We start from the raw sequence: 144179 nt of genomic DNA on the forward strand, positions 1-144179 counted from the left end.
GTGCTCCGGTTTGTGGGTGTGACGTGGGTCGTACTTTGGCGCAGTATAGTTTGCTCGGTACGCATCTGCTGCTCCCTTTATGCCCACGTGTGTTGTTCTGTCCGTATGTGCATTGAAAAGGTTACACTCCGGCTGGAACAGTGGCTTGTGCTTTACGTTCATACACCCTGACTCATTTGTTTTGCTGCAGGCAGCTGTAACTTCAGAGATTTCTTTTCGTCGCGATTGCCTCAGCCCCGTGGTCCCTAGTACCTGAGAACAAGACAGCTAACGTGTGACCTGTTGTTTTGGTTTTTGGAGTCCTGTTTGGGCAACCTAGTTATCACGCACACAAATGTATTGCTGCCGAGTGAGGTTAGTCCTAATCTTGTGGAACTGAGCTTTCAGTGACTGGCTCGTCTGCAAATTAATTAATTTAACCTTTGTGGTGTTTTTTGCTTTCAATGGTGAATTTCTTGTCATTGATTTGTGTATGTTTCGCCGTTAATAATAACTGTAAGATAGCAAGGTCTTGAAGGGCTTGCGTATCGTGACTGTATTTTTGGCAACTGTTTAATTTGCTTCCTTGTTTATCGATGGTCTGGAAGTTGGTTTGAAGGTAAATCCGTTTGTAAATCTTTACTGGACCTAACTTAACTAATCTTGCGTTGAACTAATGCCATTATTAAATCGTTTCTTGTGTGCTGTAAATTCTATTACCATAGACAAGGAGACAGGGCACATTCTGTGGTCGAGGGGTAGGCACGGTTGCTGCTTTGCGCGTGGCGTCTTGTCGCTCGCTATCATTTCCCGCGTTAGTACGGGTGGCGTGAGACTTGTTTGCTCGCGGTTGTATGGCCGCTAGTCAGCTGTGCCCGCTCCCGCATCAGGGTGTGCCGTGTTTCGTAAGGCGTACGCCGACCTTGTCACTGTTACTCCTGTGTTGCTGTCGGTCGCTTACCGAAACGTTAGTCTGTTTTAGCGCGGTGGCCACTGGGCCGTGACGATGTCGGTTGATGACCAGCGTTTTGGCGGTCGTCCGCTCTGAGTGGCTTCGGTCGCTTGGACTTGGCAGAATCGAGTCTGTCGAAACAGAGAAACAACAGCTGGACGCATTGCTATGAAATCAAACACTTTGTCACACAGCGTTTAAATTCTCCATCGATGCAAAACAAATGATGCCGTCAACTTTTTTTTATTACAACTTCACAATCGATGGCTGGCGACAAAATATGCGCTAATTCTACGTACATGATTAAGATTATGCCTTGTCTCTAGAGGACTCTTTCCAGCTGTTACTAGTCTTCATAATCTTGGAGTATAAGTAGTTACACCTCTTACTGGACAACGCGTGTGATCCAGTTGTGCATATTCGAACGATATCATATACGTTAATTGGCTGGAATAAAAATGTTTTGACGGTACCTTTTGATGATTTCTATTCTGGAAGATCTTAGCACCCAATATCCTCCCCCTCAAGAGTTTAGATTGACATCAACTGGAGCCATCTGAGGCTGAAGGCCACCACTGAAGGTGCGGTTCAAAACAGCACTGTCCGGATGCATTAAAATAGTACAACTGGCCAGCAACTAGCAAGTGTGATTCACATGTCGGAATGGACATGCATCTCGCAAATGGCGGGATACGCGGTGTTCTGCTGTGGGTAGATTCTACGAAATTACCCATATTCATTTACGTCGCAATACCGCCATTACTTGCCAGAGAATTTAATTGCCAACATTTCGGAGAGCCAGCAGCAACAAAGCTTTATTGCCCACGGGTGGTGGGGAACTGACGGAAAAGTAAATTCAGCCTCTGCAGTACTGTGATCTGCATTTGTGACTGAATGCACGCCAAACCAGTATAATCATCCGAATCTGACACAGGTTTCGTGACTTTGTGTGGCTCGTACTGGCGTTGCAGTGACGTGGGGAACATAAGCAGACGGCCCGACTGGGAGAAAAGGCTTAACGCCAGCAGGGATCGTTGAGCGAGGTTTTGTCATCCAGCAGCGTTGTATACGACTGAGGTGACGTGAGAGTGTGATGATCGCCTTCGCAGGTGTCCAATAGTTATTCTTTGGTAAAATGTGCTAAAAAGGACATAATTGTGGAATACGATGTTGGTGAGTTAGAACTTTAAAATCTAGTAGACAGTAGGAAATGCGATAGATGTAATAAAGGTGCTACAAAGTAAGACATATGTACCTTGATTATAATACTTGTCTACTGCAGTAGTAAATGTAAAAACACCGAGCGAAGAATGTGTGTCACGCTGTTATAGGGCACCATAAGGAACCCTACACAACCGTTATTAATGAAAGGGGAGTCTACATACCGTTCATCAATTGCTAAATAACTGAAATTGGAACAAAGCTTTTAACTTCGTCGGTCACATTACTCCCCTCATCGTGAGTAAAGACAAAATAGTTTTGTAGCGTTTTTAATTTAGAAGTGATGACTCAGTGACTGTTAAATACGGTATTATTGGCTCCTCTTGCATGTACCTACGAAACAAGGACAATAATTTATGGAAACAAGAAGCCCTCGTTTTTTTTCCTGACCAGAGGCAGACAGAGTTACAATTATTAACCGTTTTGACTACATCAAAAGCTATTAAATTTTGCCTCATGGTCTCCATCAAGGTGGGCTACCAGAATTTAATATTTGCTGCAAAGTTTCGATGTATTTACTGACAACACAGTGTTAACAGTACGACGGATACGACGTTTACATTCGACACAACACTCAGATTAACAAAATTTCGGAAACCATTTTTCTCTAGTCGTATTTACATGTTGAATCTTAATCGGCGTTCCTAGTCCTAACAAGTCGTTGTTTGTCCGCCTTTTAATACATGGTTGCGGGACTCTGCTGTTCGATAATGGATGTTAAACTAAACACCATTCAGCTGTCAAATTTCCAACTTTATTTTATTTGGCAACCAGTTTCAGCATTTTACTACGCCATCTTCAGGCCCCTGACCGACGTATAGGAAAAATCTACCTGGGTTGTAATCTACTCGTACCAGTATTCCTACCCCTGTTTTGATCACAACCAACGCAGATTCTTCCTACGCGTCGGTCAGGGGCCTGAAGATAATGTAGTAAAATGCTGAAATTGATTGCCAAATAAAATAAGGTTGGAAATTTGACGTCTGAAAGGTGTTTAGTTTGACATCCTTTGACAGTCCTAACAAGCATCCATGCTGAGAGCTTCAGAATTTTTTCACGTACGGTCTCTGTGGTGCAACTGTCCTTGGTGCAGCGCACTGATAAGTGTTTTCCTAATATGAAGGGGAGACATTAACGATTAATGGAGGGGATGGATTTCTTACAGACGTGAGGAGGAGGAGGAGGAGGAAGAGGAGGGACTGCACACAAAGGGACGTTCAAAACTGCTATCCATGTCTGTTACAGGGTTCGGAGGTGCTTTATTGGGCGACCAAAATTACACTTGTTGTGGAACAAGTGCGAGGTGGTCATTGGTGTAAGAGTATTCCACCCAAAATTTCAGGCGTTTAGGGATGTCCAGAAATACTTGTAATCGAGTAACAACACATTCATACCCCCTATCTTTTGCCACCAGCCACTGGTAGTGTGCGGCAGCCTTTGCCACTGAGCGAGTTGGTGGCTGTCGTTTAAGCTCTCAGTTTTCTGCACTGTTTCTCACACACCGACATATCTACACTACACTCCGCCATGTTACACGCTACAATTCGGAGCCGTCAAGCAGCAGAGGGCTGCAAGTATGTAGATCACAAAAATAAAGACGTAGACTGTTAAAAACGTTTGTTTTATTTACAAATCTTTAACTGTTTTCACATAAAAAATTCGGAGGCATAACTTTTCAGAACGCCCTCTTTCATGAATCTGAGTCAGAGTGACAAATACAGAGATGGGAAATCCTCTTGGTATCTTCTTAAATAAGTGTGGCACAAGCATAATAATAAATACGTGAATAAATAGGTGTCATGTTTCTCTCCTGGATGGAGCTAAACACTTACTGTTTTGACTATACCGCTGCAAGTGCTCCATATAGGCGAACTGCCAGAATTTGATAGGCTAGCTGCTACAAGATTCGATGTTTATATTCAGACAGCAGTGGTACGTCGTTTCCTGATCATCTGAAACGAATGCGTACCACCAGATCTGTCAATGTCAAAGCCAGAACTCTTAATTTATCATTATCTTCTAATTCAACAGTGGACAGCAGCTTTGTGTGCATACTGTTGATGTATTGTAAATAAATCTCTACAAATTACTTATCACCTTGGATTAGAGCTACATTTAGCGAGGTAGTGATAAAATGTAATTACATTTTGATTTCCAGTTATCCACACTCAGTTTCTCGGTATTATTACGAACTTGAACCACGGTAATTTTCGGCTGATAATACTCAGCATTATTCTCGCAAATGCAGTTTGCCACTTTACTCACTCGACGGCTCTTGTATTCCGCCAATTCAGGCATTTCCTTGGATTCACGATTAAGATGTGGTCAGCATGTGTATATCTATGTTTAGCAGAGGAAGATCACATTGCATTTACTCCCGTTAAACGACGCACGAACGACAAAATGAAAGCTATGAAAATAAGTAACAGAGGGACAGGAAAGCATCTGAAATCGCTCTTACATGGAGAATGCCACTTGACGTGACGGTACACCAGTTCGATTCTCCACAGAATTCGTGAAACTTGTCCCTATTCTAGCAGCAGTGCGCCATAAGTCTTTCGAGGAGGTCGATGAAAAGACGCAAAAAATTATAGGCCCGTATCCCTGATGCGAGTCTCTTGTAGAAGTTTGGAGCACGCCTCACGCTCTCGGACTGTGACGTTTCTGGGGACTGGAAGTCTCCCGTGTAGCGACCGAGGTGGGCCCAGGAGGCGACGGCCGTGTGGAGCCCAGCTCGCTCCGTTCGTCCACGAGGCGCAGAGAGCAGCAGATGCGGACGCCCAGGTAGGGGCAGCCACGTTCCTTCACTTCTCTATGGCATTCGACACAGTTCCCCACGGCCGATTGAAGAGTTTTCAGCAAACGGAACTCAGCGTTCCACTCATACATAACTTCGGCCGTGTCGCAAGGGAGTGTCATAGGTGCGTTACTTTACACGGCATATATGGAGATCCTAGTAGATATCTTCAGACGTTACATGAGGCTTTACTCGTGTAATGCCGTTGTATGCAGAGAAGTCGCGGCAGTAGAGGACTGTAGCGAAAGGCAGCGAGACCTGCATTGGGTCGACGCAGGAAGCAACAAAGGAGCCTCAGCACAGATGTAGCGTATTGCGAATACACTGAAGCCCCAATGAACCTGGTATAGGCATGCGTATCCAATACAGAGATACCTAAACAAGCAGAATACGGCGCTGCGGTCGGCATCGTCTATATAAGACAACAAGTGCCTGGCGCGTTGTTATGATGTTACAGTCGGCACACGAGCGATGGGACGCAGCATCTCCGAGGTAGCGACCATTTTACGAGTGTATCGTGATTATCAGAAATCCGGTGAAAAATCAAATCCCCGAAATCGCTGCAGCTGGAAAAAAATTCTACAAGAACGGGACCAACGACGAGTGAAGAGAACCGTTCAACCCGACAGAACTGTAACTTTGCAAATTGCTGCAGATTCCAATGCTGGGGCACCAACAAATTTCAGCATGCGAACCACTCAACCAAACATCATCGATATTGTTTTTCTGAGCCGATGGCCCAATCGTGCAGCTTTGATGACCACAGAACAAAAAGCCTTACACATCGCCATTAGCCTGTCAACACTGACATTGGACTTTTGATGACAGGATACACATTGTTTGGTCGGACGAGTCTCATTTCACATTGCACTTCAGCTCATACACGTACAGGCATGGAAACGACCTCATGAATCCATGTGTAGAAGGGTAACATTCATACCACCCCACTCTCCATTGTTGTCAAATGTATTAAAGATGGCGGCGATAACGTCATCCAAGATGGCGGCCTGTAGACTTGGCAACAGAGCATGAGACCATCCAAGATTGCGGCCGTCACGTCATCTGATGACATGAGTACCAATATCATAGATGGCGGGTTTTGGCAGGGAAGTACCACGGCACCCCCCCCCCACCCCCACTGCCATGCCACCATCTTCGGAAGATTAGATTTTTTCAGGTAATTGAATTACGTGCTTCTATGGGTCCCCACCCCTCCCCTTTCCGACTTTGTTACATAATGGTGTGTCATCCTCTTGGAAAATGGGTGGGGATTTCGAATTTTGGAGGGAATTTTGCTCCAAGAACTTACTCGTGCAGCTGAGGGGGGGGGGGGGGGGGGTAAGATGCTGTTGCCCCCACTAGAGTCTGCTCATGTCGTTCAATTTGTATACATTTGTATAAGTTTGAAATGTCCTGACAGATTAAAACTGTGTGCCAGACCAAGACTCTAAATGAGGAACTCAGTCTGGCACACGGTTTTAATCTGCCAGAATGTTTCATATCAGCGCACACTCTCATTCTTGTTTCAATTTGTTCGAATTTGTATAAATCTGTCGAAATTTGTTTAAATTAGTTATTCACCTCCAGCATTAGTGGCTTAGTGTAGTGCTATGACCACAAGAGGCTGCGATATCAGTGCTTGTTGACTTATAAGTGTGGAATTAGCGTGTGTTCAACTAGTGAGATTTTGATGCCAGACAGGGGGAGTTGTAATAGCTGTGTTACATGCACTCATCCAGCCAAGGACTGCATCCACAGCTGAATGCATGAAGAATGGAAGCGGGCATTAATGCATGAAAATATGAAGAGGAAGAAGAATAAGGTCCTGCAAATAAATGCTTTGCATAACACAGTGCATGGAAACATCTGTCTCTGCTGGAATTGTCTGTCATTTCTAAAACCTATGAATAAGCCCCCACTACAAAAGAGACAACTTCCTCCAATCCCACAGAACAGAGAACTGAGCTAGTTTTTTTCTTGGCCGCACTTGTGCCCCAGCCTACTCATCGCCCCAGAGGTCTGGAGGGGAAAATTGCGGGATAAGGAATCAGCCTGTTTCGGTGTGCTGGTGAGAGGAAGGAGTGCACTTTATTTTTTTTAAATTTATTTAGAGACGGTAGTTTATTTATTACATTGATACAAAACAGTAACCCTGACATGCTTTGGGTCAAAATATACAATTTACAGACCAGGAAACTACTCGTAAATAATGCAGTACTCTGATCTGCAGAGACACAAAACTTGTAAATAACCGTAATAATCCAGCACACAGCATACAGACATGCAAACTCCTCATAGATCACCGAAATAATGCATGTGTAATGCTATCCAAAAACCCTCAAAATTCCTAAACACCCAAAAACAATGCAGTGCACAAACACTGAGTCCACATAAAAAACGTAACCTGGAGGACGGCCTCTCCATTCGGAGGGCTCCTGCCGTCAGTGGCAGACGTGGGTCATTCCCACTGCAGACCACAGCCACCGCCGCGCCGAGCACACACACACAGAAACATCCTACGACATCGGACACATATATGTTTCGTCACTGTACTTACAAACAAATATTAGGATCACGGTCTCAATTGGATGACATGCTACAATGGGCAAAGTATCAGAAATAGACCCCGCTGACGGCCGTGGCTCTGGAAATTGAAATATCTGTACCATTATTATGACTTGACATACTCTTTGCTTTGCTATCACAGTATTCCACGTCAAATCCATACCTTCCTTACGACTGGACACAGTCATTTCCTTTGCACATGTCAGAGCACAAACACATACTTTATAAGCCTGGGGCTCAAGGGGAACTTATCACACATCCCCTACTACTAAGTATAATGTTTCGTAAATAACTGATTGCTGGCGATAAGAAATAATACTGACCGGGAATCAATGATGGACGGACATGTCTCATAAATTATTATTGCGAGTGGTACAGCTGTCGTAGGAAGAGAGGCACAATCGTCTTATAAACCGTCAGCCGTTGTTATTAACATGTTCTAGCTGCAAGAAACGTCATCAGCACCACTAGAGCTCTGGATTAATATTTAAGCAGTAAATATAGGTGATAAAAGATTCGCTTCTTGGAGCAAAATCTTCCTACATCGTGCATTAAAACATAGCAACAAAAATGTAATAAACGCCGGCGGGGATGTGACATGAACGTCACACGAAGCATCGTTCTACAACATTTACATACTGTGTAAGGTAAAGCCCTATGACACACCCCTGTGGAACTGCAGAAATAACAGTTACTTAGTGACAAATTTGGTGGAAGTGCGTACATAAATTGATCTAACCATGAACATGGATGTATGTCATTCTTGGAATTGCGAAAGATCTTAAATTTCCGAACAGTCAAAAAGCGTTTATAGTCAAAGTTTTCGCCTCGTGGCGACAAAGACCTACCGCGTCTGTCCCAGTCACAGTGGCGATTATTGTCAAGTTCGCGCGCCTGGCGCTCTCTTGTTGCATCCCGTAAATGAAACAAATTACTTTCTTCAAACCCTTCTGCTATCTGTGATTCTAAATTTCTTCGTGCATGGGGGCTTAATTATTAAAAAGGTTGCAAACAATTTTAATTTTCAGTCGCTGTCTGTCCGATTACGAAGTCTCGTAACTGGTTGGCCCTGACTAGTATTTGTACGCAATCTGGCTGCATAGAACAACAACAAAGAATGAAATGAAATTTCCGTTAACACAATTAATTAATTAAGTCCCCAGCAACTATGAAAGCTACGAAACAACAAGGCACAAGTGTACCTGTTCTGTGTGTGGAAGTGTGATTCAACGTACGCATCTGGCACGGTTCTTCCTCAATAAGACCAGATATTTAAACACCATTTATACTGAAGTAATTAAAAAAAGTAAACAGAAATACTGTAAATGCGTAAGGAAACCAGAATTACACTCTAATACAAGAACACAAGCCAGATGCTTTGTTGACTGAACCTGTAATGACGCATTATTTAAGACACTGAAATAATAAAAGAAAAGGGAATTTCTTTACCTTCATATATATTGACGAAAAACACTCTGATCATTACAATATCTCCATTCGAACAACATCTGCTGTCTAGCCCATCAAACAAACTGCATAAAACATGGAACAAGCACTCCCTACTACAACATCTCAACACCAACTTGCTACCACCACTCCACAAGCAGTGACTACTGGCGCATCTCGACAAGCACTGCCAGTGGAGGCGGCCGAATAAAACTCTTTGGCGCAATCTCTGGCGTTGTGGCTCAGTGTAGCCACCTTTCATATGCCCTTCCTCCATGGGCCACAATTTGATGGTATTTTTGCCAGCATTGGTGGTGAAAATACCACCAAATTCGTCAAAAAAAAAAAAAAAAAAAAACAGACAAAAATAAAAGATAATATAAATAAGTAAATATCACGTAATTAAATAAATTTTGGCTTTGCACTGACCTTTAAGTAACCTAATATATAAAATACAGTAAGGAATACAAAATCTTTCATATATGTGACTTTATATAATAGTTTACACAAGTATTATGTGGTTAAACAATTCAATCAATACCGTCAGCAATGACGAATATGTGCAGGTTAGAGTCTCATAACTTTCATAAACAGTAAATACACAAAAAATCAGTTTATACAAATATTCACGTATATGCTTTCCATGATTCAATAAACAAGCAGTTGACAGTTCCAGCAGTAGCACCCAGCAATGGTCAACAGGTGCAAATAGCAGTCTCATAATATTTCATCAGCAGTAATTAAACAGCTCCAACAGTGGCACCCAGCAATTTTGAACAGGTGCAGACACCAACAAGTGACATCATTCAGCAGAAGCAGTTCCATTAGAGGCACCCAGCAATGTTGAACAGGTGCAGACAGCAACAAGTGACATCATTTCAGTAGAAGCAGTTCCAATAGTGGCACCCAGCAATGTTGAGCAGCTGCAGAGAGCAACAAGTGACATCATTTCAGTAGAAGCAGTTTCAGTGCCACCCAGCAACGTTGAAGAGGTGCAGACACCAACAAGTGACATCATTTCAATAGAAGCAGTTCCATCAGTTGCACCCAGCAATGTTGAGCAGGTGCAGACACCAACAAGTGACTTCTTCAGTAGAAGCAGTTCCACCAGTGGCACCCAGCAATGTTGAGCAGGTGCAGACAGCAACAAGTGACATCAGTTCAGTAGAAGCAATTCCATCAGTGGCACCCAGCAATGTTGAACAGGTGCAGACACCAACAAGTGACATCATTCAGCAGAAACAGTTCCATCAATGGCACCCAGTAATGTTGCGCAGGTGCAAGTAACAGTCCATGATATTCACTATCACTAATTAGACAGGTCATCAGCAGTCATCAGCAAATATTAAACATGTTCTAGTGGCACCAATCATGTAGAAAAAGTGCAAGTAACAGTCCATAATATTCACTATCAATAATTAGACAGTTCATCAGCAGTAATTAAATATTTCCAGGTGGCATCCACCATGTTGAATAAGTGCAGGTAATAGTCCATAATACTCACCATCACTAATCAGACAGTTAATCAGCAGTCATCAGCAGAAATTAAACATTTCTATGTGGCACCCATTATGTTGAACAGGTGCAGGCATGAACAACAGTTTGAATGCACACACAATTGCTTTTACAAAATTATCATCAATGCTCTTACTCTAAACATACAAATTATAATAAACACACAAATGGTATCAGATAATTGTCATATTAAGTATTACAAATACATAAATACCAGTAAACCTATAATATTTATAGGTGTCAGTGCAAGCCACAACAAACAAATAAAACAATATTTAGGAGATAGGTCAGTGCCAATTATTTGGGATTAGGAAAGGAAAACACACAAAACACTCTCACTCATCTTTCATCCACATTAAGTGCTACTGTGTAGTTGAATAGTGTTAACTGTGTAAATGCAATTCTGTCGAAATTTGATGTTCAACTTGTGTATCAAGTAGTAGTGGCACAGTGTATAAGAGACAATAATAGTTAGTCAACGTCATAGTCATCATGTCAAGACCAATGTTTGCCAAGCCAAATCAATATATGGTTGCTGAACAACTGTCAGTGTGCCAAGATATGCAAATACTTCCTCTCTCCAAAAAAAAGTATATACTTCTTGGTGATTTAACAAAGTGTGTATGTAGACAATCTACCTTCTACTTCAGTGTTCTAGTCTGCCATCTTCATCCTCCTTGTTCCATATAAACCAACAAAAAAAATATTCTCCTCACTTTCTTTACCTCTTATCCACCAAAACTCCAATAATCATCATCACATAAACTTAATACTTCAATAATACCTGTTACGTCGATACATATAAACCTTATCATCAATACCATTTACCTTACCTCTTGTCCACCAAAACTCCAATAATCATCAACTTCACATAATCTCAGTACCTCAATAATACCTCTTCAATACATCGATACATATAAACCTTAACATAATATCATTTCACTTCCATAACAACTCTTTCCTCTAGTCAGTCTCCTTGAACAAGTACAGATAAAATCCTAGTGCAAACTTCAGTTCATCATCCCATACAATCCGAAGACACAATGTCCACACACAACCTCTGTGTAATCCATGTGATCCAAATCTTCAACTCATTATGAATTATAAGATACATTTTGGTTACCTTGTCCATCATTAAACAAAAGAAATGCATACATGACCTCTAACAGCCTTTAGTTTGAAGAACTTTCAGTAAGTAAGTATGATTACGAAGTGTGAATAATCTTGATATTTCAGTGTGTACACCACTTCAAGAATTATGGCAAACAGAAGCAAACATGTGGAGTATTTCTTGTGTCAAGTATCACTTGCTATTTCAATTGCTCACGAAGAATGCAGTGTAATAACTGTCAATGGTCTAAGCCTAGTGTTGGTATGTCATGTCGTTAGCTTCCTTCCTATTAGCATAAATTTATACAGCTTCCATAAAACCTCCAGCTCAGGTGACTTCAATGAAGTTTCTTGTACTAATGTCGTTCGTAGCATTATAGCAGTTCATTTTCTTATCTTATAAGGCACTGAGCGTAAGCAAAACATGCAATAGCGAGTAAATATACCAGTAGAGAACAGAATGTCAACAAGTGGATGCAGCACAATTCCTACAACGAGGCTCTGCCAAGCGAACAATCTATAATTAATACCATAGTGTGACCTAAACTCTATGTTCGTACACCTCATATCGGCATTTCTATACACCAAATTAAAGAGTAGTTATGACAACAAACAGAAATGTATAAATATGCAATCCATACGCAAAGCGGCAAATATGTTATCTTACATAATAAAGAGGTCATTATCATCATATCAACATAAGCAAATAAATGTTCATACGTAATCTTAATAAGTAAACATGATGGCGCAAGCAGATAAATCACAAAGTATAACTTACATACATAACCATATCAGCACAATTAATTAGGTTACAATTATAATTCAAATAAATAAGCACAGCAGGTAGATAATAGAAAAAAAGGTGACATCAGTGAAAAAGCATAGCAGCCAAGCGATGCATAATATACATAAGTAAAAACCCTGTTCATTAATCAATCATTGTCAAAATCAGTTAATGTACGCAAGCACGTCGCTTCACAAGTAAATTCATAGAACATGAAATTTAGCACAAAGTATGAGTCACGTAATCGCAAGCAGCAAATTACGTCTAAAGTACGTACCTAAGTGGAAATATGTTACCTGAAAATAAACTCAATTAATCGTTACCTTTTCAGTTTATTAGTTTCATCTTCGACATTACATTCTTCCTGAAATTTTCTCGATGGCAAGTCCTCTTAACGTCGGACACACACAGAATTTACCTGAAGGTCTTAAATATTTTATACAACCGTATCCTGAAAAATACTGAACGTTAATAACATAATTTATCAAGTCACTATAGCTTTATACTGAATTTAATCGGAGAAATTAGACTGTGTATTTGTTTACAGCTGTCAGTGTATTCGCACTAAGCGCTCGATCAGCTGTAGGCACGTGACGTAGGAAGTAATTGTTTGCGGTCAACGACTGCCTTGTGCGGCGCGCAGACTTCATTGTTGCTTTGAGTATGTGCCGCCGCCGGAACACGGCGCGGTATCCTTGTACTCTCCATGTGTTTACGTATAGCTGTTAGTTTCTCGAAAGAATGTCATCCCACAAAAATTTTAACGCTCGATATATGATGTACTCCCTTAGAGCGTCGAGATTTAAGAGTTTCTACTTCAACAGTGTTATCATGAATAATTTTGCGAACTCTATATGGACCGTTATAAAGCAGAAAAAATTTGCGACACAAGCCTTTTCCTTTGTGAGACAAACGATGAGACTTAATTAACACCTTTTGACCAACTGACAAGATTTTTTAAACGACCAGGACGTTTAGCTGATTTCTCTCTTCTAGCAGCCGCAGACGCAATATTTTGTAGAGCCAGGTTGACAACTTCAGAATGCCGCAGTTTCCGTGTAGGCGGAAAAGGAACGATTTCAGAAATGCGATTTGTCGGTGCTTTATTTTTTAATATCAATATAGGCAGTAAAGAAGTTGAATCATTAGGGAGTTCATTCAAAATGTTCTGAAAAATATGAAGATACTGATCCCACGTTCTGTGATTCTGATGACAATACAGTCGACACAATTTATTGATTTCCTTCATCCATCTCTCTGAAGCGTTAGATTGAGGGTGAAAAAGTGAAATGAAAATTGGTTTAATCTTACGACGCCGTAGAGTACGAAGCCAAATTTTAGAGCAAAACTGTGATCCATTATTTGATATAACCTTATCAACATGACCCACTTCTTTAAGAAAATGGTTGATGAAAGCGTTAGATACTGAACGAGCTGTTGCTTTGCGTAAAGGTGTAAAACACACATATTTTGATGTAAATTCCACTGCTACGAAAATGTACGCAAAACCATTAGTAGAACGAACCACTGGACCAAACAAATCGACTGCAGCTATGTCCTTTAATTTCGCCGAAATGATAGGAAACAACGGTGCTCTATGAGAAATAGTTGGCGGCTTAGCCTTTTGACATAATTTGCATTTGGCAACAACAGATCAAATACGTTTTTCCATATTACTGAAGTAGCAATTTTCTCGTAATTTATGAAAGCATTTTCTGGGACCAAAGTGTGCATAACTGAAATGTGTGTACCAAATCAGTTTATTAACCCACTCATCAGGAATACAAACTAACCAAACAGAGTTGTCGACCGATTTTCGTTTGAAAAGAATGTCATTACGAACTAAATAATATTGTCTGATCGCTACGCTTTCCTTTCTCCTCCACTTCTCCTTAATGTCCTTCCAGATTGGATCCTTATTTTGCTCCTTAGCGATGTCCTGGAGCGAAGACAAAATAAAATTCTCAAACGCAACACCTTGAATATACATCAAACAATAATTGTTTTCCTTGCAGTCCTCTTCAGCACTTTGTTTCAAACCCATAGGTGCACGTGATAAAGCATCAGCAACAATATTTGAAGATCCCTGTATGTAAACAATACTAAAATCAAATTCCTGTACGTACAGCGCCCATCGTGACAATCTTCCATGAGTTAATTTTGTTGACATAAGAAATTCCAGAGCTCGATGATCGGTGTAAACCTTAGTATATCTGCCAAACAAAAATGTCCGAAATTTTGTAAAAGCCCAAACAACAGCCAAAGCTTCAAGTTCCGTAATCGAATAATTCTTTTCGGATTTAGAGAGAACACGACTTCCAAATGCAATAGTCTTCTGTACTACAACGCCGTTTTCTTCTATCTCTTGAAATAAATGTGCACCTAGGCCTTTGTATGATGAGTCCGTCGCCAAACAAAAATCTTTAGATAAATCCGGATGTGAAAGAAGTGGAGCAGCAACTAAAGCATCACGAAGTTGTTCAAATTCTGAGTGAGCTTCCTCATCCCAACACCAATTAGAATTCTTTCCAGATAGTTCACATAAACGAGGTGTGGCCAAATTGTCCAATCTAACAAAGCGTCTAAGAAAATTACAGACACCAAGGAAACTACGAACATCACGTTTTGTGGTAGGAACAGCATAATTACGAATAGCGTCTAGTTTCTCTGGATCAGGAAGAATATCTTCTGTAGAAATAATGTGACCAAGAAATTTCACCTGAGAACGACCAAATTCAGATTTTTCCAAGTTCACTGTAATGCCAACTCTTGCAAAGATACGTAATAATGAATTCAAAATTTTGTTATGCTCACTCCAAGAATGTTTAGCAATAAGAATATCGTCAACATATGAAGTAATATTATCACGAAGATAAACAGGTAAAATTTCGTTTAAACTACGAATGAATGCTGCTGAAGATACAGTAAGTCCAAACGGTAATTTCCGAAACTGGTAACAGTTACCAGAAGCTAAAAAGGCAGTGTATTTTCTACAATCAGTGTGGAGTTCTATTTGCCAAAAACTTGCGCGCATATCAATCGTTGATAAAACTTTAATTCCATATAAATGTTGAAGAAGTTCATCTAAATTTTGTGGACGGTCAGTTTCAGGAATGATGATATCATTTATCTGTCTGGAATCCAGAACCAAACGAATTGACCCATCCTTTTTAAGAACGACATGTAATGGGCTGGTATAAGGACTGACTGCTGGCTCAATAATGCCTTGATCTAACATGTATTGAAGTTCACTCTTAACCCTGTCTCTATAAGCCAAAGGAATAGCGTACGTTTTCCCCCAAAATGGTGTGTGTTCTTTTACTTTAAATAAATATTGTAAGCCTTGTATAGTTCCTGTGTGATGACTAAATACTGTAGCATGTGAAGTCAAAATTTGGTGCAGTTCTTCTCTTGCAATGTCATCTGGCAATTCAGCTTTATTAACCTTTTCATTAATTAATTCTTCCCTATTAATTATATCATCCATCGCGTCTCTGTATCTATTGTCGTTGTCATGAATGAACACATTGTCGTCATAATGCTCAACGAAAACATCAGAAGCAAGAAACCTTAAACATTTTGTATCTGATTCAGATCTTGCTAAACACTCGAAAAATTACAAACATTTCGGCATTCCGGCAACAGTCAAATTCACACTTCCTTCTTTAAAGTTCAAAATTGCCTTATGTGTGTTAAGAAACTCCATACCTAATATAATTTGTGTACTGAGTAATGGAACAATAATAAAATTAACAGAAAATTCGTATCCTTGGCAAATGAAATTTAGGTTGGTCTGTTGTTTAACTTCCACACTTTTTCCAGAAATAGCGCCTCGAATTGTAGTTTTAGAAACAGGTAACAGAGGACAAGCAATGGTTCTTACACATATACGAAAAACTGATTCACTAATGACATTCAATGGGCTCCCAGAATCTAAAACCGCAGTGAACTTATTCTTACCCACACATACTTCAACAACAAGATGTAAAAATGCGTCTACATTATTTTCCTTTTCGTCTAGCAAAATGTCTCTCATGTCTTCCAGGCGTACGTAGTGTAAAGTCGTAGTGTCATTACTTTCTGAACCCTCTATATTGCTGCCAGAAGCCGAAGCTACAAGTCATTGTCGATTGCTTACGTCACGTCTTTGATTATTCGCGTCATTTCGCGGATCAATTTCTACGATTTGCACTTGTCTCTCTGAAGTTCTGTCACGTGGGGGATGCCAATTAGGACCCTTCTGTCTGTTAGATACAAATTCTTGGTTGTGTCTGTTATTAAAATTTTTATTTTCCTGTCTGTCTGCATGACTACTTCTTGTGTAATTTCGACTGTCACTTCAGAAATTACTGTTAGACCTACTACCCTGGTTATTTCTGTAGTAAGAATTTCTATTACTGTATGAATAATTTCTGTCTTGATGATACCGATTACTGTTTCTGTATGATTGATCATTCCGGTACGAATTACCGTTATTATAATTGTCTGTGTAATTTCTGTTAGAACGTCTGTTATTGTCATAAGGCTGGTATCTATTGTCCTGTATGTTACGTCTGTCATTCTCAAAATTACCCATATAACGCCCGTTCCGATCACTATCCCTTTTCTCTGAAAATCTATTGTAATTACTGTTACTGAAAAAATTACAGGAAGTCCGGTCGTCGTTGTCATACTCGAGTTCTTGTAGCAAAGTCTTAAAAGTCTCAATGTCGTCTTTACATCTTCCAGCTAAAGCAATTTGTCTTATGGATTGTGGCAGCTTAGTTAAACAAATGCGAATTAATTCAGTCGGGCTATAAGGGCTGGAAACGAACTGATTCTTTCGAATCATGTCTTCAAAGTATTCTGCTGGCGTGCGGAACTCAGACTGTTTAAAATTACGCTGCATAATAAGACTATGTTTGACTCTGTCTTGTGTGTTTTCGGACCAATATGCCGATAGAAATGCATGGTAAAAATCATTTAAATTATTACAATCTCTAATAAGTGCGCGCATGCGCGTCGCCGGTTCGTTTTCTAAATATCCACACATAAATTCCAGTTTGTGACTTAGTGACAAATTTGGTGGAAGTGCGTACATAAATTGATCTAACCATGAACATGGATGTATGTCACTCTTGGAATTGCGAAAGATCTTAAATTTCCGAACAGTCAAAAAGTGTTTATAGTCAAAGTTTTCGCCTCGTGGCGACAAAGACCTACCACGTCTGTCCCAGTCACAGTGGCGATTATTGTCAAGTTCGCGCGCCTGGCACTCTCTTGTTGCATCCCGTAAATGAAACAAATTACTTTCTTCAAACCCTTCTGCTATCTGTGATTCTAAATTTCTTCGTGCATGGGGGCTTAATTATTAAAAAGGTTGCAAACAATTTTAATTTTCAGTCGCTTTCTGTCCGATTACGAAGTCTCGTAACTGGTTGGCCCTGACTAGTATTTGTACGCAATCTGGCTGCATAGAACAACAACAAAGAATGAAATGAAATTTCCGTTAATACAATTAATTAATTAAGTCCCCAGCAACTATGAAAGCTACGAAACAACAAGGCACAAGTGTACCTGTTCTGTGTGTGGAAGTGTGATTCAACGTACGCATCTGGCACGGTTCTTCCTCAATAAGACCAGATATTTTAAACACCATTTATACTGAAGTAATTAAAAAAAATAAACAGAAATACTGTAAATGCGTAAGGAAACCAGAATTACACTCTAATACAAGAACACAAGCCAGATGCTTTGTTGACTGAACCTGTAATGACGCATTATTTAAGACACTGAAATAATAAAAGAAAAGGGAATTTTTTTACCTTCATATATATTGACGAAAAACACTCTGATCATTACAATATCTCCATTCGAACAACATCTGCTGTCTAGCCCATCAAACAAACTGCATAAAACATGGAACAAGCACTCCCTACTACAACATCTCAACACCAACTTGCTACCACCACTCCACAAGCACTGACTACTGGCACATCTCGACAAGCACTGCCAGTGGAGGCGGCCGAATAAAACTCTTTGGCGCAATCTCTGGCGTTGTGGCTCAGTGTAGCCACCTTTCATATGCCCTTCCTCCACGGGCCACAATTTGATGGTATTTTTGCCAGCATTGGTGGTGAAAATACCACCAAATTCTTAAAAAAAAAATAAAACAGACAAAAATAAAAGATAATATAAATAAGTAAATATCACGTAATTAAATAAATTTTGGCTTTGCACTGACCTTTAAATAACCTAATATATAAAATACAGTAAGGAATACAAAATCTTTCATATATGTGACTTTATATAATAGTTTACACAAGTATTATGTGGTTAAACAATTCAATCAATACCGTCAGCAATGATGAATATGTGCAGGTTAGAGTCTCATAACTTTCATAAACAGTAAATACACAAAACATCAGTTTATACAAATATTCACGTATATGCTTTCCATGATTCAATAAACAAGCAGTTGACAGTTCCAGCAGTAGCACCCAGCAATGGTCAACAGGTGCAAATAGCAGTCTCGTAATATTTCATCAGCAGTAATTAAACAGCTCCAACAGTGGCACCCAGCAATTTTGAACAGGTGCAGACACCAGCAAGTGACATCATTCAGCAGAAGCTGTTCCATTTGAGGCACCCAGCAATGTTGAACAGGTGCAGACACCAACAAGTGACATCATTCAGCAGAAACAGTTCCATCAATGGCACCCAGTAATGTTGCGCAGGTGCAAGTAACAGTCCATGATATTCACTATCACTAATTAGACAGTTCATCAGCAGTCATCAGCAAATATTAAACATGTCCTAGTGGCACCAATCATGTAGAAAAAGTGCAAGTAACAGTCCATAATATTCACTATCAATAATTAGACAGTTCATCAGCAGTAATTAAATATTTCCAGGTGGCATCCACCATGTTGAATAAGTGCAGGTAATAGTCCATAATACTCACCATCACTAATCAGACAGTTCATCAGCAGTCATCAGCAGAAATTAAACATTTCTATGTGGCACCCATTATGTTGAACAGGTGCAGGCATGAACAACAGTTTGAATGCACACACAATTGCTTTTACAAAATTATCATCAATGCTCTTATTCTAAACATACAAATTATAATAAACACACAAATGATATCAGATAATTGTCATATTAACTATTACAAATACACAAATACCAGTAAACCTATAATATTTATAGGTGTCAGTGCAAGCCACAACAAACAAGTAAAACAATATTTAGGAGATAGGTCAGTGCCAATTATTTGGGATTAGGAAAGGAAAACACACAAAACACACTCACTCATCTTTCATCCACATTAAGTGCTACTGTGTAGTTGAATAGTGTTAACTGTGTAAATGCAATTCTGTCGAAATTTGATGTTCAACTTGTGTATCAAGTAGTAGTGGCACAGTGTATAAGAGACAATAATAGTTAGTCAACGTCATAGTCATCATGTCAAGACCAATGTTTGCCAAGCCAAATCAATATGGTTGCTGAACAACTGTCAGTGTGCCAAGATATGCAAATACTTCCTCTCTCCAAAAAAAAAGTATATACTTCTTGGTGATTTAACAAAGTGTGTATGTAGACAATCTACCTTCTACTTCAGTGTTCTAGTCTGCCATCTTCATCCTCCTTGTTCCATATAAACCAACAAAAAAAAAATATTCTCCTCACTTTCTTTACCTCTTATCCACCAAAACTCCAATAATCATCATCACATAAACTTAATACTTCAATAACACCTCTTACGTCGATACATATAAACCTTATCATCAATATCATTTACCTTACCTCTTGTCCACCAAAACTCCAATAATCATCAACTTCACATAATCTCAGTACCTCAATAATACCTCTTCAATACATCGATACATATAAACCTTAACATAATATCATTTCACTTCCATAACAACTCTTTCCTCTAGTCAGTCTCCTTGAACAAGTACAGATAAAATCCTAGTGCAAACTTCAGTTCATCATCCCATACAATCCGAAGACACAATGTCCACACACAACCTCTGTGTAATCCATGTGATCCAAATCTTCAACTCATTATGAATTATAAGATACATTTTGGTTACCTTGTCCATCATTAAACAAAAGAAATGCATACATGACCTCTAACAGCATTTAGTTCGAAGAACTTTCAGTAAGTAAGTACGATTACGAAGTGTGAATAATCTTGATATTTCAGTGTGTACACCACTTCAAGAATTATGGCAAACAGAAGCAAACATGTGGAGTATTTCTTCTGTCAAGTATCACTTGCTATTTCAATTGCTCACGAAGAATGCAGTGTAATAACTGTCAATGGTCTAAACCTAGTGTTGGTATGTCATGTCGTTAGCTTCCTTCCTATTAGCATAAATTTATACAGCTTCCGTAAAACCTCCAGCTCATGTGACTTCAATGAAGTTTCTTGTACTAATGTCGTTCGTAGCATTATAGCAGTTCATTTTCTTATCTTATAAGGCACTGAGCGTAAGCAAAACATGCAATAGCGAGTAAATATACCAGTAGAGAACAGAATGTCAACAAGTGGATGCAGCACAATTCCTACAACGAGGCTCTGCCAAGCGAACAATCTATAATTAATACCATAGTGTGACCTAAACTCTATGTTCGTACACCTCATATCGGCATTTCTATATACCAAATTAAATAGTAGTTATGACAACAAACAGAAATGTATAAATATGCAATCCATACGCAAAGCAGCAAATATGTTATCTTACGTAATAAACAGGTCATTATCATCATATCAGCATAAGCAAATAAATGTTCATACGTAATCTTAATAAGTAAACATGATGGCGCAAGCAGATAAATCACAAAGTATAACTTGCATACGTAACCATATCAGCACAATTAATTAGGTGACAATTATAATTCAAATAAATAAGCACAGCAGGTAGATAATAGAAAAAAATGTGACATCAGTGAAAAAGCATAGCAGCCAAGCGATGCATAATATACATAAGTAACAACCCTGTTCATTAATCAATCATTGTCAAAATCAGTTAATGTACGCAAGCACGTCGCTTCACAAGTAAATTCATAGAACATGAAATTTAGCACAAAGTATGAGTCACGTAATCGCAAGCAGCAAATTACGTCTAAAGTACGTACCTAAGTGGAAATATGTTACCTGAAAATAAACTCAATTAATCGTTACCTTTTCAGTTTATTAGTTTCATCTTCGACATTACATTCTTCCTGAAATTTTCTCGATGGCAAGTCCTCTTAACGTCGGACACACACAGAATTTACCTGAAGGTCTTAAATATTTTATACAACCGTATCCTGAAAAATACTGAACGTTAATAACATAATTTATCAAGTCACTATAGCTTTATACTGAATTTAATCGGAGAAATTAGACTGTGTATTTGTTTACGGCTGTCAGTGTATTCGCACTAAGCGCTCGATCAGCTGTAGGCGCGTGACGTAGGAAGTAATTGTTTGCGGTCAACGACTGCCTTGTGCGGCGTGCAGGCTTCATTGTTGCTTTGAGTATGTGCCGCCGCCGGAACACGGCGCGGTATCCTTGTACTCTCCATGTGTTTACGTATAGCTGTTAGTTTCTCGAAAGAATGTCATCCCACAAAAATTTTAACGCTCGATATATGATGTACTCCCTTAGAGCGTCGAGATTTAAGAGTTTCTACTTCAACAGTGTTATCATGAATAATTTTGCGAACTCTATATGGACCGTTATAAAGCAGAAAAAATTTGCGACACAAGCCTTTTCCTTTGTGAGACAAACGACGAGACTTAATTAACACCTTTTGACCAAATGACAAGATTTTTTAAACGACCAGGACGTTTAGCTGATTTCTCTCTTCTAGCAGCCGCAGACGCAATATTTTGTAGAGCCAGGTTGACAACTTCAGAATGCCGCAGTTTCCGTGTAGGCGGAAAAGGAACGATTTCAGAAATGCGATTTGTCGGTGCTTTATTTTTTAATATCAATATAGGCAGTAAAGAAGTTGAATCATTAGGGAGTTCATTCAAAATGTTCTGAAAAATATGAAGATACTGATCCCACGTTCTGTGATTCTGATGACAATACAGTCGACACAATTTATCGATTTCCTTCATCCATCTCTCTGAAGCGTTAGATTGAGGGTGAAAAAGTGAAATGAAAATTGGTTTAATCTTACGACGCCGTAGAGTACGAAGCCAAATTTTAGAGCGAAACTGTGATCCATTATTTGATATAACCTTATCAACATGACCCACTTCTTTAAGAAAATGGTTGATGAAAGCGTTAGATACTGAACGAGCTGTTGCTTTGCGTAAAGGTGTAAAACACACATATTTTGATGTAAATTCCACTGCTACGAAAATGTACGCAAAACCATTAGTAGAACAAACCACTGGACCAAACAAATCGACTGCAGCTATGTCCTTTAATTTCGCCGAAATGATAGGAAACAACGGTGCTCTATGAGAAATAGTTGGCGGCTTAGCCTTTTGACATAATTTGCATTTGGCAACAACAGATCAAATACGTTTTTCCATATTACTGAAGTAGCAATTTTCTCGTAATTTATGAAAGCATTTTCTGGGACCAAAGTGTGCATAACTGAAATGTGTGTACCAAATCAGTTTATTAACCCACTCATCAGGAATACAAACTAACCAAACAGAGTTGTCGACCGATTTTCGTTTAAAAAGAATGTCATTACGAACTAAATAATATTGTCTGATCGCTACGCTTTCCTTTCTCCTCCACTTCTCCTTAATGTCCTTCCAGATTGGATCCTTATTTTGCTCCTTAGCGATGTCCTGGAGCGAAGACAAAATAAAATTCTCAAACGCAACACCTTGAATATACATCAAACAATAATTGTTTTCCTTGCAGTCCTCTTCAGCACTTTGTTTCAAACCCATAGGTGCACGTGATAAAGCATCAGCAACAATATTTGAAGATCCCTGTATGTAAACAATACTAAAATCAAATTCCTGTACGTACAGCGCCCATCGTGACAATCTTCCATGAGTTAATTTTGTTGACATAAGAAATTCCAGAGCTCGATGATCGGTGTAAACCTTAGTATATCTGCCAAACAAAAATGTCCGAAATTTTGTAAAAGCCCAAACAACAGCCAAAGCTTCAAGTTCCGTAATCGAATAATTCTTTTCGGATTTAGAGAGAACACGACTTCCAAATGCAATAGTCTTCTGTACTACAACGCCGTTTTCTTCTATCTCTTGAAATAAATGTGCACCTAGGCCTTTGTATGATGAGTCCGTCGCCAAACAAAAATCTTTAGATAAATCCGGATGTGAAAGAAGTGGAGCAGCAACTAAAGCATCACGAAGTTGTTCAAATTCTGAGTGAGCTTCCTCATCCCAACACCAATTAGAATTCTTTCCAGATAGTTCACATAAACGAGGTGTGGCCAAATTGTCCAATCTAACAAAGCGTCTAAGAAAATTACAGACACCAAGGAAACTACGAACATCACGTTTTGTGGTAGGAACAGCATAATTACGAATAGCGTCTAGTTTCTCTGGATCAGGAAGAATATCTTCTGTAGAAATAATGTGACCAAGAAATTTCACCTGAGAACGACCAAATTCAGATTTTTCCAAGTTCACTGTAATGCCAACTCTTGCAAAGATACGTAATAATGAATTCAAAATTTTGTTATGCTCACTCCAAGAATGTTTAGCAATAAGAATATCGTCAACATATGAAGTAATATTATCACGAAAATAAACAGGTAAAATTTCGTTTAAACTACGAATGAATGCTGCTGAAGATACAGTAAGTCCAAACGGTAATTTCCGAAACTGGTAACAGTTACCAAAAGCTAAAAAGGCAGTGTATTTTCTACAATCAGTGTGGAGTTCTATTTGCCAAAAACTTGCGCGCATATCAATCGTTGATAAAACTTTAATTCCATATAAATGTTGAAGAAGTTCATCTAAATTTTGTGGACGGTCAGTTTCAGGAATGATGATATCATTTATCTGTCTGGAATCCAGAACCAAACGAATTGACCCATCCTTTTTAAGAACGACATGTAATGGGCTGGTTTAAGGACTGACTGCTGGCTCAATAATGCCTTGATCTAACATGTATTGAAGTTCACTCTTAACCCTGTCTCTATAAGCCAAAGGAATAGCGTACGTTTTCCCCCAAAATGGTGTGTGTTCTTTTACTTTAAATAAATATTGTAAGCCTTGTATAGTTCCTGTGTGATGACTAAATACTGTAGCATGTGAAGTCAAAATTTGGTGCAGTTCTTCTCTTGCAATGTCATCTGGCAATTCAGCTTTATTAACCTTTTCATTAATTAATTCTTCCCTATTAATTATATCATCCATCGCGTCTCTGTATCTATTGTCGTTATCATGAATGAACACATTGTCGTCATAATGCTCAACGAAAACATCAGAAGCAAGAAACCTTAAACATTTTGTATCTGATTCAGATCTTGCTAAACACTCGAAAAATTTCAAACATTTCGGCATTCCGGCAACAGTCAAATTCACACTTCCTTCTTTAAAGTTCAAAATTGCCTTATGTGTGTTAAGAAACTCCATACCTAATATAATTTGTGTACTGAGTAATGGAACAATAATAAAATTAACAGAAAATTCGTATCCTTGACAAATGAAATTTAGGTTGGTCTGTTGTTTAACTTCCACACTTTTTCCAGAAATAGCGCCTCGAATTGTAGTTTTAGAAACAGGTAACAGAGGACAAGCAATGGTTCTTACACATATACGAAAAACTGATTCACTAATGACATTCAATGGGCTCCCAGAATCTAAAACCGCAGTGAACTTATTCTTACCCACACATACTTCAACAACAAGATGTAAAAATGCGTCTACATTATTTTCATTTTCGTCTAGCAAAATGTCTCTCATGTCTTCCAGGCGTACGTAGTGTAAAGTCGTAGTGTCATTACTTTCTGAACCCTCTATATTGCTGCCAGAAGCCGAAGCTACAAGTCATTGTCGATTGCTTACGTCACGTCTTTGATTATTAGCGTCATTTCGCTGATCAATTTCTACGATTTGCACTTGTCTCTCTGAAGTTCTGTCACGTGGGGGATGCCAATTAGGACCCTTCTGTCTGTTAGATACAAATTCTTGGTTGTGTCTGTTATTAAAATTTTTATTTTCCTGTCTGTCTGCATGACTACTTCTTGTGTAATTTCGACTGTCACTTCAGAAATTACTGTTAGACCTACTACCCTGGTTATTTCTGTAGTAAGAATTTCTATTACTGTATGAATAATTTCTGTCTTGATGATACCGATTACTGTTTCCGTATGATTGATCATTCCGGTACGAATTACCGTTATTATTATTGTCTGTGTAATTTCTGTTAGAACGTCTGTTATTGTCATAAGGCTGGTATCTATTGTCCTGTCTGTTACGTCTGTCATTCTCAAAATTACCCATATAACGCCCGTTCCGATCACTATCCCTTTTCTCTGAAAATCTATTGTAATTACTGTTACTGAAAAAATTACAGGAAGTCCGGTCGTCGTTGTCATACTCGAGTTCTTGTAGCAAAGTCTTAAAAGTCTCAATGTCGTCTTTACATCTTCCAGCTAAAGCAATTTGTCTTATGGATTGTGGCAGCTTAGTTAAACAAATGCGAATTAATTCAGTCGGGCTATAAGGGCTGGAAACGAACTGATTCTTTCGAATCATGTCTTCAAAGTATTCTGCTGGCGTGCGGAACTCAGACTGTTTAAAATTACGCTGCATAATAAGACTATGTTTGACTCTGTCTTGTGTGTTTTCGGACCAATATGCCGATAGAAATGCATGATAAAAATCATTTAAATTATTACAATCTCTAATAAGTGCGCGCATGCGCGTCGCCGGTTCGTTTTCTAAATATCCACACATAAATTCCAGTTTGTGACTTAGTGACAAATTTGGTGGAATTGCGTACATAAATTGATCTAACCATGAACATGGATGTATGTCATTCTTGGAATTGCGAAAGATCTTAAATTTCCGAACAGTCGAAAAGTGTTTATAGTCAAAGTTTTCGCCTCGTGGCGACAAAGACCTACCACGTCTGTCCCAGTCACAGTGGCGATTATTGTCAAGTTCGCGCGCCTGGCACTCTCTTGTTGCATCCCGTAAATGAAACAAATTACTTTCTTCAAACCCTTCTGCTATCTGTGATTCTAAATTTCTTCGTGCATGGGGGCTTAATTATTAAAAAGGTTGCAAACAATTTTAATTTTCAGTCGCTTTCTGTCCGATTACGAAGTCTCGTAACTGGTTGGCCCTGACTAGTATTTGTACGCAATCTGGCTGCATAGAACAACAACAAAGAATGAAATGAAATTTCCGTTAACACAATTAATTAATTAAGTCCCCAGCAACTATGAAAGCTACGAAACAACGAGGCACAAGTGTACCTGTTCTGTGTGTGGAAGTGTGATTCAACGTACGCATCTGGCACGGTTCTTCCTCAATAAAACCAGATATTTTAAACACCATTTATACTGAAGTAATTAAAAAAAATAAACAGAAATACTGTAAATGCGTAAGGAAACCAGAATTACACTCTAATACAAGAACACAAGCCAGATGCTTTGTTGACTGAACCTGTAATGACGCATTATTTAAGACACTGAAATAATAAAAGAAAAGGGAATTTTTTTACCTTCATATATATTGACGAAAAACACTCTGATCATTACAATATCTCCATTCGAATAACATCTGCTGTCTAGCCCATCAAACAAACTGCATAAAACATGGAACAAGCACTCCCTACTACAACATCTCAACACCAACTTGCTACCACCACTCCACAAGCACTGACTACTGGCACATCTCGACAAGCACTCCCAGTGGAGGCGGCCGAATAAAACTCTTTGGCGCAATCTCTGGCGTTGTGGCTCAGTGTAGCCACCTTTCATATGCCCTTCCTCCACGGGCCACAATTTGATGGTATTTTTGCCAGCATTGGTGGTGAAAATACCACCAAATTCTTAAAAAAAAAAATAAAACAGACAAAAATAAAAGATAATATAAATAAGTAAATATCACGTAATTAAATAAATTTTGGCTTTGCACTGACCTTTAAATAACCTAATATATAAGATACAGTAAGGAATACAAAATCTTTCATATATGTGACTTTATATAATAGTTTACACAAGTATTATGTGGTTAAACAATTCAATCAATACCGTCAGCAATGACGAATATGTGCAGGTTAGAGTCTCATAACTTTCATAAACAGTAAATACACAAAAAATCAGTTTATACAAATATTCACGTATATGCTTTCCATGATTCAATAAACAAGCAGTTGACAGTTCCAGCAGTAACACCCAGCAATGGTCAACAGGTGCAAATAGCAGTCTCATAATATTTCATCAGCAGTAATTAAACAGCTCCAACAGTGGCACCCAGCAATTTTGAACAGGTGCAGACACCAGCAAGTGACATCATTCAGCAGAAGCTGTTCCATTTGAGGCACCCAGCAATGTTGAACAGGTGCAGACACCAACAAGTGACATCATTCAGCAGAAACAGTTCCATCAATGGCACCCAGTAATGTTGCGCAGGTGCAAGTAACAGTCCATGATATTCACTATCACTAATTAGACAGGTCATCAGCAGTCATCAGCAAATATTAAACATGTCCTAGTGGCACCAATCATGTAGAAAAAGTGCAAGTAACAGTCCATAATATTCACTATCAATAATTATACAGTTCATCAGCAGTAATTAAATATTTCCAGGTGGCATCCACCATGTTGAATAAGTGCAGGTAATAGTCCATAATACTCACCATCACTAATGAGACAGTTCATCAGCAGTCATCAGCAGAAATTAAACATTTCTATGTGGCACCCATTATGTTGAACAGGTGCAGGCATGAACAACAGTTTGAATGCACACACAATTGCTTTTACAAAATTATCATCAATGCTCTTACTCTAAACATACAAATTATAATAAACACACAAATGATATCAGATAATTGTCATATTAACTATTACAAATACATAAATACCAGTAAACCTATAATATTTATAGGTGTCAGTGCAAGCCACAACAAACAAGTAAAACAATATTTAGGAGATAGGTCAGTGCCAATTATTTGGGATTAGGAAAGGAAAACACACAAAACACACTCACTCATCTTTCATCCACATTAAGTGCTACTGTGTAGTTGAATAGTGTTAACTGTGTAAATGCAATTCTGTCGAAATTTGATGTTCAACTTGTGTATCAAGTAGTAGTGGCACAGTGTATAAGAGACAATAATAGTTAGCCAACGTCATAGTCATCATGTCAAGACCAATGTTTGCCAAGCCAAATCAATATGGTTGCTGAACAACTGTCAGTGTGCCAAGATATGCAAATACTTCCTCTCTCCAAAAAAAAAGTATATACTTCTTGGTGATTTAACAAAGTGTGTATGTAGACAATCTACCTTCTACTTCAGTGTTCTAGTCTGCCATCTTCATCCTCCTTGTTCCATATAAACCAACAAAAAAAAATATTCTCCTCACTTTCTTTACCTCTTATCCACCAAAACTCCAATAATCATCATCACATAAACTTAATACTTCAATAACACCTCTTACGTCGATACATATAAACCTTATCATCAATACCATTTACCTTACCTCTTGTCCACCAAAACTCCAATAATCATCAACTTCACATAATCTCAGTACCTCAATAATACCTCTTCAATACATCGATACATATAAACCTTAACATAATATCATTTCACTTCCATAACAACTCTTTCCTCTAGTCAGTCTCCTTGAACAAGTACAGATAAAATCCTAGTGCAAACTTCAGTTCATCATCCCATACAATCCAAAGACACAATGTCCACACACAACCTGTGTGTAATCCATGTGATCCAAATCTTCAACTCATTATGAATTATAAGATACATTTTGGTTACCTTGTCCATCATTAAACAAAAGAAATGCATACATGACCTCTAACAGCCTTTAGTTTGAAGAACTTTCAGTAAGTAAGTACGATTACGAAGTGTGAATAATCTTGATATTTCAGTGTGTACACCACTTCAAGAATTATGGCAAACAGAAGCAAACATGTGGAGTATTTCTTCTGTCAAGTATCACTTGCTATTTCGATTGCTCACGAAGAATGCAGTGTAATAACTGTCAATGGTCTAAACCTAGTGTTGGTATGTCATGTCGTTAGCTTCCTTCCTATTAGCATAAATTTATACAGCTTCCATAAAACCTCCAGCTCGTGTGACTTCAATGAAGTTTCTTGTACTAATGTCGTTCGTAGCATTATAGCAGTTCATTTTCTTATCTTATAAAGCACTGAGCGTAAGCAAAACATGCAATAGCGAGTAAATATACCAGTAGAGAACAGAATGTCAACAAGTGGATGCAGCACAATTCCTACAACGAGGCTCTGCCAAGCGAACAATCTATAATTAATACCATAGTGTGACCTAAACTCTATGTTCGTACACCTCATATCGGCATTTCTATATACCAAATTAAATAGTAGTTATGACAACAAACAGAAATGTATAAATATGCAATCCATATGCAAAGCAGCAAATTTGTTATCTTACGTAATAAACAGGTCATTATCATCATATCAGCATAAGCAAATAAATGTTCATACGTAATCTTAATAAGTAAACATGATGGCGCAAGCAGATAAATCACAAAGTATAACTTGCATACATAACCATATCAGCACAATTAATTAGGTGACAATTATAATTCAAATAAATAAGCACAGCAGGTAGATAATAGAAAAAAATGTGACATCAGTGAAAAAGCATAGCAGCCAAGCGATGCATAATATACATAAGTAACAACCCTGTTCATTAATCAATCATTGTCAAAATCAGTTAATGTACGCAAGCACGTCGCTTCACAAGTAATTTCATAGAACATGAAATTTAGCACAAAGTATGAGTCACGTAATCGCAAGCAGCAAATTACGTCTAAAGTACGTACCTAAGTGGAAATATGTTACCTGAAAATAAACTCAATTAATCGTTACCTTTTCAGTTTATTAGTTTCATCTTCGACATTACATTCTTCCTTCAATTTTCTCGATGGCAAGTCCTCTTAACGTCGGACACACACAGAATTTACCTGAAGGTCTTAAATATTTTATACAACCGTATCCTGAAAAATACTGAACGTTAATAACATAATTTATCAAGTCACTATAGCTTTATACTGAATTTAATCGGAGAAATTAGACTGTGTATTTGTTTACAGCTGTCAGTGTATTCGCACTAAGCACTCGATCAGCTGTAGGCGCGTGACGTAGGAAGTAATTGTTTGCGGTCAACGACTGCCTTGTGCGGCGCGCAGACTTCATTGTTGCTTTGAGTATGTGCCGCCGCCGGAACACGGCGCGGTATCCTTGTACTCTCCATGTGTTTACGTATAGCTGTTAGTTTCTCGAAAGAATGTCATCCCACAAAAATTTTAACGCTCGATATATGATGTACTCCCTTAGAGCGTCGAGATTTAAGAGTTTCTACTTCAACAGTGTTATCATGAATAATTTTGCGAACTCTATATGGACTGTTATAAAGCAGAAAAAATTTGCGACACAAGCCTTTTCCTTTGTGAGACAAACGATGAGACTTAATTAACACCTTTTGACCAACTGACAAGATTTTTTAAACGACCAGGACGTTTAGCTGATTTCTCTCTTCTAGCAGCCGCAGACGCAATATTTTGTAGAGCCAGGTTGACAACTTCAGAATGCCGCAGTTTCCGTGTAGGCGGAAAAGGAACGATTTCAGAAATGCGATTTGTCGGTGCTTTATTTTTTAATATCAATATAGGCAGTAAAGAAGTTGAATCATTAGGGAGTTCATTCAAAATGTTCTGAAAAATATGAAGATACTGATCCCACGTTCTGTGATTCTGATGACAATACAGTCGACACAATTTATTGATTTCCTTCATCCATCTCTCTGAAGCGTTAGATTGAGGGTGAAAAAGTGAAATGAAAATTGGTTTAATCTTACGACGCCGTAGAGTACGAAGCCAAATTTTAGAGCGAAACTGTGATCCATTATTTGATATAACCTTATCAACATGACCCACTTCTTTAAGAAAATGGTTGATAAAAGCGTTAGATACTGAACGAGCTGTTGCTTTGCGTAAAGGTGTAAAACACACATATTTTGATGTAAATTCCACTGCTACGAAAATGTACGCAAAACCATTAGTAGAACGAACCACTGGACCAAACAAATCGACTGCAGCTATGTCCTTTAATTTCGCCGAAATGATAGGAAACAACGGTGCTCTATGAGAAATAGTTGGCGGCTTAGCCTTTTGACATAATTTGCATTTGGCAACAACAGATCAAATACGTTTTTCCATATTACTGAAGTAGCAATTTTCTCGTAATTTATGAAAGCATTTTCTGGGACCAAAGTGTGCATAACTGAAATGTGTGTACCAAATCAGTTTATTAACCCACTCATCGGGAATACAAACTAACCAAACAGAGTTGTCGACCGATTTTCGTTTAAAAAGAATGTCATTACGAACTAAATAATATTGTCTGATCGCTACGCTTTCCTTTCTCCTCCACTTCTCCTTAATGTCCTTCCAGATTGGATCCTTATTTTGCTCCTTAGCGATGTCCTGGAGTGAAGACAAAATAAAATTCTCAAACGCAACACCTTGAATATACATCAAACAATAATTGTTTTCCTTGCAGTCCTCTTCAGCACTTTGTTTCAAACCCATAGGTGCACGTGATAAAGCATCAGCAACAATATTTGAAGATCCCTGTATGTAAACAATACTAAAATCAAATTCCTGTACGTACAGCGCCCATCGTGACAATCTTCCATGAGTTAATTTTGTTGACATAAGAAATTCCAGAGCTCGATGATCGGTGTAAACCTTAGTATATCTGCCAAACAAAAATGTCCGAAATTTTGTAAAAGCCCAAACAACAGCCAAAGCTTCAAGTTCCGTAATCGAATAATTCTTTTCGGATTTAGAGAGAACACGACTTCCAAATGCATAGTCTTCTGTACTACAACGCCGTTTTCTTCTATCTCTTGAAATAAATGTGCACCTAGGCCTTTGTATGATGAGTCCGTCGCCAAACAAAAATCTTTAGATAAATCCGGATGTGAAAGAAGTGGAGCAGCAACTAAAGCATCACGAAGTTGTTCAAATTCTGAGTGAGCTTCCTCATCCCAACACCAATTAGAATTCTTTCCAGATAGTTCACATAAACGAGGTGTGGCCAAATTGTCCAATCTAACAAAGCGTCTAAGAAAATTACAGACACCAAGGAAACTACGAACATCACGTTTTGTGGTAGGAACAGCATAATTACGAATAGCGTCTAGTTTCTCTGGATCAGGAAGAATATCTTCTGTAGAAATAATGTGACCAAGAAATTTCACCTGAGAACGACCAAATTCAGATTTTTCCAAGTTCACTGTAATGCCAACTCTTGCAAAGATACGTAATAATGAATTCAAAATTTTGTTATGCTCACTCCAAGAATGTTTAGCAATAAGAATATCGTCAACATATGAAGTAATATTGTCACGAAGATAAACAGGTAAAATTTCGTTTAAACTACGAATGAATGCTGCTGAAGATACAGTAAGTCCAAACGGTAATTTCCGAAACTGGTAACAGTTACCAAAAGCTAAAAAGGCAGTGTATTTTCTACAATCAGTGTGGAGTTCTATTTGCCAAAAACTTGCGCGCATATCAATCGTTGATAAAACTTTAATTCCATAGAAATGTTGAAGAAGTTCATCTAAATTTTGTGGACGGTCAGTTTCAGGAATGATGATATCATTTATCTGTCTGGAATCCAGAACCAAACGAATTGACCCATCCTTTTTAAGAACGACAAGTAATGGGCTGGTATAAGGACTGACTGCTGGCTCAATAATGCCTTGATCTAACATGTATTGAAGTTCACTCTTAACCCTGTCTCTATAAGCCAAAGGAATAGCGTACGTTTTCCCCCGAAATGGTGTGTGTTCTTTTACTTTAAATAAATATTGTAAGCCTTGTATAGTTCCTGTGTGATGACTAAATACTGTAGCATGTGAAGTCAAAATTTGGTGCAGTTCTTCTCTTGCAATGTCATCTGGCAATTCAGCTTTATTAACCTTTTCATTAATTAATTCTTCCCTATTAATTATATCATCCATCGCGTCTCTGTATCTATTGTCGTTGTCATGAATGAACACATTGTCGTCATAATGCTCAACGAAAACATCAGAAGCAAGAAACCTTAAACATTTTGTATCTGATTCAGATCTTGCTAAACACTCGAAAAATTTCAAACATTTCGGCATTCCGGCAACAGTCAAATTCACACTTCCTTCTTTAAAGTTCAAAATTGCCTTATGTGTGTTAAGAAACTCCATACCTAATATAATTTGTGTACTGAGTAATGGAACAATAATAAAATTAACAGAAAATTCGTATCCTTGACAAATGAAATTTAGGTTGGTCTGTTGTTTAACTTCCACACTTTTTCCAGAAATAGCGCCTCGAATTGTAGTTTTAGAAACAGGTAACAGAGGACAAGCAATGGTTCTTACACATATACGAAAAACTGATTCACTAATGACATTCAATGGGCTCCCAGAATCTAAAACCGCAGTGAACTTATTCTTACCCACACATACTTCAACAACAAGATGTAAAAATGCGTCTACATTATTTTCCTTTTCGTCTAGCAAAATGTCTCTCATGTCTTCCAGGCGTACGTAGTGTAAAGTCGTAGTGTCATTACTTTCTGAACCCTCTATATTGCTGCCAGAAGCCGAAGCTACAAGTCATTGTCGATTGCTTACGTCACGTCTTTGATTATTCGCGTCATTTTGCGGATCAATTTCTACGATTTGCACTTGTCTCTCTGAAGTTCTGTCACGTGGGGGATGCCAATTAGGTCCCTTCTGTCTGTTAGATACAAATTCTTGGTTGTGTCTGTTATTAAAATTTCTATTTTCCTGTCTGTCTGCATGACTACTTCTTGTGTAATTTCGACTGTCACTTCAGAAATTACTGTTAGACCTACTACCCTGGTTATTTCTGTAGTAAGAATTTCTATTACTGTATGAATAATTTCTGTCTTGATGATACCGATTACTGTTTCCGTATGATTGATCATTCCGGTACGAATTACCGTTATTATAATTGTCTGTGTAATTTCTGTTAGAACGTCTGTTATTGTCATAAGGCTGGTATCTATTGTCCTGTCTGTTACGTCTGTCATTCTCAAAATTACCCATATAACGCCCGTTCCGATCACTATCCCTTTTCTCTGAAAATCTATTGTAATTACTGTTACTGAAAAAATTACAGGAAGTCCGGTCGTCGTTGTCATACTCGAGTTCTTGTAGCAAAGTCTTAAAAGTCTCAATGTCGTCTTTACATCTTCCAGCTAAAGCAATTTGTCTTATGGATTGTGGCAGCTTAGTTAAACAAATGCGAATTAATTCAGTCGGGCTATAAGGGCTGGAAACGAACTGATTCTTTCGAATCATGTCTTCAAAGTATTCTGCTGGCGTGCGGAACTCAGACTGTTTAAAATTACGCTGCATAATAAGACTATGTTTGACTCTGTCTTGTGTGTTTTCGGACCAATACGCCGATAGAAATGCATGATAAAAATCATTTAAATTATTACAATCTCTAATAAGTGCGCGCATGCGCGTCGCCGGTTCGTTTTCTAAATATCCACACATAAATTCCAGTTTGTGACTTAGTGACAAATTTGGTGGAAGTGCGTACATAAATTGATCTAACCATGAACATGGATGTATGTCATTCTTGGAATTGCGAAAGATCTTAAATTTCCGAACAGTCAAAAAGTGTTTATAGTCAAAGTTTTCGCCTCGTGGCGACAAAGACCTACCACGTCTGTCCCAGTCACAGTGGCGATTATTGTCAAGTTCGCGCGCCTGGCACTCTCTTGTTGCATCCCGTAAATGAAACAAATTACTTTCTTCAAACCCTTCTGCTATCTGTGATTCTAAATTTCTTCGTGCATGGGGGCTTAATTATTAAAAAGGTTGCAAACAATTTTAATTTTCAGTCGCTGTCTGTCCGATTACGAAGTCTCGTAACTGGTTGGCCCTGACTAGTATTTGTACGCAATCTGGCTGCATAGAACAACAACAAAGAATGAAATGAAATTTCCGTTAACACAATTAATTAATTAAGTCCCAAGCAACTATGAAAGCTACGAAACAACAAGGCACAAGTGTACCTGTTCTGTGTGTGAAAGTGTGATTCAACGTACGCATCTGGCACGGTTCTTCCTCAATAAGACCAGATATTTTAAACACCATTTATACTGAAGTAATTAAAAAAAATAAACAGAAATACTGTAAATGCGTAAGGAAACCAGAATTACACTCTAATACAAGAACACAAGCCAGATGCTTTGTTGACTGAACCTGTAATGACGCATTATTTAAGACACTGAAATAATAAAAGAAAAGGGAATTTTTTTACCTTCATATATATTGACGAAAAGCTCTCTGATCATTACAATATCTCCATTCGAACAACATCTGCTGTCTAGCCCATCAAACAAACTGCATAAAACATGGAACAAGCACTCCCTACTACAACATCTCAACACCGACTCGCTACCACCACTCCACAAGCACTGACTACTGGCACATCTCGACAAGCACTGCCAGTGGAGGCGGCCGAATAAAACTCTTTGGCGCAATCTCTGGCGCTGTGGCTCAGTGTAGCCACCTTTCAAGGTAGATCACACAGATCATAGCTTTCTTCAGTGTGTAGTGAAATTGGGTGTAATATGTTTCTCAATAATTATGTTAAGAATATTAACGTTGCCATAACTGTAGAAACAGCTAAGAGAGAAGATTGTCAACTGTAGAGTAGTTTGGAATAAAGTTTGTGACACGTAAACCAACATTATATTTGTCATTTTCCCCTCTATCCAAATCTTCTCTTACCAATATGCGTAATTGCATTTTTAACACTGAATGTGCATAATCATACTAAGCCTACATTTTACTTACAAAGATTTCGTTTCATTAGCAGCAGTATTCTGGTACATATGACACGGACATAAGGACATAACAGATTTATGAAATCTCTCTTTTGGCTTTGTTGATTAAAACTTGGTTACATGAGGGACTAAACTATCCGAGCGACAATATCGATACGATCTCTAGTGAGTCATTTATGTCTCTGTGAATTACAATTTTGTCAAAGTGATTAAACTCGTGATCACCAGAATAATTACTGCATCCTGTCTGCTTTTACTAAAACTATATGACACTAACTGCTGTAGCATACTTTAAAGGCTATGGTGTATGTCGGTTTCACTAGCAATGTTTTTCTTAAGAAGCAGTAAAATTTTGTATTTGATCTCATACCCAACAGAAGGAAATCACAGAGAGTTGCAGCCAGCGTGTCATGCATTTGGCACTATAGCCTACAGGAATGGCACAGTTTCTTTGTAAATGGCACACCGACTGACAGTCGCGAACTAAGTCTGTTACACTCTTACGGAAGAAGTACACGTTCTTGCGCTGATGCTGGTTTGCAGCGACAGCGTAGTGACGGTGACGTCACAGTTGTGATTTGTTTCTTGTGTCTTCGTTATCATATTCTCTGTTGAAGGGTTCAACGGTTGATACGTTATTAACTGACTTCATAAATGGTAACGTCTCTGCGATAAGTTATCAGCGCCTCGTAACCATGAAACGGCGTACTGCGGATTATAAAATAAGCTGTTTCATGTTTAAATTGTCAATTATTGACGATAACAACTCGTTCCTAAGAACACTCTTATAAGAAGACATTAACCGTCGATAAATCATTATGCGACTTTTATTATAGCAATGATTATAATAAATCATTCCAAGAACGACGTTTTCTGTAAACATCCCGTACGCGAAGATAAAGTCCTGTGAGAGGCCCATATGGAACGCAAACGAAATTCGATAGCCGTGGTCGATTTTGCGTATGACGTCAAAATTACATCACGTGTGCAAGAAGTAAAGTGAAACGAGTGTTATCTCATTTGTTGTTTGTGAAAAAAGAAATACAAGCAGAGATTTCAATACCATGACCTCCTTCATAATGTTTCATTTTCAAACAGTCAAATAATTCCTTCTGTTTACAGTGGTGAAATGTTATTTCAAGCGATTAGTTACTGTGTCGAAATAAACACTGTGACACATGTAATTGCAAGTTCATGTCATTTTAGAGTAACATTGCACCAGCAAAAAATTTCCACTTTTCTAGTACACTGATTATTCTGAATTGGGGCATTATAATTATGTTAATGATTTTTTTGTACCCCTCGATTTGCAGCATTTGTTAATTAAGTAGCTAATTCGGAAGCTAGTGTTTTGAGGATAATAAAATATTTCATGCAAAATGATTGCTATCAATAATAGTGTTCCTAGGCGAATGTACGTATGGTCCTAGCACAGCTGAGGTCAGGCAGTCTGCGGCTGAGGGTAAATGGAGCAACACGTGTGTCTCTTATCGTGAGCTGTGTGCCGTAGTACGGTAACAAACATTCTGAAATATTCGCGCTATTTGTGTACGGTTCGTTTTCTTCAACTCTGGGCTTCATTTGTGACTTTTTTGACAGTAATCAATAATTAACTCCGAGTGAAAAATTATTAGAGGAACATCCGTGATTATTGACTCTCATGAACAATGACCGCTTAGCAGAGCAGTGTTGACGGACTTGATTATTTTTGTGCACTATAATAATTGTTTCGAGTTCTCTGAATGTGTATGAGGGCAGTGATATGGTGAACTAATAGGTTAAATGTTTGTCACAGGTGAATTTTTTTCAGCTACTGGACTGTGTCGTGTCGTTACTAACACTAGGACAATTTAACAATCCATGAACCTGTGTAGTAGGTAGTACTCTGCATTCCTTTGATTCGAACTATATGTGAGACACAAATCTGGCCATATCGGTGAACACTTTACGCTGAGAGTGTAATTAAAGATTAAAGTGTTTTAAGTCTACCTCTAGTGTCGACCACAATATCACTATCGACTATTAGTAGAAGTAACATCTTTCAGGAAATTTTGGAGCCAGTGCAGCTATCGAGAAGAACAATAGAGGCTTATGCAGAAGGAAGTAGAATTGTTCTACACTCTCCCAAATTATTCGAAAAGTACTGTAGGTGCAATTATAAATAAGCTTATATATTCATTCTAAGCCTCCAATTAGCCACGAATTAAAACAGTAATGTAGGCTTACTATGTTTTTCTTTTACAGACTGCAGACTGCAGAATGACAGAAACGTCCAAAACCAGGTTCTCAGGAATATGGCACGAAACCGGTCATTCGAATGAAAATCAAGAAGATATTAGAAGAAATTACTTCTCGACTAAATGGACACAGGAAAGCTGCAAGGAAGTATTACATTCCAAGACAAACCATTGTGAACAACTTGAGAAACAAGAATGACGGAAAAGCTGCAAGGCCCACTGTTCTTACCCAGACTGAAGAGAGATGTTTTGTCAAAGACTGTATCAGTGTCAGTGATACGGTTCTTCCAATATCAATATCTGACTTCAGGTGCATGGTTAAATCATGTCACCTGAAAAAGAACAGTAGACTGCCTTGCTGATAATATGCTTGAATTGGCCTGGGGAAAGGCATTTTTAGAGAGACATAGTTCTGAACTGTCTCACAAATTTACAGTCAATATTTAAACGAAGGGTGCTGCTGTAAATGAGAATGTAATCAATATCTTTTTTAGAGAAATACAAAGCTGAGGTTAAAGGCGGTCCTGCTGAAAAGTTTACAGTTTTGATGAAAATGTGTTTCATGACATACCAGCAAAAGAAAGCTCTTATTTCGTTGGACATGTCGACGTCCTGAGAAAACTGAGGACACCTCAAGACCGTGCTTCACTCTTATGTTGTTGGGCAATGCAGCAGGAGAATTCCTTCCGCCTTATCTTACTGATAAACGTAAACGAAAATGGACTGACTGGATATACAGCCACCTCCTGGAACGCAAATAAACACAGCAGAGTGGGTGGCTAGAACAGAGTTGATTGACAATTGAATTCAAACTCACTTCCTCATGTTTGTCTCAAATAAGGAGTGAAAGAGATTAATATTTGAAATATTCTCTCTTTTCAAATCTCAATGAAACCTTCAGAGCTTTGTGAGAAAAAGAACATGTAGTTCATTTGCATTCCACCGAACGCTACTAGTCTTCTGCGATCCTCAGATCTTGTTTATTTTTCTCCTCTGAAGAGATTCTTTGTTACAGCGTTTTCTGAAGGGTACATTTAGCGGCGCATTGGCGAATATTTTGCGTTTAGGTGAACAGACAACTACTACAAATTTAGTGAAACGATTGAGAAATGTGGATATTAAATGCGATGGGAAACTTAGAGTATCTCCCTGCTGCGCTAGAAAGAAGTTTTGTGTTATGATACATGTGGGAACTGAATTCCAGAAACGTTCGGAGACGGCGAGAAAGACAGTCAGACTCTAATGTGAGGATCGCCAAAACGTATATGTTCCCCATAGAACCAGGGATGATATGGACATTGTTTCGGGAGAGGATGTGCATGAAAAAGAAAGAAACATATTTCATAGCCATGTTCTTATTTAATTTGAAATGCTGTTTAATTCGCCTAAACTTTGAAGAGTGGTTTATATTTCTTCAGTCTGACCCTTTGTGGGGAACTAATGTATCAGTAAAGAAGTCGATGTTCTTGCATACAGGTGTTAATACTACATAGTTAACCAACACGTAGTGCCGTGAGCAAAAGACTAACTACCGCCCTGCCATCTGTTGGCAACGCCAGGCAACAGTTGTGTGGCCCGCCCTTCGCCGACCAGTAGCAGCCGACAGCTGGAAGTCACATTTATTTCGCATTTTGACGTCTTGTCAGATAGTATTTGAAGTAGAGTTCATCTCGACAACGATATATCTCTTGTTCTTTAAAGACTTTGATGTAAGGGCTCGAATATTTGCAGTACTTATCACAAAAATATTTAATACTCGTTATGGTAGTTCGTGGCAAATGCTATATAGTTCGCAGCTATTGCGGGAATAGCATCTCCGGCGGTACACCGCAAGGTTACCGCCCTTCGATAGTGCCATTTTCGCGCTAATCGAAGTGCTAGGGGTTCCAGCCAGCCAGCCAGCCAGCCAGCCAGCCAGCCAGCCAGCCAGCAGTTCCCGGTCCCGGCCTGCAGCAGTGGTCCCGCAGCCAGCCAGCCAGCCAGCCAGCCCTCCGGTGGCAGCAGCAGTCCAGCCAGCAGCAGTCCAGCCAGCAGCAGCAGCAGCAGCAGCAGCAGCAGCCGCCGCCCCGGCCCCGTCCGCGGCAGCAGCGTCCCTGCCTCTCGCCGTCGCCGTCGCCGGCCGTCGCCGTCCGTCGTCCCCCAGTGTGTGTCCTGTCCTTTTAGTGCTGTGTTTTTCTTTCTTCTTCTTGTCGTCATGTCCGCCCCCACCACCACCATCACTACTACCACCACCGCCATCGTGTATACGTCCCCTTCCGCCGCCTCCACCACTATCACTTGGTGTGCCCAGTCCCACCCCCCTCCTTCCATCCCTCCCCTCCTCTCTATCCCTTCGCCCTCGCTCTTTGTCTCCCCATCTCCCGCCTCTTCCTCTCGTTCTGATCCTTTCCCCCCACTCCCCCAGCCTGTCACTGCAGCTCCGGCTAGGGTGGTGGCCCGTCGGGCCACTGCCCACGCCCAGCTCTCCCCATCGCCATCGCCATCGCCATCACCGCCACCACCGTCATCATCGTCACCATCACCATCACTGCCACATTCGCCTGCACCGTCACAGTCACTATCTCCAGCGCCGACTGCTGCGTCCGTGCCGGGACCTGTCCCTTCCCACCACCTCCCCATCGTTCCCGTCCCTCCTGTCACCACCCGCCCATCTGCCGCTGTCAAACGCCCTAGTGGCGCCTCCACTTCCTCTGCTCCTAAAAAGGCTCCACCCCGCCCGCCATCCCCACCCCAAAATGCCATGGACGTCTCCCCACCAGGCCCCGCTCCCTTCTCCTCCTCCTCCTCCTCCCCACCCGGTCTCTACAAATATCTCCTGTTCCGTCCCGATCCTTCCTTCCTCGAGGCCCGGAATCTCTCCCTCCTCCTCCGCCAACATTTCCCTGGCGTCCCCATCTCTCTCCTTACTCCCAGGCGGGATTCTGTTCTTATCTCCTCCCCCAGCCCAACCCTCCATACTGACATCCTCTCCCGCCTCCCCATCACCCGTTTTGGTCCTCACGCCTCCCTCACCCCTGCTCCCTCCCCATCTCCTACCCGCCAACCCCAACCCCCGCGTCGCCCGCCGATCCTCACCGCCGTGATCACTCGGCTTAGCCCGTCGATCACGGAGGAGGAGGTGCTGGCGGAGCTGAAGGCCCATCCCACCCTGGAGGTGCGGGCGGTCCGCCGCATCTTCAACGCGACCGGCCCCACCCGCCTTATGCGGGTTTTCTCTGAGGACGCCCCCTCCATTGACCGTCTCCTGAAGGAGGGTGCCCTCCTCTTCAATCAGCGGTACAAGGTCGACCCCTCCCGTTCCCCCCCTCAATCCCTGCGCTGCCAGAGATGTCTGCGCTACAATGCACATCCAACAGCAGAGTGCCGCGAGGCCCCCACCTGCCCGCATTGTCGGCAAGCGCACTTCCTCCGGCAGTGCCCAAACCTCCAATCCCCTCCCTCCTGTAATACCTGCAGCCTCCCCCACCCTACCTACTCCCAAAAGTGCAAAGCCCGACCCCCTCCCACCACTCCTGAACTCACCGTACCTGTCCGTCCCCTGGACGCCCCCACCCCTCCTGGCAATTCCCTTCGTCCCCCCCCCCACTGCTGAGGACATCATCAGGTTCCTCACCATTGTCCTTCAAAACGTCCATCCCTTTCAGCGCCCCCACACCTTACAACAGATCTCCCTCGCCGCCCGTTCCATATTCCACCTTAAAATGTACGCCACCTTTTCCAATAACCAGGCCCATTTCACCTTCTCCCGCCTTGACACCCTCGTATAAGTCCTTATCATGGCGTGACAGCATCGTATCCTTTTCAACAATATCCGCTCCCTTCCCGCCAACAAGAACCTCTTCCTGCACACCCTTGCTACCCACCGTGTGGATGCCTTCCTCCTCAATGAAACCTTCCTCCAACCCCACCACTCCATCCACACCTCCCCCTATCTCCTCCACCGCTCCGATAATCCCCTCCCAGTTGCGCGTGGCGGAGTTGCCATTGGCCACCACCGCCAGATCCCCGTTCGGCTCCAGCCTCTCCTTCCCGACCCCACCGAACACCTGATCCTTAGTCTCTTCTTCCCCGGCCTTACCATTACCTGTGCCACCATCTATGTCCGCCCCAACGCCCCTCTTCCTTTCGACTTCCTCTCCCACATCGATCGTACCTTCTCCTCCTATGTGATCGCCACTGACCTCAACATCCATAGTCGCTCCGCTGCCCAGTTACGGCGGTGGCATCGGTTCCTCTCCTCCCTTCAAGGCGACCTCATCCCCATCCCCCAGCACACTCGTCCCGAATCCAACTCCACTCCCGATGTTATCCTCTCCTCCCCCAACCTCCTTGGTCGCATTACGGTGGATGTCCTGGAGCCTATTGGTAGCGACCATCTCCCTGTCCTCCTCACCGTTTCAGACGGCCGTCGCCCCCGCCCCGACCCTCGTCATGACCCTCCCCCTAAGTACATCCATGACTATTCCCGTGCCAACTGGAATGCCTACCGGGATACCCTCTCCACTCAGGTCGATAGCCACCCTCTCGCCTACCGCCGTCCCGATGATGTCACCCATGCCGCCTCCTTTCTCCAGCAGACCTTGTCTGAGGCCGTGGAGGCCCACGTCCCTACTGTTGCCATCCACCCCCACCGTCCTACCTTACCACCACAGGCCGTCCTCCTCCTCCGTGAATCCCGTCGTCTCTACCGTGCCTTCCTCCGCACGCGTGACCCGGACACCCTACGACGCCACCGGCAACTACAGCGACACATTCGAAATTTGCTCGCGGCCAAGAAACGCCGGGACTGGCGACAGACATGCACCCGTTTAACTGCTACCCTCCCTATAAACTCGTCCAAGTTCTGGACCGCTTTCCGTCGCCTTACCGGAACTAAACCCTCCCCCTACTATCCTCTTCTCCACGATGATCACCCCTTCCCTGACGCCCTTAGTAAGGCCAATCACTTTGCCTCCTACCTGTCCGATGTGTTTTCCATCCCTGATGATCCCCAGTTCGATTACTCCCTCTTCCCAGATATCCGCGATCGAACTGACACCTCTGTCCCTCCCCTCGCTCCTGGTTTCCAGTACTTGGACGACATTCCACACACGGACCTTAATGCCCCCATCACCACACAAGATCTCATCAATACACTCCGCACCAAACGCAACACCGCTCCTGGTCACGATCGTGTCACCTACCGTCACCTTCGTGAAGCTCCTGTCTCTTTTCTCTCCACCCTGGCCAGGCTCTACAATGTAGTCCTGTCCACCGGTTACTACCCCGACCTGTGGAAAACCTCCCGTATCCTCTGTTCCTCAAACCTGGCAAACCGCCGTCCGCCGTCTCCTCCTACCGTCCCATCAGCCTTACCTCGGTCTTCAGCAAGGTCCTGGAATCTATCCTCACCCGCCGCATCCACCAGCATCTCCGCCAGCACCGCCTCCTCCCCGTTACCCAGTGTGGCTTTCGGCCGTCCTTCTCTTCCGACGATCTTCTCCTTCACCTCACTCATCTCCTTTCCGAACAGCTCAATTCCCGTCGCTCCGCAATCTTCCTCTCTCTTGACCTCGAACGCGCATATGACCGCGTATGGCATTCCGGTCTCCTCTTCAAGCTCCAAACCTTCGCCCTTCCCATTAACTACGTTCGTCTGATCGGTTCCTTTCTCTCCCGCCGTCCTTCCTATGTCACCATCCATAACACCGATTCCTACACCTTTTTCCCCTCCGCCGGTGTGCCCCAAGGCTCCGTCCTCTCCCCCCTTCTGTACTTGTTGTACACGGCGGACATGCCGCCGCCGTCACCCCCCGTCCACCTTCTCCAGTTTGCCGATGACACCGCCTTCCTCGCCCTTGCCCCCACCCTGCGACGCTCCCAACACCTTCTCCAATCCCATCTTGACCGGTTCACCGCTTGGTGCAACCAGTGGTTGCTCAAGGTCAATCCTTCCAAAACCCAGGCGATCATTGTAGGCAAAACCACTCCCTCCTTCCGCCTCCTTGATTTCTATCTCACCGTTTATGGCCGTCCCATCGCTCTCACCCCCACCCTTAAGTACCTTGGCGTCACCCTCGACCGTCGCCTCTCCTGGACTCCCCATCTCCAGACAATCCAAGCCAAGGCACGTTCCCGACTCCGTCTCCTCAAGCTCCTTTCCGGCCGAACGTGGGGTCTGGACCCCTCCACCATCCTCCACACCTATAAGTCCCTCATCCGCCCTATCCTCTGTTACGCCCATCCCGCCTGGATCTCCGCCCCCCCTTCCTTTTATAAATCCCTCCAAATCCTTGAACGCCATGCTCTCCGCCTTGCCTATCGCATCCGTCTCCCTTCCCCCACGCGGATCCTATATGACCTTCTCCCCTTCCCCCACCTCCTCCTCTTCCTCGAAAGGATACGAATCCTATACACCTCCCGTAAACTCGATCCTCCTCACCCGCTCGTCTCCCCGATCCTCTCCCACCCCCGCCCGCTGCCGCGCCTGTACTCCCACGTCCCACCCGGTCTCCATCTCTCCACCCTCCTTACCCTCTACCAAGGTGGCTTCCGCCAGCTCCCCCTCCCTGATGATGTCCTCCTCCCCTGCATCTACCCCTCCTATCAACTTTGATCCTCCCCCCCCCCTCCTGTGTCCTTTCCTTCAGGCACCCTCCCTCCCCCCCTTTCCCTTCCCTTCTCTTTCCTTTCCCCCCTCCCTCCTACCCTCTCCTCCGGGCTTCCCTCCCCCTTCCTCCCTCCCCCTCTCTCCTTTGCCCATGGCATCTCTGCTCTCCCCTCTCCCATTTCCCCTTCCTCCTCCTCCACCTCCACTCTTGGCAGGTCCCCGGACTCGTACACGCTGAGTGGACATTCGCGCGCCGGAGATCATCGCCATCAGTGTCTCGTGAGTGCCGTCGTGTTTCGTGTTCAGTGTTCCCGTCATACTCCATCGTTCACCTGTGCCATCGCCATCTTCAGTGTTAGTGCGTCGTGACACCAGTTTGTAGTGAATTATCGTCGAGTGTGAACGGCTCCGTGTTTGTCTTTATGTGTCTACTGTTTTATTACCCACCGTTATGTCACATTTGTGTATTCTTTCTGTTCTTTCTTTATCTCCTCTACGGCTGAAGAGCGGCGTACCATGCTGCTGACAGCCTGCCTGTTTGTACGGGTTTGAAAATAACAATAAAGAAAAAAAAAAAAAAAAAACGGGAATAGCATGAATAAAATTGGTTTATGTACATAAATGTGTGTTAAAAATTTTTGGAGAGGTACGTGCCTACATGGTTTGTATCTCGTAACGTGGGCAAAGCATTTGTAGTGTTTGTGTTGTATTGTTAACATACAGCTACGGACTAGTCTGTCTAGCTTAGGAGTAGGTTCATAATGTGTCGGATGAATGAGGACACTCGAGGATTTGAATGCAGTGTTGTGAACATTATTTAATATTAGGTAATCGTGTTCAACATACAGAGTTTCATTGTAATATCAATATGTTAATCCGTTCACAATCCAGAAGCACTATAACTGACGCGTTTCGAACGAGCAAGACAGAATTACTCTGCAAGGAAAAAAGAAAGGCGCTATAAAATGTTCTACAATGGTGATCATTTCCCTTGTAACGTGTAACATAATAAAACGTGCTTCAACTTCTTTCTGTTGCATCAGAGCACTTTCGATACTGGAATAGAATTCGATGAATGGAGAACTTAAGCCCATTAAAAATGTTCGGTTGAAGGCGAGACGAACGACATAACCAGGCAGTCCGACGTCTCATTCAGCTCGCGATAGCCAGGCGTGCAAAAGATTTCAGGGGGTTGAGCTCACAGCTTCTGATACACAGGCCTCACGGTCAACTGTGACGTCATTGCCGATAGACCGTCGCTGATTGCCGCAAAAGCCTGTAGTTCTTTCGTGAAAGTGTAAAAAAATCACAAGACTTAGTTCTCGACTATCAATCTGTGTGCCACTTACAATGAAACTGTGTCGCTCTTTTTTCGGTTAGAAAGACACTATGCCTTTCCTGTATGCTGTTGTGCAAAATGCATGTCACGCTGGTTGCAATGCTCTGTGATTTCCTTCTATTGTGTTTAAGATCATTTGCAGAATTTTACCGTTTGTTAACAAAAACGTTGGGAGTGAAACCGCCACAGCCGGTAAATTATTCTACGTGATGGAGATAGTTTTAGTAAAACTTATCAGATAGGATGGAGTAATTATTCTGGTGACCATAAGCTTAATTACTTCGACAAAAATATAATTCACTGAGACATAAATGACTCACCAAAGATAGTATCGATGTTGTCGTCAGGATCAGTTTAATTGTAGACCCTCATGTAACCAAGATTTAACCAAAAAAGCAAAAAGAAAGATTTCATAAATCTGACACGTCCCTCTGTCTGTGTCATCAGAACTGTCAAATATGTACCAGCATACTGCCGTTAATGAAATGAAATGTTTATAAGTAAAATATAGACTTAGTATTATGCACTTTCAGTGTTAACAACGCAATTACACGTATTGAGAAGAGAAAATTAGGAATGAGAGGAAAATGACAAATGTAAATGTTTGTTAACCTGATACAAAATTTATTTCAGGCTACTTTACAGTTGACAATTTCCCTTTTTGCTGTTATTACCGTTATCGCTAATTATTGAGAAACATATTACACGGTACTTTTACCACCCACTGAAGAATTCTGTCGTCTATGTGATCTACCTAAGAAAACTCCCTTCGGAAAAAGTCTTTTTTTTAAATTTCATCAGCATCTAGAATTAAAAAGTAAATTTCCCTGGGAAGGGTATCTAATGAAGCTGTGTTGAAGTTCTCAGGAGACCAAGCTATTACCAACCGAATAAGCAGAAATAACAACATTAATAACCTCATTACCCTGCATTGTTTTCTAGTGCTGATAATATATAATCTCTCTCTAAATATGTTTTACATGTGTTGTGTCTCAGATTCTTAAGAACACCATTTGCACAGTGCCCTGACAAGTATGTGTAAGAAAAGGCAAATATTTCTGAACAGACTGAATTTGATCGTCTCTGAAATCGATTATACTGTCAAAGTTTGGTGGTGGGGCCGTGAGTCGTGCTTGGGTAACTCAGTTGGTAGAGCACTTGCCAGCGAAAGGTAAAGTTCCCGAGTTCGAATCTCGGCCCGTCACAGAGTTTAAATCTGCAAGGAAGTTTCAATATTAAAAATGTTCCACCATGCACAAATTAATTTTGATGAATTTAGCAGCGCTCTCGAAACTTTCAGTAAGATGATGTTCCCCCAAGGCTACCAAACCTTGAACAGTCCTCTCATTGAAATATCAAGCACAACTTTGAAATTTTCTCACTCCAGGTTGTTTTTATGCTGATACTTTAATTTTTTTGGTAAAAATTTGTTATCTGTTTGTACTCCACGTCATGCAGAGAATTTCGCCATAAGGAGTTCTTTGCGTTGTGAAACACTTTCAAACTGTGGGAACTTTATTATCTGATCTGGATCTTCTTTATCGATCCAGTGGTATGTGACACATTTTAATATGTGAACGAAATGTTAAACTAAAAAAGGGGTTGTATATCATTACAAAGAAGATTGTAAACAATTGACAGTTGAGAAGGGGAAGCAAAGAATGACGTGACCCATGTGTTAACTGAACTTTTGTCACTAACATCACAGACTAATCAGTGAACAACAAAGACTGATTCACAAATAAATACAAGCTTGTGTTTTGAATACAACAGTTAATTGCCCCCTAGCTGCTCAACTGCTGAATGTGTTTGAAAATTCAGACAAATCCTATGCTGTATATTAGGATGGGGTAGCGCAAGACAATTTGCGCTCCTTATAAACTCGTAAGTGTGTGGTGATATTGAAAATAAAATTCTACAAGACATAATGCAATCTGGCGAGTATCTGTAACCCTTCTTTTGGACACCCATTCATTTCACTAGCTAACAAAAAATTTAATATTCCTACTTTCAGTTTTATCAAAAAAAATTAACTTTTTTTTCAAATAATTGGTTATGAATAGTAAGTAGTCCGTTTCTGAAGTATCATTGTTCTCTCATGGTTTTCCAAGTTTATAACGTCAATTAAGTCATTTAATCCTACTTTGCATGACCTATATTTTCTGCATATTTACATACCCTGGGTCCAATGGACCCATAATGTATAAATCGAGAATTTAAATAGAAACGTATTCTGTGGACATTAACATGCAGAAATATTTTGTTTTAAAGCTTATCAGTATAATAGAAGACAGCTTTGATTGTTTTTAACACTTATACTGAAAAACAAGCCACCAGTATTATCTCAGACTGTTCTCGGATCAGTGGCTATAGTATTCAGGAAGAACAAATCAATAAGGAAACAAGGATAATAATTTTTACAGTTGTTTCGCACCACACTTCCTATGGTCTTGCCACACGTTTTGTGCATTTACAGAACACTGTCCTTTGGAGCAGGACACAATAAACAGCGACTCTTCTGATGACTGACAGTGCTGCTATTGTTACTACTGCTGTTTTGTGTTTTAGGAATAGTAATAAACTTCTCCATATCCAGGTATATGGATTTCTGTTGAAGGGGGTTAGACGATCTTCTGTTCATAAACAGTTGGATCAACTCCACTGAAAAGTCCTTGATGAAAAGTCTGCGTAAAGTCGCTTTGTGATACATGGAATGTTGTATTTTGTAATAATAAAGGCATTTCGAGTGTGTAAATCCCTTGTGTTGCACCAGAGAGCCATTGGCCACCGTTTAGTTCCTCTTTTGCATGTATAATCACGCACTAGTTGATCCATAATATCCACACCATCCCTTGTTCGGCTATAAAATTTCACAATGTCAGGGGTCAGGTTTGGATACTGTTCATCTATAGATTTATCATGATGCATGGTACATAGGACTACACACTTGTTTTTCTTTCGTGATAATCGAACCTTCGTCATTTCTTTTGTGAATGCAAATAGACTTGAATTTTCTGCTCTGCTCCTAGTAGGCTTAATCTCTTTTGGAATTTCTGTTTTATTCATCCTCATTGTTCCCACAACAATAAGGTTTTGCCACAACAGATTTTCTGCCAATTTTATACTTGTAAAATAATTGTCTACAGTAACATTTCTGACTGTACCAGCAATATTGCCTGTAAGCATCTTCACTGTGGTAAGGCCCACATTCTTCTGGGGTGACTAACTTGGTTCTCTTCCTGTGTACACAGTCTTGTCAATGGCATAACCAGCTTAGCTTCACACATCCAGAATATTTTCATTCCATACTTTCCAGGCTTGTTTGGCATATACTGCACAAATTCACAATGGCTCCTAAATGCAACTAGGTGTTCATCCACAGCGACATTACTTTTAGGTACCATTATTTTCTTGCAGTGTCTGGTAAATATTTTCCATACATAGTATATAGCAGCAAGCTTATCGGTTTGTAACCTAGCCTCTTTCTTCTTTTGTCATCAAATCTAATGAATCTTCTTATTGCCTCAAACCGATTCACAGACATTGTAGCACTGTATAACGGATTGGAAAATGTGCATGAAAAAATTCCCTAATTGGAACATCCCAAACCTTATCTGCGCCATTATGAAGTAAAATTACCCAGAAGGCGAACATTTCGTCTGTAGCTTCATCATTCCAGTTTATTTTTTTTTGGTATACAAAGTCTTCTTGCTTCTAGGTTTGTGCATCTCACGATTTCATCCGCAATAGTTAGAGGAGTAAATAAATCCTAAGCATCTTTGGGAGTGTAAGCGATTACGCCCCTTGCTGGTCTTGGAATATTTATTCACCAAATTATGTGCAGGCATTTTATTTGGCACTGGGGGCACTAAACCCACTCCATACCATTTGGGGCAATATATATGGTAGCATTTTCACTGCTTATTTGTCCTGAGGCATTATTACCTACGCCATCGTCATCATCATTACGATCATCATCGTCACTAACATCATCATCACCACCAACACTACGTTGTCCTTCACTCAGAGAGCTGCATGCCGTTGCCTAAGGAACAATTTCACGGTTTTATTCTGAAAGGAAATCATCATCTTCAGCTCCCCACTGACTAACAGCTGATTCAAAATTTGGGTTTGATAAGCGTATGCTATCTCCTTTCCTACTCCTATTTATAGATGTGGATTCTGACATTATATCTGAAAAAATGTGAAGAAATAACCTCTCTTCTTCTGTAGACTGTAGGACTGTAACTCATTCTATTGTTTAGTTTTACAAATGACACTTACCTTTCTTCCGAGTTCCTATCGAATATCAAACACACCACTGCTGTGCAGCAGACTCCCACAACATTATACTCGTAATAATCCACTACAGGATTTCGCTCTATTACACCACACAGGAGTACACCATCTGTTGCGAGCTGTAACAATATATTTCCTGCAATGAAAACAATGTGTAGGTGTACTAATAATGTATTCTCTGTATTTCAACAAAACGTAATCGATTACAACCCAGTCTAATTTGATAACGCTGCAACATAAACCATAGCTGTACGTATATAACAGGTTATATAAGTATGTGGTATAAAGATGACAATGTACGTAACACTTAAAACTGATGACACGGATTTCTAATGGTACATTTAATGTGTTACTGAATACTGCAAGAGAGCATACCCGATGAGTTGGGCCACAATTTTAAGTCTTTGATATTGTAATTAAAAGTTTCTACTGTCTGCAGGTCTGTTGGACTCAGGGTATGCATACCAGGTTCAAATGGTTTATTGTTAATGGGAACTTCCTTGTACCAGGTTTTGTGGTTACACATTACCAAGATGTAACTGCATACTTGGGCCAGTATTCACCATAACAGAACATTAAAGTGTAAGAGTAACTGTTGTTTCTATTAGAGCAAAACTAATGACACTATCTGACTTTATAGTATGCCACTCTTTGAGCAGCCTGATCCCCTCCAAGCACTGAAGAAAAACATTCAAGTCTACGAAATGTCTTTCCTGTTCATACTGGGCATAAGTTGTTACATTGGCTACAATAGCTAGTACTTAGTGTCTGTCTTCCAGGCTCTTACAATGAAAAAGGAGGTGACGAAAGGTACTCCAGAGAGTTAGCTAGAATCCATGGTACAGTTGCTGGTATAAGGCGCGGTTTCAGAAGAGGCACAGAATATTTCTTTCCTGTGGATGTGTAGAAATATTCACCACGTCTGTGAATGAGGTCATCAGCGAAATGGAGCTTGCAGACCTTGAAATTTGACAAAAACATTTCATTAGCTACAAGTGATAATGCCCAAGAGCAAGGTTGCCACTGACGCACAGATGCTATTAGTGTCGGTTACTTTCAGAACAAATAGTTCAATACTGACTCAGTATTTTGAGTCATAAAGCTGCGTAAGTAAATCACAGTCCGCTAGTGATTCGGTACTATATACAGTGAAATAGCTCTGCTATAGATTGGCATCAGGTCAAGTGAAATCACGTTGTTCCTGAACAACTGGACATCATGCTAACACAAACACACGACAAGTTGTTCTTGCTCTCTGTATTAAAGCACTCATACCATGACACAATCTAAGTGACTTGTAAAGACACTGAGCTTTCCTTTGAATTCTGGGTAACATGGAAATTTTCATGATGTATTGCAGTCAGCTATACAGTTCTGCTGGAGTTCTGCCATTTTAGGAGAAAAAAACACCGCTACTCGTGGCTCATTTCCATAATTTCGTCTGCAACGAGGTACACAACATTTCTACACCATTTCGAATCACTGCACTTAACTGTCGCATATATCGAGAGTGTAAATAAAACAAAGTAAGAAATGCATGCAACTATGAAAACTTCAATTGGTTAAGACATGTTCCCGCAAAACGCAAGAAAACGGAATGAAATCAGCCACGGCTGGTCCTGCCATCGAGCGGTACGCCACGTAACTACACCCTGTTGCAAGTCGGCGCAACAAGATGGCAGCACGGTAAGTAGCCTCATGTTTGTCCTGAACGATCGTTACTAGACGTGCAGTTTTTAGCGTATAGCTTGCCACCTGGAAACAAAGCCTCACAGCATGCGTTGTGACGTCACAACAGGAGTCAAACAATATCTGCACTTTGGGATGCCCTGCAACATGGATTGTCCATTTAAGTGAATGTATCATTACTTCCTGCATCTTGCATAAACGTAAATTATCATTTAAAACAACGTAAAATAAACATGGTCATAATTTCCTTCACTGATGCTTATTATCACTGCAAATCTCATGTTTGCAATATTTCGACTTTTTTAAGTGCAGCTTTGTAATTTTAACATAGGCTCGTAGATTCACAAAACATAAATCGCAATTTGCACCATTTTGTGCTACAATTAGCGGTCCACGTATTCGCATTTTTATGTTAAAACGTATATGTTTCATCAGAATAAAACGTTAACATCTCTTAATGGGAAACGGGTGCAGATGTGATTCACTAATTGCAAAATATAGACGCAGCATACCATGTTCATTTTCTATTAATGGAAAATTACCGAATTAACTGAAACCTAGCCACCAAAATTTTCTTTCATACAAATAAACATCTAAAGAGCAGCACACAAATCAATGCAAATATTTTGGAATCTATTGATTCATGTAATGTCATCAATGAGTAAGAAAACACACATTCATGACCCTTAAAAATAATAGAGATATTCTGTTACACACATCAGGCAGAAAAAAAAGCACACACACAGAAAGCGAGGGGTGGGAAGAAATGGAATAATTATTTAAAAATATAAAACTGGCTTTTTATTTCACCTCATAATGTGATTTCCAATACACTCTCCTACAGATCAATAAAAAAATTCAAGTATGCTCTAATGATGTTTTTACTTCTTTTAAAAAACTTTTAAATTTTTCTTCATAGCTGCATAATTTCTTCTCTTAATATGATTATTTAATATGATATTTACACAACAGAGCAGTATGGAACACCTGATAGATTCAAGACTATGTTCGTTTTTTACATTGAAATCCACCAAACAAATCACTGGGAATATTACAGGATGCTACCTTCAGAAGCACACACCTTTGATTTCCCTATTGGAGAAACAAAACTTGATGTTCTTTTACATTTTTTGAAAAGTTAAATAAACATATGTTACACATGATGCATCTTCTTTGGGATATGCCAAGCCTCCTCGATCCTTTGCCGTTATCATAGGATCATCTTGCTTTACATCATCTGAAATAAGAAATACTCACAGTGAGGTTTTTTTTCAGCACTTGGTGTGAGCAGTATCCTGATATGTAGTGAAATAACAGCCATTTGTCCTCCACTATCCCTTCAACATCATTCTCATCTACCACCAAACTTAATAAATCTGGTACTGGGATATCATTTAACCCCTGGATTTCAAAAGTTGTTTAAAAACTATATGACACGTAAATAACCACATCTCCAACTACCATAGACTGTGCTCTCAGCACTAGGTTTTTGCTCAGTTTCAAAAGCCTGTCTAAGAGAAATATGGTATTTTCCCCCACTTAATTCCAAACAGTCAGTCTATACTCTTCCAAGGAGCCAATAGACAGCCAGTAACTACTGAAATCAGTCAAAGCAGCTGTTGTATGTCTTAAAGCAAAGCGTGTTTCTTTAGAAAGTTTCCTGTTATCATTCAAGCCATGCCATAAACCTAACCAAGACACAAAGCTCTTTAAAAATCAAATATGTGATAGGAATAAGAAGTTGCAGTTTTCTGAAAAACATTTCTTAGCCTCTGACCCTTAAGTAATCTTTTCGCATTCACAGTAAACCACTGAAGTTTTATTATTCTTACAAATGTTACAGCACTTTAAAAATTTTGAATTCCTTTCTTCGAGCCTAGTCTCTGCAAAAGCAACAACTGTCATATCATTAAAAAGCACTTGTTTAGCATCTTGCCTTTCAATTGAATTTGGAAACAGGGATTTTAAAGCTAGAGAGTTTCTCTATTGTAATAAATCATCCTTTTCAACCTCCCTCCATGCTCCTACTGAAATCAGGAAAACACAGAATCTGCTCCTTTTCATTGAACCAGTTGTTACAAATGCACTTTAAAAGATGAACGGTATCCCCAAAATAGTACAGTGGGCGATCTGCAGAAGACCTTGCAGGTTGACAGCACTTTACCTTTACTTCTGGCAGAGTTCTAAAGTTAGATATTGCTTTTCTATAAATTGAATTATTGTCTCCCACTAACCCAACTACCTCACATCAAGCTGCTTCTAATTTAAAAATTACTTCTTTTATGTATGAGAAAACTACATAAGCCTCAATTGTTTTAAATGGGAGAATTTATACCACATCCTTGTAAGGTGAATGTAATCTTTGTATCCTAAAAACATAAACACTGGTTGCACACAAAAAGTTGTCACTGTTGAATGCACCACCTGCAATATTTCCACCTTCCTTGTCAAGTTTTTGATGAAAGTAATAAATACTCCTTGCAAAAATAGAATTGTAACTTAAATATACTCTGTTAGTGATATACGACGCCGCTTTTTCATTTTCTGTTAAAATATTTTATTATACAGTAGATAATCGACGGTCGCAATTTGCACACGATATCTACAATGTATTTACCATAAATGAGGTTCTCTGATTTAAGTTAAATTAGTGGTTTTTGTTGCTAATTTCTATAGGCACTGTCTAACATTTTTTTTTTGGTATAACGTTATTTTTTGTTTTATCACGATTTTTCTTTATATCGCTACGCTACGTTTAGCCTAGACATTTACTGAAGAATACACCAATTACAGCGTCACAGATGTGTTTGACGTCATTATATGCCTTTCAGATGGCGATGAGTTTTCGTCGCTGCTTATGGTGCAATTGCTCGCTGACACTCACAAGCACGTGTGAAAGTAGTGGAAACATCGCGTTACCCCGATATGTGTAGCTCAAGTTATGAGAAAGAATAGTTAGTAATGATGGTAAACATGCGCTGTTAAGTTTTAGCCGCAATTATTCACATTACTTCAAATCCAACTGTCGGCGCTCATATTTTACATTTCCGTCAATGGAGGCCGTCAGGGTATGAAACTGAACAATAACTTCAACTGTCACGGCGGATATTGTCTTAGGGTTAAGAGACTAGACAGGAATTTGCAGAATTATTTACGTCTCGTTGTGCAGAAACAGAGTCCTAGCAGGATTCCAGTCAGTTGTTGTGGCAAAAGCCGACGGTGGTTATCATCGTAATCTTGCATTTTTGTTGAAATTTGACGCGACAGAAATACGGTGAACGTCCGAAACTCCGTCTCCGATTGTAACAAACTTTTCGACCTAGAGCTGTTCTGGGGGCACTTTTTCTTGTTACATGTCATCTTAGTTGTTGCTTTACCAGATCCTTACGGACTGAAAACTAGTGAGCTGGTCTGAAATATAGTGACGATCACTTAGGACCTCCGATATCGGTTACGAAACATCTGTGGGTCCCGTCATACCACGATACTCAACTGTGTGGGACCCATACCACACAGAACCGACAGCGGCTAATGAACGTCTACAAGGAAGGGCAGCAGAAATCGTGAAATGTCTGTTTGACCCACAGGAGAGTGTCGCGCAGTTGCTGAAACAACTCAATGATGAGAGACGCAAGCTGTCCCACGACAGGCCGCTTACGAAATGTCGCAGGCGACTGCTAAGCGAGGAGTCCAGAGGCGCTCTCCAGCCACTACTCGTCGCTGCCGTAAGGAGGCTGAAGGCAGAGTCAGGCCGGCCACAGCACGGAGACGTCTCAGCACTCGCCCTTAACGCAATGCGTTCGCGAACGGAACGGGACAAAAAATTCAAGATTTGTTACCCTGCCAAGTACCCAATGCCATGCACTTCACAGTGGCTTGCAGTGTACGTACGGGAATGTAGATGTAGACGTGACGGTGAATATTCGGTGCTCGTAAATACGTCGCGATGTAGATACTTCCAAAGCAGCAACGTGTGAACTTGTGTGTGCAGCTCCACATGAAGACAGATTCAATTGTTAGATTTGTCCGTGGGTTCTCATGTTGATTCTTGGATCGTTGAAGCATTTTTGAGGCGTTAGTGGTGCTCGGGAACTAACGATTAATGACCGGGAATCTTGTCACGGATACTAACGATAGAGTAGCGTTAGACAACGTCTTACTAATATTGCGGTAGGTCAAATAAAGTTGGAAATTTAGTTGGAATCCTATCATTTTAAGATTCAGACTACCCAACCGTCAAAGTATTATGCACTGTTTACGGCTCAAACGTTTGAGCTCGCGACCGGTGGAGGAGAAAACTACTGGGGCAACTCTTACGAGACCAGAGGTAAGAAAGTCGACTACAAATCAGTTACGAGAAGTGTGGGGAGGACGCACTGGACTTCGATACGTGAATCACACATAGGGGCACTGTGCACCCCCGTCTACGTATTGTGGCAGACGATATTTCAAACATTCATTCCGCTGTCTGCTGTGATAGAGTTACGCTTTGCATCCCTGTGTGTGGATGTGTGACTAAAGTGGGAAACGATATACTGAACAACAGCTTTTGTAGCCCTCTTGTGGTAGTGTTATTGTTGGAAGCTTTACGACACTGTTTGCGGACGATACGGCGGTCTATAAGAGAGTGGCGACGCCAGAAGACAGTATCGATTTGCTTAATGACCTGCAGAGGACTGATGAATGCTGCAGCCTCTGTGAGTTGACCCTGAACGTCAATGAATGTAACATATTGCGCATAGATAGGAAAAGAAATCCACTACTGCACAACTACACTACTGATTACAAATTGATGGAAGCAGTATCTACCTTAAAATATCCAGGAGTAACTATCTAGAGTGACCCTATGTGGAATGACCATGTAAACCAATGAGTAGTCTCATAAGGAGAAGAATTAAGAAATGTAACACATACACAAAACACGTGGCTTACAAGATGCTTGTACGATCGATCCTTGGGTACTGTTCAACAGTCTGGGACGCTTACCGGCTAGGGCTGATAGGAGAGACAGAGGAGATCCAACGAATAGCGGCGCGTTTCGTCTCGTCATCGTTTGGTCGGCGCGAGAGCGTCGCAGGGGTGCCCAACAAACTCCAGCGGCACACGCTACAAGAGAGGCGCTGTGTTCCACGGAGAGTTTTGCTGCTGAAATTTCGAGAAGGGATGAGTCGGACGGCTCGTTACTTCCTCCCTCAAACATTTCGCGAAATGACAACAACAAAAAAATTGGAGAAATTAGAGTTAACGCTACCGACAATCATTTTTAACATTCGCCATTCGCGACAGGGACGGGGAGGGTTGGAATCAGTTGGGTACACGCTCCCATGCTTCAGTGTCACACTTGAGCCGTTCCTCTAAATGCTTTAGGCGTTCACAAAGGTTGTTTGCAACTTCCTTACGCTGCCCATTTATCTCATACTGACCTCGCTGCAGTTTCGTTAGAGATCGCACTTCTGACGTCTTGCCCTCCCCAAACGGTCCAGTCTTGTCACTCGTGTCAGTGATAGACAAGTTTCCTATCTTCACTACTATCTTTGCCACTTCGGCCTCTGGCACATGGATCGCCTGTGCGTTCTCGTCTACCTGGACCTTAATGACCTCCAATACCTGCGCCTCTACCCTTTCGACTCTTGTTTGCAGTTCCTTGTGCTGCTGGCTGCACCACTCACTTACTGCTTGGAAATCACTAAGATGCTGTTCTTCCTGCAGGCTACGTTGCTCGTCGACTCGAACCTGCCCCGCTTCCAGTGCACTAAGTCGCCTATCGACTATTTGAATATGATCTTTAAATTCGGTAACTACATCCTCTCTAATTTTCACTGCGAAACTATTAAACTGTTGTTCCATATGCTTGGGTAACTTTTTTGCATGATTCTCATTCTATTCCGCCAGTTTTTTAATGCTTTTGAGTTTTTGATCAGATGACTTTTTTGCTAGGTTTTGATTTTCCTCAGATAACATATATTTTAGGATTCTTATAACATTCTGATTTTCCTTGGATATTTTCTTTGTATCTGTGCATATCTGCTGCAGTTCTCATTAGTAATGCCATATCGAAAGGGGTGCTAACCGTGGGGCTGAACCTGGTAACAACCGCGCTTTCAATACTTTCTCGTAAATTTTTCCGAAGACTGTCCGGCAAAACTGGGGATGTTGTCCGCTCACTGTCGAAGTTTGAAGAGTGCGGCGGCATTACTGGAGTCCGGCACTACAGAAGCATGTTATTCAAATTATTACGACCACTAACGCTCTTAGACCTGCTACGCATCTCCATAAACAATCCTACTTCTGCAAAAGGATTGCTATAACACTAACAAACCCTGCATCTCCAAAGTATAAGACAATGTCTTACTCAAAATTTCACACGCAACCTAGCACATACAGTCACACACAATAGATCACCGTACAGCAATAACATGAAAAGAACCCCCAAAAATTCACAAAAATAAGGCACAAAATATAAAACAAAGCAACACAGATTCGCCAAACAACGCTGTGAATTGATCAGAAATTTCGTCTCCGAACAATGTGGAAGTTGTTCGAGCGCTAGAGAACAAGAAGTGTGCGGTTAGTACATCCTAACTACTGACTGCTTCTCATTACTACCTCTGGTAGTCTCACCCTGTGGCAGCAGTCGGCCACAGAAATGGGTTATACTGAAACGCGTTGCATGGCTTTTTAAACTTACTGGACCACTGAATGCTAATGCAAATAAGCACTCTGTTATTTTCTTTTATAGTAAATTATTTAGGGTTGCCACACAACGAAGTTGGGAATAAATTAATTACAATTAATTAAAGAAATTTTTAACTTGTTGCGTAGAAATCATTAAGATGTCAGTACTCTCATCAAATGAACACTGATATTAATTTACTCAAAAGCGTGATCACACTGAATGAAAGCAGTTAGTTAAACTGGAACATAATTCTTTAGAATATAATTAAAATTCAGAGATTGGGCCTGCTAGACTACTGCGCTTTGATAACGACAGGTTGGGTGTACAAAGTTCGATTTCGGAAGGGGTGGCTGCGTTGATGGAAACACATTAAGTACAAACACAGTGTATTTTAAGCAAGAACACAAGTTAAACACTATACAATAAACAGATTGCAATAACGGTTGCCATTGCATGAGTTCAATTTAATACTGTTTCAAATGGTTAAATGGAGACGGACCACATGAAGGGGAAGGTATGTGAAAATTCTGGGAAGAGGAAAGAGTAAATGCACGTACTTACGCAAGATCCATACTACAGAACACGCCCTCACCAAAGAGTCAGGGAAAGAGATTCGTTCCTTCCGAAGTAGTAATCTATCGAAAAAAATGCATTTGCTTAAAACTAGATTTAAAAAAGGGTCACATTTACCAGGTGCCTCAATATTTTCGCAAAACGGTTAAATTACATGCGCACCGCACAAGGAGATAAAATGAACTGCAAGAAATTTGTTTCTCTAAAATCCATTAATTACACAGAGAATACAACAAAACCTAAATTCACTCAAGGCAACATGACTGATTACCACTGACAAACACGGGATGCGAGTTCGCGCCTTGTGGTGCGAAGCATAAGGGTAAATTTATCAAATCACAGGTGAAACCGAAAGCATTCAAACTGCAGTAATAAATGAAAACATTCACACGAGAATGTAACCATGCACACCTACACACTTAGGAAAATCTTTTGCAAAGTAATGTCAGCATTACTAGATGGGAAGCCTTTGCACAATAAAAGTTCTGGTAGCAGAAAGAAAGTGCCAGAAGACACTTATTAAAACTGGTAAATTGCACCGTGGCCTATCCTGCGTAAACTGTGGATCATATAACGTACCTATCGCTGTAATACTACTTCAGCTAGCCTCAAGACTTACACATCTCACTCTAAGCTCAGTCTTAAGCTACCGACCACACTCACCGACTGCCCAGCGTCAAGTGCTTAAGCACCCCCGAGAACAACGAATCTCCGCAGGTAGCCAGAACAGACCAGAGGGGTTGCTTCCGGTACCAACCTGCCCACTGTCGATAAAGGCGACTCAGAAGGCACAAGCCTCTTTCCTTTGACTGAACACCCAGAGTTGGTCAGACTGACCACAGCATACAGCAAGTTCCATACTACTGGCTACCAATGGAAACACGAAAAATACGTACACATGCACCTTCACACGGGTAGTAATGAGAAGGTTGGAAATTTAGGAGCATAAAATATATTCAGTGTAAATCTAATTGAGGGCTTGCATGTGAACAATTAGGTAATTTAAGTACTTGTATAGCGATGCAGTACACAGAGACCTTTCAATGGTGCGAGGTCAGATCCCAGTTGCCTTGCAAAACTATGGCGGAACCGTTGTGCCTTCACAGTCAAGTTACGGTCCTCTCTCTCTCTCTCTCTCTCTCTCTCTCTCTCTCTCTCTCTCTGATGTCACACACGGTCGGCCATGCTCTGGCCTTCTGGATACAGTTTCGATCTCTACAAACTGCCGGCTGTTTGTTGCTTTAATTTGGGACACCAGTGTATTTCAAAATGTTAACGACTATCGTTTAAAAGTCCGTACCTCCAACGTTTCCGAAAGGTATCTAAACCTGTTCGAAACTAATTATCTTCAGAATTAATTATCATTACACTTTTAGACCACTGCTAACTACAATTACAAATTATGTCGAAATGTAAAGTTCTTGGCAAGATAAAACTGTGTGCCCGACCGAGACTCGAACTCGGGACCTTTGCCTTTCGCGGGCAAGTGCTCTCCCAACTGAGCTACCGAAACACGACTCACGGCTGGTACTCACAGCTTTACTTCTGCCAGTATCTCGTCTCCTACCTTCCAAACTTTACAGAAGCTCTCCTGCGAACCTTGCAGAACTAGCACTCCTGAAAGAAAGGATACTGGGGAGACATGGCTTAGCCACAGCCTGGGGGATGTTTCCAGAATGAGATTTTTCACTCTGCAGCGGAGTGTGCGCTTATATGAAACTTTTTGTCAGATTACAGTTAGATCCTGAACTTGCCCATTATAATTTTGTTAACAATTTTTTATGTTCTACTTGACGTGCAGTATTTGTTAATCAACTAGCTAATAAGAGAGCTCAGTATTTTGAGGATTATAAAACATTTTAAGCAAGATGGCTGCCATCAATAATGAGTAGTGTAGAACATATTGCTCACAGTCGAAGCTATATATGGACCTAGCACAGCTGAGGTCAGGCAGTCTGCGGCTGAGGGTAAATGGAGCAACACTTGTGTCTCTTGTCGTGAGCTCTGTGCTGTAATCCGATTACTAACATTTTGAAATATTAACATACATTGTGTGCAGTGCGTTGTCTACACTCATGGGCTCAATTCGTGACAGTAAGTAGTTCTACATCCAGGTGACTGACGACCTCAGATGTTAAGTCCCATAGTGCTTAGAGTCATTTGATCCATTTTTGAACTGTTTCAACCACTGGACCGTGCTGTGTTATTACTAACACCAGGACACTTTAGCAGTCTATGAGCCAATGCAGTAGGTAGCACTCTGCTTTGCTTTTGGAGAAAAATCTGACCATATCGGTGAATAATTTTCAGTGAGAGTGTAATTAAAGGGTTTTAAATCTACGTCCAATGTCGACCACAATGTCGCTGTAGACTATTAGTAGAACTAACATCTTTCAGCCAGTTCTGGAGGCAGCGCAGTTACCGAGAAAAACGCTAGAGACTTATGCAGAACGAAGCAGGATCGTTCTACACTCTTGCAAATTATTCAAAAATTGCTGTAGGTTCAATAGTAAATAAACCGAAATATTAATTCTAAGACTCTAGTTAGCTACGAATTTAAATAGTACTGTAGGCTTACTATGTTTTTCTTCTAAAGGCCATGGGATGGCAAAAAAGTTCAAACCCAGGTACTTGGCGATATGACAGGAAACCCGTTACTCGAATGAAAATTCTGAAAAAGATAGTAGAGAAAATTACGACTGAACAAATTGGACACAGGGAAGCAGCGAGACATGACATTCCAAGACAGACTATTTGCGAACAAATTCAGAAGGAAGAGCAACTGCAAGGCTGGAAGGCCCACCATTCTTACCGAAATTGCAGAAAGATCATTTGTTGATCACTGTATCAGTGTCAGTGACGTGGGTCTTCCAATACCAGTCTTTGACTTGAGTTGCATAGTTAAATCATATCTTGATACCTGTAGGAGAAAAGTATACTGCCTTGCTGATAATATACTTGGAGGAGACTGGGGAAAGGTAGTTTCTAGGGACATAATTCTGAACTGTCTCACAAATTTACAGTCAATATTTCAAGGTAGGCTGCTGATGTAAATGAGAATGTAATCAATGTCTTTTTAGAAAAATACAAAGCCGAGGTTGAAGGCGTTCCTTTTGAAATGTTTTCAGTTTTGATGAAACTGGGTTTCATCACATACTTGCGAAAGAAGGCCCTTGTTTCGTCGGACATGTCGACGCACTGAGAAAACTGAGGACACCTCAAAACCGTGCCACACTCTCATGTTGTTTGGGAAGGCAGCACGAGAATTCCTTCTCCCATATCTTATTGATAAAGATAAGCTAAAATCGACAGTCTGGATTTACAGTTCACCTCCTGGAATGCAAATGAACACATTTGAGTGATTGGCTAGAACAGAGTGTGTTTGACAGTTGGTTTCAGACTCACTTCCTCCTGTTTGCCTCAGAGAAAGGAGGACAGAGAGTAATTATTAGAGATAATCCTTCTTCTCACATCTTAATAAAAACAATGGGGCTGTGTGAGGGAAACAACATAAATTTCATTTGCATTCCCCCGAACGGTACTAGTCTTATGCAGTCTTTAGATGTGGCTTATTTTTCTTCTCTGAACAATAACTGTAGAGAGATTCTTTGTCAATCTATGCAGATTGCAGATGGAAAGAAGAAACATCGTTTTCCGAAAGGTGTATTTAGTGGCACACAGTCGAAGATTTTTTAGATGAACAGAGAGCTTCTACAAATTTAGTGAAGGGATTGAGAAATGTCAAATGCGCTGGAAGTGTGATAATGCTAGAAATAAGTCTTGTGTTATGAGAAGTGTGGAAACTGAATTCCAGAAACATTTGGAGAAGGTGAGAAAGACTGTCAAACTTCAATGTGAACATCGTCAGAACGTATATGTTCCACATACAGCCAGGGATGATATGGACGTCGTTTCAGGGTAGGGTATGCATTAAAAGAACAATCATCTTTCATAGCCATCTGTTTTTATGTAATTTAAAATATGTTTTAACTAGCTTGAACTTTGACAGAACAGAGGTTTATGTGCCATCGGCCTGCCCCTTACTGGGCAACCAAGGTATGAGCAAAGAGGTCTACATTCTTGCATACAGGTTGTAATGGTTCATTATTTACGCGACCATTACAGCATTCCAACCCCAGTTCTCGATACCAGTAATATCGTACTACTTTTCCGCGAAGTAGCAAACATATTTTTGTGACAATATTCACATTTGGTTTTATTCATGTATAGGTACTCCGATGTATCGGTATACTACAGTGATATGGTTCTTGCGTGTATTCATTTCTGTGAGACTGTCATAATCTTTGACTTACTTGTACACAGAGCAGTCTTTATTTCACTTCGCAGAAGTTAAGGTGTTATTTCGCTTTGCAAAAGAGCAGTCAAGTCTTGTGTTTGGTTAAAGTGGACATTAAAAATATGAAGATTGATACAAAACTGTTTTCTTGATGATGTGACAATTAAGAAGAAGTATATGTGAATTTGCAAGAAGTCTATTAGAAATGTGGATCGTAAGACACCAAGTCAAAAATTATTTCTACCATACCATTATTCTGATCTGGGATTATTTGATCATTAGGAATTTCCTGAAAAACTCATTTGTTAGGTCTTCAAATATTGCTAAAATACAGATCTGGACCTTCTAGCAGTCAAAGTGGAATCACCCTAGAATCAACAAGATGAGCCATAACAACTTCGACGAAATCTACGTGGGAATCCATTCAAGATAAGTGCCATATTAATGACTTTTTTACAGTGACTTCATTATTTCCATTATGACGATACCATCCACAGTCAAATAACTTTGTTGTTGCCTGATAAAGCAAACATACGCTGCGTGAGCAACATTATTAATCTGATTTCTAACCTACTTTGCAAGTGATGGTATTGTTAGAAGGTGTTAGTACTACTTAGGTAACCAACACGTGCTGCTGTGAGCAAAGGACCGGCTACTGCTCTGCCATCTCTTGGCGACGCCCCGCAACAGCTATGTGGGGCGCCGTCCGCCGACCAGTAGCAACAGACAGCTGGCAGTCGCATTTATTTCGAATTTTGGCTTGTCGGATGGTATCTGAAGTAACGCTGATCTCAAAAACTGTATATACTTTGTTCTGTAATGACGTTGATGTAAATGAACGAAGATTAACAATACTTCTTCAAAGAATGTTTAAAACTCGTTCTCATGGTTTGTGGTAAATGCTATACAGTTTACAGTAACTGTAATTCATGTTTGTACTCAGTGTATATGATCACTTTAAAATCAATTTTTGTCAGGCACAGATAAAGTGAAAGTCTGTGCCTAGCAATGTATGTAAACGATGGTCTTAGTTCAGTAATCGACAAGTAATCATTTCCCTAGCCATTTGTGACTTTACAAAATGTATATTAAAATAATTGTGTTGCTTGAATATATCTGGAGCAGAGCATGTTCGGTAATGGAACATAATTTGATGAATGGAGAACTTCGGCCCATTAACATAATGTTCATTTGAGGGCGAGGCTGGAACTACGCAACCAGGCAGCCCGAAGTCGCCTTCAACTCTGGACAGCCAGGCCTGCAGAAGACAGCAGGGGTCTCAAGCCACACCCTCTGATACAAAGGACTCACGGCGCAACTGTGAGGTCATTGCCGCTAGGTCGCTGCTGCAAACCAGAATCAACGCAAGAGCGTTTACTTCTTTCCCGAAAGTGTAACGACTTTGTTCTCGACTATCAACCGGAGTGCCTTTTACGAAGAAATGGTGCCGCTCTTTGTCATTTAAAAAGAAGCTGTGCTAAGGTGCAAAATGCTTGTTAAGCTAGTTACAGTACACTGTGATTTCCTTCTATTCTAAGACTTTTATCCATTGTGGATGTGGAACACTGCGACTGTGGTGTGAAAAGGTTTTCAGAAATTACTGCAACCAGTCGCCTTTTATGTAGATGTATTTTATTTAACCATGACCGGTTTCGAGCTGCCTAGCAACTCATCATCAGATGGTATATACATTTAGTGCTTTTTTGTACCCATTGTGTGGGTGGTTGAGTATCTGTGGCTAGACAGAAACGAGAACAAATAATCGCTACATGTGGTACAGTATCACGAAATATTTGCAGCATAATTTATGTTTAACGTATAAGAGCAAATAATCACTACATGTGGTACAGTTACATGAAATATTTACAGTTTAATTTACGTTTTGAGGTGTTACTTACAGATAAATCTTTCTGCAGGTATATATATCTCTTTTAGGACGTATTTTTGAAAACCATTGTGTCTTGTTTTTCACAATTTCACTAGTTAAAACTTCCACTAGATGTATATTACTTTTATGAGGCACTGTTGGAAACATATATCTTGTTTTTCGTAAACATCGCTGAACACACTTAGCCACAGATACGAATACAGGATTTACACATTATAAACAAGCCAAAGATTGCAATATAACTACAGTATCAAAGATTTCAAGTTGACCAGAGGCATTATTAGTCATCGCACACACTGACAAGAGATTTGTCTTTATTACATAGAAAATAAATGTAAATTAGCTTAAACTATTAAAATGTTTATTAATAAATTAACTGTGCAATTTTAACAGGTATATAAAACTAAATTTTTTATATTATATTTCAGTTACATTTAAGATTATTGGTATTGAGAGTATTATGACAGCTAATTTCTTGCTCCTTCCATTGGCTGATCTTGGCATATGATGTCAGGGATGAGAGGTTGATGGTTAACTTGAAATAATAAGTAATGCTGGTACTTGAAAGGGTGTGGAAAAGGAGTTGGTGGTGGGGGGGGGTTGTTTTTTAGTGGTACAAGCACTTATGTGTGTGTGTGTGTGGGGGGGGGCATTTTGTTTCTGAATGACTGTTTAGTTTTTTAAGTTCAAAGAATCCTTAAAATTCTGAAAGAAGGAGTTATTCGCCAATTCTGTCTGCTCATTTAAAATGGTATGTGGGGAATTATGTTTGTGGGTGAAAATCTCTAATTGTTCGAGAAGATCCATCTTGAATCCCTTGTCTACAGTGTGTAGGATTTGAAGGTTAGTTTTAATGTCTGTTATGGAATGTTTACTATCTGCTAGATGGGTAGCAAAAGTGGATCTATTTAAGTTGTTTAGGCGAAGTGCATCAGTGTGCTCTTTGTATCGGATCTCAAAATTTCTACCTGTTTGCCCTATGTAGTAGCAGGAGCAGCTGTCACATCTTAATTTATATATACCAGATTTTTGGTAGGGTGTGCTGGCTATTTTGGTGTTGTGGACTATTTTGTTCTGTATTTTGTTGTTAGTGTGAAAACTTATTTTGACATTATGTGGTTTGAATAGCTTAGCAAGTTTGTATGAGATATTGCCGAGAAACGGCATACAAACGAATTTGGTTTCTTCTGCTACTGAGGTCTGGCTTGCTGGTTTTGCTTTGTTAGATATAATGTTTTTATCTAATTTTTCAATTATGCTTCAGCAGAAAGTTACAATTTTTTAACATGTCTTTTATTTTAGCTTGGTATTTGGGAGTGGGGTCAGATTTCAACTCAGTTATGTTGTTATTCTTGAAAAATTCTAGGGTTTTCTTAATGTAATCAGACTCGTACATTATCACGGCTGTGCTGCCTTTGTCAGATTTAACAACAAGGGCACTACTGTTTGTTAGCTTTTTGTTAATTTGTTTTAGTGTTGCAGATTCATCATGTTTATTACTATGGAGCCTTTGTGTATCTATGGTTTTCTTTATTATTTTGTTTGCATCATGGGCTAGAGCATTTTGATCATTCTGATCTAGTTTTGATGCTATACATGCTATTTTGGTGTTGGTTATTGTGGCAATATTATGTTTAAGTCCCTTATTTAACAAATTTAATTCTGTGCTATTGAAATTAATGCTTGTTGTGTTAACTACTCTCTCAAAGAATTTATGTTGCACGGGAGGGCATTCATTAGGTGGAATGGGGGATTTTTTGGCAATCAGGAGTGAGAGCTTTTCTTTTTGTTTATGTGCGATTTTCAACATCTCTTTATTCACATTTAGTTGGGTTAGATCTAAGAAATTCATGATTTGGCTTAGAGTGAGATAGTTGCTTAACTCTAAGTGCAGCATGTAGATGTCCCTGTTTAACAAGTCTTTTCGTTTGTAATGTGATCTAATTTCATTTTTGATCCATACAATTTCACATTTTCTCTTGGTTGCTTGTGCAGATTCACTCTGGTCTTTAACTACAACTCTTATGTAATTAGGAGTTACATTCTCTAAGATACATTGCTTATTAAATTTGATGGCAAGAATAGTTTTCATTAGTTTCACTTTGCACTTCCTGTATTTGTTCATTGTTCCTTTTACCTGGCTAGGTAGCAAAATAAGACTTTTATCCATTGTGGATGTGGAACACTGCGACTGTGGTGTGAAAAGGTTTTCAGAAATTACTGCAACCAGTCGCCTTTTATGTAGATGTATTTTATTTAACCATGACCAGATGCTGGTTACTCACCTATGCCCTGCTAAACTGACAATGTGTGATTCGCGAATACAGTAGTAGAAAGGTAAACAATTGCTACGTGGCAGGAGACTGATGACATGAGAAGTTAAGTCCCATAGTGCTCAGAGCCATTTTGCTACGTGGCACAACACAATGGTCCTTGTATCGTTCAGCAGCCGAGAATAGCGCGCGCGACAGAATGCGGAAGTTAGCCAAGTGTGCTTTGTGAGAGGAAGGGTTCACGTCGTTCGTGTATGTAGATCTGTCTTTGTCAGCGATACATTTCGACGAATTAAATGTATCAAATCACCACACACTTTCAGGATACTCGTACTTTCGGAATAATACGGATCACTACTTCATTTGTGTAGCCTGTTGTATAACTTACTTATGCTGATAGTGTGTATACAACCACTGAAATGCTTTTTCTCGTCACGACGAGCCGATTAAAACGTCGTTATTCGTGAGGACTTGTCAACTGTTTCTAGCTTGCAGTGGAAACGTTACGTCCACATGCAAGTAGTATAATGTCTCTTATTACAGCCGTATCCAGATAATGATAGTGGAACTTACGTCAATCTCGGACGATTTTCGCCAAGAGCACAAAGGGATCATATCTGTGGCAATTACGCCTCTTCGACTTTTTGTAACAGGTCGTGGAGGTACGTCAGCACAGGCGACAAGTACATAACCTTGTTTTACTTTCCTGCCTTGCTTCCAGATCACATGATTTTATAATGCTCCTTACTTCCTAATGAACTACCCTTACAGTAAATCGTCTGTCCCTTCTTACCATCTGAAAACATTGTGGAGGCAGAAGATATAATCCCAGTGGCTAATGGCTCACCACTTAGTGAACTGTGCATTGGTCTTGCGAAAAGAGTAAACAAAAGAAAAGAACTGCACAGAAATCTGTAAGTGAAAACTATTACGTACTAACGAAAAGAGATGGAGCACTTAAACGTCGAAAATAGAAACACTACTCAGTGAAAATAAACTTCAGTACACAGTAAGGCCGTATTTTTCCACTACCCATATGCGCCGTGCCTAAGTGAGCACACACTGCCCCCCCCCCTCCCCCGCTCAACGCATCACCCTCCTGCAGGACTCGCGAGGCGAGAAACTGCTGGCGCAGGGTTGTGTCGCGTCGCGTCCCAATCTCCGCGGCCCCATTTGAACCTGTGAGGTTACAAACAACACGCGCGGTGCGCTGCGCCCTGACACACGAGCTATACGTGTCTCATCAACTTGTGCCTAGCGTGACCCTACTACTTTTTTCCGTTGTTGTTCATTGCATTTTTTCGGAGTGGATGTCCCATGACACCCATTCTAGTTCATCAACTCCGTTACTACACTGCAAGCGCCAAAGAAACTGGTATAGGCATTCGTATTCAAATACAGAGATATGTAAAAACGCAGAATACGGCGCTGCTGTTGGCAGCGCCTATGTAAGACAAGCATCTGTTGCAGTTGTCAGATCGGTTACTGCTGCTACAAAGGCAGGTTATCAAGATTTATGTGAGTTTGGGACACAGCTTCTCTGAGGTAGCGAAGAAGTGGGGATTTTCCCATACCACCATTTCACGAGTGTACCGTGAATATGAGGAATCCGGTAAAACATCAAATCTCCGACATCGCTGCAGTAGGAAAAAGATCCTGCGTGAAGGGGACCAACGACGACTGAAGAGAATCGTTCAACCTGATTGCAGTGCAACCCTTTCGCAAATTGCTGCAGATTTCAATGCTGGGCCATCAACAAGGGTCAGCGTGTGAACCATTCGACGAAACATCATCGATATGTTCTTTCAGAGAGCCAACTTGTGTACCCTCGATGACTGCACTACATAAAGCTTTATGCCTCGCCTGGGCCCATCAATACGGACATTGGACTGTTGATGACTGGACACATGTTGCCTGGTCGGACGAGTCTCATTTCAATTTGTATCTAGCGGATGGACGTGTATGGAGACAACCTCATCAAACCATGGACTCTCCATGTCAGCAGTGGAGCCTTCAAGCTGGTGGGGGCTCTGTAATGGTGTGGGACGTGTCCAGCAGATGGGATCCCTGATACTTCTAGATACGACTCTGACAGGTGACACATACCTAGGCATTCTGTCTGATCACCTGCATCCATCCATTTCCATTCTGCATTCCGACGGATTTCGGCAATTCCAGCAGCACAATGCGACGTCCCACGCGTCCAGAATTGCTGCAGAGTGGGTCCAGGAACACTCTTCTGAGTTTAAACACTTGTGCTGGCCAGCAAACTCCCCAGACGTGAACATTATTGAGCATATCTGGGATGCCTTGCAACGTGCTGTTCAGAAGAGTTCTCCAGCCCCTCGTGCTCTTACGGATTTGTGGACAGCCCTGCCGGATTCATGGTGTCAGTTCTCTACAGCACTACTTCAGACATTAGTCGAGTCCATGTTACGTCGTGTTGCGGCACTTCTGCGTGCACGCGGGGGTCCTACACGATATTAGGCAGGTGTACCAGTTTCTTCGGCTCTTAACTGTAGTTACAAGAAGTTTGAGCATGCATTACTGGCTCAATTATTAAAGAGATCAATAAAAATGTACCGACTTTTATACAGATGTCAGATCTATTTTGGATGTAATTATACTGTAAATTATCGGGATTTCAGTTTTGAAAGGAAAAAAAAACAAGTTTTGACAAGTTGAAGACGATGAAAAGAATACACATGAAATCCATTTCGCCAAGGATAGCCCTGTAGCTTGCAGTGAGCTTCGTAGTATTGAGTTAACTGGTAGCCTGTCACTGTCGTTCATCTGTCTCGATTGTCGCTGGGAAGGAATAGAAGTTCTAATAATATCAGCAAATGTTTTGCATGCCTGGTCTGAGTCTAAATCTGGGACTACTCTTCTAGACGTGAACGTAATGCTCTCGCCATGTGAAGTCCACCTGCTCTTAGGTGTGGGTTCTTCTGCTTCGTCACAGTGCGTGGCATGTTGCGAGTCTTAAGGGGGGAGAGGAGGTGGTAACTACATTGCGCGTTCTTGAAGTTCGATTGTCAACGTAACAGTTTGGTCTTGCGTATCCAAACACATGAAACGTACATGTATAAACGTGAAATTCACGTTTATGATCGTGGAAATGTGACGAATATGTAGTGCAATAGTGAGTCTGCCATTTCGCACGGAATTTCTCAAGGTCTACAAATTATAATATTAAGAAATCAAGTCGTTTCTCGATCGAGTAACTGATCATGTGGACATCTATCGCAATTTAGCGTAGTTTAGCAATTTGTATTAGAGAATAAGTTTGTTCTTTTATTCGTATCGTTTGCCGTGATGTCACTACAACCACAGTCTAATAGAATCGCGACATTCATTAGTGTGAAAATTTTCACTGTCTTGACAGTTGTTGCGACACTAGCGCCCCAAGCGACGAGAAAGGAGTCGTAAAAATAAAGTAGGTTTTTAATTGCCTTTATAGTAAATTAGCGAAATAATTGCTACATTTTTGCGTTCAATGCATTAGTAAGCTATCAAGAGACATGAATGACAGTGAAACATATACAGAAACAACCGAATTATGCTGGTTCAATGACGTAACCTACATCTTAATGATGAAGTAATACTGTCGAATATGTGTATAATTGTAGCTTACTCTGCAGAAAACAACAGAACAGAAATATGTATTTCATGCATCTTGTGTGTTCTAATTACAACAGGCGCTTTCCTTGACGTGTAACGACCTTCGCATAGTCTTACACGTCACTCGGCTTTCTAATACATAAATATTTTTGTAAATCTTATTTTCTTCAAAAGCAAATCTGTTGAAGATTCATGCTGTTTCAGAATCAGAAGCAGCAACAATTGTGAAGTTGGTTTCCTCTGTGTTGGGAAACAGTTTTATTCCAGAATAACAGTTTTATTGCGTTTATTTTTTTATTGTCACTTGAGTCTGGTTTTTACTTCAACTACAGTTGTGGTACTTTATATCTGCTCCTTAAAATAATGTAGGTATTGCATTCGTTACATGTTTCCTACATTCCACATTTACTGATTAGACTGGAAGTGTAAACGAAACTTCACGTTTTTGAGTAGATATATATCTGCATCAGGGGCGACGATTCTAGAAGTCTGTCGGGGGGGTGGGGGGGGGGGGGAATTGGAATATCGCTTAACAAAAGGAGAGTTGGGGTCCTGCACCTACAAACTGGTAAAATGTGGTGTTGCTCAAAGTAGTTTTTGGTGACTGTTTTGAAGTTCAAGGTAAAAACGTTGCAACTTAGCGTTCCAGTACTGGTGGTGGTAAAAGTCTACCTAAGTAGGCAGATTACCGTCGCTTTGACATGTCCTACCGCTCCTGCAAGCTACCGTCTGTAGTAATTGGTTTCTTACATTCGTGTGGTCCACGAAATTACTGGCCCCTGCGAGTTACTGCTGGGTATTAATAATTTCTAGCGGAATGTTTTAACGAAACGGTAAAAATTTGAACGCTACGGATAATGCACTTTTTTTAACGACTACAGAAGGCACCTATACAGGGCTTAATAGGCAGTATATAGCTTTAATTTGCTTTCATGACCCAGAATTCGACTGTGGTACTGACTGCCACCTATTCTTTATGATGAAAGGAGTAAATAATCAGTCGAGGGTAGAGATTAATTGATATTTATTCAGTACCGATGGTATTTCAACAACTAGTCGTGTTTCTCTTATAATGGTCATCATCAAAACCGGTCTCTAGTTAACATCAGTTTCGCCACGTAATTATGGAATGTGACAGAGGAGCGCAGACCTGGCTTCAATGTCATTCTATACAACGGCACAATTATACCTAAACCCTCGGTTATTACATTCAGTTGCTCTAGGTTACTCAGAACAAGTTCCGCAGAGACAATACAAGCAAAACTAGGTCAGGGTGGAAGAGTATTTCGCAAATGTTTATCAAATCAGTGGGCATTAAAACCCGATACTTTTCCTTGTGGCACGAGTATTTTACTTAACGCACAACATCGCCAACAAATCAAATCGTTATGTGGGTGCACAAGAAATATCACTTCAATGCTGTTCAACCCACATGGCCAAGTTTCAGTAGCCAACAGAAACCCGGAAAAAATATGGACACACACGATTATTCTTTCCCTATTTTACACTCGCTCACTATCGTATGATTATTCATCGTGGACAATATATTTTCAGACCGAAACTACAATTTATCAATGCGGCGGTTGCTCCAACCGACCACGTGGCGCGAAAGCAAGTTCATAAAGAAAACAAATGGAAAACAAATAAAAATCCTCAAAATATTACTGTAAATGGAAGAGCAGATTAAAATACATAGAATGGGTGAATTTCCGTTAAGCACAGAGCAATATCGTGACAGTGAACTTACGGCACATAATGCGTTGGCTGAACAAGGCACTAATGCAAGGTCTATTGAAATTCGAGTAAATTGAGAAAATCGATTCCCTTATGGGGTTCAGTGGTAATTTCTCACCTGATTTCAACATCTGGACTTCAATATAGAGCAGATTCCAGACCATCTAATACCGATGTTAACATTACCAAAACGAGCGCTGCGTCTCCATGTCTGTCCAGCACCACGACCCTGGAACAAGAGCTCTTCCAACCGAATTCGCCTAACCGTTCCGCGTACAATCGTGGTGGGGGTGGCGCGCCAACCTGACAGACCCAATACGCGCGCCTACGTGTCATTGTTGCCCTGACCTGCAAACTTGGTCTCTGCTAAACTTGTTCACGCTTGGGAGGTTTGGTGCTACCCTACCCCAGAACGACCATTCATGCAGTGTTACAATCTGTGCCTAAAGCTTTCTGCTGGTTCACACACTCACTCATTTATACCGTCCAGGCCGCACAAAGGAAAGGAAAATGGGAAACGTGGTACACAACAGAAAAAAATTCAATAAATAAGCCTGTTTAGTCCATTCTCTCCTTTTGGACACCAGCTGAGATATTACCTGCAAGAGAAGAAACTCTAGCTAATAATTTGTGCGTGCTAGGAATTTAATAAAACATTGGAACGGTACAACAAGTTCCGTTTCATCACACTCGGGTGTCTTCGACATCCGGTGGAACGACAGTCCAGAACATTTTTCAATTGATGCCATGGGGAGGAGACCCTAATCTCCACGCTGCACCAATCAGCTTTATATATATTTTTTTAACATGCTATTCTAGGCACTGTTCAAAGTACAACATTTGACAGTTAGTCTGCCAAGACCGCACAAAATAATATCATTGACACAGTGACAATTGCAACAAAGATTCTCAGCATTGTGAATTTTCTATAAGTGACGTCTCCTCAGGTAATTAATCTCAATTATAAAGTACAGATGGGTATACATTATGGAAACACAATGAATTATGGCAACAAATATTCAGATCATCCTTGAAAGTTCTAGAAACAATATCACCTTAAGTAATTAATCACAATTGTAGAATAAAGATGGTTACACATTATGGAAACACACTTAATTGTTTTAACACACTGTGAATTGGAAGACTCATAACAAGGGGGGCAGTTAGCGGTTCTTAATAGGCATCACAGAAGTTCCGTTCAAAATATTACAATGAGTAAATATTCACGTAATTACAAAAACAAATAAATACACATAATGGAAACACTCTTAGTTATGTCAAGACACTGTGAGATGAAACATTTATAGCAAGGGTGGCAGTTACTGTTTAACAACACATCAAAAATGAATAAACAATCACTTAATAAAAATATATCTCCTTCAGGGGCTACAAAACATTTTCTATTATTTGTCTTATCAGAAACTCTAATAAAAAGCCTAATTTCAGTTTCATTAGCTATTGAGTCTGCTAGCCTATAACTAAACTCTTAATAAAGTATCCTCATTATTGATTGCAATAAATCTACGTGGGACATGAAAGCAATGTTATGAACAATTATATAGGCACAAATAGCTCACAAAACAATATCCCTTTACACATGTCTTAGGTCCAGTTAAAATCAAGTATTTCATCTGTGCTACACCGAGGCTTATGCCTGCCTTGTCATGACACACACTTAATTCTGGCCAGACAGGATTGAGAGAAACATTGTCGACCTAGGTTCTGATTAACTCATTAGACGTACATTTTGCTTTGGGTCAGAAAATTTACCCCATCTTACATCCCCAGTTTCAGGCTGGTAGATGACAGACTAACGACATGCACCTTACTATACTTCTAACTTCAGAGATAATACTTCATGTTAAAGCCAATGGTCCTCTCCTTTTCATCTCTGCTCAGTGTTCGCTACGAAGTCATCAGAGAATGACATGACATGACATGACTAACCTAGGACAAGTAACATTTTATACATCTTACTCAACATATTCACACGAATAATATACAACATTCTCTCTTGAGTTTAGAGTGGCATGATACAGAAACACTTGAAAGAAGGGGCTAGCTCTCTGGTTAGGTCCGTTATCACTGGCACTTGCTACAGTTAAGCAGTCACACGCCACTGCTAAGTCACACACACACAATCTACGTAACACAATCTAAGTAACTTGGGGGGGGGGGGGGGTAGCCTATTACACTCTGCCGACTCTCCTTCCTCACACGCTGTCTCCTTAAGTTTTATTGCGCCCAGCACAATTGTCTTCTGCGAGATTCTGGCGGCAAGCTAGTCGTCCGTTGGCAGTGAACACACTGTTAAAGCGGTTACCTTTGTTGTCCTGCAAGCACCCTGACTAGTGGAATGGGGTGGACTAAAGGTACAGCAGTTCCCATAAGCCAACTTAAATCACCTGCCATACACTCGTTCTGAACGTTTGTGTCCCTTTATGGCTTGAAGTTTTCCAACTGTCCTCATTCAACCGCTAAGTTATTGCGTGGCAGGTTTACTAGCGTTTATTGTCTTAACTTTCGGTGGCGAACGGTTTGCAGCTCTCTCACCAGGCACTGCTGGTGGTGTCTACACCTCAACGTCATGGATCACTGAAAATGCAAGTGAAGTTCATCACAACACACTTTTCTTAATTAAATATCGGTGGGTCCATGTCCTATTTCCGTCAAAACCTATCATGGATCACTAAAACTGCTAGTGCAGTTCAACATGATCTAATTAAATATCGGCGAGTTTATGCCCTACCTCTAAGTCCCCAATCCGCTGTCTTTATATTGCCAGTCTTTCACAGGTTCTCCCTCATTTCCATGTCCATAGTCACTACAGGGGTTACCGATGAGACTAGGAGCCTTCAGTCTGTACCCCATCATCTCTTAGCTCTGGAAACAAACCGAACAGCAACCTACTTCTCCACCTGACAAGTTCGGTGACGCTAATGGCTTCTGCTAAAGTCATTACGACCGCCGCCTCTTGCGTCCCGTCGTAACGGCAAGCGAGTCGCCGCCTGGCAAGATTCGCCGGAGCGATAACATCAGGGCCTCCTCAGTAGTTAAAGGCTTAGCCGCTCCACCTGGCCGTGAATCCTGGCAGGTAGCCGCCCGAGACCGTTGGCGTGTGTCAGCAGCTGAGAGTGGTGCGTCAGCACAGGACCGCCATGGACGACGAGCCACGCCCCGGCTCTGCCGCGTGGGGTGGGAGAGGGGTGCTAGGCTCCAGTCACACCGCCTGGCCCGTGCGTGCGCGCCCTTCCGCGCTCAGCTGTAGCACCGGGACAGGTTCTCCCTTGCCCTTGCCACCTGGACTCAGTAAGCCGCCCTTTTCTCGCCATCGCCTTGCAACATTCAGACAGAACAATCGTCATTCTCTTAAATTTTAGTGGTCATCATCTCCTCACTTGATTACACCAAGTACATTTCTCAATTAACCTACAGTACACAAAACTTAATTATTTACAGGTTTCACCAGGGCTTTACAATGGATGGCAAATAGTTACTAATACAAAATAATTCTTAACCTCTACATATTACATTTTGTTTATACACAGGCCTCTCTGAAATCTTACGCTAATCTGTTTGGCAATTTACAGTAACTGAGTTCAAATACAAGTTTCTTGATTCCTGAATAATAATTACAACAAAGGAAAAATGCGTCTCCAAAAGGCGTTATTGTGTGGGAGACGTTTTATAAAAAATTGTTAGCCTATTTTTTGGTTACAGGTGATTTACATCTCTCTGACAACTGATAAATTCTTTGGGTTACTTCCTTCGATACTAATCATATTTGAGTGCCCACAAAGGAGCAACCCTTCTGTCTCGATTGTGTAGTAGGGCAGGTATCTTGTGTTTTGGGGATTGCTGTGTAAACCACTACACCATCACCATGATCTACCTCTCTATCTTCCTTCCTTCTTGCATGCTCGCATTTCCAATCTACTCGAGTATTACTCCAGGCATTCATATGTCACCACAACGTTTTAGATATTCCTTTCACCATCAAAATTTTCTAATCTACTATTATGAGAGATCGTTAGCAGTACTGACAGATACCTAGAAGCATTATCCCAACGTTTTTTTTGTTCCTTTAACACACAGGAAAAGCCAACAGAGGCGATGTAACTGCTCATCCATTAGGTATGACCAGTTTAGCACACCATCAAACACTGAGTAGCTAGTTACACATCACAAGAAAAACACAGAATAAAAGTTCATTGGAACGATACCACCTGTAGTTATTACCTCTCGTTATAGTTTCATACTTTACCCAACTCAGATGTTTCCTCTCCGTTTTGTCAAGTTCAGTCCACCAAGAACAAGTTATGGCTGTTTTTTTACTTGGGAAAGACTCACAGAACATTACACCAACAACTTTGGGTCATCACATCAGTCCTCTTTACTCGCACTTTCATCTGACGCCATTCTTGTCAGCATCTCGTCCCTTTTAGTGCTATTTATTCCCTGGGAACAAACATTCAAGCACAGAAACCGCATACCACTACTAATAGTTATAAATCTAAGGGCACGCTTTACATTTTATATCTAAGGTGTCATCATCTTACGTCAAGGAGATGTCATTCACGACTGCAACCGGTACTCCCTCCTATTACCTCTCTGGGGCCTCCTCTCCATTCAGTACTGCCTTCATTCCTCTGGATGGTTTACCTTCAGGAACCTTAACGTACCTCCATCTAATTAACCTTGCTATGGTGTGTCACATACTCCTTACGAAGTTCAGCTCGCTCTCGGGATCTCTCAAAGTCATCACTGCATAAGTCTGTAAGACTTCATAGCGCTGAGACTCTGCACAACACTAAAACACAAATACCACAACCACACAAAAAATTCGGTGCCTTTTGCAACCGACAACTGGTCCTGTCGCTACCTCGGCGCGAGCTATTACTACCACATAAGCGCATCTATGGCGCGTTTCCCCATCAATATACTTTGCAAAGGGTTACCTTTCCCAGGATAACTACTTCTAGTTTCCCTTACGAGTGATCCTCGCTTCTCCAGAGCAAATCACCACCATAGCGTACGAATATCTTCCTTCGACACTCGTTTTATCCGCTTAGCTTCTAGCTTATGACCAGGCAAGAACAGCAAGAAGAGCACCAAATCCATTGTCTAAGATGTTGTGGAGTACTACGATTATACTAAACTAAATGGTTGCCTGTAAAGGATGACCCTCCTGTCCCCTGTTCTTACTCTATCCATTTTTTGATGTTGCATATGTGGTGCAAGCCTCTTGGCTTACGGGACCTGATAGTTTCGATTTCAATGGCGTTCTGATGTGCGATGCGTCTCCCCCTAAAGGGTCCTGAATACACGTTGAAAAACTTACTGCTAATATGCCGGAACTTTATCGCCAATTTCCAGTAGTAATTGTCTAATGCGTCCCTTTTGTCGCTTTTTTCAACTTAACGCCTCCTTCCTGATATTTGCAATTGCTAACTCTACCCGAGTACTCGTGGTCTAGGGGTAGCGTCTTTGATTCATAATCAAAACGTCTTCGGTCCCGGGATCGATCCCCGCCACTACCTAAATTTTGATAAATAATCAGCTATGGTGGCCGAAGTCTTCCGGCATAAGAAGTCAGCCTCATTCTGCTAACGGCCTTGTCAAAGAGGGCGGAGGAGCGGATAGAGGTTCAGGGCACTCCCTTGTCCTAGGGGTGGGAAATTGCCCCTAAAGGCGGAAGAATCAGCAATGATCAATGACATGAGGATGCAGAAGGCAATGGAAACCACCGCATTAAAGACACGTAACGTGTATCCACAGGACATGTGGCCTGTAATTGAAGAAATGTCATGATGATCTCTCCATTGGCAAAAGATTCCAGAATAGTCCCCCATTCGGATCTCCAGGAGGGGACTGCCAAGGGGGAGGTTACCATGAGAAAAAATTGAATAATCAACGAAAGGATAACGTTCTACGAGTCGAGGCGTGGAATGTCAGAAGCTTGAACGTGGTAGGGAAACTAGAAAATAGGAAGGTAGGGCAGAGGGTGTGTTATTGTGAACAGTTCAGTGACTGGGTTGTTCTAATCAGAATCGACAGCAGATCAACACCGACAACGATAGTTCAGGTATACATGCCGACGTCGCAAGCTGAAGATGAACAGATAGAGAAAGTGTATGAGGATATTGAAAGGGTAATGCAGTATGTAAAGGGGGACGAAAATCTGGTAGTCATGGGCGACTGAAATGCAGTTGTAGGGGAAGGAGTAGAAGAAAAGGTTACAGGAGAATATGGGCTTGGGACGAGGAATTAAAGAGGAGAAAGACTAATTGAGTTCTGTAACAAGTTTCAGCTAGTAATAGCGAATACCCTGTTCAAGAATCGCAAGAGGAGGAGGTATACTTGGAAAAGGCCAGGAGATACGGGAGGATTTCAATTAGATTACAATGTGGTCAGACAGAGATTCCGAAATCAGATACTGGATTGTAAGGCGTACCCAGGAGCAGATATAGACTCAGATCACAATATAATAGTAATGAGGAGTAGGCTGAAGTTCAAGACATTAGTCAGGAAGAATCAATACGCAAAGAAGTGGGATACAGAAGTACTAAGGAATGACGAGATACGTTTGAAGTTCTCTAACGCTATAGATACAGCAATAAGGAATAGCGCAGTAGGCAGTATAGTTGAAGAGGAATGAACATCTCTAAAAAGGGCCATCAGAGAAGTTGGGAAGGAAAACATAGGTACAAAGAAGGTACCTGCGAAGAAACCATGGGTAACAGAAGAAATACTTCAGTTGATTGATGAAAGGAGGAAGTACAAAGACGTTCCGGGAAAACCAGGAATACAGAAATACAAGTCGCTGAGAAATGAAATAAATAGGAAGTGCAGGGAAGCTAAGACGAAATTACTGCAGGAAAAATGTGAAGACATCGAAAAAGATATGATTGTCGGAAGGACAGACTCAGCATACAGGAAAGTCAAAACAACCTTTGGTGGCATTAAAAGCAACGGTGGTAACATTAAGAGTGCAACGGGAATTCCACTGTTAAATGAAGAGGAGAGAGCAGATAGGTGGAAAGAATACATTGAAAGCCTCTATGAGAGTGAAGATTTGTCTGATGTGATAGAAGAAGAAACAGGAGTCGATTTAGAAGAGATAAGGGATCCAGTATTAGAATCGGAATTTAAAAGAGCTTTGGAGGACTTACGGTCAAATAAGGCAGAAGGGATTGATAACATTCCATCAGAATTTCTAAGATCATTGGGGGAAGTGGCAACAAAACGACTATTCACGTTGGTCTGTAGAATATATGAGTCTGGCGATATACCATCCGACTTTCGGAAAAGCATCATCCACACAATTCCGAAGACGGCAGAGCTGACAAGTGCGAGAATTATCGCACAATCAGCTTAACAGCTCATGCATCGAAGCTGCTTATAAGAATAATATACAGAAGAATGGAAAAGAAAATTGAGAATGCGCTAGGTGACGATCAGTTTGGCTTTAGGAAAAGTAAAGGGACGAGAGAGGCAATTCTGATGTTTCGGCTAATAATGGAAGCAAGGCTAAAGAAAAATCAAGACACTTTCATAGGATTTGTCGACCTGGAAAAAGCGTTCGACAATATAAAATGTTGCAAGCTGTTCGAGATTCTGAAAAAAGTAGGGGTAAGCTATAGGGAGAGATGGGTCATATACAATATGTACAACAACCAAGAGGGAATAATAAGAGTGGACAATCAAGAACGAAGTGTTCGTATTAAGAAGGGTGTAAGACAAGGCTGTAGCCTTTCGCCCCTACTCTTCAATCTGTACATCGAGGAAGCAATGATGGAAATAAAAGAAAGGTTCAGGAGTGGAATTAAAATACATGGTGAAAGGATATCAATGATACGATTCGCTGATGACATTGCTATCCTGAGTGAAAGTGAAGAAGAATTAAATGATCTGCTGAATGGAATGAACAGTCTAATGAGTACACAGTATGGTTTGAGAGTAAATCGGAGAAAGACGAAGGTCATGAGAAGTAGTAGAAATGAGAACAGCAAGGAACTTAACATCAAAATTGATGGTCACGAAATCAATGAAGTTAAGGAATTCTGCTACCAAGGCAGTAAAATAACCAACGACGGACGGAGCAAGGAGGACATCAAAAGCAGACTCGCTATGGCAAAAAAGGCATTTCTGGCCAAGAGAAGTCTACTAATATCAAATACCGGCCTTAATTTGAGGAAGAAATTTCTGAGGATGTACGTCTGGAGTACAGCATTGTATGGTAGTGAAACATGGACTGTGGGAATACCGGAACAGAAGAGAATCGAAGCATTTGAGACGTGGTGCTATAGACGAATGTTGAAAATTAGGTGGACTGATAAGGTGAGGAATGAGGAGGTTCTACGCAGAATCGGAGACGAAGGGAATATGTGGAAAACACTGACAAGGAGAAGGGACAGGATGATAGGACATCTGCTAAGACATGAGGGAATGACTTCCATGGTACTATAGGGAGCTGTAGAGGGCAAAAACTGTAGCGGAAGACAGAGATTGGAATACATCAAGCAAATAATTGAGGACGTAGGTTGCAAGTGCTACTCTGAGATGAAGAGGTTAGCACAGGAAAGGAATTCGTGGCGGGCCGTATCAAACCAGTCAGTAGACTGATGACCAAAAAAAAAAAAAACTCTACCACTACCCTGTGTTGTTGTCGCCTTTCTGGTGGCCAATCTACCAGCTCCCTGCTTCTGTTGGGAGGTGCCTGATTCTTCAGGACCAGTGTAGGACTGAGCTTCATCGTCCCATATGGTATTTCGTTCAGGATTCCTAGAAAACCTCGATTCGTTATCCTGTCTGGCATTTGTTCAAGAAAGTCGCGAATATTCTACTGTTTCCTTGTACAGAGAACCTTCGATACGTAGCGTTACAAATACGGACTATTCGCCGAATAGGAAGCTAGTTTACATTCAGAAGCAGAAATATGAACACTGAAGAATGAATAAGTAAAAAGTCCCAGTTGTAGCAAGTGCAAGTGTGAAGGCCAGTCAAGAGTGAGAGTGATCAATTGATTGTGAAGTATTAATAATAGTAATTCGTAGTAATTTCTCAGTAAAAATATTGTTATGAGACTCGTAACAACATTTTTACCAATAATGTAACAGTAGTTTCCCTTGCCTAACTTGTAATCTACAGTAATAATGATTTTCGAGAAAATGCCTAAAAACGGATTTTTATTACAGTAAAAGTAAAGGTAGCTCAAGATATCTATAGCACCCCATCCTTGAGGTTCTTCTGTATCCGCCACTGTGTAGATATATATCCACTCAAAAAACGTAAAGTTTTCTTCACTGCACTTCCAGTCAAATCAGTACACGCGGAATATAGGAAACGTGTAAGCAATGCAATACCTACGTTATTTAAAGTAGCAGATAAACTACCACAACTGTAGTTCAAGGAAAAACCCGACTGGAGTCACAATGAAAGAATAAAAGCAATAAAACTGTTTCCAAATACAGATGAAACCAACTCCGTAATTGTTGCTGCGTCTGATTCAAAAACAGTTAGAATCTACAACACATTCGATTTTGAAGCAAAAGTAATTAGATTTACAAAAATATTTATGTATTAGAAAGCCAAGTGACGTGTAAGATATGCGAAACATTAGGCTGCTTACGAAGTTGTTACGTGTCAAGGAAAGCGTCTGTTGTAATTAGAACAGACAACAAAACAAATATATGCTTCTCATGCATGAAATATACGTTTATATTCTCTTATTTTCAGCAGTGTAAGCTACAATTATACGCATATTCGAAAGTATTACTTCATCATTCGGTTGTAGCTCATGTCATTGAACCAGGTTCAAATGGCTCTGAGCACTATGGGACTTAACTTCTGAGGTCATCAGTCCCCTAGAACTTAGAACTACTTAAACCTAACTAACCTTAGGACATCACACACATCCATGCCCGAGGCAGGATTCGAACCTACGACCGTAGCGGTCACGTGGTTCCATACTGTAGCGCCTAGAACCGCTCGGCCACTCCGGGAGGCATTGAACCAGGAAAATTCGGTTGTTCCTACATGTGTTTCACGGTCATTCATGTCTCTTGCCAACTTACTAATGCTTCGAACGCAAAAATGTAACAATTATTTCGCTAATCGACTAGAAAAACAGTTAAAAACCAACTTAACTTTTGCGGTCGCTTTCTCGTCGCTTTGGACGCTAGTATCACACCAGCTGTCAAGACGGTAAAAATTTCCACAGTAATGAATGTCGCAATTGTATAAGACTGTGATTGTAATGACTCCACGACAAACGGTACGAATAAAAGAAAAAGCTTATTCTCTAATACAAATCGCCAAACTACGCTAAGTCTCGATGGATGTCGACATAATCAGTTACTCCATTGAGAAACGACTTGATTTCTTATCATAATTTGTAGATCTTGATTAATTCCGTTCCAAATGGCAGACTCAGTATTGGACTATATATTCGGCACAGTTCCGCGATCTTAAACCTGAATTTCACGTTTACGCATGTACATTTCAGGTGTTTGGATACGTAAGACGAAACAGTTACATTGACAATCGAACTTTGAGAAAGCGCAATGTACTTACCACCTCCTTTCCTCCATTAAGACTCGCAACATGCCACGCATTGTGACAAAGCAGAAGAACCCACACGCAGAGTAGGTGGACTTTACATGGCGAGAGCATTGCGTTCACGTCTAGAAGATTCCTCCCAGATTTAGACGCAGACCAGGCATGCAAAACATTTGCTGATATCATTAGAACTTCTATTCCTTCCCAACGACAATCGAGACAGACGAATGACAGTGACAGGATACCAGTGACATCAATACTACGAAGCTCACTGCAAGCTACAGCCCTATCTTTGGCGAAATGGATATCGTCTACGCTCTTTTCATCATCTTCAACTTGTTAAAACTTACGATTTTTTTTTCCTTGCAAAACGGAAATCCCGATTATTTACAGTACATTTATATTTAGAGTACATTTGACATTTGCATAAAAGTAGATACATTTTTATTGATTTCTTTAATAATTGAACCAATAATCTATGGACAATGAAAGCTCTAACTACCTGTAACTACACTGAAGAGCCAAAGAATTTGGTACATCTGCCTAATATCGTGTAGGGCCCCCGCGAGCACGTAGAAGAAGTGCCGCAACACGACGTGGCATGGACTCGACTAATGTCTGAAGTAGTGCTGGAGGGAACTGACACCATGAATCCTGCAGGGCTCTCCATAAAACCTTAAGAGCACGAGGGGCTGGAGAACTCTTCTGAACAGTACGTTGCAAGGCATCCCAGATATGCAAAATAATGTTGACGTCTGGGGAGTTTGGTGGCCAGCGGAAGAGTTTAAACTCAAAAGAGTGTTCCTGAACCCAGTCTGTATGGAGTGTAGCGTTGTCCTGCTGGAATTGCCCAAGTCCGTCGAAATGCACAATGGACATGAATGGATGCAGGCGATCAGACAGGATGCTTACGTACGGGTCACCTGCCAGAGTCGTATCTAGATCCCATATCACTCCAACTGCACTCGCCCCATACCATTCCAGAGCCTCCACCAGCTTGAGCAGTCCCCTGCTGACATGCAGGGTCCATGGATTCATGAGGTTGTCTCCATACCCACACACGTCCATCCGCTCGATACAATTTGAAACGAGTCTCATCACGACCAGCGACGTGTTTCCAGTCATCAACAGTCCAGTGTCGGCGTTGACGGGCCGAGGCGAGGAATAAAGCTTCGTGTTGTGCCGTCATCGAGGGTACGCAAGCGGGCCTTCGTCTCCGAAAGAGCATATCGGTGATGTTTCGTTGAATGGTTCACACGCTGAACCTTGTTGATGGCCCAGCACTGAAATCTGCAGCAATTTGCGGAAGGGTTGCACTTTTGACATGTTGAACGATTCTCTTCAGTCGTCGTAGGTTCCTTTCTCGCAGGATCTTTTTCCGGCCGCAGCGACGTCGGAGATTTGATGTTTTACCGGATTCCTGACATTCACGGTACACTTGTGAAATGGTCGGACGGTACACTTGTGAAATGGTCGTACGGGAAAATCTCCACTTCATCGCTACCTCGGAGATGCTGTGTCCGATCGCTCGTGCGCCGACTGTAACACCACATTCAAACTCACTTAAATCTTTCCACTGCCATTGCAGCAGCAGTAACCGATCTAACAACAACTCCAGACGCTTGTCTTACATATGCGTTGCCAACCGTATTGCCGTGTTTTGCCTGTTTACATATCCCTGTATTTGAATACTCATGCCTATACCAGCTTCTTTAGTGCTTGTAGTGCAGCAACGGCGTTGTGGTCAAGGGCTGGCACGGTGGCTCAGCGTGTTTGGGGAAAGGGTTAAGTGCCCTCTGTGATACAACTAGAACGGGTGTCGTGGGACATCCGCCCCGAAAAAATGCAGTGAACAACAACGTAAAACAAACAGTAGCATCACGGTGATGGGCCGCCACGCGGGAGAGTGGTGTTCAAACCCACCTCGAGCCAACTTCTTTTTTCTTTGTTCGCTATACTCAAATTTGTGTCTGTGTCGTGTTGTAAGATCCGTTTGCAACAACAGGGTGTAAGAACGGGACCTATATTGACAGTTGATTCCGCACAACTACTCCATTAGAAGGGGAAAGGACAAGTCTTTCAAATGGGAACCGCAAACGTTTGAGGACAAGGCGACAAGTCAACCGAATCCTCCATCAGAAAAAACGTCTGGTGTGTCATACACGGCATTAGTGACAGTACGTGTGTCATGTGGTAAGAACCTCTTATTGGTGCATCTAATTTGTACACCTGATGAGTGAGTGAGATATGCCTCCTTGCCCGGTATAGGTGTTCGTATGAATGTCGTCACTTCCAATCAATTGCTGATCATAATTTGTCACATAAGCTGCAACAAATGAACGCAACAGTTTCACAGTCACACAGTTTCTCTGTGCTCTGTCAAAACATACGTTTTAACGTCTTTTTAAGTGGCGTTCCATGTTGGACGTTTTCACTCCTTTATCGTGATATAGTTCACACCAGTTAATTTGTTGTTTTCATTTCTGTCAGGCGTGTGTGTCGTATCTCAACTGCTTTCACTATTCATCACGTTTACTTGCGACGGTAACGTATTCTTGCCACATGACTCATATTCTATAACCAACGTATAGCATGACAACTGCTTAGCCAACAGAAAGAGGAGAAACATTGACGGGACGGACAGTTCATAATGTTGTGAAAAAAAGAAACAAAAGTAAATGGCACGAGGGAGTTTTGAACATGACCCGTCTACCTGATGGTCCAACACCATGACCACTTAGCCACAACACCGTGGCTAATCAGGTCAATATTGCACTTGTCCATCCACAGTTCAGAACACTCTCTTCCTGTTTCCATGCTTGATCTGTGTTCATTTTTAAACGGGCTATCCACCGAGCCACCAAATCTGATGGGGCTGCCATTGGGAGTTTCTGTTGTAAGCACCCTCGGCGGTATGAAGCGCTACATTACAGGGCAGTTTATTTACGATTCTCCTGTAACAAGAAAGTGCTAGTAAACTCCTGAAGACCTGACCTTCTGCAGAGATACGTCTTATATCTACCCAACAAAGCAGAGTTTTATTCGCTACGTTTTCAACCACATCAGTAAATGTGGAACATAGGAGACGTATATTTAATGTAATACCTACATTATTTAACGTAACAAATGAGCCCCCACAACTGTAGCTTATGGGAAAACGTCAGAAGTAATAAAACTGTTTCTCGACACGGAAAAATTCATTTCAAGAATTATTTGCTAAACCTGGGTCGCGAACGGCAAGAATCTTCAACACGTGCACTTTTGAAGCAAAAGTAATTACATTTACAAAAATGCTTGTGTATTAGGAAGTCGAGAGATGTGTTAGAAGGGGCAAATCACGAGACACCATAAAATTTTTTTTAAGTGGTTCGGAAAGTGCCCACGGCAATAACAACAGAAACATGTGCTACTCGTGCATGACATATGCGTTTACATTCTCTTTCTTTCAGCGCAGTACGCTGCAAATACACGAATTCGAAAGAATTCCTTAAAGAATTAGTTATAGCTTACATCATTGAACCAGTGTGGTTGGGCTGTTTTCACATGTATTTGATGATACTTCACGTCTCTCGATAACTTCCTAATACATGGAACACAAAAATGTAACAGCTGTTTCCTGAATTAAGAAGAAAATAACTAAAAACAAAACACTATCCTTAATACGCATGTGACTGCTTTCTCACCCCTCGGGGCGCTAGTATCGCTCTAGCTGTCGAACGGTAAGGGAGTGCGGCCATAAAATCTAGAGCTGTCCCTAAAATATCGATATCCTTTCCAAAATACATCGATTTTCTACGACGTGAAATTCAACTCCGAGATATCGACATATTTATATCGAAACGCCTGTATCGAGTGCCGATATTTTTATTTTATATTCTTTTTTCCTATTGAATTTCTATTATTTATTTTATGTTATTATATTTTATTTATTATTATTTGTATGTCTATTATATCCATTTTTTCGCAATTTTCGGTAAATATTTGAAGCTTTTTTTTTTAAATGATAGTAGAACATAATTTTACTTTCTCTGTGTGAATGAGTCATTTATGTCTCAGTGAATCAAATTTTTGTCGAAGTAAATCAACTTACGATCACCAGAATAATTATGACATCTTATCTACTAAATTTTAGTGTAGATATCACTGTCACAGTAACTCTGTTAGTGTAATTTACAGGCAATGGTGTCTGTTTCTGTCGCCACGTTTTTCTTCGCACATAGTAAAAGTTTGCATACGACCTCCAGCAGAACAGATGGAAGTCACACTGTATTGTCACTAGCTTAAGATGCATTTTGCACCTTGGCATACGGCAACGACACAGTTTCCTTGTAAATTATAAAGAGCAGCAACATTTCTTCGTAAATGACACACCGTTACACTTTCGGGAATGAAGAAAGCGCTCTTGCGCTAACGCTGGTTTGCAGCACCGACCTGTCACGCCGTGAGGCCTGGATATCAGACGGTGTGGGTTGAGTGCCCTGTTGTCTTCTGCAAGCCCACGTGTTCGGAACCTAGCAGCTACTCTGAATCACATTAGCTGAAAACCGCGAGGTATAAACCGCGGTTTTTAGGAAAATGTCTACCACTAGATTACGAGGATCATGGGTCACTTACATTGAAGCGCTCAGACCCAGAAATGGCCTGAGTTACGAGGATTATCAATCACTTCCATTGGAGCGCACAGACTCAAACGTGATCCGTGGTTGTCAAAAATTACATAACATTTTCAAATAAAGTGGTCACACGCATAACGAATTTACTAAACACTATATAGCATTTGCCACAAACCGTGAGAACGAGTGTTAAACATTCTTCGAAGAAGTATTGTAAATCTTCATTAATTTACATCAACGACATTACAGAACAAAGTATATACAGTCGTTGAGATTAGCGTTACTTCAAATACTATCCGACAAGACGTCAAAATTGGAAATAAATGCGGTTGCCAGCTGTCTGTTGCTACTGGTCGGGGACGGCGGGCCGCACAGCTGTTGCGGGGCGTCGCCAAGAGATGGCAGAGCGGTAGCCGGTCCTTTGCTCACAGCAGTACGTGTAGTAGTAACCCTTACGCAACCACAAATATAAAGTATCGAAGGTGATAGTATTTGAGCCTCCGTAAATGATATCCCTACGTAATTCTCCATAATTTAAGGACATATCGTCCTTTAGCACTTCTACACACGTTTTCAAACACACATCAAAAGCAGCGAGTTAAAGGACCCTTCTGTGTGCCCAGACTAAAGCTGAAAGAAGAATAAATAAATAAAGAGAAAATTTTTACCCCTTCCATCTCCGGCGGTACACCGCAAGGTTACCGCCCTTCGATTGTGCCTTTTTCGCGCTAATCGAAGTGTTAGGGGTTCCAGGTGCCAGCCAGCCAGCCAGCAGTTCCCGGTCCCGGCCTGCAGCAGTGGTCCCGCAGCCAGCCAGCCAGCCAGCCAGCCAGCCAGCCAGCCCGCCCGCCCTCCGGTGGCAGCAGCAGTCCAGCCAGCAGCAGTCCAGCCAGCAGCAGTCCAGCCAGCAGCAGCAGCAGCAGCAGCAGCAGCAGCAGCAGCCGCCGCAGCCGCCCCGGCCCCGTCCGCGGCAGCAGCGTCCCTGCCTCTCGCGGCAGCAGCGTCCCTGCCTCTCGCCGTCGCCGTCGCCGTCGCCGTCGCCGTCGCCGTCGCCGTCGCCGTCGCCGTCGCCGTCCGTCGTCCCCCAGTGTGTGTCCTGTCCTTTTAGTGCTGTGTTTTTCTTTCTTCTTCTTGTCGTCATGTCCGCCCCCACCACCACCGTCACTACTACCACCACCGCCATCGTGTATACGTCCCCTTCCGCCGCCTCCACCACTATCACTTGGTGTGCCCAATCCCACCCCCCTCCTTCCATCCCTCCCCTCCTCTCTATCCCTTCGCCCTCGCTCTTTGTCTCCCCGTCTCCCGCCTCTTCCTCTCGTTCTGATCCCTTCCCCCCACTCCCCCAGCCTGTCACTGCAGCTCCGGCTAGGGTGGTGGCCCGTCGGGCCACTGCCCACGCCCAGCTCTCCCCATCGCCATCGCCATCGCCATCGCCATCACCGCCACCACCGTCATCATCGTCACCATCACCATCACTGCCACATTCGCCTGCACCGTCACAGTCACTATCTCCGGCGCCGCCTGCTGCGTCCGTGCCGGGACCTGTCCCTTCCCACCACCTCCCCATCGTTCCCGTCCCTCCTGTCACCACCCGCCCATCTGCCGCTGTCAAACGCCCTAGTGGCGCCTCCACTTCCTCTGCTCCTAAAAAGGCTCCACCCCGCCCGCCATCCCCACCCCAAAATGCCATGGACGTCTCCCCACCAGGCCCCGCTCCCTCCTCCTCCTCCTCCTCCTCCTCCCCACCCGGTCTCTACAAATATCTCCTGTCCCGTCCCGATCCTTCATTCCTCGAGGCCCGGAATCTCTCCCTCCTCCTCCGCCAACATTTCCCTGGCGCCCCCATCTCTCTCCTTACTCCCAGACGGGATTCCGTTCTCATCTCCTCCCCCAGCCCAACCCTCCATACTGACATCCTCTCCCGCCTCCCCATCACCCGTTTTGGCCCTAACGCCTCCCTCACCCCTGCTCCCTCCCCATCTCCTACCCGCCAACCCCAACCCCCGCGTCGCCCGCCGACCCTCACCGCCGTGATCACTCGGCTTAGTCCGTCGATCACGGAGGAGGAGGTGTTGGCGGAGCTGAAGGCCCATCCCACCCTGGAGGTGCGGGCAGTCCGCCGCATTTTTAACGCGACCGGCCCCACCCGCCTTATGCGGGTGTTCTCTGAGGACGCCCCCTCCATTGACCGTCTCCTGAAGGAGGGTGCCCTCCTCTTCAATCAGCGGTACAAAGTCGACCCCTCCCGTTCCCCCCCTCAATCCCTGCGCTGCCAGAGATGTCTGCGCTACAATGCACACACAACAGCCGAGTGCCGCGAGGCCCCCACATGCCCGCATTGTCGCCAAGCGCACTTCCTCCGGCAGTGCCCCAACCTCCAATCCCCTCCCTCCTGTAATACCTGCAGCCTCCCCCACCCTACCTACTCCCAAAAGTGTAAAGCCCGGCCCCCTCCCACCACCCCTGAACTCACCGTCCCTGTCCGTCCCCTGGACGCCCCCACCCCTCCTGGCAATTCCCTTCGTCCCCCTCCCACTGCTGAGGACATCATCAGGTTCCTCACCATTGTCCTCCAAAACGTCCATCCCTTTCAGCGCCCCCACACCCTCCAACAGATCTCCCTCGCCGCCCGTTCCATATTCCACCTTAAAATGTACGCCACCTTTTCCAATAACCAGGCCCATTTCACCTTCTCCCGCCTTGACACCCTCGTATAAGTCCTTATCATGGCGCGACAGCATCGTATCCTTTTCAACAATATCCGCTCCCTTCCCGCCAACAAGAACCTCTTCCTGCACACCCTTGCTACCCACCGTGTGGATGCCTTCCTCCTCAACGAAACCTTCCTCCAACCCCACCACTCCATCCACACCTCCCCCTATCTCCTCCACCGCTCCGATAATCCCCTCCCAGTTGCGCGTGGCGGAGTTGCCATTGGCCACCACCGCCAGATCCCCGTTCGGCTCCAGCCTCTCCTTCCCGACCCCACCGAACACCTGATCCTTAGTCTCTTCTTCCCCGGCCTTACCGTTACCTGTGCCACCATCTATGTCCGCCCCAACGCCCCTCTTCCTTTCGACTTCCTCTCCCACATCGACCGTACCTTCTCCTCCTATGTGATCGCCGCTGACCTCAACATCCATAGTCGCTCCGCTGCCCAGTTACGGCGGTGGCATCGGTTCCTCTCCTCCCTTCAAGGCGACCTCATCCCCATCCCCCAGCACACTCGTCCCGAATCCAACTCCACTCCCGATGTTATCCTCTCCTCCCCCAACCTCCTTGGTCGCATTACGGTGGATGTCCTGGAGCCTATTGGTAGCGACCATCTCCCTGTCCTCCTCACCGTTTCAGACGGCCGTCGCCCCCGCCCCGACCCTCGTCATGACCCTCCCCCTAAGTACATCCATGACTATTCCCGTGCCAACTGGAATGCCTACCGGGATACCCTCTCCACTCAGGTCGATAGCCACCCTCTCGCCTACCGCCGTCCTGCTGATGTCACCCATGCCGCCTCCTTTCTCCAGCAGACCTTGTCTGAGGCCGTGGAGGCCCACGTCCCTACTGTTGCCATCCACCCCCACCGTCCTACCTTACCACCACAGGCCGTTCTCCTCCTCCGTGAATCCCGTCGTCTCTACCGTGCCTTCCTCCGCACGCGTGACCCGGACACCCTACGACGCCACCGGCAACTACAGCGACACATTCGAAATTTGCTCGCGGCCAAGAAACGCCGGGACTGGCGACAGACATGCACCCGTTTAACTGCTACCCTCCCTATAAACTCGTCCAAGTTCTGGACCGCCTTCCGTCGCCTTACCGGAACTAAACCCTCCCCCTACTATCCTCTTCTCCACGATGATCACCCCTTCCCTGACGCCCTTAGTAAGGCCAATCACTTTGCCTCCTACCTGTCCGATGTGTTTTCCATCCCTGATGATCCCCAGTTCGATTACTCCCTCTTCCCAGATATCCGCGATCGAACTGACACCTCTGTCCCTCCCCTCGCTCCTGGTTTCCAGTACTTGGACAACATTCCACACACGGACCTTAATGCCCCCATCACCACACAGGATCTCATCAATACACTCCGCACCAAACGCAACACCGCTCCTGGTCACGATCGTGTCACCTACCGTCACCTTCGTGAAGCTCCTGTCTCTTTTCTCTCCACCCTGGCCAGGCTCTACAATGTAGTCCTGTCCACCGGTTACTACCCCGACCTGTGGAAAACCTCCCGTATCCTCATGTTCCTCAAACCTGGCAAACCGCCGTCCACCGTCTCCTCCTACCGTCCCATCAGCCTTACCTCGGTCTTCAGCAAGGTCCTGGAATCTATCCTCACCCGCCGCATCCACCAGCATCTCCGCCAGCACCGCCTCCTCCCCGTTACCCAGTGTGGCTTTCGGCCGTCCTTCTCTTCCGACGATCTTCTCCTCCACCTCACTCATCTCCTTTCCGAACAGCTCAATTCCCGTCGCTCCGCAATCTTCCTCTCTCTTGACCTCGAACGCGCATATGACCGCGTATGGCATTCCGGTCTCCTCTTCAAGCTCCAAACCTTCGCCCTTCCCATTAACTACGTTCGTCTGATCGGTTCCTTTCTCTCCCGCCGTCCTTCCTATGTCACCATCCATAACACCGATTCCTACACCTTTTTCCCCTCCGCCGGTGTGCCCCAAGGCTCCGTCCTCTCCCCCCTTCTGTACTTGTTGTACACGGCGGACATGCCGCCGCCGTCACCCCCCGTCCACCTTCTCCAGTTTGCCGATGACACCGCCTTCCTTGCCCTTGCCCCCACCCTGCGACGCTCCCAACACCTTCTCCAATCCCATCTTGACCGGTTCACCGCTTGGTGCAACCAGTGGTTGCTCAAGGTCAATCCTTCCAAAACCCAGGCGATCATTGTAGGCAAAACCACTCCCTCCTTCCGCCTCCTTGATTTCTATCTCACCGTTTATGGCCGTCCCATCGCTCTCACCCCCACCCTTAAGTACCTTGGCGTCACCCTCGACCGTCGCCTCTCCTGGACTCCCCATCTCCAGACAATCCAAGCCAAGGCACGTTCCCGACTCCGTCTCCTCAAGCTCCTTTCCGGCCGAACGTGGGGTCTGGACCCCTCCACCATCCTCCACACCTATAAGTCCCTCATCCGCCCTATCCTCTGTTACGCCCATCCCGCCTGGATCTCCGCCCCCCCTTCCTTTTATAAATCCCTCCAAATCCTTGAACGCCATGCTCTCCGCCTTGCCTATCGCATCCGTCTCCCTTCCCCCACGCGGATCCTGTATGACCTTATCCCCTTCCCCCACCTCCTCCTCTTCCTCGAAAGGATACGAATCCTATACACCTCCCGTAAACTCGATCCTCCTCACCCGCTCGTCTCCCCGATCCTCTCCCACCCCCGCCCGCTGCCACGCCTGTACTCCCACGTCCCACCCGGTCTCCATCTCTCCACCCTCCTTACCCTCTCCCAAGGTGGCTTCCGCCAGCTCCCCCTCCCTGATGATGCCCTCCTCCCCTCCATCTACCCCTCCTACCAACTTTGATCCTCCCACCCTCCTCCTGTGCTTGCTCCTCGGGGCACCCTCCCTCCCTTCTCTCCCTTTTCCCTCCCTCCTCCTTTTCTCGTCCCTCGTCCCCCGGGCCCCCCCCTCCCTTGTCCCTATCCTCCTGTCCCCGTCTCCTAAGCCATGGCATCCTCTTTTCCTCCCCTCTCCCCCTCCTCATCCCTGTTGCCCTCTTGGCAGGTCCCCGGACTCGCACACGCTCAGTGGACATTCGCGCGCCGGAGATCACCGCCATCAGTGTATCGTGTGTGCCGTCATGTTTAGTGTTCAGTGTTTCCCGTCACACTCCATCGTTCACCAGTGCCATCGTCTCCTTCAGTGTTTGTGCGTCGTCTCAACAGTTTGCAGTGTGGCTTATCGTCGAGTGTGAACGGCTCCGTGTTTGTTTCTCTGTGTCTCCAGTTTTATTGCCCACCATTTTGTAACTTTTATGTTTTTCTCCTGTTTTTGCTGATTGTACCTTCTATGGCTGAAGAGCAGCGTAGTATGCTGCTGACAGCCTGCCTGCTGTACAGGCTTTAAAATAACAATAAAGTAAAAAAAAAAAAAAAAATTACCCCTTCCATCTCCGGCGGTACACCGCAAGGTTACCGCCCTTCGATTGTGCCTTTTTCGCGCTAATCGAAGTGTTAGGGGTTCCAGGTGCCAGCCAGCCAGCCAGCAGTTCCCGGTCCCGGCCTGCAGCAGTGGTCCCGCAGCCAGCCAGCCAGCCAGCCAGCCAGCCAGCCAGCCAGCCAGCCCGCCCGCCCTCCGGTGGCAGCAGCAGTCCAGCCAGCAGCAGTCCAGCCAGCAGCAGTCCAGCCAGCAGCAGCAGCAGCAGCAGCAGCAGCAGCCGCCGCAGCCGCCCCGGCCCCGTCCGCGGCAGCAGCGTCCCTGCCTCTCGCGGCAGCAGCGTCCCTGCCTCTCGCCGTCGCCGTCGCCGTCGCCGTCGCCGTCGCCGTCGCCGTCGCCGTCGCCGTCGCCGTCGCCGTCGCCGTCGCCGTCGCCGTCGCCGTCGCCGTCCGTCGTCCCCCAGTGTGTGTCCTGTCCTTTTAGTGCTGTGTTTTTCTTTCTTCTTCTTGTCGTCATGTCCGCCCCCACCACCACCGTCACTACTACCACCACCGCCATCGTGTATACGTCCCCTTCCGCCGCCTCCACCACTATCACTTGGTGTGCCCAATCCCACCCCCCTCCTTCCATCCCTCCCCTCCTCTCTATCCCTTCGCCCTCGCTCTTTGTCTCCCCGTCTCCCGCCTCTTCCTCTCGTTCTGATCCCTTCCCCCCACTCCCCCAGCCTGTCACTGCAGCTCCGGCTAGGGTGGTGGCCCGTCGGGCCACTGCCCACGCCCAGCTCTCCCCATCGCCATCGCCATCGCCATCGCCATCACCGCCACCACCGTCATCATCGTCACCATCACCATCACTGCCACATTCGCCTGCACCGTCACAGTCACTATCTCCGGCGCCGCCTGCTGCGTCCGTGCCGGGACCTGTCCCTTCCCACCACCTCCCCATCGTTCCCGTCCCTCCTGTCACCACCCGCCCATCTGCCGCTGTCAAACGCCCTAGTGGCGCCTCCACTTCCTCTGCTCCTAAAAAGGCTCCACCCCGCCCGCCATCCCCACCCCAAAATGCCATGGACGTCTCCCCACCAGGCCCCGCTCCCTCCTCCTCCTCCTCCTCCTCCTCCCCACCCGGTCTCTACAAATATCTCCTGTCCCGTCCCGATCCTTCATTCCTCGAGGCCCGGAATCTCTCCCTCCTCCTCCGCCAACATTTCCCTGGCGCCCCCATCTCTCTCCTTACTCCCAGACGGGATTCCGTTCTCATCTCCTCCCCCAGCCCAACCCTCCATACTGACATCCTCTCCCGCCTCCCCATCACCCGTTTTGGCCCTAACGCCTCCCTCACCCCTGCTCCCTCCCCATCTCCTACCCGCCAACCCCAACCCCCGCGTCGCCCGCCGACCCTCACCGCCGTGATCACTCGGCTTAGTCCGTCAATCACGGAGGAGGAGGTGTTGGCGGAGCTGAAGGCCCATCCCACCCTGGAGGTGCGGGCAGTCCGCCGCATTTTTAACGCGACCGGCCCCACCCGCCTTATGCGGGTGTTCTCTGAGGACGCCCCCTCCATTGACCGTCTCCTGAAGGAGGGTGCCCTCCTCTTCAATCAGCGGTACAAAGTCGACCCCTCCCGTTCCCCCCCTCAATCCCTGCGCTGCCAGAGATGTCTGCGCTACAATGCACACACAACAGCCGAGTGCCGCGAGGCCCCCACATGCCCGCATTGTCGCCAAGCGCACTTCCTCCGGCAGTGCCCCAACCTCCAATCCCCTCCCTCCTGTAATACCTGCAGCCTCCCCCACCCTACCTACTCCCAAAAGTGTAAAGCCCGGCCCCCTCCCACCACCCCTGAACTCACCGTCCCTGTCCGTCCCCTGGACGCCCCCACCCCTCCTGGCAATTCCCTTCGTCCCCCTCCCACTGCTGAGGACATCATCAGGTTCCTCACCATTGTCCTCCAAAACGTCCATCCCTTTCAGCGCCCCCACACCCTCCAACAGATCTCCCTCGCCGCCCGTTCCATATTCCACCTTAAAATGTACGCCACCTTTTCCAATAACCAGGCCCATTTCACCTTCTCCCGCCTTGACACCCTCGTATAAGTCCTTATCATGGCGCGACAGCATCGTATCCTTTTCAACAATATCCGCTCCCTTCCCGCCAACAAGAACCTCTTCCTGCACACCCTTGCTACCCACCGTGTGGATGCCTTCCTCCTCAACGAAACCTTCCTCCAACCCCACCACTCCATCCACACCTCCCCCTATCTCCTCCACCGCTCCGATAATCCCCTCCCAGTTGCGCGTGGCGGAGTTGCCATTGGCCACCACCGCCAGATCCCCGTTCGGCTCCAGCCTCTCCTTCCCGACCCCACCGAACACCTGATCCTTAGTCTCTTCTTCCCCGGCCTTACCGTTACCTGTGCCACCATCTATGTCCGCCCCAACGCCCCTCTTCCTTTCGACTTCCTCTCCCACATCGACCGTACCTTCTCCTCCTATGTGATCGCCGCTGACCTCAACATCCATAGTCGCTCCGCTGCCCAGTTACGGCGGTGGCATCGGTTCCTCTCCTCCCTTCAAGGCGACCTCATCCCCATCCCCCAGCACACTCGTCCCGAATCCAACTCCACTCCCGATGTTATCCTCTCCTCCCCCAACCTCCTTGGTCGCATTACGGTGGATGTCCTGGAGCCTATTGGTAGCGACCATCTCCCTGTCCTCCTCACCGTTTCAGACGGCCGTCGCCCCCGCCCCGACCCTCGTCATGACCCTCCCCCTAAGTACATCCATGACTATTCCCGTGCCGACTGGAATGCCTACCGGGATACCCTCTCCACTCAGGTCGATAGCCACCCTCTCGCCTACCGCCGTCCCGATGATGTCACCCATGCCGCCTCCTTTCTCCAGCAGACCTTGTCTGAGGCCGTGGAGGCCCACGTCCCTACTGTTGCCATCCACCCCCACCGTCCTACCTTACCACCACAGGCCGTCCTCCTCCTCCGTGAATCCCGTCGTCTCTACCGTGCCTTCCTCCGCACGCGTGACCCGGACACCCTACGACGCCACCGGCAACTACAGCGACACATTCGAAATTTGCTCGCGGCCAAGAAACGCCGGGACTGGCGACAGACATGCACCCGTTTAACTGCTACCCTCCCTATAAACTCGTCCAAGTTCTGGACCGCTTTCCGTCGCCTTACCGGAACTAAACCCTCCCCCTACTATCCTCTTCTCCACGATGATCACCCCTTCCCTGACGCCCTTAGTAAGGCCAATCACTTTGCCTCCTACCTGTCCGATGTGTTTTCCATCCCTGATGATCCCCAGTTCGATTACTCCCTCTTCCCAGATATCCGCGATCGAACTGACACCTCTGTCCCTCCCCTCGCTCCTGGTTTCCAGTACTTGGACAACATTCCACACACGGACCTTAATGCCCCCATCACCACACAAGATCTCATCAATACACTCCGCACCAAACGCAACACCGCTCCTGGTCACGATCGTGTCACCTACCGTCACCTTCGTGAAGCTCCTGTCTCTTTTCTCTCCACCCTGGCCAGGCTCTACAATGTAGTCCTGTCCACCGGTTACTACCCCGACCTGTGGAAAACCTCCCGTATCCTCATGTTCCTCAAACCTGGCAAACCGCCGTCCGCCGTCTCCTCCTACCGTCCCATCAGCCTTACCTCGGTCTTCAGCAAGGTCCTGGAATCTATCCTCACCCGCCGCATCCACCAGCATCTCCGCCAGCACCGCCTCCTCCCCGTTACCCAGTGTGGCTTTCGGCCGTCCTTCTCTTCTGACGATCTTCTCCTTCACCTCACTCATCTCCTTTCCGAACAGCTCAATTCCCGTCGCTCCGCAATCTTCCTCTCTCTTGACCTCGAACGCGCATATGACCGCGTATGGCATTCCGGTCTCCTCTTCAAGCTCCAAACCTTCGCCCTTCCCTTTAACTACGTTCGTCTGATCGGTTCCTTTCTCTCCCGCCGTCCTTCCTATGTCACCATCCATAACACCGATTCCTACACCTTTTTCCCCTCCGCCGGTGTGCCCCAAGGCTCCGTCCTCTCCCCCCTTCTGTACTTGTTGTACACGGCGGACATGCCGCCGCCGTCACCCCCCGTCCACCTTCTCCAGTTTGCCGATGACACCGCCTTCCTTGCCCTTGCCCCCACCCTGCGACGCTCCCAACACCTTCTCCAATCCCATCTTGACCGGTTCACCGCTTGGTGCAACCAGTGGTTGCTCAAGGTCAATCCTTCCAAAACCCAGGCGATCATTGTAGGCAAAACCACTCCCTCCTTCCGCCTCCTTGATTTCTATCTCACCGTTTATGGCCGTCCCATCGCTCTCACCCCCACCCTTCAGTACCTTGGCGTCACCCTCGACCGTCGCCTCTCCTGGACTCCCCATCTCCAGACAATCCAAGCCAAGGCACGTTCCCGACTCCGTCTCCTCAAGCTCCTTTCCGGCCGAACGTGGGGTCTGGACCCCTCCACCATCCTCCACACCTATAAGTCCCTCATCCGCCCTATCCTCTGTTACGCCCATCCCGCCTGGATCTCCGCCCCCCCTTCCTTTTATAAATCCCTCCAAATCCTTGAACGCCATGCTCTCCGCCTTGCCTATCGCATCCGTCTCCCTTCCCCCACGCGGATCCTGTATGACCTTATCCCCTTCCCCCACCTCCTCCTCTTCCTCGAAAGGATACGAATCCTATACACCTCCCGTAAACTCGATCCTCCTCACCCGCTAGTCTCCCCGATCCTCTCCCACCCCCGCCCGCTGCCACGCCTGTACTCCCACGTCCCACCCGGTCTCCATCTCTCCACCCTCCTTACCCTCTCCCAAGGTGGCTTCCGCCAGCTCCCCCTCCCTGATGATGCCCTCCTCCCCTCCATCTACCCCTCCTACCAACTTTGATCCTCCCACCCTCCTCCTGTGCTTGCTCCTCGGGGCACCCTCCCTCCCTTCTCTCCCTTTTCCCTCCCTCCTCCTTTTCTCGTCCCTCGTCCCCCGGGCCCCCCCCTCCCCTGTCCCTATCCTCCTGTCCCCGTCTCCTAAGCCATGGCATCCTCTTTTCCTCCCCTCTCCCCCTCCTCATCCCTGTTGCCCTCTTGGCAGGTCCCCGGACTCGCACACGCTCAGTGGACATTCGCGCGCCGGAGATCACCGCCATCAGTGTATCGTGTGTGCCGTCATGTTTAGTGTTCAGTGTTTACCGTCACACTCCATCGTTCACCAGTGCCATCGTCTCCTTCAGTGTTTGTGCGTCGTCTCAACAGTTTGCAGTGTGGCTTATCGTCGAGTGTGAACGGCTCCGTGTTTGTTTCTCTGTGTCTCCTGTTTTATTGCCCACCATTTTGTAACTTTTATGTTTTTCTCCTGTTTTTGCTGATTGTACCTTCTATGGCTGAAGAGCAGCGTAGTATGCTGCTGACAGCCTGCCTGCTGTCCAGGCTTTAAAATAACAATAAAGTAAAAAAAAAAAAAAAATACCCCTTCCATTCCCTACAGAAGTAAAAATCAACCAAGTTGATCAAACTTCAGCACCACCACAAAAAAAAAAAAAACGTGTAGTAGTAGTACTAACACCTGTATGCAAGAATGTCTACTTCTTTGCTAATACTTTGGTTGGCCAATAAGAGGCAGGCCGACGACAAATAAACAGCTCTTCTGTCAAAGTTCAAGCTAATTAAAACGTATTTTGAATTACATAAAACCAGATGGCTATGAAAGATGATTGTTCTTTTAATGCATACCCTAACATGAAAGAACGTCAATATCATCCCTGGCTCTATGGGGAACAAATATGTTCTACCATCCTCACCCTGAATTCTGACTGTCTTTCTCGCCTTCTCCAAATATTTCTGGAATTCAGTTTAGACACTTCTCATAACACAAGACTTATTTCTGGCATTACCGCACTTCCAGCGCATTTGACATTTCTCAATCCTTTCACTAAATTTGTAGAAGCTATCTGTTCATCTAAAAAATCTTCCACAGTGGGCCACTAAATACACCGTTCGGAAAACATTGTTTCTTTTTTCCATTTGCAGTCTACCTCTATTGACAAAGAATGTCTCTCCAGTCATTCTTCAGAGAAGAAAAATAAGCCACATCTAAAGACTGCATAAGACTAGTACCGTTCGGTGCAATGCAAATGAAATTTATGTTGTTTTCCTCACACAGCCCAGTAGTTTTCATTAAGATGTGAGAAGAGGGATTATCTCTTAGGCAAACAGGAGGAAGTGAGTCCGAAACCAACTGTCAAACACACTCTGTCCTAGCCACTCACTCTAATGTGTTTATTTGCATTCCAGGAGGTGATGGAGAGTCGGAAACCCGGGCGACGGAGTCGCCGACCGCTAAGCCACGCAGCCTGCATCGCTGTGTCGCCAGTCGCGGTGCTGCGTGGAGTTCCGGCAGTGTTCAGGGTGCGCCGCGGTTCCGCGCTGTGCGAATTACGGCGCCGTCAGAGCTCTGAGAGTCTGGGACCTGACGCAGCGCCACCTTCAAACGAAGCCTCACAGCGCACGCCTCAGGCAGATGTGACGTCACACGCAGGGGTCATAAAAAACCGAACTCTTCGAGTCTTCTGCAAGTACCATATGGTGTGTTGTGCTTCTGATCGAGTGACTGTTTGCATTTTAGATTGTGCTAAATAAATCACGGCGTTTATCAGAATGCCACGGAGGTGTTGCTTGCCAAATTGCAGAGGCAATTACGGCAATGAGCCTAAAGTTTCTGTATTTTATTTTCCATCTATGAGTCTCTAAGATTGAAATGGATCTGGGCTGTTCACAGACAAGATTGGATGCCCAGCAAACATTCAGTTGTAAGTATCGTTGTTTTTCTTAACTACTAAATCGTAACACATAACTTTTATTGCAAAATGTATTACGAACGAAAGCAATACACAGTCCCGCCCATCTTAACCGTCATTTTCATAACATCTTTATCAAACTACTGTACGCTTCACTTAAGGTATGTGAGCTGCATTTCAACTAAGAAGGTATATTAAGCAGTATTAGTATGTACCACCCAAGAACTGGCAAGCTGTTAACAGCACCATTGGATCGTCGATGTTTGAGAAAAGGTAAGTTAAACAACGAAATGTTAGGCAGAGGCCTACATTTGTAAATCACAATGTCATAAGGGGGAAGCTGGTTGTATAGGTGCATCTCATTTTATGTTAAGCTTTTCTCTTCCATATGCTGTACCTTCAAAGTTACTGGGATGCCCTTCACATTGGTCCAATACGCCGACATCAGCCTGAGGGGACCCCGAAAGTCGCAGGGAGCGACTAGAAAACAGTGCCCTTCGCATCGCCATTCGAGAAAGTGTATAAACGCAGGATAAGTTGATAGGAGCGGCTTCTTTCTGTAGTTTAGAGCAACTAAAAAGTAAAATAAGTGACTGCGATAAGCATAGTGACTGGATCACGGATCACAAATTAGACAGTGTGTGCTTATTGTTAATTACCCACAATCCTTACCCTAGAGTCGATTGCTACTCTGTTATAAACAGTGATTTATTTCTCAGAGTTTTTATTAATGGTGTGGAATTGAAATGTGTTCGAAAGATGAAACTTCCCAAAAGTCTGCAACACACAAGAGGTGTCTCAAGCTCTTAACGAAATTTATTTATTGTGTAATAAAGATGAGATTCCTGTTGATAGTGTTCTGTTGTTCACTGAAGATAATTTGCAGAATTTAGTGGAGAAGTTGCCAGAAAGGGAAACTAAAAATTTTTTTTAAAGTTCCAGGTTTCATTCCTGAAATGTAGAAGTTCATCTCAGTTTAGATATTATACTGACTGGTGCTGTGATCATTACTAAATACTATTAGCTGACGTGCATGTACGTTTGTCAGAAGCACTGCCATTATTCCTATGCCAAATACAAATACACTGTCCAGGCTTTGTAGTAGGCTTTTAACTAGTTCATCATTGAAAAACATAGTGATCAGTTAGAAGTCATATCTCACAGAAAGCTGGAACTTTAGCCTGACAGGGTAAAGCACTTCTTGTGTCAACTGATGCAATACATTTGAAATCCTAGCTTGATTACAAAGGTGAACTTTCCTGATACATAAAAGAAGTAATTCTTAAATCAGAAGCAGCTTGATTTGAGGTGGTTAGGTTAGTGGCAGACAATAATTCAACTTATAGAAAAGCAATATCAAACTTTATTACTCCACCAGAAGTAAAGATAAAGTACTGTCACCGTGCACAGACTTCTGCAGATCGCCCACTGTACTCTTTTGTGGATACAGTTCATCTCCTAAAGTGTATCTGTAAAAACATGATCTATTCCAATATGGAAACTTTCTAGCTTTAAAAACTCTTTTTCCAAATTTAATTGAAAGGCAAGATGTTAAATTGGTGCTTCGTATCTTAAATAATAAGACAGTTGTAGCTTTGCAGAGACTAGACTCGAAGAAAGGAATTCAAAATTGGGAAACCACTGCGACATTTATAAAAATAATAAATCTTCGGTGGTGAACTGTGAATGTGAAAACATTACTTAAGGGCCAGAGGCTAATAAATGTTTTGCAGGAACCTGTAACTTCTAATTCCCATGAGATATTTGATTTTTTAAAGGGCTTTGTGTCTTGATTAGGTTTATGGCATGGGTTGAATGATGCAGGATACTTTCTGAAGAGACACACTTTGCTCCAAAACATACAATAGCTTCTTTAACTGATTTCAGTAGCAATTAGCCCTCTGACAAAAACAGGTCCTGTTTGGTCCTTGGAAGAGTACAGACTGACAGTTTGGAACAAAGGTTGGGTAAATACTGCCATTTACATTGGGGAAATTACCACATTTCTCTTAGACAAGTTTTTGAAACTGAGCAAAACCTTAGGGCTTAGAGCACAATGTAAAGTAGTTCGAGATGTGCTTATTAAGATGTCAGATACTTTTGAAACAACTTTTGAAATCCAGGAGTTAAAAGATTTATTAAATGTAGCAGTAGATGAGAATGATGTTTAAGGCACAGTACAGGACACTTAGCCATTATTGCCCCACATACAAGGATATTGCTCACACCAAGTCCTGAAAAAACTCACTGTGAGTATTGGACTGTGAGTATTTCTCATTTCGGGTGAAGTAAAGCACGATGATCATTTGATAGTGGCATAGGATTGAAGAGGCTTGGTATACCCCAAACAAGATATAGTGGCATGTGTAACTTACATTTACTTTCCTTTCAAAAAATTGTAAAAGAAAATGAAACTTTGTTTCTCCAATTGGCAAATCAAAGGCGTGTGCTTTTGAACATAGCATCCTGTAATAATATTCCCAGTGATATGTTTAGTGGTTTCCAATGTAAAACTAGATATAGTCTTGAATCTATCCGGTGTTCCATACTGCTCTGTTGTGTAAATATCGTATTAAATAATCATACTAAGGGAAGATATGATGCAACTACGAAGAAGAACATAAATGTTTTTAAAAGAATGAAAAATGTAGTTAAAGTGTACTTTAATTTTTTATTGATGTGTACAAGGGTGTTTTAGAAATCATATTATAAGGTGAAATAAAAAGTCACTTTTATATTTTTATTTAATTAGATTCCGTTTCCTCCCACCCCTCGCTTTTTGTGTTGTGTTTTTTTTTCCATCTGTCTGTAACAGAATTTCTCAATTATGTTAAATAGTTTCCTTACTCATTGATGACATTGCATGAATGAATAGATTCCATAATGTTTGCAGTAATTTGTGTGTATTCGTACAAAACAAAATTTTGGTGGCTAGATTTCAGGTAGATCGGTAATTTTCCAGCAACAGAAAATGAACATGGTATTCACCTGCTAAATTTTACAGTTAGAGTGCGCTTGTTTTCCATTAAAAAGGTATTAAGATGCAAATTGCGATTTATGTATCGTCACTCTATGGGGCCATGCTAAAATTACAAATATGCATCTGAAAAAAGTCGAAATGTTGCGAATATGAGATTTGCAGTCATAATACACAACAGTGAAGGAAATTATGAACATGTTTACTTTACGTTATTTGAAATGACAATTTACATTTATGCAAGACGCGTTAAGTAATGATACATTCACTTAATTGGACAGACCGTTTTGCTGGGCGTGCCAAAGTTCCGATATTTGCTTGACCCCTACTGTGACAACATGACGCCGGCTGTGAGGCTTTGATTCCAGGTGGCGTTGCCTGACGACGGCGAGCTCTACGCTACAAACTGCAAGCAGAGAGACGTCGCTCACGACAAGCGTGAGTAGTGATGGGCTAAACTGCGATTTTCCGAAATCAGTGATTTCTGTGAATGCTACTTTTCAGTATCTGTTATTCTTAACTGTGATTTGTCGCAGTTAAGGAACCTAAGTCGCGGATCCCTCCGCCACTGCTATTTCTGCTACTTCCACGATTTCTGGGACTTCTGCGATTTCTGCTACTTCTGCGATTTCTGTGACTTCCGCTACTTCTGCGATTTCTGTGACTCCTGCGATTTCTGCGACGTACCACCGTATGAAAAAGTTACATCTGTCCACACAGAAAATTGCATCTCAACAAACCTATCATTGGTAAGTATGTTTTACGTTTATTCTTCCGTTGGCTTTAATTTTGTATTAAAGAAACAACTGTGAAAATATTAATAGTGTAATTAATATGTAAGTAGCCGCACAGTACCGTAATAGTTCGTGTTTAGAAAATGAATTCTAACTTATTGTTATGTTCATAGGTACCTGAACTACATTTCAGTCACTCAGTAAAGAGATAATTCAAAATATCATTGTCAACAGATCTGAAGAAATTGCCAGTCTTTAGACCGTTTTCGTCAGACGAGAGGTTAGTTTCCAAGCGTTTTGATGGACTTAATTACTTCAGTGAGATCGTTCTTGCGAATGTGATATAGCAAATATTAATTAGCAAATGTGATATAGCAAATATTAGCAATCTACTCTATCAATTATATTGCTAGTAATTAGTGACAGCAAAAATTGTTTAATAATCCTTGTGTTTTTGCAGACGCAGTTCTGACTGATTACTGGTTGCTGTACATATCTATCCACATCAAGGCTGTTGAGAGAGACTCGTGAAGATTCAAGACAGCTCTTAGAGGATTTGCAGTTTAAAAGTGAAATAATTATGAAATAAGTGTGCGACTGATTAAAGTGTTTTATTGAAGTTGTTGTGCGATTTTAAAGGAATAATAAATGTTAAATACATTGAGTGAATAATAAAAATCTCATTTTCCACATGTTAAGCCGTCCTATACCCGTAATTTTCCGCCACTTATTTATTGGTAAACAGTTGTTGGATACAGACGTGCCGCCCCCCCCCTTTCTCCACAATCTTGGTGTGACACTGACCTGTAACATATCCCGAAGTCTACAATATGCATTTTGAGGCTGTTGTTATGAAAGTGGGAAGTACAGATCTTCCAGTTAAATCAGGAATAGCTTAAGTGCATTACTTGAAAGTGACACAGGAAAAGCTTACTTATGTAGGTCGTAGTAGTGTCGGCAAAAAGTTCTTGTGTGTGAATTTGCCATGTAGAACACCAGGTGTAAAACTTTTCTCCCGAGTCTTGAACTGTGTCGGAACAAAAGTGAGGCATTCATATGACTGTTTTCATTTCTCTACACTTATACAGATGTCTGAGTTCTGCTGTGTTAACATTGCGAAGTCCTGTAGGCATGTGGAGTATTTACCAAAACTGTCATATTGGAAGCAGAATCAAACATATTTGTTACGTTACTTGATATTTGCAGGAGAAAAAGGCAATGTTGCTTCTTATTAATATAATACATTCAGAGTCACAACAGTATTTGACCAACCATAACTGATGCTGAATGTGCATGTCGTCAAATAATATGAAGGGCTTAATTCAATAGTGGTACAAGTCCATTACCTACACTTTTCTGTCTATAATGCTTCTGAAATTAGTGATCCAAACAAACATAAATAAAGGTTCATCTCTAGCAAGAAGCCATCTGCTTGAATATTTCTGGTATCTCAACTGCAGATTTTTCAGCGCTCATTTTTTTTTTTTTTTTTTTTTCTTTATTGTAATTTGGACACCCCATACAAGGTGGGCTGGCAGCGGAACAGTGTACTCCGCTCTTCAGCCATAAGCAGTACAAAAAAAAAAAAAAAGAAAGGGAGACAGACAAGTAACAGAATGGCGGTTTAAAAAACAGGAGATACAATAGTTAAAAAACATGAAGCCGTTCACACTTGATGAAACAAACAAGAAAAACCGTCGGCACTGGGCACAAACACTGACGAGGTAGATGACACACGTGAACGAAGGAGCGTGGACGGCGAAAAACACTGAGGCACAGACACGACGGCACAGACACTAAAACGAGGGCGATGATCTCCGGCGCGCAAAAGTTCACGAGGCGTGTGCGAGTCCGGGGACCTGCCAAGAGAGGAGGAGGAGGAGGAGGAGGGGGAGTGGGAAAGCGAGAGGGGAGAGCAGGGACGCCACGGGCAGGGGAAAGAGGGGGGAGAGAGGAAGGGGGAGGGGAAGCCGGAAGAAGAGGGGGGAGGGAGGGGATGGGCGAAAAGGAAAGAGAAGGGAAGGGAAGAGAAAGGAGGGAGGGTGCCGAAGGGAAAGGACACCAGGAGGGAGGGGGGGCAGGGTCAAAGTTGATAGGAGGGGTAGATGGAGGGGACGAGGACATCATCAGGGAGAGGGAGCTGGCGGAAACCACCTTGGGAGAGGGTAAGGAGGGTGGAGAGATGGAGACCAGGTGGGACGTGGGAGTACAGGCGCGGCAGCGGGCGGGGGTGGGAGAGGATCGGGGAGACGAGCGGGTGAGGAGGATCGAGTTTACGGGAGGTGTATAGGATTCGTATCCTTTCGAGGAAGAGGAGGAGGTGGGGGAAGGGGATAAGGTCATACAGGATCCGCGTGGGGGAAGGGAGACGGATGCGATAGGCAAGGCGGAGAGCATGGCGTTCAAGGATTTGGAGGGATTTATAAAAGGAAGGGGGGGCGGAGATCCAGGCGGGATGGGCGTAACAGAGGATAGGGCGGATGAGGGACTTATAGGTGTGGAGGATGGTGGAGGGGTCCAGACCCCACGTTCAGCCGGAAAGGAGCTTGAGGAGACGGAGTCGGGAACGTGCCTTGGCTTGGATTGTCTGGAGATGGGGAGTCCAGGAGAGGCGACGGTCGAGGGTGACGCCAAGGTACTTAAGGGTGGGGGTGAGAGCGATGGGACGGCCATAAACGGTGAGATAGAAATCAAGGAGGCGGAAGGAGGGAGTGGTTTTGCCTACAATGATCGCCTGGGTTTTGGAAGGATTGACCTTGAGCAACCACTGGTTGCACCAAGCGGTGAACCGGTCAAGATGGGATTGGAGAAGGTGTTGGGAGCGTCGCAGGGTGGGGGCAAGGGCGAGGAAGGCGGTGTCATCGGCAAACTGGAGAAGGTGGACGGGGGGTGACGGCGGCGGCATGTCCGCCGTGTACAACAAGTACAGAAGGGGGGAGAGGACAGAGCCTTGGGGCACACCGGCGGAGGGGAAAAAGGTGTAGGAATCGGTGTTATGGATGGTGACATAGGAAGGACGGCGGGAGAGAAAGGAACCGATCAGACGAACGTAGTTAATGGGAAGGGCGAAGGTTTGGAGCTTGAAGAGGAGACCGGAATGCCATACGCGGTCATATGCGCGTTCGAGGTCAAGAGAGAGGAAGATTGCGGAGCGACGGGAATTGAGCTGTTCGGAAAGGAGATGAGTGAGGTGAAGGAGAAGATCGTCGGAAGAGAAGGACGGCCGAAAGCCACACTGGGTAACGGGGAGGAGGCGGTGCTGGCGGAGATGCTGGTGGATGCGGCGGGTGAGGATAGATTCCAGGACCTTGCTGAAGACCGAGGTAAGGCTGATGGGACGGTAGGAGGAGACGGCGGACGGCGGTTTGCCAGGTTTGAGGAACATGAGGATACGGGAGGTTTTCCACAGGTCGGGGTAGTAACCGGTGGACAGGACTACATTGTAGAGCCTGGCCAGGGTGGAGAGAAAAGAGACAGGAGCTTCACGAAGGTGACGGTAGGTGACACGATCGTGACCAGGAGCGGTGTTGCGTTTGGTGCGGAGTGTATTGATGGTGTATATATAATACATTCAGAGTCACAACAGTATTTGTGTGGTGATGGGGGCATTAAGGTCCGTGTGAGGAATGTTGTCCAAGTACTGGAAACCAGGAGCGAGGGGAGGGACAGAGGTGTCAGTTCGATCGCGGATATCTGGGAAGAGGGAGTAATCGAACTGGGGATCATCAGGGATGGAAAACACATCGGACAGGTAGGAGGCAAAGTGATTGGCCTTACTAAGGGCGTCAGGGAAGGGGTGATCATCGTGGAGAAGAGGATAGTAGGGGGAGGGTTTAGTTCCGGTAAGGCGACGGAAAGCGGTCCAGAACTTGGACGAGTTTATAGGGAGGGTAGCAGTTAAACGGGTGCATGTCTGTCGCCAGTCCCGGCGTTTCTTGGCCGCGAGCAAATTTCGAATGTGTCGCTGTAGTTGCCGGTGGCGTCGTAGGGTGTCCGGGTCACGCGTGCGGAGGAAGGCACGGTAGAGACGACGGGATTCACGGAGGAGGAGGACGGCCTGTGGTGGTAAGGTAGGATGGTGGGGGTGGATGGCAACAGTAGGGACGTGGGCCTCCACGGCCTCAGACAAGGTCTGCTGGAGAAAGGAGGCGGCATGGGTGACATCATCGGGACGGCGGTAGGCGAGAGGGTGGCTATCGACCTGAGTGGAGAGGGTATCCCGGTAGGCATTCCAGTTGGCACGGGAATAGTCATGGATGTACTTAGGGGGAGGGTCATGACGAGGGTCGGGGCGGGGGCGACGGCCGTCTGAAACGGTGAGGAGGACAGGGAGATGGTCGCTACCAATAGGCTCCAGGACATCCACCGTAATGCGACCAAGGAGGTTGGGGGAGGAGAGGATAACATCGGGAGTGGAGTTGGATTCGGGACGAGTGTGCTGGGGGATGGGGATGAGGTCGCCTTGAAGGGAGGAGAGGAACCGATGCCACCGCCGTAACTGGGCAGCGGAGCGACTATGGATGTTGAGGTCGGCGGCGATCACATAGGAGGAGAAGGTACGGTCGATGTGGGAGAGGAAGTCGAAAGGAAGAGGGGCGTTGGGGCGGACATAGATGGTGGCACAGGTAATGGTAAGGCCGGGGAAGAAGAGACTAAGGATCAGGTGTTCGGTGGGGTCGGGAAGGAGAGGCTGGAGCCGAACGGGGATCTGGCGGTGGTGGCCAATGGCAACTCCGCCACGCGCAACTGGGAGGGGATTATCGGAGCGGTGGAGGAGATAGGGGGAGGTGTGGATGGAGTGGTGGGGTTGGAGGAAGGTTTCATTGAGGAGGAAGGCATCCACACGGTGGGTAGCAAGGGTGTGCAGGAAGAGGTTCTTGTTGGCAGGAAGGGAGCGGATATTGTTGAAAAGGATACGATGCTGTCGCGCCATGATAAGGACTTATACGAGGGTGTCAAGGCGGGAGAAGGTGAAATGGGCCTGGTTATTGGAAAAGGTGGCGTACATTTTAAGGTGGAATATAGAACGGGCGGCGAGGGAGATCTGTTGTAAAGTGTGGGGGCGCTGAAAGGGATGGACGTTTTGAAGGACAATGGTGAGGAACCTGATGATGTCCTCAGCAGTGGGGGGGGGGGGGACGAAGGGAATTGCCAGGAGGGGTGGGGGCGTCCAGGGGACGGACAGGTACGGTGAGTTCAGGAGTGGTGGGAGGGGGTCGGGCTTTGCACTTTTGGGAGTAGGTGGGGTGGGGGAGGCTGCAGGTATTACAGGAGGGAGGGGATTGGAGGTTGGGGCACTGCCGGAGGAAGTGCGCTTGCCGACAATGCGGGCAGGTGGGGGCCTCGCGGCACTCTGCTGTTGGATGTGCATTGTAGCGCAGACATCTCTGGCAGCGCAGGGATTGAGGGGGGGAACGGGAGGGGTCGACCTTGTACCGCTGATTGAAGAGGAGGGCACCCTCCTTCAGGAGACGGTCAATGGAGGGGGCGTCCTCAGAGAAAACCCGCATAAGGCGGGTGGGGCCGGTCGCGTTGAAAATGCGGCGGACCGCCCGCACCTCCAGGGTGGGATGGGCCTTCAGCTCCGCCAGCACCTCCTCCTCCGTGATCGACGGGCTAAGCTGAGTGATCACGGCGGTGAGGGTCGGCGGGCGACGTGGGGGTTGGGGTTGGCGGGTAGGAGATGGGGAGGGAGCAGGGGTGAGGGAGGCGTGAGGACCAAAACGGGTGATGGGGAGGCGGGAGAGGATTGCAGTATGGAGGGTTGGGCTGGGGGAGGAGATAAGAACAGAATCCCGTCTGGGAGTAAGGAGAGAGATGGGGACGCCAGGGAAATGTTGGCGGAGGAGGAGGGAGAGATTCCGGGCCTCGAGGAAGGAAGGATCGGGACGGGACAGGAGATATTTGTAGAGACCGGGTGGGGAGGAGGAGGAGGAGAAGGAGGAGGAGGAGGAGGGAGCGGGGCCTGGTGGGGAGACGTCCATGGCATTTTGGGGTGGGGATGGCGGGCGGGGTGGAGCCTTTTTAGGAGCAGAGGAAGTGGAGGCGCCACTAGGGCGTTTGATAGCGGCAGATGGGCGGGTGGTGACAGGAGGGACGGGAACGATGGGGAGGTGGTGGGAAGGGACAGGTCCCGGCACGGACGCAGCAGTCGGCGCCGGAGATAGTGACTGTGACGGTGCAGGCGAATGTGGCAGTGATGGTGATGGTGACGATGATGACGGTGGTGGCGGTGGCGGTGGCGGCGGTGATGGCAATGGCGATGGCGACGGGGAGAGCTGGGCGTGGGCAGTGGCCCGACGGGCCACCACCCTAGCCGGAGCTGCAGTGACAGGCTGGGGGAATGGGGGGAAAGGGTCAGAACGAGAGGAAGATGCGGGAGAGGGGGCGACAAAGAGCGAGGGCGAAGGGATAGAGAGGAGGGGAGGGATGGAAGGAGGGGGGTGGGACTGGGCACACCAAGTGATAGTGGTGGAGGCAGCGGAAGGGGACGTATACACGATGGCGGTGGTGGTAGTAGTGACGGTGGTGGTGGGGGCGGACATGATGACAAGAAGAAGAAAGAAAAAACACAGCACTAAAGGGATAGGACACACACTGGGAGACGGCGGCGGCGACGGCGACGGCGACGGCGACGGCGACGGCGACGGCGATGGCGAGAGGCAGGGACGCTGCTGCCGCGGACGGGGCCGTGGCGGCGGCGGCGGCGGCGGCGGCGGCTGCTGCTGCTGGCCGGACTGCTGCTGGCCGGACTGCTGCTGGCTGGACTGCTGCTGCCACCGGAGGGCTGGCTGGCTGGCTGGCTGGCTGGCTGGCTGGCTGGCTGGCTGGCTGGCTGCGGGACCACTGCTGCAGGCCGGGACCGGGAACTGCTGGCTGGCTGGCTGGCTGGCACCTGGAACCCCTAGCACTTCGATTAGCGCGAAAATGGCACTATCGAAGGGCGGTAACCTTGCGGTGTACCGCCGGAGATGATGCGCGCTCATTTAACTTTACGACTCTATATCCCAAAATTAAAAAAATGGACTTGTACCACTATTGAAATAAGCTCTTCATATGCACACACAGCACATCGATCTCGTGAGGCACAAGGCTCTCATAACGAAGTATGTACGTCGGTCAACAGATGACACTAGGAAAAGTATGTGAACTGCGCTTTTTAGTTGCTACTTGCGACTCTTAGTTGCGATTTGTCACAGAAATCGCTGTTTGACTCGGTAGCGAATTGCGTAGTATGAACTTTGCTCAACAGATGGCAGTGCTAACTGCGCTTTTTAGTTACTACTTGCGACTCTTAGTTGCGACTTGTCACGGAAATCGCAGTTAGACTCCATAGCGTACCGCAGAGATGGACGTAGTACGACCTTCGGCCAACAGATGCCACTGTTAACCGCGCTTTTTAGTTGCTACTTGCGACTCTTAGTTGCGACTTGTCACTGAAATCGCAGAAAGCAGTGCTAAATTCGACCAATAGATGGCTCACGTCTTTGAATGTGACAAACTATTTGCGACTGCTAACTGTGACTGAAATCGCAGTTAGATTCTGTAAAGTTGCTACTGTGATATCTGTGACTTCTCAGTCACTGTGATTTCTAACAGATACGCGACTTCCTGCCCACCACTAAGCGTAAGGCTGCCTACCGTGCTGCCATCTTTGGGCGCCGGCCTGCAACAGGGGTTAGTTGCGTGGTGCACCGTTCGATGGCAGGACTAGCCGTCGCTGATTTCATTTCGTTTTCTTGCGTTTTGCAGGAACGTGTCTGAACCAGCGGAAGTTCTCGCAGTAGCATCAATTACTTACTTTGTTTTATTTACATAGCTGATATATGTGGCAGTGAAGTGTAATCGTTCGGAATGGTGTAGAAGTGTTGTGTGCCTCGTTGCATAGGAAATTATGAAAATGAACCACGAGTAGTAAAACTGAAATTACCAACATTAATGTTTCATGTGAACAAGTGAACTTAATGGGTGTCCAAAAGAAAGATTACAGATATTCGCCAGATTGTATTACGTTTTGTAGCATTTTATTTTCAATATCACCACGCACTTATCAGTATATAAGGAGCACACCCTGTCTTGTGCTATCCCATCCTAGTACACTTCATAAGATTTGTCCGCATTTTCAAACACACTCAGCTGGTTAGAAGCTCGATGACAAATACCTGTTGTATACAAAACACAAGTTCCAATCTTTTTGTGTGAAGCAGATCATTTTGCTTCACTAATTAGTCTCTGTTCTTACAAGGGAACCTCCCCGTCGCCCCCCCCCCCCCCCCCCCTCAGATTTAGTTATAAGTTGCCACAGTGGATAGGCCTTGAAAACTGAACACAGATCAATCGAGAAAACAGGAAGAAGTCGTGTGGAACTATGAAATAATAAGCAAAATATAGAAACTGAGTAGTTGATGTGCATCATAGTTCACATCAAGCACCATCCGACCCCATGAGCGCTGTGGTCCCGTGGTTAGCGTAAGCAACTGTGGAACGGGAGGTCTTTGGTTCAAGTATTCCCGCAAGTGAACATTTTAATTTTCAGTTTATGTGACAAAGTCTTATGTGTTCATCACTTTCTTGGGAGTGATTATCACATCCACAAGAAAACCAAAATCGGGCAAGGTAGAAGAACGTTCCAGAATCATATTTTCTCTCTGCAGCGGAGAGTACGCTGATATGAGACTTCCTGGCAGACTAAAACTGTGTACCCGACCGAGACCCGAACTCGGGACCTTCGCCTTTCGCGGGAAAGTGCTCTACCATCTGAGCTACCGAAGCACGACGCACGCCCGGTCTTCGTTAGAAGAATGTTTTTACCCATTCGCCAAGTGTACAAGTTAGGTGGGTCGACAACATATTCCTGTCATGTGACGCACATGCCGCCAGCAGTGTCGTATGGAATATATCAGACGTGTTTTCCTGTGGAGGAGTCGGTTGACCTATGACCTTGCGATCAAATATTTTCGGTTCGCATTGGCGAGGCACGTTCTTTCGTCTACTAATCGCACGGTTCTGTGGTGCGGTCGCAAAACACAGACACTATACTTATTACAGTGAACAGAGACGTCAATGATCGAACGGACAGATCATAACTTTGTGAAAATAAAGAAAGTAAATTTTTTACCCGAGGAAAGACTTGAACCAATGACGTCACGTTCCGCAGTTGCTCACTGTAACCACGTGACCACGGCGCTCTAGAGTTCAGACAATCCTTGATGTTGCATATCTTTCACATGGACTACTCAGTTTGTATATTTTGCTTATTATTTCATAGTTCCACACAACTTCTTCCTGTTTTCTCGATCGATCTGTGTTCAGTTTTTCAAGGCCTATCCACTGAGCCAGCTTATAACTAAATCTGTAGGGGGTGCGATGGGGAGGTTCCCTTGTTAGTGACAAAAATTCAGTTAACTGATGGACCATGCAATTCTTTGCTTCCCTTTCTCAACTGTCAGTTGTTTACAATTTCCCTTGTTATGACACCCAACCCTCTTTTTAGTTTAACATTCCGTTCACATATTAAAATGTGTCACATAGGATTGGATCAGCAAAGAAGATCCAGATCAGACAAAGTACCCACACTTTGAACTATTTCAGAACGTACACAACTAAGTATGGGCAAAATCTCTGCAATTAAAAAGCTGTATGACGTGGAAAGTCCACAGATAATCAATTTTTGTAAAAAAAAACGAATTTAAAGTCTCATTATAAAAACTACCTGTCAAATCTGTGCTAAATATTTTCAAGGAGAGGACTGTTCAAGGTTTCCTGTCATTGGGGGAACATCATGTTACTGAAGGTTTTGACAGCAGCAAAATTAATTTGGACATGGTGGAACATTTTATATATTAGCTGAACAGGTAATCTGTTTCAAGAATGCACTGCAGAAGCCACTGTCAGATATTCTGAAAAGTGTTTATCATGGCTGGATATATGTAAACGTTGTTCTGATCGCACATTTGGATTATCCAAAGACACTCATTTGCACATACCTCATGCCACTCACGGTCATCTAGAAATGACCAAGTATTGCACTAAGGACTCGAATTTTGAATATCTTTTGCCACGAAAGTTTCAGACAGATGCTGTAGAAAAAAAATCGTAAAATATCTAACAATGGCAGTATGTCACTATTTGACATCTCTGGGACAGGTAATTGAAATTGAATCCAAGCTAAGAATTCAGGCCCCGCTACTCTTGAAAATTCCATCATCTGTTCTTGGTGGAGTTGGAACAGATTTAGATTCTTTGGAAGCTGACTGTGTAGATGATGTCACCTTACCACCACCACGATCAGACATTGACAATATAACGGATTTCAGTGAGGATCGAAAAAAGCTGACACGTAAGACATGTAAAACATATTTTGAGTGAGATAAAACATTATCAGCAACAGAAAGTGATGAAGGCCAATAAGGTTATTAATGTTGTCATTTCTGCTTATTGGGATGTTAAAAACATGGTCTCTGGAGAACATCTACACAGCGTCATTAGATGCTCTTCCCAGAGAAATTTACTTTTAGGATCAGCTGTTGATGCAATTAAAAAAGAAGACATCTTCCTAAGTTAATTTTGTCGTAGTCAGGTAGATGACACAGATAACAGACTTCTTCGGTGTGTAATAAAATGTAGGGTGTAATATGCTTCTCAATAATTATGTTAAAAAAATAACAATAGCCATAATAGTAATAACAGCAGAAAGGGAAAAATGTGAACCGTAAAGCAGTTTGGAATAAATTTCGTGACTGGTTAATAGAGATTAACATTTGTTCTTTTCCCCTCATTTATAATTTTTTTTCTTGATCTGTTTAATTGCATTGTTAACACTGAAACTGCATAAAACTAAGCCTACATTTTACTTCAAAAGATTTCATTTAATTAATGGCATTATTCTGGTACATATTTGACAGTTCTGACGACACAGACAGATGGAGGTGTCAGATGTATGAAAACACTCTGTTTGACTTGTTGGTTAAAACTTGGTAAGATGACGATTTACTATTAAACCGATCCCGGCGACAATATCGATAAGATCTTTATGTCTCACTGAATTACATTTTTGTCCAAGTGATTAAGCTTACAATCACCAAAATAAGTCTACGCGCAAGGTGCCGAAGTGGTGTCTACCCTACGGGAGGCCGTAGTCACACGACATTTTGTTACCAGAATAATTACTTCATCTCGTCTGATAAATTTTACTAAAACTATCTCTCTCACGTGGTGTAAATTACAGGCTGTGTTGTATGTTGGTTTCACTCGTAATTTTGCGTATGATCTGAAACACAATAGAAGGAAATCAAAGAGTATTGTAACCAGCGTAATATGCATTTTGCACTACAGCATACAGGAACCACATAGTTTCTTTATGAATGATAAAGACCGGCACTATTTCTCTGTAAATGGCGTACAGATTGATAGTCGAGATGTAAGTCTCGTGATTTTGTTAGGCTTTCACTCTTGCAGTATGATGGAGGTTTGCAGCCACAGCCTAGCAGCGATAACGTCACAGTTGCGCCATGAGGCCTGAAAATCAGAAGCTATGGGTTCAACCCCCTACAGCCTTCTGTGCGCCTGACTCGACAGTTGAATGTGACGTCGAACTGCCTGGTTATGTTGTTCCATCCTTGTCCTCAGTCGAAAATTTCTCTATTCATCGAAATATGTTCCAGTATCGAACATCTTCTCTTCCAGCTATATTCAAACAACAGAAAAAAGTTGAAACACGTTTTATTAAGTCACAGTTTACAAGGAAAGTGACACCAATTTTGAATATTATTGTTTTATAGCACCTTTATTATTTCTTGCAGAGCAAATTTATTTTGCTTGTTCGAAAGTCATCAGTTCTAGAACTTCTGGGTTTTGAAATGAATTACCTAATGGCTTTCGCTGGTTCCAAAATATGACATGAATCACTAATGCATAGATCCAACCCACACGTCCCAACATTCAATAAAAGTTATGGGAAACGGGTCACATTTCGAATCTGCTCCAGCCAAAAATTATTACTGATACCAATATTGTACAACAGTTCATTGAAAGTGCTGTAAAATATATAACATATGACAAAAAATATAGGAACGACTATTAAATATTTTAGAATAAGTTACTGCAAATCTATGTTCTCTTATACCAAAGTCTTTAAAGAACAAGAGATATGCTTTTGTTGAGATGAACTCTACCTCAAATACTTTCCGTTAAGACGTCAAAAAGCGAAATAAACGTGACTGCCATCTGTCGGCCGCTCTGGAAGGCGAAGGGCGGGCCGCGCAACTGTTGCCGGCCGTCGCCAACAGATGGCAGTACGGTAGTCATTCTATTGCATGCAGCAGTACGTGTTGGTATGCAGGAATGTCGACTTCTCTACTCTTAAACTAATTCCCCACTAAGGGGAAGGCTAAAGGAACATAAACCACTCTTTAGAGTTCAGGGGAAGTAAAAGATATTTTAAATCAAATAATAACATGGCTATGAAAGCTGTTTCTTCTTTTAATGCATATCCTATCCGAAAATAACGTCCATATCATCCCTGGTTCTATGGGCAACATATACGTTTTGTCACATTGAAAACTGACTGTCTTTCTCACCGTCTCCAAACGTTTGTGGAATTCAGTTCCCACATGTCTCATAGCACAAGACTTATTTCTGGCATAACAGGGAGATGCTATAAGACTCACATCGCATTTAATATCCACATTTCTCAATTGTTTCACTAAATTTGTAGAAGCTGTCTGTTCACCTAAATGCAGAATATTCGCCAATGCGCCACTAAATGTACAACAGAAAACGCTGTTTCTTCTTTTCATTTGCAGTCATCCTCCTTCACCAGAGAAACTCTTCAGAGAACAAAAAGAAACAACATTGCAGAAGACTAGTAGCGCTCAGTGGAATGCAAATGAACTTTATGATGTTTTCCTCATACGTCTCCGAAGTTGTCATTGAGATGTGATAAGAGAGATTATCTTCAATAATTACTCTCCTTCCTTCTCTCTTTAAGGCAAACAGGAGGAAGTGAGTTTGAAACCAATTGCCAAACAACTCTGTTCTAGCCAGCCGCTCTGCAGTGTTCATTTGCATTCCAGGAGGTGACTGTAAATCCAGTCAGGCCATTTTGGCTTTTCTTTTTAAATAAGATAAGGGAAGAGGAATTCTCCTGTGCATTCCCAAATAACATGAGAGGTTTTCTCAGGACGTCCACATGTCTGGCAAAACAAGAGCTTTCTTTTGCTGGTATGTCTTGAAACTTAGTTTTATCAAAACTGAAGATATTTCACAGGGACGCCTTCAACCTCAGCTTGGTATTTCCCTAAAAAGTTATATATTTCCATTTAGATTAGCAGAATTCCTTGAAATATTGACTGTAAATATGTGAGACAGTTCAGAATTGGTCTCTCTAAAAATGCCTTTCCCCAGTCCCATCCAAGCATATTACACTGAACAACAAATTTGAAGTAGAAGCGTGTAAGTTGCATGATTTTGAGTTAGTTATGTTTCTTTCAGTATAAAATGATACATATGCATCATCTTCATAAATATTTAGCTCTAGTTTTTGAAAAAGTAATCTACATTTTTGTATAAATAACTCACTAACTAAATATGTATTCATGTTCCAAGATTCAGCATAACAAATTTTAACTGAATAATTACTTGAATTATGTTATGTGTTATGCATTGATGAAATTCAGTGCCATTCTGGGAGTACAAAAGTAAAATAATAAGAAAAAATTAAGATGATATTATATGAATGAAAACACTTTGTAAGTGTACATTGTACCAGAACTATGTAAAGCACAAAAGAAAATATATAAAGTAACTGGCCACAAATATATATAAAGGATTAGAAATGTTAAATGTCCATATGTATAGTATATACAATTACATATTTTGTTCGGAGATAAATACAGAAGATGACTGTTTTCACTTGACTTTACATTTATACAGAAACTAGGGAACATCCCTTATGACAGTCCAGCAGTAATCTGCTAAAATAGTAGGGCTCCACTTTCTGGCATACCTCTTCTCAAATGTGGTAGTATCTTGATGGAATCGCTCCCCATGTTCATCACTTACTGCACCACAATCTTTGGGGAAGAAGTCAAGATGACTATGTAAGAAATGCATTTTCAGTGACATGTATGGACCTAGTTTTTCATAAGATGACAACATGTTATCTACAATCTCCTTGTAATTTATTGTGCGTTTGTTCCATAAGAACTGTTAATAGATTGCCTTAAAACATTCCCATGCGTGCTTCTCATCACCTTGTATGATTCTATCAAAAGTATGGTCTCCAAAAACTCTCGAATCTGTGGGCCTACAAGGTGGCCTTCTTCACTTTGGCATCACTTAAGTAATGGAATTTTTGCCTTAAGTACTTAAATGCGTCACCATCTTTGTTCATCCCTTAACAAAGTTTTTCATGAGACCCAACTTGATGTGCAAGGGCGGGAGCAGAATCTTTTAGGGTCTACTAGAGGTTCACTCTCTTTTGTAAAGCAAATGTCACTTCTCCCCACACACAGCAAAATGTGTTAGCACTGTTAACACAAACTCGTGGCATTTTTGTTCACTTCAGTAGAAGTCACCTTGAACAATTGGTAGTTAATCTGGAAACAAATGAGCAAAAACAATTACATGCATTCATAAAGTCTATGAAATTGAAGATGAGGGAGACAAAAAGATCACTAAGACTTATATCAAAATGTTTATAGCTAAAATAATGCACAGGTAAGGGCAGGGACAATAATATAATGCATTGTTACTAGTAATTATGACTTTAACAAACCAATATAATATTTGTTTTTAAACTTGACATAAAAATCCGTATATAATAATCTAACCGTAATTCAACAGTGTAAAATGAAAACTAGAGCTAATTTTGAATTGTCTTTGTGATATTCGCAATTAGAACTGATAGGAATCGGCTATTTTCATTCGATTTACATTTTCATTGTTGCACAATGTTATCAGCAAGGCAGTCTACTTTCCTTTTATAGGTAACAAGTTATGATTTAACCATGCACCTCAATTCAAAGACTGATATTGAGAGACCCACATCACTGACACAGATACTGTCTTTTACCAAAGATCTTTCTCCAGTCCCAGTAAGAGCTGTGGGCCTTCCACCTTTCCCATTATTCTTGTTTCTCAATTTGTACACAATGTTTCTTGTCTTGGAATGTCACACTTCCGTGCAGCTCTCGCAAATTCGTAAAGAAGTAATTTCTTTTAATATCTTCTTGATTTTTGTTCGAATAACAAGTTTTGTGTCATATCCCTGAGTACCTGGGTATGGACGTTTCTGTCATCCAGTGGTCTGTAGAAGAAAAACATAGTAAGCCTACTGATTTATATTCGTGGCTAATTGGAGGCTTAGAATGAATATTTAAGCTTATTTAGAACTGAACCTATAGTACTTTTGAAGGAAGAATATAGAACAATCCTGTTTTCTTTTGCACAAGTTTCTACTGTTGTTCTCGGTAGCTGTGCTGTCTCCAGAACTGGCTGAAAGATGCTGGTTCTACTAATAGTCTAAAGCGATACTGTGGTCGACACCAGAGGTAGGTTTAAAACACTTTAATTACACTCACAGTGTAAAGTACTCATCGATAAGGCCAGATTTGGGTCTCACATGTAGTTCGAATCAAAGAAAATCTACTACACTGATTCATATATTGTTAAATTGTCCTAGTTTTAGTAATCACACTACACAGCCCAGCAACTGAAAGCGATTCACATGTAACAAAAATTTAACGTATCAGTAATCCATGACATTGCTCTCATACACATTTAAGGAACTCTAAACCATTGAGATAGTGCACAAAAATAATAAAGTCAGACAACACTGCCCTACTAAGCGGTCACTGTTCATGGGAGTGAATCGTACAGTACACAATACATGTGAATATTTCAGAATGTTAGTTATCAGACTACAGCACACAGCTCATGACAAGAGATACAAATGCTGCTCCATTTACCCTCAGCCACAGACTGCCTTACCTCAGATGTACTAGGTCTGTATATAGTTTCACCTATGAACAATATGTTCTATGCTACTCATTATTGATGGCAGCCATCTTGCATAAAATATTTTATAACCCTCCAAATACTGAGCTTTATAATTAGCTATGTAATCAACAAATGCTGCATATCAAATGGAACATAAAAATTTACTAATAAAATTATAAAATCCAAGTTCAGATTCTATCAGTAATTTCGACAAAATTTGTAACAGTAGTTAGCTTTAATAATAATTGATTCAGAAGATAATTAGTTTCAGACAATTTTAGATACCTTGTGGAATTAATAGGTACTTTCAAATGATATTCGTTAACATGCTGAAATACGTTTCCTACCACATGCTACATTTGTATGGTCGTATTGTATGAACTTTTTCAATTAACAATAATTCACAATAAACAAAGTTTCTGAGTTAACTAATTAGATAACTGCAACTGTATTACTAAGTACTGTGTAATGAGAATGAAAGTCAGTAGGGCTAAGCTTATTTAAGAACCTGAAATTACTATGCACTCCCTGGGTACTAGGTGCAGTATCATATTGTCATTATTACAGTTATCATTACTATAGTTACTTTCGAAAATTTATCGGGGTTCAAAAACATAGAAGATGAGCCAGGATACTGAACTTGCTTCGCTCAAGTGACATCAGAAATTGTGCAACTGTCTACCAGAAGTTCTCTTTTTATAATTGGGATAAGCATTTTCCAATCCTTACATGCATAAGTAGTATAGTAGTATTGACGGGGTCCATCATAAAAATCAGATAATTCACGCTAAAGCGAGTCACTTTCTCAATTTTATTGTAGTAGTATCTTGATTTATTATTACAGTTTCAATTTAGTAAACGTTATACTATAGTAGTGGCAACCTTTCACCGACGGAATGTTTCTCTAAAACGAGCATGAACTTGCAACTAACTGTGTCACAGTGTCAATTTCGATACAGTAACTAATCGTTTGAAATAACATTACTCCACTGTAAACTGAAAGAATTATTTGACTGCTTGAAAATGAAACATTATGAAAGAGGTCACTGCACTGAAATCTCTACCTGTATTGCTGTCTTCACAGCCAATTTGGTAACACTCGTTTCGCACAACGTGACGTCAATTTCACGCCACACGCAAAAGTCGACGACCGCGAATTTCGTCAGCGTTCGATACGGGCCTCTCACGGGACTTCATGTGCGCATACGGGATATTTACAAAAACACGTCAGCCTTGAAATGCTTTATTATAGTCATTGCAATACTAAGACCCATATAACGATTATCGGCAGTTAATGTCTACGAATAGGAGTGCTCTTTGAGGAGTGAGTTTTTATCGTCAATCATTTTCAAGTTAAACATTAACGTTTTTATCATTTGCCGTTTCAAGGTCACAGGGCGCTGAAAATTTATCGCAAACGCGTTGCCATTGTGTCTGAGATGATATACAAAATTTTATTGCTTGTTAACAAAATTGCTGAGAGTGAAACCGACATACATCACAGCCTGTAAATTACCCTACAAGAGTATCTGTGATAGAGATAGTTTTAGTAAACATTAGAAGACAGGATGAAGTAATTACTCTGATGACCTTATGTTTAATTACTTTGACAAAAATGTAGTTCACTGAGACATAAATGACTCACCAAAGATCGTATCGATATTGTCGCTGGGATTAATTAAATTTTAAACCCTCATGTAACCAAGTTTTAAACAACACATGAAAAAATAATATATAGGCCTAGTTTTATGAACATTCAGTGCTAAAAGTGCAGTTACGCATATTGAGGAGAGAAAACTAGGAATGAGGGGAAAATGACAAAAGTAAATGTTTGTTAACCTGTCAGAAAATTTATTCCAAACTAATATACAGTTGAATATTTTCTCATCTTGCTGTTATTACCATTATGGCTATCGTTAAATGTCTAAACATAATTATTGAAAAACATATACACGGTACTTTTGTTACACACTGAATAATTCTGTGGTCTGTCTGATCTACCTTACTACAAGAAAAGTCCCTTAGGTAGAAGTCTTCTCTTTTAATTACAACAACAGTAAATATCTCAGGGGAGAGCATCTAAAATGGCTCTGAGCACTATGGGACTTAACAGCTGAGGTCATCAGTCCCCTAGAACTTAGAACTAGTTAAACCTAACTAAGGACATCACATAAATCCATGCCCGAGGCAGGATTCAAACCTGCGACCGTAGCGGTCGCGCAGTTCCAGACTGATGCGCCTAGAACCGCTCGGCCACACTGGCCGGCGGGAAGAGCATCTCATGAAGCTGTGTTCATGTTCTCTAGATGCCATCATTTTAACAACAAAATAAGTAAAAATAACAACATTAATGACCCATTATTAGGACACTATGACACAAATCTGTTCACCTTTCATCATTTTCTATTACTAAAAGTCTTTTATCTAGCACTAATTACGTTTTAGATGTCTCACATCTCAGCTTCTTAAGAACAGATCTGGCATAAAACCCTGACAAGTATGTGAAAATAGTCAAGTATTCCTGAACAGATTGAATTTGTTCCTCACTGAAATCCATTTCACTGTCAAAGTTGGTAGCAGTGGAGGTAAGGCCTCATCAACTACACAGTCAGTTTAAAAAGAATCTGAATCTGTTCCAACTTCTTCAAGAGCACATGTCAGAATTTTCAAGGGCAGCCAGGTCTGAATTCTTAGCTTTAATTTGTATATCAAATCCCTGTCTCAAGAAACCAAACGTTGAGATCCTGCCATTGTTCGATGTTTTCCAAATCTCGCTTCTAGAGTAGCTATCTGAACCTTTCCTGGCACTTCCTCACTGCAATACTTGGTCATTTCTAGACTGTGAATGGTATCTGATATGGCCAAATGTGTGTTATTGGATAATCCAAATGTGCAATCAGGACAACATGTCTGTATATCCAACCACGATAAAAATCTTTCTAAATATCTGATATTTTCGTCACTTTTGCTAGAAAGTGGTTACTGAAGAGCATTATTGAAATGGCTATCTCTACCAGGTGAGGTAAAATTTAAAATCTTCCGCCATGTGTAAATTAATTTTGATGAGTTTAGCAGTGCTCCCAGAACTTAGTAAGATGATGTCCCCTCAAGGCTAAGAAACCTTGAACAGTCATCTCATTGAAACTATTAAGCACAGGTTTGACATTTGGTCGCTCTAGGTGGCTTTTATAATGATACTTTAAGTTGATTGGCAGATTTTATTATCTGTATACACCCTGCATCATGTAGCTTTTTAATAGCAGAGAACTTGGCCATAACCAGTTGTATACTTTTTGAATCTGTTTAAAACTGTAGTTACTTTATTGCCTCATCAGTATCTTTTTTATCGATTCAGTTGTTTCTGACACATTTTAATATGCGAAAAAAATAAAACTTTAAGAGGGGTTGTGATTTATCACAGTGGTGTTTGTAAACTATTGACAGTTAAGGAAAGGAAGCAGAGAATGATGTGGCCCCTTCAATTGAATTCTCATCACTAACAAGATAATTATAACCAATTGCATGTAGTCTAGAAACTATTTTCTTAATTAGAGTGAAGAGTTCTTCACCATTTATGTTTCTCGCTGTAAGGATAAAAACCTGAGCCTAGTGCATTTTTAGAACTGAACCAGTTTCCAAAATGTTATCTCCCGTGAAGTGCAAATAAGGCGTCAAGATAATTTCGTCAACTATCAGTGAAACAACATGATTTCATTCACAAAGGATACGAATCTTCTGCTTTGTATACAACAGAGAATTGTCACCTAGCTCCTTACCTGCTGGGTGCGTTTCAAAATGAGGAGAGGTCTTATGCAGTGTATTAGGATGTGGTAGCACAAGACAGTGTGTGCTCTTTTTAAACTCGTGGTGATATTGAAAATAAAATACTTCAAAACATAATAGAATCTAGCAAGTATCTATACTGTTTCTTTTGCACACCCATTTATTTCACTTCCTCACACAAAAAATTAACGTTGCTACTTTCAGTTTCTTAAAAAAAATTTACCTTATTTTTCAAATAAATGGTTATGAGTAGCAAGTAGTCTGCAGTGAACGATCATTGTTCTTTCTGGCGAAGTTTTCCAAGATATCAATAACGCCAAGTAAGACCTTTCATTGGTTTATTGTTAATGGGAACATACATGTACCAAGATTTGTGGTTTCACTTCTACTAACTACATACTCTCGTCAGTATTTATCACAACACAGTGCAAAAGTGTAGGAATATCTGTAGCTTCTATTAGAACAAACCAATGGCACCCCCTGACTTTATAATATGCCAATGTTTGGTCAGCTTGACGCACTCTGAGTACTTGAGATGGCCATTCATATTCGCTGTGAATATCTACTCAAGGATCTTTCTGGATTGTTTCCACCAGTGCCTGCACTGCTATCTTCATAGAAACTGTATCTCATACAACATCAGACATTTCTTTATTTAATTTTCGCGCCTTGCACAAGGTGGAGGCAGCTCAGAAAACCACACAATAAATTACCTCCTTCCCTGCCCTATCCAATGCATATCAGAGCATATGCTAACCTAAAATTGCTTTCATAGGTACCAGTGTCAGTTTTCTTGGAGGAGGAAAATGAAAATTCATAGCCACACGAATTACAAATTAATTTAAAGTCACAAGCTGTTCCCACTCTTCTTTCTCCAGCAAAAATCATGCATTGCGTATTTTTACAGCAAACACACGAACATGGAAACTTTATAGCCTGGCATAGAAGCTCTAAATCAATAAGTCTGAATCCAGTGGAATCGATATCAACATCATTCACGCACCTGTACAATTCTCCTGTCCCAAGTTCCGATGCTGGAGCTGAGAGCTTATGGTCTTCATTTCAAGCTGCTTCCTCTTTTTTGTTGGTAAACCGATTTCCATTAAATCTCCGTCACCCAAACACAGTTTTTCCACCAACATTATGCATAAATCTTAACTTCCACGTAAAGGTTTGCAAATTCAAGCGTCCACCCACTAATATATGTTAGTATAGTCGAAACGTAAATAAACCACTGCAAGAAAGCTTTCAGGCAAAGATGTAGATGTCAGCCAGAGATAGATGTCAGCCAAAATATCGAAAGAAAATAGCCTTCACACTGAAAGGAATTCCGCTGAAGCAAGCAGTTTCCCAAATCTCAGAAAAGGTGGGAGAGGCCCCAAGCGAAGAAAGAATTAATCAGTTTAACAATTTAAAGGTATTTTTAAAGCTGCTAGCGCGATAAAATTCTCAAACAACATGGATTAAACTGCGTATATCAAGAAAACAATGTTTTTGAAAAATCGATTTTTTGACCGAAAATCCATTACATTTCCCCTGAAGCGAGGAGCGCAGAGGCGCTCTCCAGCCACTACGCGTCGCTGCCGTAAGGAGGCTGAAGGCAGATTCAGGCCGGCCACAGCACGGAGACGTCTCAGCACTCGCCCTTAACGCACTCCGTTCGAGAACGGAACGGGAAAGAATTTCAAACCTTGTTACCGTGCCAAGTACCCTCTACCATGCACTTCATAGTGGTTTGCTGATATCGTTATAGGAACAAAAAGCTGGCCAAAGCCGGAGATAAATTCTGCCGAAATTTTTACAGAGGCGCAAACCGTGGTCTGAAAGTATAGATTAAATAAAGTAGGTGGTGGTCTGTTTGTGTCTGTTGGTAGTAGTTTATCTTGTAGTGAAGTTGAAATAGCTAGTTCCTGCGAATTACTATGGGTAGAGGTTATACTCAACAGCTGTACCAAAATAATAATTCACTCCTTCTACCGACCTCCGACTCAAGTGATATAATAGCTGAACGCTTCAAAGAAAACTTGACTTACATTACAAATTAGTACCCCACTCATACAGTTATAATTGGTGGAGATTTCAATCTACCCTCGATTTGTTGGTGAAAATACATGTTGAAAGCCGATGGTAGACAGAAAACATCTTCAGAAATTGTACTAAATGCTTTCTCTGAGAATTACTTTGAACAATTAGTTGATGTGCCCACACGAATTGTAAATGGTTGCGAAAACACATTTGACCTGTTAGCCACAAATAATTCTGATCTAATAGAGAGGGTCATGAAGGATACAGGGACTAGTGAACACAAGGTCATGGTAGCGAGGCTCAGAACCATATCAACCAAAACCTCTAAAAATAAACGCAGATAAAAATTCGCTTGATGCCTTCCTAATAGAGAGTCTCCATTCCTCGCAAGCTAATTTCGTAAGTGTAGACCGGATATGACTCAAATTCAAAGATACACTATCGACCGCAGTAGATAAATTCATACCGCATAAGTCAATAAGAGTTGGGACTGATCCACCATGGTACGCAAAACTCGTCAGAACACTGCTGCAGAAACAACGAAAAAAGGATGCCAATTCAAAAGAACTCAAAATCCCCGAGAGTGGCTAAGTTTCATGGAAGCTCGAAATTTACTGTGGACAACAATGCGAGATGCCTTTAACAGTTTCCGCAATGAAATATTGTCTCAAAACATGATAGAAAACCCAAAGAGATTCTGGTCGTATGTAAAGTACACCAGTGGCAAAAAACAGTCAATACCGTCACTGCGCGATCGCGATGGAAATGTTACCGATGATGGTGCCACTAAAGCGGAGTTACTACATACAGTCTTCCGTAATTCCTTCACAAAAGAAAGCGAAGTAAATATTCCAGAATTCTAAACCAGAACAGCTGTTAGCATGAGTGAAATAAAAGTAGATATCTTAGGCGTTGCGAAACAACTCAACGGTCCAGATGGTATACCAATCAGGTTCCTTTCAGAGTTTGAAGACACAATAGCGTCTTTCTTAGCAGTCATATACAACCGCTTACTTGACGAAACGCCTGTTCCTAAAGACTGGAAAGTTGCGCAGGTCACGCAAATATTCAAGAAAGGAAATAGGGGTAACCCACTGAATTAAAGAGCCATATCACTGACCTCAATTTGCAGTAAGATTTTGGAGCGTACACTGTACTCGAACATTATGAATCACCTTGAAGAAAATGACTTATTGATACATAACCAACACGGATTCAGAAATATCGTTCTCGGGCAACACAGCTACCTCTTTATTCCCATGAAGTAATGAGTGCTGTCGACAAGGGATCTCAGATCGATTCCATATTCCTAGATTTTCAGAAGGCTTTTGATACCGTTCCTCACAAGAGACTATTAATCAAATTGCTTGCATATGGAGAATTAACTCAGTTTGTATTCGTGATGTCCTCTTAGATAGGTCACAGTCCGTAACGATAGACGGTAAATCATCGAGTAAAACAGAGTTGATATCTGGCGTTCCGCAACGTAGTTATATAGCCCCCTGCTGTTCCTGATTTACATAAATAATCTACGTGTAGGTGACAATCTGAGCAGCCCTCTTAGATTGTTACCAGATGACGCTGTAATTTACCGTCTAGTAAAATCATCAGACGATCAGTTCCAATTACAAAATGATCTAGAGAGAATTTAAGGTGGTGCGAAAAGTGACAATTGGCACTAAACAAAAAAAAAAAAAAATAAAGTGCGGGATTATCCACATGGGTACTAAAAGAAATCGGAGAAATATTGGGTATACGATAAACCGCACGAATCTAAGGGCTGTCAATCCGGCTAGATACCTAGGAATTACAATTACGAGCAACTTAAATTGGAAAGACCACATAGATACTATTGTGAGGAAGGCGAAACAAAGACTGCACTTCGTTGGCAGAACACTTAGAAGGTGCGACAAACCCACTAAAGAGAGAGCCTACATTACACTTGTCCGTCCTCTGCTGGAATATTGCTGCACGGTATGGGATCTTTACCAGGTAGAATTGACGGAGGACATCGAAAAAGTGCAAAGAAGGACAGCTTGTTTCGTGTTATCGCGCTGTAGGGGTGTCATTGATATGGTACGCGAGTTGGGGTGGCAGTCACTGAAACAAAGGCGGTTTTCTTTGCGGCGATATCTATTTGTGAAATTTCAATCACCAACTTTCTCTTCCGAATGTGAAAATATTTTGTTGACACCCACCTACGTAGGGAGAAATGATCATCATAATAAAATAAGAGGAATCAGAGCTCGAACAGAAAGATTTAGGTGTTCCTTTTTCCCACGCGCCATTCGAAAGTGGAATGGTAGAGAATTAGTAGGAAAATGTTTCGATGAATCACTGCCAGGCACTTAGGTGTGAATAGCAGAGTACAATGTAGATTTAGATGTACATATGGGTATGTAGATATGGAGCTGACGGTGAACTTGGAGCTTGTGAAGACGTGGCCTAAGTGGACGATTTAAGAGCACAGCTGTGTACAATCGCGTGAGACGTGCAGCCATCAACGGAAATACACGACGCTTTTCCAAAGTACACAGAACTCAATACGTCGCTCTTAACGGAACAAAATGGACAGATGTAACGCTTATTTCTGCAGTGCCACAAGGAAGTGTGAGAGGCCTCTGCTATTTACAAAGTATGTAAATGGTGTAGTACGATGCTTCGTGTAATGTTCATGTAACATCCCTGCCCACATTTGTTACATTTTTGTTGCTGTGTTTTAATGCACAGTATAGGAATATTTTGCTCCAAGAACCGAGTCTTTTATCACCTACATTTACTGCATAGATATTAATACACAGCTCCAGCGGTGCTGATGACGTTACTTGCAGTGAAAACAAGTTAATAATAATTTCAATATCACCTATTCTTCAGGAAACGCTAATTACTAATTTTAGTTGCTGTCAGGGCTTATTGATGGAATTGATGGACCGAAGGGTAGGCGCGAAACTCTTAAGAGAGCTGACGATTACAAAAACAGACATAATGTCTGATCGGATAACCGCAGTTCCAAAGAAACTGGTATAGGCATTCGTATTCAAATATAGACATATGTAAACAGGCAGAATACGGCGCAGCGGTCGGCATCGCGTATGTAAGACAAGAAGAGCCTGACGCGGTTGTTATGATGTTGCAGTCGGCGCACGAGCAATGGGATAAACCACCTCCGAGGTAGCGATGCAGTGGGGAGTTTTCCGTACAAACATTTCACGAGTGTACCGTGAATATCAGGATTCCGGTAAAACATCAAATTGAAATACCTTCAACATTTCGCGGCCCGGTCAGCAACTGTGTAAATATTAATTTTAATTTGAATAATTAACGGCCTCAGTTGCACCGTTTACCTACAATTTACCTAGGTTTCAGTGTATTAATTTATGGATTTGTAGTTTTAGCTTCACGATGTCCACTATGGAAAGACGGTAGTTACTGTTATTCTGAAGAAGGTTCCGTTACACCTACCCAAACCTAGGTAAATTCTAGGCAAACGGTGCAACTGAGGCTGTTAATTATTAAAATTAAAAATTAAAACGTCAAATCTCTGACGTCGCTACGGCCAGTAAAAGATCCTACAAGAACGGGACCAACGTCGACTGAAGAGAATCTTTCAACGTGACAGAAGTACAAAACTGCAAGCAACGTCATCAGCACCGCTGTAGCTGTGTATTAATATTTAAGCAGTAAATGTAGGTGACAAAAGACTCGGTTCTTGGAGCAAAATCTTCCTATAGCGTGCATTAAAACACAGCAACAAAAATGCAACAAACGTGGGCAGGGATGTGACATGAACGTTACACGAAGCATCCTACTACACCATTTGCATACTTTGTAAACAGCAAAGGCCTATCACACTTCCTTGTGGTACTGCTGAAATAACCGTTACATCTGTCCATTTTGTTCCGTTAAGAGCGACGTGTAGAGTTCTGTCCGTACGGAAGTCTTGTAGCCTGCTAAGGACACAGGATCAGACCCGCACCGCTCTGTGGGACGGTTTAGGTGGGACTTGGAGGCGAGGACAGTGGGGGCTGTTGGATGTGACGAGGTGTGCGTTCCACATCAGTAATGAGTCGAGCGGTAGTGCTAAGCATTTCACTGCCAGTCGATGTGGTGGGTTGGTTGCAGATGGAGAGTGGGAAACCCGGGCGACGGAGTCGCCGGCCGCTCAGCCACGCAGCCTGCAGAGCTGTGTCGCCAGTCGCGGTGCTGCGTGGAGTGCCGGCAGTGGTCAGGGTGCGCCGCGGTTCCGCGCTGTGCGAATTACGGCGCCGTCAGAGCTCTGGGAGTCTGGGACCTGACGCAGCGCCGCCTCGAAACGAAGCCTCACAGCGCACGTCTCAGGCAGCAATGGGCCTAATGTTTCTGTGTTTTATTTTCCGCCTGATGAATCTCTAAAACTGAAATGGTTCTCAGCTGTTCACAGACAAGATTGGATGCCCAGCAGACATTCAGTTGTAAGTACCGTTGTTTTTGTTAACTACTACAATAACATTACATAAAGCGTAACACATAATAACTTTTATTCCAAAATGTATTACGCATGAAAGCAATACACAGTTCCGCCCATCTTGACGTTCATTTTCATAACATCTTTAACAATCAACTGTACGCTTCTTTTAAGGTCTGTGAGCTGCATTTCAGCGAAGAAGGTATATTAAGCAGTACGAGTATGTACCACCCAAGAACTGGCAAGCTGTTAACAGCACCATTGGATCGTCGACGCTCAAGGAAAGGTAGGTTAAAGAACCAAATGTTAGGCAGAGCCCTGCATTTGCAAGTTTCAATGTCACAAGGAGGAAGCTGGTTGTATAGCTGCATCTCGTTTGATGTTAAACTTTTCTTTTTCAGATTCTATACCTTCACAGTTACTGAGATACCCTTCATGTTTGTCCAATACTCCAACATCAGCCTGAGAGGACCCCAAAAGTCGCAGCGAGCGACTAGAGAACACTGCCTCTCACATTCCATTCGAGAAAGTGTAGAAACGCAGGAGAAGTTGATAGGAGCGACTTCTTTCTGTAGTTTAGAGCAACTAAAAAGTAAAATGACTGGACTGTAGTTAACATGACAGTGTGTGCTTGTTATTAAATAACCACAATCCTTAGCCAAGAGTTGTTTGCTACTCTGTATAAACAGTGATTTATTTCTCAGTGTTTTTATTAATGATGTGGAAGTGAAATGTCTTGGAAACATGAAACTTCCCAAAAAAGTCTGCAACACAAAAGAGGTGAGTGACGCTCTTAGGAAAATGTATTTGGTGTGTAGTAACGACGAGGTTCCTGTCGGTAATGCTCTCTCGTTCATTGAAGATAATTTGCAAAATTTAGTACAGAAGTTGCCAGAAATAGAAAGTGAAATATATTTTTCAAAGGAATAGGTTTCATTCCTGAAATGTGAAAGTTCGCATCAATTTGGATATTATGCTGACTCTCTAATTATGTGGTGATTAGTAAATGCTATTACCCCACCTGGATATAAGTTTCCCAGAAGCACTGGCATCATTTCTATGCCAAATCCAAATACACTGTCCAGGTTTTGTACTAAACTTTTAACAAGACCTGTCACTGAAAAACAAAGTGATCAACTTACGAGTTGTATCTCACAGAAATATGGAACACTTGCCTCACAGGATAAAACGGTTCTTCTCTTAATTGATGAAATACATTTGAAAACCCAGCTTCATTACTAAGGTGGGAATATTGTATGTGGTGCCTGCAACTCTGACGAATGTTTCTGTGCAACCAGTGCTTAAGTTTTTATGATACAAATTTTAGATTCACCTTACAAGGATGTGGTATACATCCTCCCACTTAAAACAATGGAGGCTGATGTACATTTCTCATAAATAAAAGAAGTAATTCTTAAATTAGAAGCAGCTTGATTTAAGGTGATGGATTAGTGGCAGACAATAATTCAATTAATAGAAACCAATATCTAATTTCAGTACTTCGCCAGAAGTAAAGGAAAAACGCTGTCACCCTGCCCACTGTACTATTTTGTGGATACAGTTCATGTTGTAAAGTGTATCTGTAACAACTGGTTCAATGAAAAGGAGCAGATTCTGTGTTTTCTTGATTTCAGTGAGAGCATGGAGGGAGGTTTTGCATCATTCACAGCACTAAAAGAGCTACACATAATTGGAAAAGATGATTTATTACAATATGGAAACTCTCTAACTTTAAAACCTCTGTTTACAACTTCAATTGGAAAGCAAAATGTTAAATTAGTGCTTCGTATTTTTAATGATATGACAGTAGTTGCATTGCAGACTAGGCTCAAAGAAAGGAATTATAAATCGGGAAAGCACTGTGACATTTATAAAAAGAGTAAATCTTTGGTGGTGTATTGTGAGTGTGAAAACATTACTCCAGTGTCAGAGGCTAATAAATATTTTATAGGAACCTGTAACTTGTAATTCCCATCAGATATTTGATTTTTTAAAGAGCTTTGTGTCTTGGTTAGATTAAGGCATGGGTTGAATGATAACAGGAAACTTTCTAAAGAGACACACTTTGCTCCAAATCATACAACAGCCACTTTGATTGATTTCAGTAGCTATTGGCTGTCTGACAAAAACAGTTCCTATTTGCCTCTTGGAAGAGTGCAGACTGACAGTTAGAAAGGTTTGGTAAAAACCGCCAGCTAAGTGGGGGAAATTACCACATTTCTCTTAGACATGTTTTTAAACCAACCAGAAACTTAGCATCCAGAGCATGTTTTCTCTTTTAGTACAGTTTAATGTAGTTGGAAATGTGGTTATTAAGGTGTCAGATATTTTTGAAACAACTTTTGAAATCCAGGAGACACCAGGTGCTGAAGAATCTTCCTGTGAGTATTTCAAAGTAATTCTCATTTCAGATGAAGTAAAGCTGGATTATCATTTTAGAATGGCAAAGGATCGAGGAGGCTTGGCATATCCCAAAGAATATGTAGTGGCATGTGAACTTATGATTATTTAACTTTTCAAAAAATTGTATAAGAAAATGAAATTTTGTTTCTGCAGCAGGCAAATTGACGGTGTGTGCTTTTGATGGTAGCATCCTGTAATATTCCCAGTGATTTGTTTAGTACAAACAGACATAGTCTTGAATCTATCTGGTCTTCCTTACTGCTCTGTTGTGTAAATATCGTATTAAATAATTATACTATGAGAAGTAGTGATACAACTACGAAGGAAAATATAAATGTTTTAAAAGAATGAAAAAATGTGACTAAAGCGTACTTTAATTTATTTAATGACATGTAAGACAGTGTTTGGATTTCATATTATGAGGTGAAGTAAAAAGTCATTTTATATTTTTATTTAATTACATTCCTTTTCTTCCCACACCCTCGCTTTCTTTATGTGTGTATGTGGTTTTTTTGTTCTGTCTGTCTGTCTGTGTGTTTGTGTGTGTGTGAAAATTGTATGTAACACAATTTCTCAATTATTCTAAAGAGTCATGAAAGTGTGTTTCCTTACTCATTGATGACATTACATGAATCAATAGATTTCGATACATTTGCATAATTTGTGTGCAGCTTCTTTAAATGTGTATTCGTATGAAACAAAATTTTGGTGGCTAGGTTTCAGGTAATTCGGTAATTTTATAGTAACAGGAAATGAACGTAGTATACTCCTGCTGTATTTTACAATTAGTGATTCACATCTGAGCTTGATTTCCATTAAAATTTGTTAATACCTTATTCTGATCATATATATATTACATAAAACAAGCGCTGACGTGGATCGCTAATTGTAACGTAAAAAGGCGCAAATTACGATTTATGTATTGTCACTCTATGAGTTATGTTAAAATTACAACGTTGCACCTCAAAGAAATCGAAATATTGCGAATATGAGATTTGCAGTTATAGTAGACAACAGTGAAGGAAATTATGACCATGTTTATCTTACGTTTTTTGAAAATCCAATTTACAAACTACACAAACAGCAATACTAACACCTCTTCCTCTTTCTGCACTCAACATCTCACTCATTATTGGAGGATGCTGACTCAGTTTTTCAGGATAGCAAACGGGAAGTTGCAGTACAGGAAATGGCCCAGAGATCACCAGAGTGTGTGTGTGTGTGTGTGTGTGTGTGTGTGTGTGTGTGGGTGGGTGGGTGTGTAGTGAGTGAAGTGTTATGAAACAATCTGTGTATAGTGTCTGCAGTGACTAATAGTGAGATATGAGTGAAGTGTGGCATTACATTATTTAATAAGTTATGTGTAAAGGAAGTATTGTATACCAGGAGTAAATCTAATGCCAAGTATCGACTTGTGCTACACCTTGTGTTTAGATTGCATTGGTTTTCATTTTCTTCCCCTGACATGTTTGTTGATATGTTGCCTGTCATTAAGTGGCTGCTTGGTTGTCTTTTCCTTCTGGTATCGACATCTGCGTTTTTGCTTCCGGGAAACTGCTATGTAGGAAGTGAGATCTTGGACCAGTTGTAACCTCGTGTGGTGGCGGGGAAGTAGGGGCGTGCGCTCAGAGAGTCTGGTGGACACGGGAGGGCAGTGTGGCTCTCCAGGGCGAAGCAGGCGTGGTCGGTTGAACCGAATCGCCACGTGATGTACGTCGGTTGTGTGTAACGAGCGGGTCGAGTTGACGGAAGAGCTCCCCGCGTGTTGGTTGTATACAGAATCGCCCCACGAGTAGTTGCTGTTCATTTCGCCTTGGTGGGACGTTAACAAGCTTCTTTAAATCCTCCGTTTCAACACTGGAGTTTAAAAGGAGACCTCGAAGGAGCGGTCACTACCCGTCAATGTTGCAGAGAAGACGTGAACTCCGGTGACAGAGCGTGTCGTCGCGTGACCGTGGCGTGTTGGGTACGCTGGCGACGCGTGCGCGGTCGGATGTGTGGATCCTTGCCATCTGAGGTCGTGTACGGCCTGTTCGAGCATAACTGCAAGTTAAGTTCGCGGAAGGTTTAATCATGAAGTAATAAGTCTGCGTAACCAGCGTCTCTTCGGCCTTGTGGCTTCCGGCGACCGGGTTTCCTGTCCCTGGGACCGGTGTAATTGAAGACAGTGATCTTTCCTCCTCGTCTCGTTACTGTCCGATGGCAGGTGTAGCTTTGGCAGTTTCATTGTTTCGTTATTCTGTTGTGGGTTATGAGTAAATTCATGCTTCTTGTTGGTTGATCATGTGGTCGCTCATTCAGGACTGAGTGGTGTAATGTTTCCTTGCACGAGGTTAGCTCTAATTGTGTCAGCAAGTTAAGCCATCTTATTAATAGTTTTCGCTGGCTAAAAGTCGGTGCAGTGACCAGCCTGAGAGTGGCAATTGTGTTTACGAGCGTATTAAAATTGGTCAGTATTGTGTCTAGCCTGAGCACCCCTGAGTGGGTGATTTGTGGCTGCCTTACACGGGTCCGTCATATCTGTTATGTTCTAATGATATTCCAGGACACTTTTGTTTAAATTTTTTTAAAATTCCTCCAAGTTTGTAAATTCCTTTTATTGCCATTAATCGTGTGTTTGCTGACACCTGTTTAATTTGTTTAATGGCAGTTTTGGTGGCTTCACTACCTCACCATACTTTATTAACAAAGTACTGTATTTACTTTAGTAGCCTGTTTACTAATGTTCTTTAAATTTTTGTATTGCTATAAATTACTTTGATTGGCGTTAGTGGCGTGTTTTAAAAGGCTGTTTATTGCCGTACTGCTAGTTTCTGTAAGATACGAATAAAACATTTGTGAAAATCGCGACAGTAAACTACTAGAAATTTGGCCCCGTTTCCCAACTTGTGGTGTGGCTTGTAGTAACCGTAACCACTGTGTGTGTCAGTCTCTAACTAACTTATTTTAAATTGATACAGTGTAATTAGTTTTGCTCTAATAGAAACGACAGATACTCTTACACTTTTATGTTCTGTCGTGGTGAATACTGGCCCGAGTATGCAGTTACATGTTGGTAAAAGTGTAACCACAAAACTTGGTACAAGGACGTTCCCATTAACTCTGAACCATTAGACCCTGGTATGCATACCTTGGGTTCACCATAACTGCAGACAGTTTTAACTTTTAATTACTATTTGAAAGTTTTTAAAATTGTGCCCCAGCTTATCAGGTATGCTCCCTAGCAGTTTCCAGTAACAAGGTAAAGGTACCCTTAGAAATCAAGATTAGTTTTAAGTGACACTTACATTTTCGTCTTTATACACACACTTACATAACATGGGCCTGATGTAACCTATGGATCATGTTGTAGTGTTATCAAATTAGATTGTGATGTAATCGACTACGTTTTGTCGGAATTCAGAGAATGCGCTATTGGTACACCTAAACATTGTTATCATGGCACAAAATATAATTGTTACAACTCACAACAGATAGCATATTCCTGTGTTGTGTAACACAGTGAAATATTGTGGGGGGGTTATTACGAGTATGTGATGCAATACAGTAATGTTGTGGGAGTTTCTGCTCAGCAGTGGTGTGTTTGATATTCGATACGAACGAGGAAGAAAGGTAAGTGTCACTTTTAACACTAAACAATAAAATGAACAACAGTTACAATCCTTCAGTTGACAGAAGAAGAGAGGTTATTTCTTCACATTATTTTTTCAGATATAATGTCAGAATCTACATCTATAAAAAGGAGCAGGAAAGGAGATAGCATACACTTATCAAGACCAAATTTTGAATCAGTTGTTAGTCAATGGGGAGCTGATAATTATGATTTTCTTTTAGATAAAGTATAGCTTCAGATGAAAACCATGAAGTTGGTCCTCAGGGAGCGCCATGCAGCTCTCTGAGTGGAGAACAGACTAGTAGTGATGATAGTGATAGTGATAGTGATGATGATGATGATGATGATGATGATGATTATGAGGATGATGTAGGTATTAATGCGTCTGGAAAAATAAACATAAAAATGCTAACATATATATTGCTCCAAATGGTAAGCAGTGGGGTTAGTGCCCCCAGTGCCAAATAAAATGCCTGCACATAATTTAGTGATTAAATATTCCAGGACCAGCAAGGGGCATAATCACTAACACCCCCAAAGATGCTTGGGATTTATTTATTCCTCTAACCATTGCGGATGAAATTGTGATACACACAAACTGGACCTGATGGGATACCAATTCGATTCTACACAGAGTACGCGAAAGAACTTGCCCCCCTTCTAACAGCCGTGTACCGCAAGTCTCTAGAGGAACGGAGGGTTCCAAATGATTGGAAAAGAGCACAGGTAGTCCCAGTCTTCAAGAAGGGTCATCGAGCAGATGCGCAAAACTATAGACCTATATCTCTGACGTCGATCTCTTGTAGAATTTTAGAACATGTTTTTTGCTCACGTATCATGTCATTTCTGGAAACCCAGAATCTACTATGTAGGAATCAACATGGATTCCGGAAACAGCGATCGTGTGAGACCCAACTCGCTTTATTTGTTCATGAGACCCAGAAAATATTAGATACAGGCTCCCAGGTAGATGCTATTTTTCTTGACTTCCGGAAGGCTTTCGATACAGTTCCGCACTGTCGCCTGATAAACAAAGTAAGAGCCTACGGAATATCAGACCAGCTGTGTGGCTGGATTGAAGAGTTTTTAGCAAACAGAACACAGCATGTTGTTATCAATGGAGAGACGTATGCAGACGTTAAAGTAACCTCTGGCGTGCCACAGGGGAGTGTTATGGGACCATTGCTTTTCACAATATATATAAATGACCTAGTAGATAGTGTCGGAAGTTCCATGCGGCTTTTCGCGGATGATGCTGTAGTATACAGAGAAGTTGCAGCATTAGAAAATTGTAGCGAAATGCAGGAAGATCTGCAGCGGATAGGCACTTGGTGCAGGGAGTGGCAACTGACACTTAACATAGACAAATGTAGTGTATTGCGAATACATAGAAAGAAGGATCCTTTATTGTATGATTATATGATAGCGGAACAAACATTGGTAGCAGTTACTTCTGTAAAATATCTGGGAGTATGCGTGCAGAACGATTTGAAGTGGAATGATCATATAAAATTAATTGTTGGTAAGGTGGGTACCAGGTTGAGATTCATTGGGAGAGTGCTTAGAAAATGTAGTCCATCAACAAAGGAGGTGGCTTACAAAACACTCGTTCGACCTATACTTGAGTATTGCTCATCAGTGTGGGATCCGTACCAGATTGGTCTGACGGAGGAGATAGAGAAGATCCAAAGAAGATCGGCGCGTTTCGTCACAGGGTTATTTGGTAACCGTGATAGCGTTACGGAGATGTTTAATAAACTCAAGTGGCAGACTCTGCAAGAGAGGCGCTCTGCATTGCGGTGTAGCTTGCTCGCCAGGTTTCGAGAGGGTGCGTTTCTGGATGAGGTATCGAATATATTGCTTCCCCCTACTTATACTTCCCGAGGAGATCACGAATGTAAAATTAGAGAGATTAGAGAGCGCACGGAGGCTTTCAGACAGTCGTTCTTCCCGCGAACCATACGCGACTGGAACAGGAAAGGGAGGTAATGACAGTGGCACGTAAAGTGCCCTCCGCCACACACCGTTGGGTGGCTTGCGGAGTATCAATGTAGATGTAGATGTAGAAGCAAGAAGAGTTTTTGTGCCAAAAAAAAAAAACTGGAATGATGTAGCTAGAGACGAAATGTTCGCCTTCTGGGTGATTTTACTTCATATTGGAGAGGATAAGGTTTGGGATCTTCCAATCAAGGAACTTTTTCAGGGAAGGTATTGCAATCCGTTATGTAGAGCTACAATGTCTGTGAGTCGGTTTCAGGCAATAAGAAGATTCATTAGAATCGATGACAAAAGAACAATGAGGCTAGGTTACAAACCGATAAGCTTGATCTTGTATCCTATGACAAACAGAAAATATTTACTGACAGTGCAAGAAAATAATGATACCTAAAAGTAATGTAACTGTGGATGAACAGCTAGTTCCATTTAGGGGCCTGTTATGGGTTTGCGCGATATATGCCAAACAGGCCTGGAAAGTATAAAATGAAGATATTCTGGATGTGCAAAGCTAAGCTGGTTATGTCACTGACAGGCCTGTGTACACGGGAAGAGGACCAGGTGAGCCACCCCAGAAAAATGTGGGCCTTACCACAGAGAAGACCCTTGCAGGCAATTTATTGCTGGTGCAGCCAGAAATGTTACTGTAGATAATTATTTTACAAGTGTACCATTGGCAGAACATGTGTTGTGTAAGAACCTAATTGTTGTGGGAACAACAATGATGAATAAAACAGAAATTCCAAAAGAGGTGATGCCAAATAGGAGCAGAGCGGGACATTCAAATGAAGATCGTTGGTTTTTCACCAAAGAAAAACAAGTGTGTTGTCCTCCTACACTCCATGCATCATGACAAATCTGTAGATGAACAGTATCCAAATCTGAAGCCTGAGATTGTGAAATTTTTTAACCAAACGAAGGATGGTGTGTATGTTATGGATCAACTAGTGCCTGATTATACATGCAAAGGACAAACTAAACGCTGACCAGTGGCTCTCTGGTACACCATAAGGGATGTACGCACTCTAAATCGCTTTATTCTTTTCAAAACACAACATCCCATGGATCACAAAGGGATTTTGCACAAGAGGAGACTATTCATTAAGGATATTTCAGTTGAGATGATATAACCGTTTATGACCAGAAGATCGCCTAATCACTTTCCACAGAAATCCATCTACCTGTATAGGGAAAAGTTCATTACTATTCCTAAAACACAAAACAGCAGTAGTAACAACAGCACAGTGAGTCGTCAGAAGAGATGGTGTTCATTGTGCCCTGCTTCAAAGGACAGAAAAACCAAGACAGTGTTCTGTAAATGCACAAAACGTGTGCCAGGACCATAGCAGTGTGGTGTATAACAATTGTAAAAATTAATGTCATCCTTGTATGCTTAGCGATTTGTTCTTTGTGAATTCCATAACCGCCAGTGTGAGAACAGTTTTAGTAATGTAATTTATTTAATGAAAATTATTCAGTGTTAAAAATGTACTACTTTTGATTTAATAAAAGCGTTAAACATGATCACAGCTGTCTTTTATTATACTGATAAGCTTTAAAACAAAATTGTTCTGCATGTTCATATCCAGGAGATACTTTTTCCATTTTAATTCTCGAATTAGACACAACAGGTCCTTTGGACGCAGGGTATTTAAATGTGCATAAAATGTAGGTAATGCACAGAGGGATTAAATGACTTAATTGACGCTATTGATAACTTGGAAAAATTCATCAGAAAGAACAATGATACCTCAATAATAAAGTACTTACTATTAATATCCAATTGTTTAAAAAATACAGTAAATTTTTTTGAAGAGACTGAAAGTAACAACATTACTTTTTTATGTGATAAAGTGAGTTTAGTGGGTGTCCAAAGGAAGGATTACAGATACTCGCCAGATTGTATTATGTTTTGTAGTATTTTATTTCCAAGATCACCATACACTTACAAGTTTATAAGGAGCACAAACTAATACATGGCATAAGGTTTGTCTGCATTTCCAAAGACATCCAGCAGTTGAGCAGCTAGGTGGCAATTACCTGTTGTTTACAAATCAGAAGTTCCAATTTCTTTGTGAATCAGTTCATGTTGATTCACTAATTAGTCTGTGTTGCTAGTGACAAAATGTCAGTTAACAGACAGGCCACATCATTCTTTGCTTCCCCCTTCTCAGCTGACAGTTGTTTACAATCTCCCTTGTAATGACACAGAACCCCTTTTTATGTTTTACATTTCGTTCACATATTAAGATGTGTCACATAAAATTGGATCAATAAAGAAGATCCAGATCAGACATAAGGTACCCAGAGTTTGAAACTGCTTCAGAAAGTACACAACCTATTATGGCGTAAATCTCTGCAGTTAAGAAGCTGCATGATGCAGAGTGTACACAGATCATAAATTATTGCTAAGAAACTTAAAGTCTCTTTATAAAATCAACCTAGAGTGACAAAATTTCAAACTTGTGTTTAGTATTTTCAATGGGAGGACTGTTCTAGGTTTGTTTGCCTTGGGGGAACATCATCTTACTGAAAGTTTTGAAAGCACTGCTAAATCCATCAAAATTAATTTGTGCTTGGTGGAACATTTTAAATATTAGCTGACCTTTAGAGATATCCATTTCAGGGATGCACTGCAGAAACAACTTTCCAGCACAGTATCAGATATTTCGAAAGGTTTTTATCACGGATGAATATATGGAAACATTGTCCTGATCACACATTTGGATTTGGATTATCCAATGACACTCATTTGCACATGTCTCATACCCCTCAGGCTCTTCTAGAAATGTCCAAGTACTGCACTGAGGACTCGAGTTTTAAATATATTTTGCCTGGAAGTGTTTAGACAGATGCTGCAGAAAAAAGATATGGAATATATCAAACAATTGCAGTATGACACTATTTGGTATCTCTGGGGCAGGTATTCGAAATTGATTCCAAGCTAAGAATTCAGGAACCGCTGCCCTTGAAAATTCCAACATCTGTTCTTGGAGAAGTTGGAACAGATTTAGACTCTTGGCAAGCTGAATGTGTAGATGATGTCAGCTTACAACCACAACAACCGAACTTTGACTGCACAACGGATTTCAGTATGTATCAAATTCAGTCTGGTGAGGAATACTTGCCTTTTTTTACACATAGTTTTCAGGGTACTGTGCCAATGCTGTTCTTAAGAAGCTGAGATGCGAGACACGTAAAACATATCTAGAGTGAGGCAAAACACTATCAGGAATAGAAAACAGTGAAGGACAATGAGGTTATTGATGTTGTTATTTCTGTTCTTTTACTTCAGGCAGATCACACAGGCGACAGAATTCTTCAATGGGTAGTAAAAGTATCATGTAATATGTTTCTCAATAATTATGTTAAAAAATTAACGATAGCCATAACGGTAATTACAGCAAAAAGAGAAAACTGTCAACTGTAAAGTAGTTTGGAATAAATTTTGTGACAGTTTAACAAACATTTGCATTGATAATTTTCCCAGCATTCCTAATTTTCTCTTCGCAATACGTGTAATTGCATTGTTAACACTGCAAGTGTATAATATTAAGACTATATTTTACTGACAAAGATTTCGTTTCATTAACAGCGGTATTCTGGTACATATTTGACACTTCTGATGGCACATACAGACAGAGGTGTCAGATTTATGAAATCTCCCTTTGGTCTTTTTTTGTTAAAACTTGGTTACATGACAGTTTACAATTGAACTAACCCAGGCGACAATATAGATACGATCTTTGGTGAATCATTTACATCTCAGTGAATTACAGTTCTGACTAAGTAATTAAACTTACAATCACCAGAATAATTATTTCATCCTGTCTGCTAAATTTTACTAAAACTATCTCTATCACAGTAACTCTAATAGTGTAATTTACAGGCTGTGGTGTATGTCGGTTTCTCTCACAACGTTTTTCTTAACAAGCAGTCAGATTTTGCAAATGATAGCAAACACAATAGAAGAAAATTACAGCCTCTTGCGGTAATGCAGCGACGGGTTAGCGGCGATGACGTCACAGTTGGCCGTGAGGCCTGTGTATCAGAAGCTGTGGGCTCAACCCCCTGCAGTCTTCTGCACGCCTGGCTGTCGAGACGTTGGACTGCCTGGTTATGTCGTTCCAGCCTCGTCCTCAATCGAACATTATTTTAATGGGCTGAGGTTCTCTATTCATTGAATTATTTTCCAATATCGAACATGCTCTGCCCCAACAGATAGAAGTTGAAGCACGTTTTATTAAGTTACGCGTTACAAAGGAAGTGATCATCAATGTTGAATATTATTATTTTGTAGCGACTTTATTTTCTTGCAGAGTAATTCTGTCTTACTCGTTCGAAACGCATCAGTAAAAGTGCTTCTGGATTGTGTAATGAATGACGAATTGACGTTATTATGCATCGTAGTTACTACCTAGCCTCTACACATTCGGCATACAGGCGCCAGCGCGTATACACTGCGATGCT

The sequence above is a fragment of the Schistocerca piceifrons genome, chromosome 11 (assembly GCF_021461385.2).
Source record: "Schistocerca piceifrons isolate TAMUIC-IGC-003096 chromosome 11, iqSchPice1.1, whole genome shotgun sequence".
NCBI classification, from domain to species: Eukaryota; Metazoa; Arthropoda; class Insecta; order Orthoptera; family Acrididae; genus Schistocerca; species Schistocerca piceifrons.